The sequence below is a fragment of the Trematomus bernacchii genome, unplaced genomic scaffold (genome assembly GCF_902827165.1).
Source record: "Trematomus bernacchii unplaced genomic scaffold, fTreBer1.1, whole genome shotgun sequence".
NCBI classification, from domain to species: domain Eukaryota; kingdom Metazoa; phylum Chordata; class Actinopteri; order Perciformes; family Nototheniidae; genus Trematomus; species Trematomus bernacchii.
The window spans coordinates 19,044,204-19,173,744 of NW_022987564.1; the positions used below are offsets into that span (position 1 = coordinate 19,044,204).

The 129,541-nt window shown below is 39.7% G+C and overlaps 6 protein-coding genes across 12 annotated transcripts; 4 read left to right on the forward strand and 2 right to left on the reverse strand.

Moving 5' to 3' along the window:
- Window positions 1-37,911: 37,911 nt before the first annotated feature.
- tekt1 (tektin 1) lies at window positions 37,912-42,763 on the reverse strand. Its single transcript, XM_034124855.1, has 8 exons — window positions 42,685-42,763; window positions 41,369-41,554; window positions 41,092-41,257; window positions 40,277-40,405; window positions 39,989-40,135; window positions 39,601-39,826; window positions 38,694-38,890; window positions 37,912-38,110 (listed from the first exon to the last, which is right to left on the reverse strand). The coding sequence occupies exons 2-8, from the start codon at window positions 41,532-41,534 to the stop codon at window positions 37,951-37,953; spliced, it is 1,191 nt and encodes a 396-aa protein (XP_033980746.1). The 5' UTR covers window positions 41,535-41,554; window positions 42,685-42,763; the 3' UTR covers window positions 37,912-37,950.
- Window positions 42,764-49,020: 6,257 nt separating this feature from the next.
- Window positions 49,021-57,441, forward strand: LOC117478004 (nucleolar protein dao-5-like). Of its 2 annotated transcripts, none has more exons than XM_034124856.1 (18): window positions 49,021-49,375; window positions 50,234-50,356; window positions 50,452-50,577; window positions 50,663-50,785; window positions 52,077-52,226; window positions 52,723-52,776; window positions 52,871-52,996; window positions 53,079-53,201; window positions 53,293-53,454; window positions 53,545-53,748; window positions 53,842-53,958; window positions 54,274-54,393; window positions 54,510-54,629; window positions 54,780-54,905; window positions 55,056-55,175; window positions 55,316-55,411; window positions 56,458-56,601; window positions 56,687-57,441. In XM_034124856.1, exons 1-18 carry the CDS (start codon window positions 49,324-49,326, stop codon window positions 56,743-56,745), a joined length of 2,145 nt encoding a protein of 714 aa, XP_033980747.1. In that variant the 5' UTR covers window positions 49,021-49,323; the 3' UTR covers window positions 56,746-57,441. The 2 variants fall into 2 exon arrangements, with proteins under 2 accessions (XP_033980747.1, XP_033980748.1); XM_034124857.1 differs by having other exon boundaries at window positions 52,871-52,981.
- Window positions 57,442-58,030: 589 nt separating this feature from the next.
- On the forward strand, window positions 58,031-68,848 carry LOC117478178 (probable C-mannosyltransferase DPY19L4). Of its 2 annotated transcripts, XM_034125113.1 has the most exons (19): window positions 58,031-58,418; window positions 58,555-58,716; window positions 59,780-59,901; window positions 59,988-60,078; window positions 60,428-60,549; window positions 61,306-61,451; window positions 61,714-61,837; window positions 61,933-62,067; window positions 62,758-62,889; window positions 63,016-63,117; window positions 63,244-63,317; window positions 63,458-63,616; window positions 64,094-64,213; window positions 64,312-64,432; window positions 64,619-64,675; window positions 64,823-64,905; window positions 64,990-65,122; window positions 66,486-66,644; window positions 67,705-68,848. In XM_034125113.1, exons 1-19 carry the CDS (start codon window positions 58,328-58,330, stop codon window positions 67,867-67,869), a joined length of 2,298 nt encoding a protein of 765 aa, XP_033981004.1. In that variant the 5' UTR covers window positions 58,031-58,327; the 3' UTR covers window positions 67,870-68,848. The 2 variants fall into 2 exon arrangements, with proteins under 2 accessions (XP_033981004.1, XP_033981005.1); XM_034125114.1 differs by lacking the exon at window positions 58,031-58,418 and having other exon boundaries at window positions 58,600-58,718; window positions 59,781-59,901.
- Window positions 68,849-69,410: 562 nt separating this feature from the next.
- ints8 (integrator complex subunit 8) lies at window positions 69,411-84,736 on the forward strand. Of its 3 annotated transcripts, none has more exons than XM_034124987.1 (28): window positions 69,411-69,558; window positions 70,353-70,491; window positions 71,392-71,566; window positions 71,756-71,896; window positions 72,079-72,150; window positions 72,314-72,365; window positions 72,981-73,160; window positions 73,341-73,448; window positions 73,884-74,036; window positions 74,165-74,265; window positions 74,404-74,545; window positions 75,011-75,081; window positions 75,252-75,427; window positions 75,507-75,637; window positions 75,843-75,953; window positions 77,027-77,231; window positions 77,578-77,699; window positions 78,555-78,739; window positions 78,845-78,878; window positions 78,967-79,026; window positions 81,615-81,676; window positions 81,758-81,876; window positions 81,983-82,086; window positions 82,793-82,843; window positions 83,041-83,114; window positions 83,193-83,257; window positions 83,394-83,437; window positions 84,534-84,736. In XM_034124987.1, the coding sequence occupies exons 2-28, from the start codon at window positions 70,359-70,361 to the stop codon at window positions 84,648-84,650; spliced, it is 2,988 nt and encodes a 995-aa protein (XP_033980878.1). In that variant the 5' UTR covers window positions 69,411-69,558; window positions 70,353-70,358; the 3' UTR covers window positions 84,651-84,736. The 3 variants fall into 3 exon arrangements, with proteins under 3 accessions (XP_033980878.1, XP_033980877.1, XP_033980876.1); XM_034124986.1 differs by having other exon boundaries at window positions 69,437-69,668; XM_034124985.1 differs by having other exon boundaries at window positions 69,438-69,456.
- LOC117478094 (G1/S-specific cyclin-E2-like) lies at window positions 84,681-90,414 on the reverse strand. 2 transcript variants are annotated; one of them, XM_034124989.1, is made up of 12 exons: window positions 90,336-90,414; window positions 89,411-89,442; window positions 89,249-89,306; window positions 89,103-89,153; window positions 88,167-88,297; window positions 87,784-87,919; window positions 87,274-87,420; window positions 87,006-87,101; window positions 86,770-86,904; window positions 86,346-86,457; window positions 86,058-86,215; window positions 84,681-85,406 (listed from the first exon to the last, which is right to left on the reverse strand). In XM_034124989.1, exons 2-12 carry the CDS (start codon window positions 89,422-89,424, stop codon window positions 85,329-85,331), a joined length of 1,116 nt encoding a protein of 371 aa, XP_033980880.1. In that variant the 5' UTR covers window positions 89,425-89,442; window positions 90,336-90,414; the 3' UTR covers window positions 84,681-85,328. The 2 variants fall into 2 exon arrangements, with proteins under 2 accessions (XP_033980880.1, XP_033980879.1); XM_034124988.1 differs by having other exon boundaries at window positions 90,250-90,344.
- A 1,605-nt stretch (window positions 90,415-92,019) lies between these two features.
- Window positions 92,020-105,581, forward strand: LOC117478299 (T-cell differentiation antigen CD6-like). Of its 2 annotated transcripts, XM_034125292.1 has the most exons (13): window positions 92,020-92,147; window positions 93,486-93,554; window positions 94,772-95,053; window positions 95,653-95,967; window positions 98,721-99,032; window positions 99,422-99,487; window positions 99,644-99,781; window positions 100,451-100,567; window positions 100,763-100,885; window positions 101,313-101,384; window positions 102,199-102,357; window positions 104,656-104,705; window positions 104,787-105,581. In XM_034125292.1, the coding sequence occupies exons 1-13, from the start codon at window positions 92,096-92,098 to the stop codon at window positions 104,865-104,867; spliced, it is 1,836 nt and encodes a 611-aa protein (XP_033981183.1). In that variant the 5' UTR covers window positions 92,020-92,095; the 3' UTR covers window positions 104,868-105,581. The 2 variants fall into 2 exon arrangements, with proteins under 2 accessions (XP_033981183.1, XP_033981184.1); XM_034125293.1 differs by lacking the exon at window positions 100,763-100,885.
- The last annotated feature ends 23,960 nt before the right edge of the window (window positions 105,582-129,541 follow it).

The following is a 129,541-nucleotide window of genomic DNA, read 5'->3' on the forward strand; positions in this document are numbered from 1 at the left end:
AGGTAATATACATAAAAAAGCTTAAAATGTATTCAGTATTGTATGAACATGTTTTAATTGGGGTGTGGACGTCACATCCTCTAGGGGGGTCTTGGGGTATGGCCCCCGGGAAGAAAGGTTTGAAAATGTAAAGTAAAATGCTTCAATCTGGTGCACTTTAAGCACACAATTACTAGAGACTAGATCTAGGGGGTACAACTCTAAAACTCCCAGAGCTGCCAGCGCAGCGCCCCCCCAGATCTGGCGCCCTAGGCGACAAAAACCGGCCCTGTACACCATGCTAAATGTATGTCTGCATAAAGCTGAGTTAAGATCGGTCATAATAACACACAGAATTTGGTGATGATTAAATAGTTTACAGTGAGATTTACTCCCATACTTTTGGCCATACTCACGCAGCCCTACAAATGAATTGAGATTTCCTCACAAATGTTCTTTAGCAAGTGTGCAGAGCAGTGTTGATTTAAAAAAGCAATTTGAAGGTTGGATATTTGTAAACCTTTTTTTGTGTATATATATTAATAATTTAAGATGTAAATGAATTCCAGTTTATTTGTAGTACTTTCTATTTTTATTGTGACATTTGGTGGCATCAATGTGTGCATTTGATATATAATGGAGCAGTTGCTTTACGGCCACAGTGTATATCCCTTAAGGTCAAATAATGAGATCCTCGACCTCCGCCCCCCTCTCGCACCTCCACATATCAAATCTCGATTTAACCCCTGCCTGTACTACGAAGCCGGATTTTCGCTTAGCGAGGTAACTTCAGGGTTAACTCTGGGTTTCCGGTCCTACGACGCTGGTTCACTTCTTACCGGGGTAGATCTCCATGGTAACTTATGCTCAGTGAAAGCACCGCCTGCTGACCAATCAGAGCTCAGTGTGCAGAGTTTAAAGCTATCAAGTCATATTACAGGATAAAGGAAATACAGTTTAAACTGCCGTTGCAGGAAAGACTGCCGGCAAAAATCACCGACTGTGAACGTGAAAATTAATGGAATATCACCTCCCATCGTCAGAGCAATCTAGAAAGCTTACTTAAAGTGGACCTATCATGCTATATTTAAATGATATATTGTAGGGCCATACCTAAGGTATATTTATATGTTTCTGTTTTCAAAATACCAAACAGATCATGCATTTTAGCCATGCCTCATTTCGCTCTATTTGCTGTTCTCCAGCCCTGTTTTTGCAGGGGGCTGATTCTGTGAGCTGCAGCTGACCACGCCCCCCTGCAGGAGAGGGGAGCCGCTCTGATCAAGTCAGAAGAGGGGGAGAAAAATAGATCTCCGTCCTCCGTGTTTTATTATAGCCTATTATTATTATATAGAGTCGTTATTCATTTGTTTTAAAGCTCAATAAATAACAAAGAAGACCTTTGACCGGCACTTTTCTCATTTTGTCCGGAAGATTTAAACTTTAACGGACATCTTGACCGGCGAAAGAAAACCGAAACTCTGCCGCACGGTCCCCTCGTTCCTTGGAAGAGGCGGAGAGGTGGGTGTTTGTCATCTGCTGGTGGACTAACCGGAGAGAATTACAGTGCTTGCCTCGACGGGGAGGGATTGCATTGAATTAAAGCAGCAGGAGCAAACGCTTGCCTCGGGGAGGGAGAAAAAAAGCCACAGCGGAGAATAAACAGAAGGGTAACCATGCGCACGAAGTCTTCTTCGCTGCTTTTGTGGCAGACTACAGCGCCACTTACAGGCCTGGCATATGTACTACAGCGTCTCCAGCGCTTTCGAGCGGCAATGGCCGGCTGTGGCCCAACCCCATATTCCCCTGATAGGTGGAGAGTTGGCCCAATAGCCGTAGCGCCACCGTCCTGACGTCAGGACAGTGTTCAAATCTGGATCAGTTTTTATCAGATCCGTTGCAGCCCCTTTTTTTAGAGATTTGGGTATGGAGGAAAATAGAGAGGGTTGTGTTTTCTGACACTTGGTGAGTTCCCTGGAACACCGGGGACCAGGGTTCGAGTTATAAACTGAGCTCTATGGGGGTCTTTGAAACTAACGCGTGCGCACACGTTCACGCGCACACACACTCAAACTCAATCACACACACACACCAATAATAAACATATGGACAGGGGTTACTATTTAAAAAAAATTGCAAATGTATTTGGGAACCTATCCATGTGAACATATTTTGGGGGTGGACCTCAAATCCTCTAGGGGGGTCCGGGGGCATGCCCCCCCTGGTAAGATATTTTTTTAATTTTGGAGTTAAATGCATCAATCTGGTGCATTTTGAGGGGAAAATAAAGAGACCAAATCTATGGAAACACCCATATGAAACAGATGCCACATCATGTAGACAGACAGTCACCCTGTGTGAGGCAAACCCACATTTGCGCAGCGTTGCGTTCACAATAGCCTACATTAAAAAAAAAAAAAATCGCTAGGCCATCGGGAAACCTCCCGGCCCTCCCGATGGCCAGTCCGGGCCTGCCAGCAGCCCTCTACTTTCTACAAACTTAAATATGAAAACATAGCCGTGGGAACATGTTTCAAATGGGGGGTGCTGTGGGGATGACACCAGGGCCGGTTCTGACCAATTTGCTGCCCTAGGCAAGATTTTTGCTGGTTCATTTATATCTTATTTTATCAGTTAACATTTATTTATTCATCCATATTTTTTAATCTCTCCAGTTTCAAAGGATATTGTTGGTTTACTGTCCTATAGTATACATGTGCCAAGAGCAAGGACTGTCTTAGGTAAGACAGCTTTTATGTGCGCAGCTCCACTTGCTTGGAACAATCTTCAGCAAGAATTGAAACTGAGCAATCTCATTCCTCTGCATGTTTTTAAAGCTAGGCTAAATGAAATGCTCGTTGATACTATGGGTACTTGTAAATATCTATAACTATGTAAATGTATCCTGTAAATATAATGTATGATGTCCTTTATTGTTTTATGTTTCATGTGGAACCTATATGCTGCAGGTCTCCCTTGAAAAAGAGATCTATGATCTCAATGGGACCAATCTGGTTAAATAAAGGTTTGAAATGAAATGAAATGACATTGGAATGATTTCAAACCTGTTTTTATTTATCCTAATAATTACAATGGTGTGCCTTGGAAATATTTGTTTACATAAATTGTGATAAAACCGTTTGAGACACACTGAGATAACTTAGACTAAAGTGAACTATCTAAACACTCAGAGTCCTTTACCTCACTGAGCCTCTCAGGGCAAATGGAAAATGTAACCGGGGTGAAAAGGGTGTTACCTTTACTTAATTATGAATGTGAACAGTTGTATCAACAGCTTTTACAATGTGCTGCTGACTGCTGGAAAGTGGTTTTACTGTATTTGTTTAGTCCATTGTGCTAATGCAGGTGGGGCCGACCAGTTATACAAGAGGTAGATAATAGCTGTACTTTTTTTTATGAGCCACATGCCATGATGCACCAACATAATTGTATTATTTAGACTGACATTAAGAAGTTGAATCAACTCATTACAGAGTGAGAGAAAGAGGCAGACATCAGACATAGTGATATGAGTGATAGTGAAACGTTTTAACTTTCATTTAGCAAAAAATAGCATGAAACTTTACATGCAAGTTCCAAAGTAACTTCCTGAAATGTAATTGTCTGCGGTGATTCTACGGAGTCCCCAAAGGCCCAAAATTGTGCACACAAAACATATTTTCGGCTGCCCGGGCCTAAGGAAGTAGCTCTACTTATGAAATCTCTGTTAGTTTAAACTCCCACTTCACTACTTTACATTAAAAACAAATAGCTTATAAAATGTGGCACGGCATTATTGATAAAGCTACATATTAGTCTATAAAATAGTTACATCATACTTATCTTAACCAGCAACACCAATAAAATACTGCTTCACATAAATGCATCGCAAATAATCATCAGTTTTTATTCAATGCATATAGAGGCAACTGAACCACACATCAACATTTCATCCATGCATTTCTTCACTTGTCAGTTGTTGTTCAAGCTCTCAAACAAACAAGCGGGCAGTACATCACATTGGCTCTTTTTGCTGCTACTTTGACAACATGGTTGCAACCGGTTTTGTTTTCGTGCTGTTGATGCCAATTTTCATTTTTTTATATAGTGAGTTGATGATTTCATAAACTAAGAGTGAGGTACATTTTCGCCTCGCAAATTTTCCATCCAAATGAAGCAACATTTCTAAATCATTTTCAGACAAATTTGACTACACATGTTAGTGTTGTTAGATCTTATTGTCTTATATTTTTGTACAGCACTTTGAATTGCTTTGTGTTGAAAGGTGCTATATAAATAAACTTGCCTCGCCTTGCCTAGTGATGACTCAAAATCTACTAGGATTAATAAATGTCCAAAGTGTCTATTACGTTAGTAGGAAATCCAACCTAGAGCAATTGAGCATTGGAATAGAACATGTTTCATAAGGCCCAATGAGAACAAACACGAGGCAGAATCTAAACAGGAAAGTGTAAAAACATGTTGAATCATTAAACATCTGATAGAACAAGAACAAGACACACCTAGTTTTTGTTTTTCTAAAAACAAAACAATGAGGTAGATACTAGGGCCCGTTTTCATGTCTTCAAATGTCCCTCCTCGACTCCCCTCCTCGACTCCTATCCTCGAGACTTAGTCCCGCCCACAGGAGATGCGAGCGGAGGAGCCGAGGAGGGGAACCGAGGAGAGAGGAGGGGAAGCAGCAGGCGGTTAGAGAAATGAGAACTCCTCTCCTCTGAGCGGCCATTTTAAAGAGACGTCCATTAATGATGACAGGACGCACAGCAGCCCTCTGTCTGATGGACAGATGTGTTCATGACGACTTATATATTTACTTTTAATTCATTCACAGTGCGGTATAATGAGACAATAACAGGCTACAGATGCGGACATACACACAGACACACACACACACACACACACACACACACACACACACACACACATATATGTATATATTTATATAAATATATACAATTTCAGAATCAAACAGAGCACTCTCATAATAACGTAACACTATCAGAGACTGGATATATCCCCCCCCCCCTCTCTGGTCGCTACAATGAGGGAAATAAATGACGGGCCAAAAGTTTTATTTACAAGTATTACAAGTAAGCAGAGGACACCAAACCAACTGAGACCTGTCTGTCCGCTGCATCTACGCACACACTGTACCACACACACCTACACCACACACACGCACCTCCAGCTCCTAAAGCATATAATCAGGCTACAGCCGTTGTGTATTTTATTATGTGAAGCACTAAATGGTTTTATCGACTTTGTTTGTAGATATCTACTAAACTAAAGCAAATAAAGAGAGTAGGCCTGTTATACTGAGTGATATGATATATATTATACACACTGCTCTGCTTTCTGCACGGACCTCACAGCTGTTCTCACTGTAAACATCGCGTCGCGATGAAAGCAGTTAATAAAATAATATCCAGGGGATGCATGCAGAGCTGTCATTGGCTGAGATAAGTCCGGCCGTGCGTCTCGACTCTTTGAAACATCACTGTTGCCGGAAATGCATCCACGAAGGAGCCGTGGAGGACCGTGGAGGACCCATCAGTGTATCCTCGGTTATAGCTCCTCCAGAGAGCCTCCTCGACGCTCGATGCTCGGTCCTCGATGTGCATTTCGAGAAATGAGATGTCCTTCAACATGGCGCGCTAAAATTCATTTCCGGGTCACTACCGGAGGACCGAGGAGTCGAGGAGGGACATTTGATGACATGAGAAAGGGCCTAGCTGTCATTTTTTTTAAGGAGGGGCAGCTTGGGCGTATTGTTGTACATAGCCGTGGGAACATGTTTCAAATGGGGGGTGCTGTGGGGATGACACCAGGGCCGGTTCTGACCAATTTGCTGCCCTAGGCAAGATTTTTGCTGGTTCATTTATATCTTATTTTACCAGTTAACATTTATTTATTTATCCATATTTTTTAATCTCTCCAGTTTTAAAGGATATTGTTGGTTTACTGTCCTATAGTATACATTGGAATGATTTCAAACCTGTTTTTATTTATCCTAATAATTATAAAGGTGTGCCTTGGAAATATTTGTTTACATAAATTGTGATAAAACCGTTTGAGACACACTGAGATAACTTAGACTAAAGTGAACTATCTAAACACTCAGAGTCCTTTACCTCACTGAGCCTCTCAGGGCACATGGAAAATGTAACCGGGGTGAAAAGGGTGTTATCTTTACTTAATTATGAATGTGAACATCAAGGCCGAAAATTAGTTTTTTTTGTATTATATTTGTATTATATTTCCATTTAATCTTGTGGACATGCAGATTCCCTGTCCTCCATCAGGGGGTGCTGCAGCACCCTCAGCACCCCTACTTACCACGGCCCTGTATGAAAAGGTTCAACTCATAGGGTCCTTCTCAGGTCGACTATTTTCATTTCCTCGGTCCTCGGTATCACCGGAAGTTGATTTGTCTGCGCCATCTTGAGTAGCGTCCCATGGCTCTTATTTCTGCCGGAGGACCCAATATGGTCTAGCTGCGGCCGCGGCAAGTACACGACACTACACGACACGCCCCCTACACGACACGCCCACCTGACACGACACTACGGTGGCTGAGAGACATTAGTGATCTCCAGTGTGCTGGGCAGTGTGGCGGCGGAGGGAGCCGAGGGCACCACCGGAGGAGAGGCGAGCGATGACAGCAGCATCACCGTGGTGCAGCTCCCCGCACAGACTGAGGGGACTTGTTACACGGAGCCCATCACCGGGGAAGCCTGCGGCGGGAGAAGGCGGTCTGCTCGGCCTGCCCTTGGCTCTGGGGTCCCTCCTTAAAAAAAGTCTCATCATACTTAATCCTAGACAGTAGCACATGGGTTGCGTTCGAATACTCCAAAAAAACAGCTCCTAAGTTCTAACCCTATCGTCTATTCCTTGACCTCGGAGTGAAACGTCATGGGGTTAAGGGATAGTGGATAGGAGAATTCAAAAGGATTTAGGAGAAGAGACTGCGGCACTTTAGAGAATCCGACTGCACTTTCACTATCCGACGTGTTTATGATGCGCCAGCAGAGGTCATAAATGTGCGCCTGCTGCTGTGGGGAAACTATGGAAACTACAGTTTTCTATACAGCGGACTACAACATGGATGTTTAATAAGAACGAGGGACTACTGTAAACTCATCTAGAGACTCTGCACCGTGCTCTGATGCTGTTGTTTTATGCTTTATGAACGGGGACAACAGAGAAACATATTCTTCATGACCAAAGTTGAAATTGAAATAAAAAAGGAAAGTGAAACTTATGCTCGTCACCCTCTCCCTCCGGTCCACATTAATACAAATGATCCCAATACATATGATTGTATGAAAAGATCTTAAAATCAATACAAATGTATTTATTATAAACGTTAGTCCTTAACATCTATCACTGTGTATATCACCATTCAAACATCTTTTAAAAGTTGAACAAACCCCACACAGCTCAGTAAAGACTGTGAAATGTTGACTTTATTTGATCATTTCAGTAAAAACTAACGTTCATATTTCTCTTTTTGATTATAATACTGATGAACGTTCAAAACAAAGCACTTTGGCAACTTACCACATACGTTTTAAAATGCTTAATAAGCACCGTAACTTTCATGATATCATTTCTCGTTCATAATCGGTTGTTTCCGTGAACGGCCGACTGTTGTGTGACGGCAAATGCTGCGGCCGCAAGGCATTGTGGGGCAGCATTTTCTCCTCTCCTTTCGGTTAGGGAGGTCCAGTGGTTCCTAGGCTAAAGGAGGTTATAAAGGAAGTTTGAAACCTCCTTTCCTTTTAATTTAGAGAATTCGAACGGCACTTATCATGGCTGCCACTGAGGGACTTCCGGGTCATTTCACTCCGTTAGGAAGGTTCCTAAGCTAAATGGACTATTCGAATGCAACCAGAGTATATATTGTACGACTTTGTCATTTTTGTAATGTTGATATGTATTCGCTCATAGCCTACTGTGCCTTTCACGCAGACAATACAAGTGAATTTTGAAATGACAAATAGGTTTATGTTTCAAGTTTATTTGCATTAAAAACGTGTTTTTAAACCCTTCTGTTCAAATTTGATATTTTGTTTCTTAAAAGATTAAATCTTTAAAAACATGCTGTTTGCCATTTTTAAAGTTTGATGGAAGAAATTAAAATATAGGTCACTGACGTGGAGCTTTAGGCCTGCAATGCTTTAAAAAAAAATGTTGGTGTTGTTTCAGTTTTGAGTGAATATGGATGTTAAATTCACAAATGAGTATGAATAATCTTAAACAAGAACAGGATCTTGAGCCATGATGTTTTTAAAGTACAGAAACATTCAGAATGCATGACGATTCCTTCAAAGGTTTTGTAATAGACCCCTAGTACTTTTAATTTATAAAGTAATAATAACACATGTGAATGATTGAGCTCATTAGTGGCCTGACTGGCCCTCCTAATTTGGTCCTTAATGACCCCATGATGTGATTATGTATATCTTAAAACCTTTAACAACTATATTTAGATGTTCACAAATATCTACATTTATGTATAAATACATGTGTAGCAGTTAGACAAACATAATTAATAGATTATCTCATTAATACCTATTTTATATATTAAAAAAAGTTTACTAAACCACCGTTTGTTGACAAAATGATTTGGGTTGAAAGTTATACTGTTGTGTCTCAAACGGATAGACTAGGTTATTAATTGATTTGCCTAATAGTTGCTTAAAATGCTACAATAACATTTGCAATTCATTTTTAATCTGCCATGTACGGTAATGTCTCTCAGCCACCGTAGTGTCGTGTCAGGTGGGCGTGTCGTGTAGGGGGCGTGTCGTGTAGTGTCTTGTACTTGCCGCGGCCGCAGCTGGACCCTTCTCGGAGGACCGAGGAGCGAGGAGCTATAATGGAGGACCGATAACCGAGGAACCACCAGACCATCCTCCGGTGAAATCCTCAGATACTCTCCCCGCCCCCTTACTGTGTATCGCTCACTGATTGGACGATGCAGCGCATGCACTGATCTGATGCTTCTTGACATGAGAGCAGAGTTTCCCAGCGGAGTGAAGAAAACACATGAAACTCACGGGACTCACTCCTCAGTTTATACTGTGTTTTGTTTCAATGAATGCATCATTCAGTTACAAATATGTGATATATCTGAACAACAAAGTGGTCAAAAATGATTTTATTCATTTATTGGAAACATTTTCATGATCGCTTTTTCGTTTTACATTTTCATTTATTGTCATTTCCATTCAGTCAGTCATTAAGTGCTATTTAACATGTTAATTTGCTACATATCCACACAAACAAAGTGTGCAATCCAATGATTAATGAATGTTAATCTAACTGGGTTTTGATAGATAACATATCTCTTTTTCTTCTCTGAATTATTTTATTTCTATTGTGCACTCTAATCAATATTAATCCAACTATTGTTCGTTTATACATTTTAAGAATGGCGTTTATCTTTTTTGAGAATGAGTTCTTATTTTATTTAATGTATTTGGGTCTACAACAGATGATACAAATGTTTGTGTCAGTAAATGTGTACTAACAGAGGCGGGGGTGTTTGTGAAAATAACGGGGACAGAGCATGGATGTATAATAAGCAGGGGTGCACATAACTGGTACGCAGGTACGCATGCGCGGCAACAATCTGAAATGCGTACCGTCACTTGTGTCACAAAGCGCATTTGCGTACCGACGTAAATGTGAAGCTTTTCCAGAAGGCGGTTAGTTCACCGGACGACAGAGTCGGTCTCCGTGTGCACAGACAGGGCTGCTGTTAACGTCGGTCTGTACAGCAGCCCTGCGCTAAAACAGCTGATCACAACGTTCACACGCGCCGCGGTCACGAAGCTCTGTACTCTACTGACGCCACCCCCCCGTTGACAATCGCGAAGCGGTGTACTCCACTGACGCCCCCCCCCCCCCCGTTAACAATCGTGAAGCGCTGTACTCCACTGACGCCCCCCCCCGTTAACAATGGTCAGAAGTTGGAGTACCAAACACTGACTCCAGGTACTCATCTGAGGACCTCACTGAGAAAGTTGTGTGCACCCCTGATAATAAGAACTGGATACAGCGTGGGAGGCGGGGCCTCATTCATTCCTATGAGAGTTGCTCATTCGCGCATGATGATGAAATGGCCCAACTTTTGAGAGAGCGAAACGTCACAGATTACCCGGCATGCCTGAGAAGTACCCGTATGTGCGCTCATAGCGCATGCGCAACTTTAACCATGCCCCCCAAAATGCTCGTTCACATCAAGCACGTCAATTTGCGTACACGTAACAGCACCGCACGTTCATGACAGCATGGTAATGGTTTGTAATTATGATAGATTTGATATTAACGAGGCGGCAGTTAGCAGCTAGCGGTTAGCTAGTAATTATGCTAATTTACACATCAATCGTTATGTACTTTTATATTACGCTGTAACAGGATCTAGTGATATCCAAGCAACAGAGCTTCATTTAGCATGAAAGAATTATTGCACTGTATATATATATATATATGTATATATATACAGTGCAATAAGCTTCTTAGTGCAATAAGAAGCTACAGGGACGTTAATCTACGTCGGTAATATTAACTTTATTTAATACAACATTTACGGTACAAGATTTAATCATACAGCCCATGTAGTATAATATTTTACAAATGATGAATTACAGCAAACATGTGCAATATATCCATTATTACAGCTCCGTGGGCTGGCAGTAAGGCGATATGGGTCCGTTCTTATTGTACATCCATGGGTAAAGAAAAACGCATGTAGTGCTGAACACGTAACATGAACGTGCCGGGCGGCGCGGTCCCGTGGGTTAGATGCGCGTTCATAATGCAGAGGGAAATAACTCACAGAATAACATTATTAGCACATTTTTACAACTTGAGGAACGAATGTTTTTAATAAGGGCTATACAAGTGTTCATACTGGGTAGTTTATTTAGTTTAAAAAAAATTATCCAACGATTTACAGACCACTCTTTCCCCATGTAAGTCAATGGGAAAAAGTGTTTCCGGGCCTGGCAACCAAAAGGAAGTGTAGTACCGCCGTTTGGCCAGCACGAATATTTTCATCTGAGTCCGGCGCACTTCCTGGGGGCTTGGGACAGAGCTGCTGTCAGACGAACAGCTGTGCGGCGTCATCACAAACGGACGTCGCTTCACGTGGCGCTCCGGAGGAAAGGACGTCCCATTGCTCTTAAAACTCATTTCCCTGCTTCTCGTGGTTCCCTTCATGGATGTATAATAAGAACTGGATACAGCGTGGGAGGCGGGGCCTCATTAATTCCTATGAGAGTTGCTCATTCGCGCATGATGATAAAATGGCCCAACTTTTGAGAGAGCGAAACGTCACAGATTACCCAGCATGCCTGAGAAGTACCCGTATGTGCGCTCATAGCGCATGCGCAACTTTAACCGGGGTTGCGGTCGAATAGTCCATTTAGCTTAGGAACCTTCCTAACGGAGTGAAATGACCCGGAAGTCCCTCAGTGGCAGCCATGATAAGTGCCGTTCGAATTCTCTAAATTAAAAGGAAAGGAGGTTTCAAACTTCCTTTATAACCTCCTTTAGCTTAGGAACCACTGGACCTCCCTAACCGAAAGGAGAGGAGAAAATGCTGCCCCACAATGCCTTGCGGCCGCCGCATTTGCCGTCACACAACAGTCGGCCGTTCACGGAAACAACCGATTATGAACGAGAAATGATATCATGAAAGTTACGGTGCTTATTAAGCATTTTAAAACGTATGTGGTAAGTTGCCAAAGTGCTTTGTTTTGAACGTTCATCAGTATTATAATCAAAAAGAGAAATATGAACGTTAGTTTTTACTGAAATGATCAAATAAAGTCAACATTTCACAGTCTTTACTGAGCTGTGTGGGGTTTGTTCAACTTTTAAAAGATGTTTGAATGGTGATATACACAGTGATAGATGTTAAGGACTAACGTTTATAATAAATACATTTGTATTGATTTTAAGATCTTTTCATACAATCATACGTATTGGGATCATTTGTATTAATGTGGACCGGAGGGAGAGGGTGACGAGCATAAGTTTCACTTTCCTTTTTTATTTCAATTCCAACTTTGGTCATGAAGAATATGTTTCTCTGTTGTCCCCGTTCATAAAGCATAAAACAACAGCATCAGAGCACGGTGCAGAGTCTCTAGATGAGTTTACAGTAGTCCCTCTACTCGTTCTTATTAAACATCCATGTTGTAGTCCGCTGTATAGAAAACTGTAGTTTCCATAGTTTCCCCACAGCAGCAGGCGCACATTTATGACCTCCGCTGGCGCATCATAAACACGTCGGATAGTGAAAGTGCAGTCGGATTCTCTAAAGTACCGCAGTCTCTTCTCCTAAATCCTTTTGAATTCTCCTATCCACTATCCCTTAACCCCATGACGTTTCACTCCGAGGTCAAGGAATAGACGATAGGGTTAGAACTTAGGAGCTGTTTTTTTGGAGTATTCGACCGCAACCAGCACGAATATTTTCATCTGAGTCCGGCGCACTTCCTGGGGGCTTGGTTCCCTTGCGTCTCTCCATGCTTCCCTGGTGGGAGGGACTAAACGCAGGGAAACGACGCAAGTGAGGGACGCAAGGATTCCATTTAGGCCTAGGCTCCACGGGAACGAAAGCGGGTTGAATCCGCATATTTCTCATGCGTATAGCCCTTTAAGCTAGACGACGCCGTAACGGAAACGTAGAAACAGACCCTGCAAACGACAACGGGTCCAAAGGTGGATAGATCTGGGAACGGAGCGCTCTGTGGGGTCCAACGGGGCCGTGTGGTAGCCTATACGGTCATCCGTTTCTGATAATGACGACGCAATAGAGTGGCGAAGTCCCTCCCCTTCCGGTGGACCTCCATGGGACCTTATTTCGGAAAAATTATGTATTGAAGTCAATGGAGAGAGAAAGATTATCTTTCGATCCCGTTTGAATTGTGCCACGAATTACACATATGATGTTTGTCAATTTAAAAGATAATTTTGCAAGTAAAAAAAAAAAAAAAAGTGTTGTAAAACTGTGAAGTAACACATTTGTTTGTGTGAAACGCTCAATGAACTACATCTCTGGTCAACAACACACGTCACCAAGATGGCCGTCACTACTGTCTTGTCAACACAACGATTGACTACCCTCACTATCACCACAATGAAACACGTCCTGAAGAATGTCATGCAAAGCTGCCTGCCTGCCTTCCTTTGATTCTCTCTGAACTGCCTGGTCGTTTTAATGTTTAAAGGAGAGGTGTCATGGCCATTTCCACTGATCATAATTCCATTGTTGAGGTATACTAAAATAGATTTATACTGTGCATTTTTCCAAACTCACATTGGTTTCTCATACAGCATCTCTGTAAACTACTTGTATTCGAGTGATTCTATAATTTAGGGTGCATTTCACATCAACAAAACAGTACAAAGAAAGTGTTCTTTCTCAATAGAACAATCAGTGGTTCAAGTTAGTATATTCCTCAGTGTAACATATCCACTGGTTGCAAAGCTTAAACATTTTTTTATTTTATTTGATATAAATGTAATAACTGTTACTACAGTTATTACAGTACTGGGTAACTTAGTTGACAGGTAACCTAGTTGACAATTTCCCTATTTTGACCCATCATTTCAATGGTAGGCCTTGCTTGGATGACCACATGTCATTTTCTTGAACAGGTTAACATCACATTTGAACATATAATTGAATTAAAATCATTAAACAATTGTAAACCATAACAATGTACGTAACATTGTTGACGGTCAATGAATATACTCATTGACAATGTGCTATTATACATAAAATATTGTAAAAAATTAGAGGACAATCACCACAGTGTGTTCAAAATGCCTGCCAAAGAGGAACATGGCATCATGTGATGCTGGTGACATGGTATTGGGACAAACCATTTTTGAGTTAAATGGGGGAGTTCTGTTAGTAACATAGTTGACAGAACTTTTGCGGACATTCATATATTAAGATATTTAAATTATTTAAAGGAGGAAATCAATTAAAAAGATGTTATTATTCTTTAGTATTTAGACTTTTGAAATAAATGAATACTTTTTTTTATTTACTTTAATGGTTTTTATTCATTATTTTGAAACCAAGACACCCTCAACTGAAAAACGGACAGAGCAAAAACTGACAATTTAAGAACATCATGACACATTTCAAGGTAAATAAAGCATAGGATGCACATAATGTTTGTGTGATATTATAACATGCTTTCCAATAATAGGCAAAATATGATATTTTTGAAGAAAATAGTTGGAATAATTATAATTATCATCCAACCCTGTCTCCTAGAAATTACGTTCCCACAAAACTAAACTGCATTCTCAAATACGTTTCGCAAGAAACGTATTTCCTTCCACGTTACGTTTGTTATGAACATATCTTAAATACGTTTATTTTCTACATATCTTCTAGAAACTTATTTTCTCCCACATGACGTTTGTTATGAACGTATCTCAAATACGTTTGCTTTCTACCTATATTTGCCATTTCTTTTCTAGCTTATAATAATGATAATAGTAATTTATTAATATCATTTTAGAGCAAACTTATTTTCGCACTGGCTGGCGGCTGACTTTTCAGTTGACCAAATCCGTTATTATGCTGGTTAATGGTTAATAATCACAATATTGTTTGTAGTCGTTTCATACAGCATTCTCAATTACGTTTAACAAGAAACGTATTTTGTCCCACGTTACGTTTGTTCTGAACATATCTTAAATACGTTTGCTTTCTACCTATCTTTGACATTTCTTTTCTAGTTTATAATAATGATAATAGTAATTTATTAATATCATTTTAGAGCACACATTTGAAATCAACGATCGGGCTTGATATCCTATGGTTAAATTAAAATCAGTAGGCGAGGCTGTAATTTCGCCAGCTGCGAGGCAGAAAATAATAGTTTTAACATGCCAAAAAGCTGCTGTGTCGTTTATTGCACCTCAAACATTAAAACAAATCCAGAGTTACGTGTTTCTGTACTTCCTCTAAGAAGAAAGGACAGTATACAACAGAAGAGCTCTGTGGCTTCAGGCTTGATCGCCGTTCAAATGACAGCTGGTTTCCCCAAAAGTGAGCAGGGCTGTAAAGTGACGTAGGAAAGATCATCAGCTCGCTGATTGGATGTTTTAGCCGCAATGCACGTCGGGATATGGTGTTAATGCGATATGAAATCCGAAAAAAGAATCAGAGTTTAGGATGGCCGAAGACACTACACTACCCATAATCCCCAGCTATCGTTTGGGACTACAGTCCTGTTGACAAACCCCGTGATTAATCTTCAAGCTCTGGGATTGGATGTTGGAGTGGCAGTGCGCCAAGGTTACGCCGAGCGCCAAACAGCTCTTTGAAATGGAACGAAACCACGGCAGACTTTCCAAAACTGGACTCGAACGCCCCCCCAGAACTACAGATGCTGGCTATTGTGTTTCGCAACATGTTCTATAGCGTCTCTACTGGGAATTGTAGTTTTAAAAGACGTTTTCGTTTTTCCCAAAATTAGAAGTTGACAGTATTAAACTGTGTACAGCCCTGGAGGTTTAGGGGATAGGAAACAAATTGGTGTGTACAAATGTAAAACATGTAATTAATAAATGGGTGAAAATCGCTTGTGTCCATAATGGGAAGCATTAATATATACCCACATGCCAGCTCATTGTTACTTTGGAATTCTACTCCACTACAATTCAGAGGTTAACCTGGTATTTTTACTCCACTACATTTATTTTAGTTACTTTGCAGATTCTGATTAATGATGTGAAATATAAACAACCCTTAAAGCAGACTTTAGTTACACCTGAGTAAAATTCAGGGAAAGGTGATTGTCAAGTGCCAACAATCAGGAGAGATATTAGTTGGTGCTTGAGAAGACTAAACATTTATCTGCAGATCTCTATAAAGTATATTCATTACTCGTTATTCTCTACTAATAGTTAATTAAAAACTGTATATAATAGCTATTTTGCACATCCCTTTCAAGATTTTCTAAGGTTTATTGACATATCATATACACCACGATGTTGAAGTTATGCAATTAATGAAAAACTTGGGTCACAGGTTCCTCAACAGTGTATTACAAGACATCTATCAATATGTGTGTATTCCTCCACCATTAAACTCAAATTCTGCACATGTCTTATACTATCTACTTACATAAGAGTATAATTAATATATATATAATATCAGTTAAAATAAGTGCTTCAACACAGTTAACATTGCAGGAAAGCAATATATTAGACGCTAAGTACTTTGTCAGGCTTAATATTTATCTGTAGATAGATACCCCCAAAGCTTTTTTCTTATTTGAAAGAAAACCTAAAGTATTCTTTAATGTGTTAATAAAGGTTAATTAGTTTGTCTGTTTTGCACATCCTCATATTAATATCTTTGTACATCAGGCACTAAACTGTTTTATTGTAGAGATCACTTACAGTATCTTCTTGATTTTTTATATTCTATATTTCTATCATTGACCTTCTACTTTCCCCCTATGAAAGTATGTACTCTTAATATTTTATTCATCAAATAACATTATTCAACAAAAATAACATTATTCAACAAAAATGATTAAATAACGTGCTTTAACCACTAGGCGGTGCACACAAGGTACACACAGTATACTAATAATAACTTTGTATTATTAGTGTAGGACACTTATGTATGTATAACATCTGAAGATGTGTAGTTTTATTCATGTTTTTACATAATTGTACAGGATATTGCTATATTATTTCTCATGTTTACTTCTACACATTAATATCTGATTTGTAAAACATCACAGACAGAAAGGTATATCCGTCATTTAATGGTAAGCTATTGAAATTGTGATTCCATAGATGTGTCTCCCATCACCCAAATCCCCTGACTATTCTCTCAACTCAGTATTTACATTCTTATATTCAAAGAAAATCAGTAATATCTTTAAAAACTACAAGTCCTTTTCTATCAGCTGTGCACCGTTATGGTGTAAATATAACCTATCTACCAATTGGATCAAATATAAAAGTCAGCCGTATTAGTATTGATACTGCAAGGAGACGTATTTTGTGAAAAGAAATGTAAGATGTTGTTTAATTGTTGATATATTTATGATCCACGTCACGTATTCAGTTTCGGCGGCAGTTCTTCCAGAACTTCAGTCCAGAAGTCTTCTCATCAGGGCTCTATAAATAAAGAACTATGGCAGATGTGTAATATTTAATGTAGCCGAACCGTGTATTACAATGCCGTTATGTGATGACTTTCAAAGAGAAAAGCAAGAACACTCAGAATAAAGTATTATTTTTTTTTTTTTTAATGTTTTCGGATTTCACATCGCATAAACACCATATCCCAACGTGCATTGCGGCTAAAACATCCAATCAGCGAGCTGAGGATCTTTCCTATGTCTGTTTCCGGTATTGTTCCTGTAATGAGAGTTCACATTTATGCTACATTGAAGGGTGGAATTGACTACACATCTTCAGAAACATAATTTGCTTCAGATATATACTGTAACTCATAGCAATATTGTAACCATTAAGAAAAGCCAACTGCATTAAAAACCCAGTTAACAAACACAAGGTAAAGTATTTTTCCTTCAGTAATGAAGATGTAATTCCAATGTAGACACACCTGGGGTCGCTGTTCAGTCTGTTACGCTGAGCCATGCATTGTCTGGAACGTAAAAGGGACGAAGAAGACAAAGTGAAGTGACGTACTTCCGGTTCAATGTGAAAACATTCCCAGTTAAACCATAGATATATATAAAACATATGTTTATATATATCTATGAGTTAAACAACATAAACAAATCGCTTAATAAAAAGATAAAACACTGGCATGTAATTTACGTTTGGATTAAATAGAATGGTTTTGAATAATAGATGAGAGTAAAATCTACGTCACAGCCCCACCCACTTTTGGGGAAACCAACGCTGTCATTTGAACGGCGATCAAGCCTGAAGCCACAGAGCTCTTCTGCTGTCCTTAGAGGAAGTTTGAGGTGTTTGAGGTGCAATAAACGACACAGCAGCTTTTTGGCATGTTAAAACTCTGCCTCGCAGCTGGCGAAATTACAGCCTCGCCTACTGATTTTAATTTAACCATAGGATATCAAGCCCGATCGTCGATTTCAAATGTGTGCTCTAAAATGATATTAATAAATTACTATTATCATTATTATAAGCTAGAAAAGAAATGTCAAAGATAGGTAGAAAGCAAACGTATTTAAGATATGTTCAGAACAAACGTAACGTGGGACAAAAGACGTTTCTTGTTAAACGTAATTGAGAATGCTGTATGAAACGACAACAAACAATATTGTGATTATTAACCATTAACCAGCATAATAACGGATTTGGTCAACTGAAAAGTCAGCCGCCAGCCAGCGCGAAAATAAGTTTGCTCTAAAATGATATTAATAAATGACTATTATCATTATTATAAGCTAGAAAAGAAATGGCAAATATAGGTAGAAAGCAAACGTATTTAAGATACGTTCATAACAAACGTCATGTGAGAGAAAACAGGTTTCTAGAAGATATGTAGAAAATAAACGTATTTAAGATATGTTCAGAACAAACGTAACGTGGGACAAAATTAAACGTAATTGAGAATGCTGTATGAAACGACTACAAACAATATTGTGATTATTAACCATTAACCAGCATAATAACGGATTTGGTCAACTGAAAAGTCAGCCGCCAGCCCCCGCGAAAATAAGTTTGCTCTAAAATGATATTAATAAATGACTATTATCATTATTATAAGCTAGAAAAGAAATGGCAAATATAGGTAGAAAGCAAACGTATTTAAGATACGTTCATAACAAACGTCATGTGAGAGAAAATAGGTTTCTAGAAGATATGTAGAAAATAAACGTATTTAAGATATGTTCATAACAAACGTAACGTGGAAGGAAATACGTTTCTTGCAAAACGTATTTGAGAATGCAGTTTAGTTTTGTGGGAACGTAATTTCTAGGAGACAGGGTTGTATCATCAATGGACATCAATGGACATGGAATGTACCCTAAATTGTAGAATCACTCATTCACTGAATTTCACTATTTGCCTTTAACGGCTCGTTGTAGCTCCAAAAGCTCCAGCCCCCACCCTCCCTGTGAGCAGTGTGCTCTGATTGGTCGGGAGGTTGTGAATCGCGCTGAGCTCCGTGGAGGTGTTGCTTCCTTGTTTAGGATACATAGCGAAACACAGCCAAACTCATCCTGAGCACACACAAACTCACATCCGAAGTAAAAACAATAAGTGTGGCTTGATATTGAGTAAGAAAAAGGTTGATAAACGCTGTGAGAGTGGGTCTGCAGAGAGAATTTTGACGCGATCCCAACTGTCTGTTATCAGCCTGCAGCCAGGGAGGAGAAATCAGCTGAGCTGCCTGCTCCCTGCACACAGATGTGTGTGTGAGGAAGTCCGTGGATCGGTCAATTTGGACCAATCAGCGGGGGCTTAACGTAACGGCTCCGCGGACGTAACGTAACGGCTCTTCGGGATTGGTCCATTTCGTTCCGGGTACCGCTTGACATCATGCCGTACCCGGAACGAAATGGAAGACTCAAATGGCCAGTGACGTATCTCCAACGAGGCGTTTTGGGGAGGTATTTTCTGTGTTAGAGTTTTACTCGCTACAGGGTGTACTTTGAGGGTTTTGACTCTGCACACCGTTTACATGCATACAAACCTTCATAACACACAAGGGGACGGGTAATAACCGGAAAAGCATGACATGGGAGCTTTAATGTCAACCATTTGTGCAGATAGCATGAAGTAGAGAAGATCGCTAGCGTAAGCGTTAGCATTTCTCCCCCGGGCTTAAATGGTGTATTATAGAATGATCACACCGGTGACAGTACTCTTCAAAGGGTTCACGAAATATGACTACTACTCTTACTGTTTAACATTTTGGGTTACTTAATGTTACTTCATGTTAAGGCTAATACAAATGACAAGGCTGTAATGCTAACTAACGTGCTAGCTACTAGCTAGCTTGATCCACACACTCCTCTTTCATCAGACGGGAAGCGAAAGAACGAGCAAGACCCATTGCTGGTATAATAACAACCTGGTACTAAGCACACAGGCATCTTGTGAAAGTTATCTTATCTTAGCCAGCGCCATATAGATAGATTCTATCTATATGGCGCTGATCGTATATATACTGTATTATACGTATATCGTAGTGTCTCAATTGTGACATCACTTACGCGACTCTGGGATTTGTAGTCTTTCTAGTTGCGTATTTTTCATAGTCTTATATTTCAACAGTTTTACGACAAACTGTGACTTTTTTGACATGGAAATGATTTTTTAAGATTGACAAACATCATATGTGTAATTCATGGCACAATTCAAACGGGATCGAAAGATAAGTTTTCTCTCCCCATTGACTTCAATGCATAATTTTTCCGAAATAAGGTCCCATTACCCGGAAGTAAGTGGGCGTGACTTCGCCACTCTATAGCCCCGCCTCTCCCCACCTCTGCTGCTCAGCCCAGCAAAAGTACACTGCACACTGAATTCAGATTATTTATCTTTATCTCGATATGGACATAAACGCGAGTGAAGTCTAATCTGACAGGAGGGAGACACGCAGCGGGAGGAAAACACACACTTCAAGTCAGAAAATCACCCTTAGCTATTTTAATTACCTCTCAAACTACCTAAACTAGTTATAAATATGTTTATTTTTACTGTCGAGTCATCATTACTGGATCAGCTGCTGCATGAGACAGACACTGACGCTGTCAGAAGAGAGGAAAAAGAGACAGCCTCCGTGTATTTTATTATTATATATCATTATATCGTCGTTATTCATTTGTTTTAAAGCTCAATAAATAACAAAGAAGACCTTTGACCGGCACTTTTATAATTTTGTCCGGAAGATTTAAACTTTAACACACGTTGACCGGCGAAAAACTCTGCCCGGATCCCTCGGCCCCCACCGCGGAGAATAAACAGAAGTGCAGCCATGACAACCATTCTTCTTCGCTGCTTTTGTGGAGGAAGTTGCTGCTTTTGTGGAGGAAGTTACAGCTCCACATACAGGCTCGGCATATGTACTGCAGCTTTTCCAGCGGTTGGATGTAAACCAAGCGGCAAACTCTGGGGAAGAGCCGGGACGCCAATACGGAAGTGCCACAAACTGCAGTTCATATATTGGCCGATAGGCGATGACTGCAGAAAGGAGCAATTTCCATAGACCCCCATGTTAAAATGCCCAATTTCACAGCAGAAAAAAAACGTTTCTAGCCCTGGATGCAATAAATATTATTATGTATATAGTTAGATTCCACCTTCATGATTATGAATCTGTGAGTGAATTGTTTTCTAACATGACCCTTTTATTTATATTAGGTCTTAAAGTTTTTGCATAAATTAGGGCGTGGTCACATTGAGTGACAGCTCTGTCAAGTGACTGCTGCTGTTAGCTTCTTGTCTCTCTGCTAGCTGCTCCGTCTCTGTGAAGCTACAGGGACTCTCCATGCTCAGTTCATCCAGGGAACACAACTTGACCCCGGCCGTGTTTGTTTGTTCTTCATGCTTATAAATCGGACTATTGTGACTCGCTCTGCGGTTAAAACAGACGGTGCATGAATGCGGTTTTGCGGTAAGTGAAATTCGAGTACTTTATTTATGTGTTTATGATTTCAATCAGCTACGTAATGAATGTTAAGGCTTGGGTTAGCGTGTAAGCGAGTGGTAGCTACATCGGTGCTAACGATGCTAATCTTAGCCTCCAAGTTAACTTAAAACCATAGACTGTATATATAAAGGTTAAAACGAAATAGACAAGTGTTAAGCGTTAAGTGGGATAATACTGTAGAACAAACGGCTTCTGTTTGAGGTTGATAAAATAAGGTCATCCTTGTAACTTAGAGAGATATTTTATTATGTAGGTAGGAACTGTATGCATCGCTAAGGTTAATTTAAATTGGCTATGCTCAAGTATGTAGACAAGCTAACGTCGAAGTAGTGTATGTGAAATCAACCTCACAATAAGATGTGTGTATATTACAATTATTAATGTCATATTTCAAGATGATTACTTATGTAGGAGCCACATTTGAAGTAGTAGTTTCTGTGTTTATTACGGGACATGTTTTTGAGTCACTTTAGGTGGTGGGCGTGTCTAAGGATTTGTGTGGTGACGTTTGCGGTTATATCCGGTTGCTTTTACCTGCACATTTTGTGATAGATGGAGGGGGAGTGAACTGGAGAAGGACAATTTTTGTTGACCGCACCCACGCACGCACGCACGCACGCACGCACGCACGCACGCACGCACGGACGCATGCACACATGCACGCATAATATACATATGGATATGGACTATTGAACTTTTGCTAAGAAAATAAAAGGTCAAACGCATACTGTTTGGAAAGACTGAGTTTTTGCGCGTCCACAGTGTTTTTTCTCTTGTTTAGTCCCTCGCGGCACTTTGTTTGAAAGTTTACTGCCGCAATATTAAGTCAACAAAAAGACTTGTACCACAGCGTGGATCTACGGAAATCGAGGATATATACGGGGATTCCTAGGATCGAGCTGGAACGCTGTGGAATTAAAAGGAAACATTGAAACGCCGTTATCGCCGCTGTATTGGAGAGCGGCTTAAGGAAACTAACTTCAGCGTGCTGCCGCGGGAGGATAAAGACTGACGGACAATCCACACAGCAAGGAGCGAGCGGTATGTAACTTCTTCATTCATGCTGTGTAAATGTTTGTTTGAACACAGTGTGAATAAGTTACTGCTGCGTGTCCATTGACTTTTGCTTGCGTGTGGTGGTTTGTGCCGCTAGAGGTTGTCTATTGTCGGCAGCAGTGATTTACTGAGCGTTTGGCTGTGTGGATTGGAGCATTTGTTGTTCATTCATTAAAACATTAAAGGGATATGTCAAGAAGTGGATCAAATTCAGATGTCAATGTGGCAAAAATGGATGAACAGAAGAGAGAGTCGATACTCACTGCCAAGGCTTTGGCAAATAAAATGGAAAAGCTCCAAAAGGAACGTCAATCAAAGGTTCACAAAATGAAAAGTGTGATTAAAACAATGAAGGATCTCATGCAAAGGGATGACAACGCCTCACAAATACAAACTCAACTTGAGCATTTAATTCAACTGGTTAAAGAAACCACCCTGTTACACAAGTCTGTAATTCCTCTTCTTCCTGCAGACGAACAGGAAAAACAAAATGTATGGTTTGCCAAGACACTGAAATACAATAATGGATTTATCGACGATGTCAAGCAATGGCTTTCTGAAACTGGGAAACAACCGAGCAGCACCATTGCACATGTTCCCTCAATTGAGATATCTGATGAACACCAACAAAGTATGTCTCATGTTTCAAAACACTCTGGGAGAAATGTTGAAACTTCTGAAGCACAAGATGAAATAAAACCAAGCGACAGTGTTTCAAACATAGGAAGCATTGGGTCTCGCAAGCGGAGCTCTGCTGGAACCAGGTCCAGTGTTTCAACTACATCATCATGCACCAAAGCTGAGGCTCACATGGCCGCTCTCTTGGCACGACAAAGGTTATTAAAAGACAAACATGCATTGGATGAACAAGAGGAAGAGCTCAGGAAAAAGAGGGAGCAACTGGAAATGGAAGTGGAAATAGCTGCATCAAGGGCTAAAATGAATGTGCTAAGACGCTCTGGAAGGTCTCGTGCTGCAAGTAACACATCTGTGAGTCCCAATGGCATGCATTCTTATTTGGAAAGGGGACGAAAGGAAGCCATACTCAGTGCTGGAGCAAAAACATTTGTGCCTGACACAAACAGGCCTACAGGTGGTCAGTCTGACGTACAGTTTTTGCACAGAGAACATGAAGCAGAATATGGACATCTGCAACATCAAGCCACAAGAAGCTCAGAGGCCAATATACATCAAAGTTCATCACAATCACATCCACAGTTACAGCAACAAAGCAATCACCCAGCAGCACCGGCACCAAGCAGCAGTGCTCAGAATCCTTTAATTAATGTCTTGGAAAGACAAAATGAAATAACATCCATGTTGGTTCAGCAACAGTCTCTTTCTTTTCTGCCTAAAAGAGAAATTCAGATTTTTGATGGCTCTCCGTTTCAATATCAAGCATTCATAAGAGCTTTTGAGCACAGCATTGAGGAGAAGACTCACAACCCTAAAGACTGCCTGTATTTTCTCGAACAGTACACCAGGGGGCAGCCTTTGGAGCTTGTCAGAAGCTGTCAGCATATGGCCCATGACAGAGGATATGCCAAAGCAAAGGCTTTGCTACAGGAGCATTTTGGTAACGCACAGAAAATTGTTTCGGCCTACATGGAAAAGGCTCTTTCATGGCAGCCAATAAAAGTAGAAGATGTGCAAGCTCTGCAAGCTTACGGTCTCTTTCTGAGAGGATGCTGCAACGTCATGGAAGAGTTTGAATACATGTGTGAGTTGAACATGCCTAGCAATATGCTAGCCATCATAAAAAAGTTGCCCTACAAATATAGGGACAAATGGAGAACTCTGGCCTATGACTTACAGAAAAGGCAGGGCCGGAGAGCTACATTCATGGATATTGTTAATTTCATTGAAAGACAGGTGGATATTGTGAGCGATCCACTGTTTGGAGATATACAGGATACTCCACCAGCAGCCAACAAAGATGTGAGGAAAGCTAAGTTTGAACCTCGTTCAAGGATGAGGGGAAGCAGCTTTGCTACTACTATTACGACAGCGGAAAAGAAAGTGGAACCTGAAATAAGAATGAAGGAGAGAGGCTCACTAGGTACAAGTGTTTGCCTGTTTTGTGGAGGTAGACATATACTGGATCTGTGTTTTCAACTGGAAAGAAAGGCTCATAGTGAGAAAATCGCTTTCTTAAGGGAACACGGTGTGTGTTTTGGATGCTTGAGTATTGGGCACATGAGTAAAGACTGTAGGAAACGCCTCTCGTGCAAAGTATGCAGTCTGAAGCACCCAAGCATACTTCATATCTATCAGAAAGAGAAAGAAACTGACACAATGCAAGCTAAAGGAAAAGCTATAAGCAGTGCTCTTATCTCCGTTCAGTCCAGTGGTCTTACAGGGGCCGGTGAGCCAGATTGTACTCTCTCCATTGTGCCTATTCAAGTAAAGTCTAAGAAGGGACATGAAACATTCCTAACATATGCCTTCCTGGATCCTGGGAGCTCAGCATCATTCTGCACGGAGCGGCTGATGAACAAGCTGAATCTCAGGGGAAGAAGAACAGACATTCTCCTTCGGACAATGGGTCAGGAGAAAATAGTTGGAAGTCACATTGTTTCTGACCTGCATGTGGCTGGATTAGACAGCAGTCATTATTGTGAGCTGCCTGACACCTACACCCAGAAAACTATGCCAGTTCATCGAGGCAACATTCCTCAGCAGAAAGACCTTCAGAGATGGCCTCACCTGAAACATGTAATGATTACTGAGTTTGATTCAGATGTGGACCTGTTGATTGGGACTAATGTTCCTGAGGCACTGGAGCCATGAGAAGTTATTCGGAGTGTAGACGGGGGCCCATATGCAGTCAAAACTATGCTGGGTTGGACTGTCAATGGACCTCTCAGAGGAGACAGGAGTAGTGAAATTACTTGTGGACAGCCAGATGTCACTGTCAATAGGATATCTGTTGCAAACCTTGAAGATCTGTGGAAGCAGCAGCTAAAGGCTGATTTCCCTGAATGCAGTCAGGATGAGCAGATGGGACCGTCAAGAGAGGACTGTCACTTTATGGAGTACGTCACAAAGTCTGCTAAGTTGATGGATGGCCATTACTGTATTCGCTTACCTTTAAGGAAAAGGGATGTTAGTATGCCAAACAACAGGAGAGTAGCAGAACAACGTACACTGAGCCTCAAGAGAAGGTTTGATAAAGATGCTTCATTTCATGCTGATTACACCGCTTTCATGAATGACATCCTTTCAAAGGGCTATGCAGAGAAAGTGCAAGTTGTGGATCTGGAACGCAGTGACGGCAGGGTATGGTATATACCACACCATGGTGTATACCACCCAAAGAAGAAAAAGATCAGGGTCGTATTTGACTGTGCAGCTACATTCCAGGGAACATCGCTGAATGCGCAGCTCTTACAGGGACCAGATCTTACCAGCACACTGGTTGGAGTCATGACAAGATTCAGAAAGGAACCTGTTGTACTCATGGCAGACATTGAAGCCATGTTTCATCAGGTTCGAGTACCAGCTGAGGATTCAGATCTGTTGAGGATTCTCTGGTGGCCAAATGGAGATCATCATCAGAACTTAGAAGAGCACAGAATGGTTGCACATCTGTTTGGAGCTACATCGTCGCCAAGTTGTGCTAGTTTTGCCCTTAGAAAGTGTGCAGAGGACCATCGGGAGCAGTTCAGCCCCAAAGTAATCAACACTGTCCTGCACAATTTCTATGTTGATGATTGTCTAACATCTGTGGTCTCAGAGGAGGATGCAGTGGCACTCTATCATGACCTTTGTGCACTTTGTGCTCAAGGGGGTTTTCATCTCACAAAGTGGATTAGCAACAGACGTACCGTGCTTGCTGCTATACCTTCGATGGAGAGAGCGAAAGAAGTTAAGGATCTGGACTTGGATAATGACACACTCCCTGTGGAAAGAGCATTGGGCGTACAGTGGTGTGTTGAGTCAGATGTCTTGAAGTTCAAGATCATGATCAAGGACAAACCCATAACCAGAAGAGGGATCCTTTCCATGGTCAGCTCAATCTTTGACCCATTAGGAATATTGGCACCTGTGGTCCTATCAGCCAAGATGATTCTTCAAGACTTGTGCAGAAGGGAACTTGGTTGGGATGATATTATACCAGCCTCAGCTGCACAAGAGTGGAAAAGTTGGCTGAAGGAGCTCTGCAATCTTGAAGAGTTTAAAGTTGACAGATGCCTAAAACCGGTGGATTTTGGGGAAATGACCTCTGCTCAGCTACACCACTTTGCAGATGCAAGTGAAGACGGCTATGGAACAGTGACTTACCTGTTATTACATAACATCAAAGGACAAGGGCACTGTGTCTTCATTATGGGAAAAGCTAGAGTGGCCCCATTGAAACCAATAACCATCCCTCGAATGGAATTGACGGCTGCCGTGGTTGCAAGTCGTATGGACAAGATGTGTAGGAAGGAGCTGCAAATGCAACTTAAAGACTCCATCTTTTGGACTGATAGTACTTCCGTATTAAAGTACATCAGTAATGAGACCTTAAGGTTTCGAACCTTTGTCGCAAACAGGGTTTCAAAAATACGCAGCGTATCAAATCCATCTCAGTGGAGATATGTTCCCACCGCAAGCAATCCTGCCGACTGGGCTTCCAGGGGAGTCAAAGTGGAAACGCTCCTGAAAGATGACACATGGGTGTCTGGACCTCAGTTTCTCACTGGACCTGAAGAACAGTGGCCTGTGAACCCTGATGGCTCTGAAATGGCACCAGAAGACCCTGAGGTCAAGATAAGTCTGAATGTGAACGCTGTGCAGGTTGAAAAAGAAATGGATGCTGTAACCCGATTGATCAATTACTTCTCTTCTTGGATCCACCTGAAGAAGACGGTTGGTTGGATCCTTAGGTTGAAAAACCTGCTGCTGTGCTCATAGTCGATGACTCAGCACCTCGCAACTCATGGCTTACAGGAAGGATTGTACAAACCATTCCAGACAGAAGAGGACTTGTACGTCAGGTGCGAGTGAAGACAAAAACTAGCTATCTGGACAGGCCTATCACAAAGATCTGCCTTCTACAGGAAGCAGAAGAGCCGTGAGGAAATTAGTGGGTTATTGAACTTCATAGACCTTGACATTGACGTTTTTTCTGACTTTTTACCAAGTGATAGTAAAGATCACTCCTTCATAGGCTAACAAACTATATATTTTTTTTCTTTTTTGCCTAAAGAAGAAAAGGACACTTTAACAAAGGACGTTTTTATCCTTAAAAGTTTTTTCCTTGATTGTCTCCTACATCATTTTTCAGTTGTGTAATTATTGTGTTGATATAATTAGGGGCCGGAATGTAGGAGCCACATTTGAAGTAGTAGTTTCTGTGTTTATTACGGGACATGTTTTTGAGTCACTTTAGGTGGTGGTCTAAGGATTTGTGTGGTGACGTTTGCGGTTGCTTTTACCTGCACATTTTGTGATAGATGGAGGGGGAGTGAACTGGAGAAGGACAATTTTTGTTGACCGCACCCACGCACGCACGCACGCACGCACGGACGCATGCACACATGCACGCATAATATACATATGGATATGGACTATTGAACTTTTGCTAAGAAAATAAAAGGTCAAACGCATACTGTTTGGAAAGACTGAGTTTTTGCGCGTCCACAGTGTTTTTTCTCTTGTTTAGTCCCTCGCGGCACTTTGTTTGAAAGTTTACTGCCGCAATAACTTAGATATTACAATATGGTTGGTTGAGCTGGAGTTCATTATTGAGCTTACACGTTAACATCACAGTCATCTGAAGAACGAACCCAAACCTTGTTGTTTTTATTAATTGCATTACCAAATTGGTATCAAATAAATAGTAAGCATTGGTAACACAACTTCCAAAGTTACAGTAAAATAAAAAGGACCCTGACTCGGACAATACACAATCCAACATGTTCAACAGAATATAATAAGTTATATTGTTTGTACACATGGTTCTTTACATATATATCTGTTTGTTTAAAGTGCCCAGGTTATGCAGACAGGCTGGACCAGAGAGTGAGAGACAGAACTGGACTCCTCACAGCAGTGAACTTCAGCACAAATCAAATCAAATCAGGTTTTATTTATAAAGCACATTTAAAAGCGATTTTTGGTCGAGCCAAAGTGCTGTACATGTAATAAAAAACACATTACTACAAAACACAATAAACGACAATAAATTACAACAGATATAACTATAACAGATATAAAACACACGGAAAAGTCAGGAGTCATGCTCCGCTCTAATTAGAAGGCCAGAGAGAAGAAGTGTGTTTTTAATGTGGATTTAAAAACCCCTAGGGTCTGGGCCGACCTCACATGGAGGGGCAAAGTGTTCCAGAGCCTGGGGCCAGCTGCTGCGAAGGCTCGGTGCCCTCGGGTTTTTAGCCTGGTCTTGGGCACTACCAGCAGCAGCTGGTCAGCAGACCTTAAAGCTCTGGCTGGGGTGTAGCGCTGGAGCAGTTCAGTTATATAGGCCGGAGCCAGCCCATTTAGTGCTTTAAAAACAAATAAAAGGACTTTAAAATCAATTCTGAACCGAACTGGAAGCCAGTGTAATGAGGCCAGAATAGGGGTGATGTGGTCGCGCTTTTTGTGACCAGTCAGTAAACGTGCAGCCGCGTTTTGGACTAGCTGTAAGCGTTTGATTGAGGCCTGGTCCATACCCACATACAGAGCGTTACAATAGTCCAGTCTCGAGGTTACAAAGGCGTTGATAACCCTTTCCAAGTCTTTAAAAGATAAATACGACTTGGTTTTGGCCAATAGTCTTATTTTAAAAAAGCAGGATTTTACTACGGTGCTAACCTGCTTGTCAAATTTAAAAGTGCTGGTGAATGTCACTCCAAGGTTCATGACCGAGGGGAGGATGTTTTTTTTGAGAGAGCCCAGAATATCAACCGGAGAGGCTGGAGGTTGCGGTCCAAAAAAGATGACCTCAGTCTTGCTCTCGTTGAGGTTGAGGAAGTTTTTGCTCAGCCAGGATTTAATCTCTGCTAAGCAGTCCATCAGCTGCTGTAGTGAGTGTGTGACATTTGCTTTTAGAGGCAGATATATCTGTACATCGTCGGCGTAGCAGTGGAAGGGAATGTTATGTTTTGTGAGTATTGAACCTAGGGGCAGTATGTACAGTAGGAAAAGGATGGGGCCCAGAATCGAGCCTTGGGGAACCCCACAGGTAAGAGGGGCTTTGGCAGAGGAGAAGGCACCTAGCTGTACCGAGAAGCTACGGTCTGTCAGGTAGGACCTGAACCATGCAAGGGCAGAGCCTGTGATGCCAGCGGACTGTTCAAGCCGTGACAACAGGATGCTATGGTCCACAGTGTCAAAGGCAGCTGTCAGGTCTAACAGCACCAAGACAGCTGGGCTGCCTGAGTCGGCGGCTAGGAGCAGATCATTAAAAACTCTTAAAAGAGCTGTTTCAGTGCTGTGCATGGGTTTGAAGCCAGACTGAAACTTTTCATGGATTCCATGCGTGGTTAAAAAAGACTGCAGCTGGGCGTAGACTACTCGCTCCAGGGCTTTTGATAAAAAAGGCAGCTGGGAGATGGGCCTAAAATTTGCGAGAATGGAGGGGTCGAGATTTTTCTTTTTAAGGAGTGGCTTAACCACGGCATGTTTGAAGGCAGCTGGGACACATCCTGAGGTAAGAGAGGTGTTTAAAAGTAATAAAATACTTGCTCCAACTGATTCTAAAACATCTCTGAGAAGGCGAGAGGGAATGCTGTCTGAGGTGCAGTTTGTCGGCCGCAGGTGCTTGACTACATCCGAGAGAGAAGAGAGGGATACAGGGTCAAAGTGGTCGAGGACAGCAGGGCACAGAAAAGGAGCAGGATCTGGGGTAGCACTAGTGTGGGCTAGCCTAAGAGCAGATACCTTTTCAATAAAAAATTTAAGAAACTTATCACAGAGAGTAGTCGATGGGACAATAGAAGAAACATCACAGGGATTAATGATAGAGTTGAGGACATTAAAAAGAACCTGAGGTTTATGGCTGTTTTTGGAGATTAGCAGAGAAATGTGCTCTGTTTTGGCTGCTTTGACTGCCGTCTGGTAGTCGGAAAGGCAAGCACGAAGGATTTCTAGGGAGACATGGAGTTTATCCTTTTTCCATTTTCTCTCTGCACGCCTGCAAGCGCGAAGATCACGAGTACAGTCATTGAGCCACGGCTCTGATAGAACTTTGGTGCATCTAAGCGTAAAAGGAGCAACAGAATCCAGTATTAGTGTACATGTCGAGTCAAACATGGAGATAAGCTCATCAGCATTAAAAGCACAGTTCACATCTAATTTACAGATCGGAGAAGCATTAAAAGCATCAGAGAACTGTGAGGCAGTCAAGGGGTTAATCGAACGCAGACGACGCGCCGGGGCACGTGATTCGACTCCTGCGGAAGGGATGGTGGTTGTAAACAGAACCGGTAAATGGTCTGAGATACGCGTTGCTGCACATATTTCATCCACAGATACAGACAGTCCAAACGATAATACTAAGTCCAAAGTGTGTCCTTTTTCGTGTGTTGGGCCAGCCACGGACTGAACGAGACCAAAAGAATCAAGGAGATTTAAAAAGTCCCTAACCAGAGGTTTGGACTCGCAACACACATGGACATTGAAGTCTCCGGAAATCAAAACACGATCATATTTCACCATGATCCCGGACAGAAAGTCAGAAAAGTCATTTATGAAATCCTTATTACACTTTGGCGGACGATACACGACTGCGCAGAGTATAGGCGAGGCCGGGTTCAGTTCAAAGAGCTGCAACTCAAAGCTGGCATAGCTAGATACAGGGTGAAGCAATCGGCATTGGAGGTTAGCTCTAAACACTGATGCTATGCCCCCACCATGGCCAGTGGCACGGGGGGAGCTGAAGAATGTACAGTCAGGAGGAAGAAGTTCAGAGAACGGTGTATACTCGCCAGCGTGGACCCAGGTCTCCGTCAGGAACATAAAATCCAGTTTACGAGAGGTGAAGAAGTCGTTTAGCAGGAACGTTTTGTTTGCTATCGACCTATCATTTAGCAAAGCCATGCAAAGTTTTCGCTCCGGGCTAGCCGAAGGTGTAGTGCGTCTCAGCTGACGAAGATGTGCGTGTTGAACGCCGCGCGGGCCGGGAGCAGTCAGTCGGGCAGGAGGAGCTGCCAGCGGGCCCCTCAGAGTCCGGAGCTCCGGAAAAACGGGGCGAATCCACCGATCCCTCACTTGGCGTGCAGCAGGAGGGCCGTGACATCCGAGGCGTGGATAATTCACGGAAGAAGCCGTCAGGTATGCCTTCAGATGGACCAGTGCACCACCACGCTTTCCCCGTCGTCGAAAGCGCTTTCGGCGAGGCAGGATGCAGGGCAACCTGCGCAGGTAGGTGGGGATATCCGACAGTAGAGGGGGGGGGAGACGATTTATGGTTGCCAGATGTCGGTTTGGGCAGCAATATCAACTCCAGTGAGGGTCTGAGGTGGAGGAGAGCTTGGCGATCATAAACTAGCAGAGCAGAGACATTCTGACAAACATAAAACAAAAACAGGACAGCTAAAGTTAGAGAGCTTAGCGAGCGGCGAGCCGACACAGGCGCCATCTTGAATCACGTCACGTACGTCACGTACCGTACGTAATCGATATCTCACCAACTCCAATGCACAGGTGCAAATACTCTTTTTTCATACTGTACAAAGAATCAAGAAAGATATTGGTTTAAATAAATGAAGTATTGACTTTAATACACTGATATACATTCCATTAAACAATACTAAATACTAGATCACCTACACATCAGTGAAGTTGAGGGTTTTTTTCCATGCAAAGGGTTACATTTAGATGTTAACAAGCAATATGACTGTCAGCTTTCTAATTTAATGTATTGAAGGCAAAGATATTTAACGCATAGTGACAACTGCTATTTATCTCTCAATATTGTCTGTAAAAACGTGGTAAAAGTTATTCTTTCAGTGAGACAACAGAGCAAGCTTGTTTTAATAACAGTTAAATATTATTTTGATAATAAAATATATTTCAATGTTGATGAATTTCATACTGTTCATTCATAATCTGATTGTCTTTGTAGCTCACTGTTGAAATAAAAAAAAACATTACAATTACAAAATAATTATATCTACAGCCCCCTAAACACAAACACACCTCTTTCATAAATAACACACTTGTTCTGCAATAATATGTTTTATGTTTCCTGTAATTTTTGTTAGGAAAGGACATGCCTGAAAGACACGACTCAGCATCTCCTCTTTCTCTGAGGGTCAAGAAGAACATCCAAGAGGAAAATTAAAAGCTGATGTTATGAGATGTTAAGAGCAGTACAGGACATTCACTAAGAAACTATTTTTATTGTGAAAACACAGTCAGCTGATCGAATGCACCTATTTCCACATCTACACTCCATCAGCTGATTATTTCTATTTGCCTCACTTCATGAGCTTCACAACATGTACCTTGTACCGCAGAGTTTGCAACGCAAATAAATGGGGCCAATCTTCAGTCAGATGTGAATGTGTAATCTAACATTTTCAGTAAGAATAATGGACAAAAGGAGTGCAAATACAAATTCAATTTATTGAAATGTGAACCAAAAGTTAATCAAACATGTTTTAAATAAAAAGCACATATGGACAGAAGATGTAAACCTATTAAATGTATAAGTAAACACATTTAGTCAAATAAAGTGACAGACTAGGCCTGATCAGGTGGTATCAGCTATGCATGGGCTCCTCCATCAGGCCTGGTCCTCCTCACAGAGGAAAGACCCTCAGTCCTCTCCAAACCAACAGACAGGACGTCCATCACACGGAGGTTTCTCTCTGAAGTCTCTGCAGCTCTCTGGACACCACGCTGTCTCAATCCATCCACACTGAATATGAGAGGGGAAAAATGAAAATAATAAATGCTTTAGACTATAAGAAATATAAAGTTGACTGTTGAGTTGCTCAGTTTTTTTAGATTGTCAATACTATTACTGTATAACTAATATCTCAGGTTAAGAGGCACCTTCAAATAAAGATTGGTCTTTAAATACATTTTGTCTTTTGAATTGTTTGTCTAAAGTCAAGGACCTAGAACTGGTACTTGTAGTTTTAATGATACAGTCTGGTTATAATGCTGTTTGGAGGAGGCCTCACAGGTAAGAGCACTAACTAGCTATCATCACATGTACCTTAGCTTAACTTAAATGTATTAAACGTATAATTAAGTGATGGCAAAATATAAATAACTAATGTCATGCAAACATATTAATATTTGCTTGATTCCAGTGTTTAATTTAGCACAATTGCATACAAACGTTAAGGGATTTTAAGATTCTGAAGTATTATGCTAAAAACTAGTTTTGCTGAATAGTCTCATGTCCGCTTACCTTAGAAACGTAAAATGCGACGGCAGTGTGCAGATAGTGAGCATGTTAGCTTAGCTTGGTAGCTTGAGCTAGCTCTGGAACTTCCAGCCCGGAGGCAGCAGGTCCCGCCTCGGCTCCGCCTCTTTGCCCTTATTTGGAGCAGGCTGGAGCAGGCGGGAGTGGAACTCTGACGCCACTGTCGAGCCGTTAGTGGCCGACTCCGCCTACTAAGGGCTTCTCGGCAACTCTGCAGAATCCTATGGGTGACGTCACGGACCCTACGTCCATTTATATATACAGTCTATGATGTAAACGGAGCCGTCTCGTGGAGCTTGACACAATCCGGTGTATATTGCGTGTGGGCGGAAGCTTTTTTGCGTTTGCGTTTGCGTTACTCCGATGCGTTTTGCCGTATGCGTTCCCGTGGAGCCGGGGCCTAAATCGACCTGAGAAGGACCCCCTGGGTTGATTTACCGAGTTGATAATCAGCGTCGTTGGACCACTTAGCGAGATTGCGTTTGTTAGGGTTAGTTAAGCCAGATAATCAAAAAATATCCAGGATATGTTGAACTGGATTCGTAGGACAGGGCACTGATGAACATATTTGATATACTGTTTAGGTGATGTTATTATGTCTGTTTATTTAATCATGGACAGCCGTATAATTAACAAAGCTCACTTTTGAAGTTGAAAAGCTGGAATTAAACATTGCAACAAAACTAAATGGACATGGTAAGTGTTTTTGTTTAACAGGGAGGAAAACATTTGGTCCATGCTGATTCATGAGGCAGTAACATAAAACACTGGCAATGTAACGAACAGGTAGACCCACATTTTATTAGTATATCTTACAGTAAAATATCCTTCAAAAATATGTCATCTAATAACATCAACACCTAACTGAGTTAGTCAAAACAAACAGCAGCTTTTTTTTTTATTATATCTTATAATCTTTAACAAAAGATTGTCCAACTTTTATAAAATGAGATTTGACACTGATTGCCCTGTTGAACTGTATTTACTTTTAACAAATAATCATGTCCTGGCTAATTACTTTGATGTACAAATACAACCATCTATACAGTGGAGGAAATAAGTATTTGATCCCCTGCCGATTTTGTAAGTTTACCCACTTACAAAGAAATGTAGAGTCTGTAATTGTAATGGTGGTTTATATAAACAGTGAGAGTAAGAATATCAAAAAGAAAATCCAGAAATTGACATTATATAAAAGATAAAAATTGATTTGCATTTAACAGTGGGAAATAAGCAGAGGTGGGAGTAAGTCCTACATGTGCAAGTCATGAGCAAGTCTCAAGTCTTGACCTACAAGTATCAAGCAAGTCCCAAGTCACTGTGGTGAGAGTCAAGCAAGTCAAGTCAAGTCATTGCTCAGGTCAAGCAAGTCAAGTCAAGTCATACGAAATTCTGATGAATAAGCCCAGTTTCCGCATTTAAATCCGTTAAAAGACAGTGGTTATGAAAATGGATTCAACCCACACTATGATCTTCATTACATACACAGTTAATCATTTGAAATCTAATTTAGACCGATGACAATCATATTAGATTCATATTAACCCTAGAACTGCAGACAATATAGCTAGGACTCAATCAAAAAGTCTGTTCAAAAAGGCAGAATTCCAGGTAAGAAAGTCATATATGGCATTTGCCATTACACATATTTAATTTAAATGTCTGTTGACACTAGAACCGCCAACAGCGTCAGCACCTACATAGATATCACTTTCAAATAATTTAATTTGTTCCTCTTCATAATTTCCTTATAAACTAAGTAGGACGATTTAAAACTCAGTTAATTTTGAAATGGCTTCAGTTTATCATCATAACAGATCAAAAAGTTCAGATTCATTTTACAATAAATCAAGGAATGATGCACTTCTACAAACAAAAACAACATAATTAAAACATTTAAACAAACTACTAAAAGTAGATGAACTACATTATTCAACAGTTTACAGTAACTTCTGAGAATAACACAGGGGAAATAAACGAGGCATCTCTTTTCCTCTCTCTCTCTCTCCTGACAGCCCGTCAGTATCAGGGTTAGTACAAATGAATCCCTTGGCGGTTCTAGTGTTCATTTACCGTTTTGTCTTCTCTTTGCAATGCTTAATCGATTTGAAACCAAGTCTAACGTAGCTTAAACTTAACGTTAGCTTTCTAGCTAACACAACACATTCACGCACCTTTCTCTGTGGGTTTTTTGTAGTGACGAATGAAGTTGGATGTTGTGGTGGTCGTGTCACTGATCTTTATGCTGCAGACCCTGCATACCGCTGTTCTCTTCTTATTAGCGTCATCGACAACATAATCCTTGAATCCAAACTTCACTATTTTTGGAGTAACGCTAGCCGCTGCCATGTTAACTGACAGTCCTGCCGTCTAGTGGGTTGCCAGGTTTGCGCGCACGGCGCTATGATCACCCAATCACGTTTTTCGAAAAAACTAAACGTAATATCTCACTACAAAAACAAACGCAAATATTTAATTTTAAACAGTCAAGTCCTTTCAAGTCATCTGTCTCAAGCTTAAGTCAAGTCTCAAGTCATGAATACCAAGTCAAAGTCAAGTCAAGTCTTTTATCAATGTTAGTCAAGCAAGTCTCAAGTCAAAAAATATGCGACTCGAGTCTGACTCGAGTCAAGTCATGTGACTCGAGTCCCCACCTCTGGAAATAAGTATTTGATCCCCTTACAAAACATGTCTTAGAACTTGGTGTAGTCGATACCCTTGTTGGACACACAGAGGTCAGACGCTTCTTGTGGTTGGTCACCAGGTTTGTGCAGATCTCAGGAAGGATTGTGGTCCACTCCTCTGAAGATCCTCTCCAAATCCTGAAGGTTTTGAGGCTCATGCTTCGCATCTCGAAGCTTCAGCTCCCTCCACAGATGTTCTATGGGAATAAGGTCCAGAGACTGGCTAAACCACTCCATCACCCAAATGTGCTTATTCTATAGCCACTTCTGTGTTGCCTTGGCCTTATGTTTAGATGTATTGTTCTGCTGGAAGACCCATCCATGACCCATTTTCAGTGTCCTGGCTGAGGCAAGGAGGCTATCGGCCAAGATTTTACGGTACACGGCCCCGCACATCCTCTCCAGTCCTCGATGCAGTGAAGTCGTCCTGTCCCCTTAGCAGAGAAACACTTCCAAAGCATAATGTTTCAACCTCCATGCTTGACGGTGGGGATGGTGTTCTGTGGGTTATAGTCAGCATTTCTTAAATGTAATTTAAGAAATGATTGTTAAATGTAAACGTGAAGACAACATGTAAGGAACTTGTAACTTTACACACAGAATGCGCACTTATAGACCCTTTTTTCACACACATTTTCAGGGTTGCAGGAATGATTCCACATCACCATTTTGACTGCTCAAAAAGGCAACAAATTACAACGTTGGCATGTCAAGTTGCAACAAGTCAGATTATGTTTATGCCCCTGAAATTTGGTACAACATCAATCAATTGCTGTAATGCTATGGGGATGTATGAAAATGTCCATATGTGTAAACTTAGGAGGACTGCCTGTGGCCCCAAAAGCACCAATTATGCACTTTTTCTTATTTCAAGGGCCAGTAATACAAATATGACATCTGCATGTGCCTTTTTACCATTTTGTATTTTGTGGTTAAGATTTTATCTGTGTTTCTACCAAATGTCAAGGCTCTCTAGGAGTTGTATTTATTAAGATTCTGAACGCTGAAAAGGGCTTCTTGCCTGATACATTTTTAGTGGGTGGAAATGACAAAAAACCTTTAACAAATAATTAAGTCATGGTTAAGTTATCAAGTCATTGAAACAATGTATTCCACGCTGCATGTCTGCAAATAGACACATATTATTTGAAGTGACCTTTATTTCAATAATTTCCAGTGGTTCAGAAGTTATGTATGATGATGGGCTCCCTGTGTTGGGCGCAGACGACCTCGTCGATGTACAGCGAGCTGCCCTTCCTCTCGATGTTCTCCTGCAGCTCCAGCTGGCAGCGCACCAGAGCCCTCTGCTGCTCCTCAGAGCGGGACGCCGCCTCGTGCAGTCTGAGAGCGCAGAGAGAGAGACACACAATGACTCGCTGGAGACGACTGAAAACATCTCTGAACAATAGCCTACATCAGCCAATACTGGAAGAAGTTACCATATTTATTTTTTGGAATCAGAAATGGCATGGATCTATACGTAATCCATCTAAATCAGACATTGACAACATGGTAGGCTAGGTAAAAAATATAAGAAAAAAAAATACATGTTTTCTTTCACTTCCATTTGCATCATCATAATGTTTGATTATTTCCACTTTGTTTTATTTATTTTAAGATTTGTTTTTGTTAAAGCCTGGCAAAAAAAACCTGTCCAAAACTTGAACAATAGCGGAGAATAGACATCCACAAATGCCATTTGATTCACAATAAAAAGATAACAGTTCACAGATAAGTTTTCCTTTTGTGTAATTCGTTTTTATATTTGCATATTGGTTTTATATTTATTAGTTTGGCGAGTTTATACATTTTTTTTATATTTGTGGAAAATGTTTTATGTTTACAGATTACACATTTACACACACTGTTGATGTGCTCACTCAAATACAATTTAGCCAAATCTATTCTGCAGCCCTGCCCTCACCTGTTGATGTGAGCATTGAGCTGCTGCACCTCGGCCAGCAGCTGGGTCTGGGCCGGGTCGTGGCACTGCTCTTTGCCCGGCCTCTGGCGGCGCAATACCAGCCGGGCCTGAGCCAAACTCAGGACGTGCTCGCTGTCTGAGACGGCCACCTGCAGGTCCTCTCTGGTCCTCTGCTCGCTGGCAAACTCAGACAGAATCTAGAGAGGAGAGAGGAGAGACACCCGGTTAACCTGTGTTTTCATTTAATGGTGAAATAAGAGGAAATCGCTAATCTGATATTAAGCTTCTTTCTTTTTGTTCTGTCTATTCTTAATGAAAGGATCATCTGGGCAAGTGATGATGGTGGCCATGTTTAATGGGCCGTCATCCTCAAAATAAAAAAGTTATATGTTTAATCTTACTTCAAGTGCTATTTATCAATCTACATTCTTTTGGTGTGAATTGCAAGCGTTGGAGATATGTGCTGTAGAGATGTCTGCCTTCTCTATAATGGCATATGGTGGTCAAAAGCTCCAAAAAAATACATTAAAAAAAAACTCAAAAGCAACTACTTTCTTTTGACCAAACCACACTTGGCCTCCATATCACTTCCCCCAAGGGAGCGTGCAACTCACAACAAAGTCAGTGGACTATTTGACTGGGTATTATTTTTTCTTGGTTATTTGTAAAGACATCACTATGGGCTTATCTCTACAATCGGCAACTCAACCCAAAACAATCTAGATTGATAAATAGCATTTCAGGTAAAAGAAAAAATATGCTTTTGATGGGACTGTCCCTTTAATAAAAATCAATACTGACATGATAAATCAAGCCAGTTCTTCTCTTTTACAACAGTTGCCTCCCACTTCCTTTCACCTCATTCCCTCTTTCTGCCGAATACACACCTCACATTCATCTGTATTACCTTAGCCAGCTGATCCTCCATCAGTCCCTTTGCAGACTTGATCTCCTGGACGTTGAGCTGAAATGTTTCTGTGGTGGCCTGGAACTGCTTCTGCATGTCGGCCAGCGTCTGCTCCAGGAGAGACTCCACCATGGCCCTCAGGGACAGAGAGTTGACCTGCTGCTGCTCTGCTTTGGCGATGTTGATGTCCGAGATGTTCTCCCACTGCTCTGGAGTCACTGTGAAGCTGAGAGAGGAGGGAGTTTAAAACAACTTATACAGACCTGGAGCTAACAAAATGTCTTTTTTTCTGTGCTGTAATGTAATTAATTGAAATCATGAATTTCAAAATAGCTTAGAAACTGCCTTTACACATATGTTATATTGTTTTCCTGGCTTTATGGTTTACCTCTGCAGAAGAGTTTGGGTGTTTTTGGGCCTCTGCTGGTTGTTGGTGGAGTGAGTGGTCATTAAGGCACACGAGTTGTCGATGCACTGAGCTGCAAACTTCTCCTTCAGATCCTGCTCCAGATGGTACTTAATGGATCGATTCAATCTGGAACACGAAGCAACATGTTCCGTGTTCATTTGCCGCGCCACGTATCTTGTGATTCGATTTTCTTATCAGTTTTATAGACAATTTACGTTAGAAAGGTAAGGTCCCCTGTATAGATCATACAAAGTTCTTCTTCCCTACCGTATCTGCTCAGTGATCTGCTCGGCTACACGGTGCAGAAGGGAAGCCACTCCCTCGATCACCCCCCTCTCCCTCAGCAGCTCTCTGTCCACCTCGTCATGGAGCCTCTCAGGAGGAACACGTTTCATTCTGAAAACCAGGGAACAACAAAAAACAATTATCACCTACTCATCCTTACTGATATTGGTTTTTTTAACATGTAAACTTCATAGTTAGAGAAAGTAGTGTAAAAGTTAGAACTTCATGATACCGAAAACTAGCAATAGCTCCCAATCCCAATACATATTGTGCATGTTTCTCCTGATGGTTCAAGCCTCACCTCCAGAGGTTAGAGAAGTATATTATACTTATGTAAAGAAGAAGTACCAGAGTGTAGGAATACTCTGTTACAAATAAAAGTCCTGAATTGTAAATGTTAATCAAGTAAAAGTGCAAAAGTATTTGCATCTAAATATAGTTAAAGTACCAAAAGTAAAAGTGCTCATTATGCAGATTGGTGCATTTCAGAATAATATATATGATATGAAGTATCAAAGCTGGTAAAGGTGCAGCTAGTTTGAATGACTTTGTATACTGCAGGGTAGCTTGTGAATTTACTCCAGGTGGAACTAAAGTCTGATTTAAGTGTTGAATATAATTCAAATCATGAATCAACATTTGAAAAGTAACTAAAGGTATTTAAAAAATGTAGTGGAGTAAAAGTAAACCATTAACCTCTGAATTGTAGTGGGGTAGAAGTACAAAGTAGCCAAAATGTAAATGTTACTTAAGTACAGTTCTTGAGTAGATGTACTTTACTTCACACCACCGCTCACCTCTCCTCCAGACAGACCACGGTGACCCTCAGAGGCTCTCTGCAGGCCCCCAGGGCTTTCCCCACTCTCCTCTGCAACTCTATGAGGACATCGATCTCCAGGATAATCTCCTCCAGCTTCAGCTCCAACTCCTTCTTCAGAAACTGGATGTCTCTGACCCGCTGATCTGAACAGCAGGGGGGGGGGGGGGGGGGGGGGGTAAGAAAAACAATTCAGCTCTGTGGTCTTTACAACATTATGTGTTAGAGCTACAGTGTTTATTTGTCTTCCTACTTACCTAGTTGCTTGTTGTCATCATTTTGCATGCGTTTGCACGCTTTGTCAGTATCCTGGATGAGCCTCTTGCATTCTGCTCTGAAGAGCACAGAGTGGTTCCGCATCACCTCGATATTCTCAAGATCAGGCCCAACACACTGCTGGATGCTACGGTCCGGGGTAGACATTATGCTCCTCTGGTAGGTCACTAAAAACATATATGAAAAAATTATTGGAAATGTGGCTGCCTTATGTTGAAAGATTAAGGAAAGCACTTCTAAAGTAAAGGGACATTAAGACATAATCACATCCAGTGCAAATGTATTGCATCCCACCTTAGTTAGTTGATATGAGATGGAACTAGAAACCAAAATCTCTTTATGTTCAGGGATCAAGTTTCAATTATTAGATAGATAGATACAAAATGATAACACATTTTTTAATTGATCATTTTTTTTTACAGCCACATATGAATTCTCTGGACAGATATTATGGCCATCTTTTGCCATAGAACATTTGACGTTTGCCTAAATACGACCTGCCACTGTAAGAGTATATTCTACATTGTATAACAACTCTTGTTTGAAAATGAATAGAAATATTTTAAAAGAAAAAAAAGACATCAAGTAAGCATTGTCGATCAACTTTGAGTATGTTTGAGCACCAAGCATCATTAATATAGACACAGAGTCCAGCTCCCCTCTCTGGTGTATACTTTGTAGCCTATTTAAGAACTTCGATATAGTTGTTATATGGGCCACTCTACCGAATTGGTTCAAAGTCAGGTTGGATATATTTTTGAAATAATAATAATAAAAAGGTTAAAAATAACCGTCATTGTATTTTCAGACTGTGTTGGAATGTTTTTCCTCTCCCACAATTGTCACTACAGAAACATAGAAATACAGTACAGTAAAAAAGTATTTTTACGAATATTTCTTGAAGGGTTTCACAATTAAATCAATCAAATAAAAAAAAAATGTTTAAACCAAGTTTTAAAGTTCAATTTATACAATTCATCAAAATCAAAATGCAATCTTTCTTTGTAAAAGGCATAATATGGATCATATTGATTCGAGAGTTGATGATTGATGAAATTGAACATACTGTACATTAAACCATGACAAACGTTATGTTGGCTAGTAAAGTAGCCCAGACAATTGTTTGTAGATAGCTAACATTTTAAACCGTTACATGTTTTGTTTACGTTAGCAAGCCCCAAATAACGTGGTTTATACTATTTTAGCTGTTATCTTGGTGTCAAACGAACATGAGAAATGTGTTTTTTTCTCACTAGCCTTATAAAAATACTTTAAAGAAAGTCATTTAATACCATACCTTGTTACTTGCAGTTGAAAAACACCCGGATAAAAGTGTCAGTGTGGATACCGTCTATGGTTTCGGCGGCCGAACTGCCTCTCAAATGTAATGTACAAAACAAATGGTTACTGTGGCAACGGAGAACACGTCATGGCGGAAACGGTCAATTTTCCAGAATAACTTTACATTAATAATAAGAAAATAAATATATTGACTGTTTTACACAATTCGTTGTGATTTTGAAAGTATTACAAAACATCTCTAAATTGTATTCTTTTTATTTTATCGAAACCCATCTAGAAATGGATTGAAAATAATCATGTTGAGAAACGTTAGAAAAAGCAATGGATTGTTACTGCCCTATGGAGAAATATAAAATAAAATGAAAGGCTATGTATTGGTGTTTCATGCAACAGAATAAAGGGCTGGATAGCTAAGATTTTGCAAATACAAATGTAGTAATACATTAATACAGAATAACCTTGTAGAGAATAAAATTCATTTTTTTGTATTGTCTTTTTCTTTATGGTGAGTTAGTTCAAAGTGCGGTCCTACAACAAGAGAAAAACGCTTTAACAAAACAATTAAGTATTCATGCATAGATAAATATCTATGTATGAATACTAAAATACTCTTAGTAAATACTAAGAGTATTTTATGCCTCACCCGGCCCGGACACGGAAAGGATTGACAGATTGATAGCTTTGAATACTAAGAGTATTTTATGGTCTATTTAAAAACACATTTAATTAGATAGTGATAAGCTAACTATATACAAAAGCAACATTTATAGGGTACTTTCTATTGGGAAGTAGCTGTCCCAAACCCTGACATCTACATTTCAATTTCTGTAAATACCACTTAAAACATTTTTTAGATGTTTTTAATTGATGTATTTCAAAGATCTTTATGATAAAGTTTAAACAGAAGTTGTAAGATTAACCCCTGCATTTTTGATCAGGCAGTGACACTTCTGTACCTCATGGTTGGATGGTAAGTAGCTAAATCCCATATACTTTTGAAATAAATCTGTTCCAAAATCTGAAAATCGGCGTGTAACCTTAAGAATTGACACTACCGCACAATTATGCTCTTCAAATAAGTAAACTTTTTGGGGTTTTATGCAAAGTATATGTTTTCATGTCTGTACACCTCTTCAAAGACGTGTATGCTAGCCATGTGCTTGCTAGCATTCTTTAGTTATGCTCAAAGTTATCTAGAATTGTAACTACCGAAACAGTAACTACCGAAACATATGGTAAAGTTTTGGTGGTGACATGATCATTTCATTAGTGACAAAATGGAATGGTAAGTAATTAACTCCCATCATTTTGAAATAAACGTGTTCTAAAGCCTGAACATCAGTGTGTAACTTTAAGAATGGAACACATCATCTCTTAAAGTGGACCTATCATGCTATATTTGAATAATATATTGTAGGGCCATACCTATATAAGGTATATTTATATGTTTTCTTTTTCAAAATACCAAACAGATCATGCATTTTAACCATGCCTCATTTCCACCCTGTCTTTGCATGCGCTGCAGCTGACCACGCCCCCCTGCAAAGGAGGGGGCCGAGTTACGAGCGTCGTTACCATGCTGTTACCATGCCACGGCAACCTCTCATTCCCCTGATAGGTCAGCTCCTCCGTCCTGACGTCAGAGAAATGTTCAAATCTGGATCAGTCTGTATCAGATCCGTTGCAGCCCCGTTTTTAGAGATTTGGGTATGGAGGAAAAGAGAGAGGGTTGTGTTTTCTGACACTTGGTGAGTTCCCTGGAACACCGGGGACACATATTCATGTATAAAAGACGTACAAAAGTGCATTTTGCATGATAGGTCCCCTTTAAATAAAGTACACTTTTTGGGGTTTTATGCAACATATTATGTTTGCAAAGCTATTCCTATAGCCATGTGTTTTGCTCACAGACTATATATATATTGCTAGAGGTTCCTGGAATCTGGTCACGGGAAAGGGCCTGCCGACAGCGTTGGAGCCATGAAGAGAACTGCTGATTCACAGGTAGCCATAGCAGTATGGCTCCTGTGTATATACATATATATATATTAGGGCTGTCAGTCGATTAAAATATTTAATCGCGATTAATCGCATGATTGTCCATAGTTAATCGCGATTAATCGCAAATTAATCGCAAATTTTTTATCTGTTCTAAATGTACCTTAGAGGGATATCTTTCAAGTTTGTAATACTCTTATCAACATATGAGTGGACAAATATGCTTTATATGTTTGTTTATTATCATTTGAACAATGACAAATATTCTCATGAATATTAAACACAACAACCTCTGAACATTACAAATATTCGCTTCAATTCAACCTGGAACCTCTCTCATACAATAATACTGTGTGTGTGTGTGTGTGTGTGTGTGTGTGTGTGTGTGTGTGTGTGTGTGTGTGTGTGTGTGTGTGGACACTGTGATGGATCGTTGAAGCTATGTGCAGCTCAAGGCATATATGCTCCAACGGGAGCTGCCTGGATGCTGCAATCATGTTGCGCGTACTATCCGTGCTGAGTGTGCTGCGTACAATGTCCCACTGTCTGGCTACCTGCATAAAGTCAAGTGCTCGGCGCAGTTGTCGGCGAAATGTCATTGAAACAGCTCCTTATATCCGTTAGCGCAGCTAGCTAGCACCAGATGCTAACAACAACAACACGTAAGGTGTGCCTCGCTCGCGCGAGTCGCGCCACACATACACACTCCCTCCCGGTCCTCCCGATGGCCAGTCCGGGCCTGCCAGTGAGCGTGGAAGTGTGGTCTGCCACAAGCGGGCGGTAGGAGCGGGGCTGTCAGCATCAGCTTGTCGATGGTATTTTAAACTCGATGCGCTCTGAAACTACGGCGGCCGAGGACAAAAAATACACATGCGTTAATTGCGTTAAAATAATTAGTGGCGTTAATTCTTTTTTGCGTTAACGCGTTATTAACGCGTTAACTTGACAGCCCTAATATATATATATATAATATATATTCATATAAATATATATATACAATTTCAGATACAAACAAGTGTGAGAGCACTCTCATAATAACGTAACACTATCAGAGACTGGATATATCCCCCCCCCCCCTCTCTCTGGTCGCTACAATGGGGAATTGAAATTACGGGCCAACATTTGTATTTACAATTATTAAAAGTAAGCAGAGGACACCAAACCAACTGAGACCCGTCTGTCTGCCGCATCTACGCATACACATGCAGCTACACACTGTACAACACACCCACACACTGTACCACACACACCTACAGCTCCTCAAGCATATAATATCAGGATACAGCCGTTGTGTATTTTATTATGTGAAGCACTAAATGGTTTTAGAAAAATATCGACTGTGTTTGTAGATATCTACTAAACTAAAGCATACAAATAAAGATTGTCATTTAGGCCTGTTATATATATTACTGAGTGATATATATTATACACACTGCTCTGCTTTCTGCCCGGCCCTCAGCAGCTGTTCTCACTGTTAACATCGAGTCGCGATTAAAGCAGTTAAAATAATATCCAGGGGATGCAGTTTGCAGAGCTGTCATTGGTTGAGATAAGTCAGTACATCAGTGTATCCTCGGTTATAGCTCCTCCAGAGAGCCTCCTCGATGCTCGATCCTCGATGTGCATTTAGAGAAATTAGATGTCCTTCAACATGGCGCGCTGAAATCTATTTCCGGGTCACTACCGGAGGACCGAGGAGTCGAGGAGTCGAGGAGGTGGAAATTAGATCAATGGGATCAATCCCTGGAGTTAATTCACAATCTTCTAAGCATTAAAAGGGGACCTATCATGCAAAATGCACTTTTTGATGTCTTTTTGTGTCCCCGGTGTGTCAGGGAACTCACAAAGTGTCAGAAAACAAAACCCTCTCTCTTTTCCTCCGCACCCAAATCTTTAAAAACGGGGAACAACGGAGCTGATCCAGATTTGCGTCCGATATGACGTAATATCTGAAATGTGGATCCACGGCCCTATCAGAAACGTTGCTATCAGGAACAATGCAGGACGTGTTTTGGACGTAATATGGTCTTTGTTTACATTAGCAAGCATCGTTAACACTCAGAGCTAACCTGTACTGGACAGAGTATTTGTAAAAAAGCAGGAAATAAGAAAAAGGAACTCACCTTGTGGTAAACCCGCAAGAATAGCAGCATTTGAGCTCCATACTGTTTCAGAAATAATGATGTTGATGTGGTTTGGAACATAATATGGCATTTAATCACGGCAGCATTAGCTGTATCTCATAGAATTCTGAGCAGGCATTAGCTCCCCCTCCTCTTTTTTTTTTTTCAAGCTAAGGACCCCGAACCTGCAGGCCTGAAATAGAGGGATATGAGGGATGTCTAAAATGCATGATCTGTTTGGTATTTTGAGCAAAACACATTATAGACATGTTTTTTTATTTATCTGATATATGCCTGATATGCCTAAAAATAGCATAATATGAGACCTTTAAATAAAGTAACTCAGTTTGCTAGTTTTGCTAGTGGAGCCTCGCAGATGGGGGTGCTGCAGCCCCCTCAGCATCCCCCCCTTCCCGCGTCCATTCGTGATGTCTCGCTGTCTCGCAGACCCCACGCAGCAAGCAGGAAATGAACCCAGCTCACACTGTCCGCTCCTCGCAGCAGCGAGCCGCGCAACGTCCCGCCAACACGGCACCCAGACCCCACGCAGCATTCTCATCTGTTTGTCCTTACTGGTGTCATTTTCTGGTTGCTAACGCCATTGTAACACATAATCACTGATGTTCCGCTGTAACGGTGGTAGACCATAGTGGTAGACTCATCAGAACAGAGTGGGCGAGCTGCAGGGGCGCCGGAAGCAGGGGGGCCAAGGGGCCCCCCCACTTTACAGCCTTGCCCCACATTTTTGCAGCGGCGGATGCCGCGGAACACTGTACGTCCCGTTTCAATAATTCCCCTCTACTCTAAAGTCGCATCTAAAAAGAACGCTATCTGATCTAGCTGTGTATATTTTGTTATTTTTGCAAATTGAGGAGATGATAAGACAATCTCATTAGCTACAGGCAGCAACAGAGGCTCATATATTGCATTAGGTCAAATAAAGCAGGCACACATAACAGGAAGAATATGTACATTTTAATCCAATCAAAGAGGACATTGTCACGACATTCAAGATATGTTTCTTTGCTACGTTGTTCTGTGTCAGCCTTGATATCGCAAACATGTCAGAAGAACCAGCGCATAATTAAATAAAATACAGTCAACAACTTCAATGTCACATCCCTGACATCCACAACTCCGGAGCCTGGCCCTTCAACCCTAGAACCATGCAGCGCAGCCAGATGAACCGCAAAGCAGCAACTCTGCGACCGCTGAGACTGTCAAAACCGCCGGCATCGTTGAACCGAAACAAGCTGGTTCCGACTGCGTGGAGGTTTGTTGTCGGGACACTGAGAAGGGTAAAGCTGCACAGCTAATTGTAGAAAAAAAGGAGACCGCTAGATCGTTTGGGCAAAGAGAAAGGTACTTCAATGCAGAATGGTACAAAAACAGAGAGTGCTAATTCTTTGCAAAACCACTAAACGAGCCTTCTGTGAAATATGCAGATTTGCTGCTGTCAAACGGCTTGTAACTTTCTCCAAATGTGGAGATGACAGCTTTGTAAATTCCGGAGTTAATAACTGGAAAAAGTGCCCAAGCCTCCTGGACAGCCACGAAAAGTCTCATTTTCACAGAGTGTGTTAAAAAAAAGTGCTAAATGCATAAATTAATGTCTTCTTCTTCTGTTTGCTTTAATACAGGCTACGTAGTTATGCAGCGCCCCCACTGCCAGTAAATGGAACTACTACAAGGAACCCTGTTAATTATGTGCAGTTATTTCACAACTTTTATTATATACACCTTGAAAAAATTACCGAGGTCCGGACCTCGGTGACCTCAATGGTGGATATGGCCATGCCTGTAGCCAGAGGCGGAGTGATTACCACTCCGCTAGTGCCTGTAGATTTAGCATTTCTTTGACCATCATTTGACAGTGTCAAAAAGTGTGTGTCAAATTGACACACACTTTTTGCCCCCACCCCCCCCACTTCTGAAATGAATCCGGCGCCGCTGGCGAGCTGACCAATCAGAGCACAGTGGGCTCACAGGGGGGGGGGGGGCAGGAGCTCCAACAACAAGCCGTTTAGGAAAGAGAGTGAATACACATACTATACAGAGATGCTGTATGGGAAACCAATGTGAGTTTGGAAAATTGTGCAATTTTCCAAACTCACATTGGTTTCCCAATCTGCCCCCCTGCCCGATCTGTACTGCGCATGTGCGAGATGGTCCGCCATTTTGGACAACTCCGTACGGCAACCCAACTAGGATACTCGCACATGCGCACTGCAGATAGGGCAGGGTAGTGACAAATACGACACGGTGGAAAACAAACCAAACCTGAAAATAAGACATTAATGATGACTGGAGAAACTGGATTTTAAAGCGTGTTTGATGACACTCTATGGCACAGGGACTGTCGTTTAAGTATCGCGGACCAGCTCACTTAACTGCTGGTGACAACAATCACAACAAACATTTAGCTAACTCAGAGGCTAACAGCTGCAGTGCAGTTCAAGCAGATTGGCGCGTTTCGGATGCAGAGCATTGATTAACTCGTACTGAGCAACACCATGGACTGCAACACGGCGGACGTTCCTAGTCAAGTGGCTGAAGACCCTCCAGGTTGTTAGCCTTACTATTTGTTTGTTTTGTTTATTTAACGCTAATTCATATCCAAACGATGTATTGGACTGCGTTGCAGCTAAAAGCTAAAATTAGCTTACAGTATTGAAGTAAAACACTACCACAACTGCTTTTACGTGTGTGTATTTGAACAGTTAAGATGGTAGAGTTTCAAACTGACTAATACAATGAAATTATTTACCAGGATAGTATTTAAGAGAGTTTGATAGGATTAACAGTGTTGAAAGTAGTTAAAACGGTCTACTGTAGATGGGTAAAATGTTATAGTAACGTTACTTTTATTTCTCAATTATTTTTAACTGTTGTATTGCTACTATTACTTGAAATAAACTCTGTAACTACAGGCGACAAACAATCATCCTTATGCTGTAACTTTAATATAGAAAAAAAAGGAAATGTGTGCAATGTGTTAGTAGATTAACTTGTATGCACTATAGTGGTCTATACTAGTGGTACTACTGGTAAAAAGCTGTGGCGGGGAGTTGTTTAAGCACTGTACCTCAGTAAAATGTTATGGTACTTTTGATTTCAGAACTTGTCCCCAAAGTATTTTTAACTGTTCTATTACAACTTTTACTTATATGTCGAATAAATCCACATTTGTATTGCTCAATTGTGGACATGCCTTATTTTTAGTCTCTAAGTATCTGTTAAAGAGTGTTAAACTTTAAATACATTTCTGAGTCAAATGTTTAGTCACTTCCAATATCTGGAAAATACTTTCTTAAATCAGATAATGCATTTGGTAGAAATGTTTTGTTAAACTTTTATGATCATTTTAATAGACCAAATTTGTAATGTTATTATTGTTATTCATCCCATTGTGTCTCTGATCAGGGAACACCTGCTCTGAAGACTACGTTCCTCTCTCAAAGCTCCAGGCCAAGCCAGACATTGAGGAGAAGCAGTCACATGAAAACACACACAGCTCGAGCATTAAGTCAAAACAGGACACACGTGGTGAGTTCAAAACAATAAAACAGACTGCCAACAATTTGTGATGGTTAAAAGCTAAGGTAATACACGTTGTATGTTAATGTCTTCCCCTGTTTTAGCTTCTGATGACCCCTCAGATGATGAGCCTTTGATAAAAAATAAAAAAGTCTCTGCTCCAGCTGAGGAAGTGGAGGAAAAAGACAACACGTCACTCAAATCAAATGGCACAAGTGACAAGAAAGCAGGTTGTTACATAATCATGTCACTTACAACATTTCAGCTGTCTATAAAGTATGACTTTAAATCTTTTGATATATTTATACGTTTCAGATATGAATACAGATGATGACTCGGACGATGAGCCTCTCATAAGAAAGTCCAAAATGCCCTCAAAAGCTGCAAAGAAGCATTCCTCGGTCTCTCCAAAAAAATCAGTTGATTTGAAGAAGAAAGGTAACATAATATTGTGTGTATACCAGCCACTTTATTAGGTACACCTTGCTAGTACCGGGTTGGACCCCCTTTTGCCTTCAGCTTCACCTTAATTCTTTGTGGCATAGACTCAACAAGGTGCTGGAAACATTCCTCAGAGATTTTGGTCCATATTGACATGATAGCAATCACGCAGTTGCTGCTGATTGGTCGGCTGCACATCCATGATGCAAATCTCTCGTTCCACCAAATCCCAAAAGTGCTCTATTGGATTGAGATCTGCTGACTGTGGAGGCCATTTGAGTGACAGTAAACTCATTGTCATGTTCAAGAAACCAGTTGGAGATGATTTGAGCTTTGTGACATGGCACGTTATCCTGCTGGAAGATGGTTACACTGGTCATAAAGGGATGGACATGGTCAGCAAAAATACTTAGGTAGGCTGTGGCGTTTTAACCATGCCCAAGGGGCCCAAAGTATGCCAAGAAGATATCACCCACACCATTACACCTCCACCACCAGCCTGAACCGTTGATAGAAGCCAGGATGGATCCATACTTTCATGTTGTTTCCACCAAACTCTGACCCTGTGGTCCTAATGTCGCAGTAGAAATCGAGACTCATCAGACCAGGCAACATTTTTCCAATCTTCTATTGTCCAATTTTGTTCAGCCTGTGCAAATTGTAGCCTCAGTTTCCTGTCCGTAGCTGACAGGAGTGGCAACCTGTGTGGTCTTCTGCTGCTGTAGCCCCTCTGCTTCAAGGTTCCACGTGTTGTGCGTTCAGAGATGGTCCTCTGCATACCTTGGTTGTAACGAGTGGTTATTTTAGTTACTGTTGCCTTTCTATCACCTTTAACCAGTCTGGCCATTCTCCTCTGACCTCTGGCATCAACAAGGCATTTTTGCCCAGAGAACTGCCGCTCACTGGATATTTTCCCTTTTCGGACCATTCTCTGTAAACCCTAGAGATGGTTGTGCGTGATAATCCCAGTAGATCAGCAGTTTCTGAAATACTCAGACCAGCCGTCTGGCACAACACCCATGCCATGTTCAAAGTCACTTAAATCACCTTTCTTCCCCTTTCTGATGCTCTGTTTGAACTTCACCAGGTCGTCTTGACCATGTCTATATGCTTAAATGCATTGAGTTGCTGCCATGTGATTGGCTGATTAGATATTTGTATTAACAAGCAGTTGAACAGATGAACCTAATAAAGTGGCCATTCAGTGTGTCCATCTACATTGACATGCAACAGAAAGGTGTTGTTCTCTGTAGCAGACACGTAATTGTAACTACCATTATTTACACAGAATCACTGGATAACGATGATGATGATTCGGATGATGAGCCTCTGAGTAAACCTGGCAAGAAACATTCCCAACTTGAGAAGAAGTCACCATCTAGGACTCCTAGAAAAGCGGCCTCAGTCAGATCACAAAGGAACGCAGCAAGGAAAAAGGGTAGGAGTTCAAACTTCTAGTATTTAGAAACTTTACTACTCTATATCTCAATACTTTTCCCCCCCTTTACAAACATATTTTTAAGTATAATACAAACAGGTTAAACTTGACTTGTGCATTGATCAATAGTCATCTATAAGCAACATATTTGCTTTGCTAACAAAACTCAAGTACTTTCACTACATATTTTTGATTGCAGGAGTGGTCACTAACTTATTTATAGGCTACTGTTTTATGACAATGTTTACTTAAGTTACCTAGTTAAGGAAATATTTTGTTATGACTGTTTTGGGGATATGCCTTGTTTTCAGTCTCGTTAACTATACACGCATTTCTGAGTTGGCTATAAGTAGTGGAAAATACGTACTTAAATCAGGATATGTATACTAGAAAAAAGGGAGTTTTGTTGGGTCCAAATATATTGTTGAACTTGTAAATCATTTTACCAGACCAAAATGTAAATGTTATTACTGTTTTCTTCATCATGTCTGATCAGAGAATAACAGCTCCTGCTCTGAAGACGACGTTAACTCAAAAAAGGACGAACAAGGTGAGTTAAAAAAATAAGACTGACTTTCAACAGTTTGTAACAGTTCAAAGCTAAGCTGATGCATTCTATAATTGTATTCCTTCCCCTGTTTTAGCTTCTGATGACCCTTCAGATGACGAGCCTTTGATAAAAAAGAAAAAAGTCTCTGCTCCAGCTGAGGAAGTGGAGGAAAAAGACAACAAGTCACTCAAATCAAATGGCAAAAGTAACAAGAAAGCAGGTTGTTACATAATCATGTCACTTACAACATTTCAGTCGGTAAAGTTTGGCTTTAAATCTTTTTATATATCTAAACGTTTTAGATAAGAATACAGATGATGACTCCGACGATGAGCCTCTCATAAGAAAGGCCAAAAAGCCCTCAAAAGCTGCAAAGAAGCCTTCCTCGGTCTCTCCAAAGAAATCTGTTGTTACTAAGAAGAAAGGTAACATATGTTCTCTACATTGACATGCAACAGATAAGGGCTTTTCTCTGTTGAAGAAACTTATTTGTACTTACTTGCTTTTCTCACCCAGAATCAATGGATGACGATGATGACTCTGATGATGACTCAGATGATGAGCCTCGGAGTAAATTTGGCAAGAAACATTACCCCCAACGTGAGAGAAAGTCACCTGGGACTCCTAGAAAAGCGGCCCCAGTCGTCAGATCAAAAAGGAACTCGGCAAGGAAAGAGGGTATGAGTGAAAATGTGCAAGTCAAAAGTAATCAAAAATGCTTTACTTGTAATACTTTCACCAAATATTTATATGTTTTGTTTGTTGTAGTTAAATACGCAGAGTCTTCCGGTGACAGCTCAGATGCTGAACCAACAATGAAGAGGAAGTTGAAGTTTAAGGCGCCTAAAGACAGCAGCTCCGGTGATGAGGATGTGCCCTTGGTGAATCTGGTTGCCAAAAAGAAGGAACCAGTGAAGAAAAACACAAAGAAGAAAACTGCAGCACCAGGCAGAGGGTCCACAAAGAGACGAGGTACTGTAGCAGGAATCATGACATGATCAAAACATGATACTGTTTTGTAGGTGACATTTTAATATCCTTACTTCTGTGGCTGTTGTTTGGCAGGATCCTCTGATGAAAGCTCAGAGGATGAACCCTTGAGTAATCTTTCGGAAAAGGACAAACAAACCAAAAAGGCTTCACCTCCGAAGAGTAACACAAGGTCAAAAAAGACAGTGTCAGGTAAAGAGCCCAGCCCAGCCAGTGTTAGCCAGTTGAAGTGACAGAAAAGAAAACACATTTTTTCTTGTCTTTTATTAATATTAAAATAATTACAACTTTTTGTATTTGATTTCTAATTGTGTTATCTCATTCAAAGGTAATACAAAGGGATATACAACAAATTGAAAAGACAGGAAAATAAATACAGGAATACAAATTCTTTAAGCATTGTGTATTCTGTAGTATTACAGTATTTTACATTATAGAAAGAATAGATTAAAACAATGGATTTCAATTTTCTGTCAATCATTTATGTTTGATTCATATTTTTTTTAGAGTCGACAAGCGATAGTCCGGACGATAAACCCCTGATTAATCTTGGGAAAAAGAAGAGCACAGACAGACAAACAAAAGTCGAACCGAAGGCTTCACCTGCGAAGAAGAAGAGGAACGCAGGTGACAGAAAATGAAAATGAACACAGTGGAGATAATGTGGTTCCTCAGCAAAAACTTGACTGGATAAACAAATATTTACGTCTGTGATTGATGTGTTTTTATTACTTCTTTTTCAGAGTCGATAAGTGACAGCTCAGATGATGAACCCTTGGTTTATTACCAGAAAAAGAAAACTGCACGCAAACAAACAAAAAAAAAGGCTTCACCTGCAAAGAAGAAGAAGAAGAAGAACACAGGTGACAGAATCTGCATATAACGACACCAACAGTGGAGACCATTTAGTTGCTCAGCAAGAGTCTTCACTGGATAGAAGAATATCTAAGAACATTTTTATAGTAGGACATTCCTATTATGCTTTCTATTTATTTTACTTTAATTATTTTCAGAGACGAAAAGCGACAGCTCAGATGATGAACCCTTGATTAATGTTGGGAAAAAGAAAACCTCAGACAGACAAACAAAAAACAAAACAAAGGCTTCACCTGCAAAGAAGAAGAAGAAGAAGAACACAGGTGACAGAATCTGCATATAACGACACCAACAGTGGAGACCATTTAGTTGCTCAGCAAGAGTCTTCACTGGATAGAAGAATATCTAAGAACATTTTTATAGTAGGACATTCCTATTATGCTTTCTATTTATTTTACTTTAATTATTTTCAGAGACGAAAAGCGACAGCTCAGATGATGAACCCTTGATTAATGTTGGGAAAAAGAAAACCCCAGACAGACAAACAAAAAACAAAACAAAGGCTTCACCTGCAAAGAAGAAAAAGAACGCAGGTGATTGTAAAATCATACACACAGTGAAAATAATGTGGTCCTAAAAGCAATAGTCCTCACTGGATAAAGAATATTCAAGAACATGTAGAATTGTAAAGCATCTAATATTGTGTGTCATGCATTTGTGTTTTATATTTCAGAGGGGACCAGCAGCAGCTCAGATCTCTCCGATGGAGGCTCGGACTATGAACCCTTATGGCGCATTTCCACCACACGGTCGGCCTCGGCCTCGCTCGGTATGGCTAGGCCGCGTTGGGCCTCGTTAGGGCCGGCTCACTTCATGCTGCGCTTCCATTACAGTTTAGGAACTGGGGTAGTATCTATAGTAACGCAGTGTAGGCGGAGCCGTGACGTCATCTTCAATGAGAACCCCAGAAAAACAACACAGCCGTTAGCTGTTAGCACTCAGAGCTCACAGCTCCTCATATCTGTACAGAAACTAGACAAAAGTTAAACAAGTACAAACCACAGACTGCCTGTGTCATGGTGAATACAGTCGCTGCTTTATTTATGTCTGTATAGGCCGTTGTTGTGAGTGTGGACGGTCGGAGCATATACTGCGTTAGCTTAGCCAATCTCCATCTAGAAAAACACGAATTTTAAAAGGTTTTTCGCCTGCCGTCTGTCTGCAGACTTGCCAAAGCATTAATTCATGGTTTTTACTAACCGGTATCAGTATGTTGTTACTTCGGCATCATTTTGAAACGTGTATTACAATTAAATCACGGTCAAATATGTCCATCTTGTTGTTGTTGTAGCCCCCTTGCCAGCGATTCTCTCTCTAGTTTAGCATACTCAGCCCGACTCAGCCCTGTTTGTTGGCCTCGATAGAACCACGATTTTGTCGGGCCAGAAAAGAGGTGAAAAAGTACCCCCGGGCCGGAACTAGGCCTAGTGGAAATGCAACCAAAAACGGGCCCGGCACGACACGGCACGCTTAAACCGCGCTCCAGTTAATCTTGTAAAAAGACAAAGTACAGGCAAACAAACGAAAGCTTCACCAGCAAAGAAAAAGAGGAACACAACTCCCAAAAAGCCAAAAAAGAAGAATGTTTCAGGTAAAAAGTCTTGGCTAGTAAAGATATATAAACAGAGTTAAAATACATAGCATAACAAAAAGAGTGTAGGACCATTTCTAGAGGCCAGACGATGTGTTCCTAAAAATAAAACACGAAAATAAATATGAAAGAAAATGTAGTATTGTGAAGATTTTATTTATTTAATTTATCAATCTGGGTTTTTTAGTTATTAGCCATATTTATGTATAATTCTTTTTCTTCAGCGTCTTCAAGCAACAGTTCCGACGATGAGCCTTTATTCGAAGCAGCTAAACACCCACAAGTGACCAAACTCATGAGAATAATCCTGGAGAGGTGTGATCTGGAAGAGGCCGGAGACATAGGAGGCCTGCACAAAACCAGTCCAGGTACTTATTACATAATCAAGTCATTGTATATGTTACTATAAAACCTGAAAAAAAAGACTAATGTTATTCCTACACTCCAAAACAGAAAAAAAGATTCCTGATGATGAAATGATCTCGAACATCGACTCACCAGAAGAAGAATAAACAGATGAAATTATGGTGTTTTTTTGATAGTTTTATTGTTGACATCTTCCAGAGAGATAGCTCCTTAAAGAATCCCACTGGTATTGTTAAGTTTAAATGTGTGTTTTGTAAACAGTACATACATTAGGTGTTGGTAAATTTACTCAAAATTTTTTTTGTAACTGGGACCAGGTTTAGCAGGTTCCTGACAAATATTTGATGTCGTCTTTTATGTTCTTTTACTATTTTTAATATTGTTATACTAACTGTGTTCTCTCTGGTTTTTAAAGAATATTTTAACACATTGATGTAAGTGATATTTGTGCTTTCATATGAACATTTTACTGTGATTGTCAAGTCAATCAATGATTTTTGCACACTGAAATCACGAATGTGTTTAAATTTGAGTGAATGAGTCACAAATTTAATTTTGACTCAATTCAACATTTTGACATTGGGCTGCAGTTGAACAATTTCTCAAAAGAGGATTTTACTGTTGGAAAATTATTTATATTGTTCATTCAATGTTTTAATATTCCACTCACGTTCGACCCATATGTTAACAGAGCCAATTGAAAGAAAGAAAATACTGTTCAAAAGCAATTTGTCTTGTTCAACAAACCAAAATTGAAACATAGTAGGACATTGTTTTTGTATTAGTTGGTGTGTTTAATCCAGTATCGTATAGAAGAAAAAATAAAGTTTTTTTTAAATTTCTACCAAAAGTAAAAGTACTTATTATGCAGATTGGCCAATTTCGGAATGATATATATATATATATATATATATATATGTTTTCATTATAAATATTGATGCATTAATAGGTTTATAATAGCTTGTAAGGTGGAACTATTTATTATTATTTTATTTACTGCTGGGTAGTTTGTGAATTTTAATCCAGGTGTAACAAAAGTCCTATTTAAGTGCTGAGTATGTTTTATATCATTAATCCATATCTACAAAATAACTTAAGGTATTAAATAAATGTGGTGGAGTAAAAGTACAATACTTAGCTGGAATTGTAGTAGGCTATAATAACAGTAGCAGAAACTAGAGATACTCATGTTTGTAAAGGACAAACTTCCTCATAATTGAACAGTACTTGAGTAACTGCACTTTTACACTACTGGCAATAGGAAACCATACAAGTACAAGTTACAACCATACAAGCTGTATTATCTATGGTTTAAATGGATATGTATGTCTATAGAATATATCAAAAGAGAGCTATGCAATAGTACACATAAGACCACAAGGGGCAAAGCACCGGTGGGAGGCAGCTAAATGCTACAGATGCACTTACTGCATCTGAGCCTACTCTGACGGAATGATGAAGAAGAAGCCATCTGCGACTTCCGCTGTAAGAGCCCACAGTCCAGTCCTCATAACAGTCCATATCACCAATACAAAAACTGCTGATTTACAACTTAATACAAGACAACTTGACCCAGAAAAGGGTAGTTTGTATTTCGGCTTGTCACCCGTGTAGTTTACCACAAAGCGAAGTACTGATTTGAGGGCTCTTGGGTTAGCTAACCTCTTGTTAGCTAGCATGCTGGTGTCTCAACACACCAGACAACTCTCGGATTAATTGTATCTCGTCATGACTGAGTTAAAATGTCGAAAAAAATACACTTTGGATGGAGATAAAGAAGAGGAAGAGAGCCAACATGAACCGGAGGTGCAGACGACAAGTAAGTTTGGCTAATTTAGCGCTTTGCTAGCTAAAACGGTTAGCTTCCTGTGCAAAATCCGGGTAACTTACATTTACATTTGTACACGGCTTGTCGTTAAAGTACCTAACTGTTGTAACCTGACCTTGTATTAAAGAGCCGGTGAAAACAGAGGAGGATGAGGTGTCCAATGGCAGAAATGGAGCCGGAAAGCAGCAGAAAGAGGAGGATGAGGTTAAAGAAGAGGACGCTCAACATAAAGAAGAAGAATCAAAAACACCAGAGTCACCTGTTAAAAGGTCCACGAGATCTTCTGCAGGTAAATTAATGCCCTGCAAACTGATTAATATTAGTGTCAGTCCACTGTTTTTTTTCCACTCTACCAATGCTTCTCTGATCATCTTTTTGTATGGCTGTGTCACTTCTATACAACGTTTTATTGTACTCAATAAGCCATATAATCAAAATGAGCATAAACCTCTTAATGTTTTGTGACATTTAGGAAGACCTGACTTTAATCATATATTCTTGTGTAAAAAAACATTTGTAGGCCTATACTTCCTCTAAAACCACATGTCTGTATCCTGAGTTGCACAGGAAATGCTGATGGACAACAGATAAAACAATCATACCAGCAATTCATACAATTTCACTCGCCTTCATTGGAACACACTAAAAACTTGAAGGGCAAAGTGAAAAATAATGCATTAATGCAACCCTTGATTCAGATATGCTTCAAAATGTAAAGTTTTCTTCATCGGCCCATGCTACTACCTTTCACCAACTTTCATGAACATAGGTCAACTAATGTTTCTGTTATCCTGCAGACAAACAAAAACTGAATTTAGCATAACTCTGTGTTGGAGGTTTTGATTAACTAAAACAATTACTTTTTTTGAATGTTAATCTAAACTAATTGATCTTTTTGTATTGCTCTCACTACCTTGGCAATCTGTTGGCAACAGGTTTATAGTACCTTTTCAAGTAAAGTGTGTGCCAATTAATTTTGTCTTATTGTTAATCACGATACAAACATTTTTGTATCTAATTTAAAGCTTAAGAAAAATACTGAACTAGAATTCAGCTAAAAAGAGTTGTAAAATAACTGGAAATAGTACAAAAAATAAAAAAAGTTGACTCGCTGTGCTGAGACAATTTGGGATGCACTTGGACCATATCAGGAGTTACAAGTTATTTTGTTAACATTGTAATCTTGTTTAAGACATAGCCTCAAGCACTTTATCAGCAGTTTAAAACAATTTATAGAGAATCCCGAACTCCTGAAAAAAATAGTTTCTGTGGAAATACAGGCAAAAACGTGTCATTATACTAATAAGTATGATGTGATATATGGTGTGTTCACTGGTATATGTGCTCTGCAGGTTTTTTGCAGCGCCTGGTGAGGGTGTTCTTCGGATGTCTGGCAGCAGTTGCCTGTGGCATGCTTTATGCAGCGTATCTATCTGCTTATCATGACAGGAAGTTCTGGTTTTCCACTAGACAGGTGGGTGACTTTGTTTTTCAGGAGTCTGCCTGCATTCATTTCAAGTTCACTGCATCAATTCTGAAATTCACTTACTTGTGTCTCAGGAGCTAGAGCGGGAAATCACCTTCCAGGGAGGCAGCGGGCTCTACTATTACTACTACAAGCAGATGCTGACTGCAACACCTTTCGATAGAGGTAAATGTATTCTTATTCTAGAGAGATATTAAATACGACAACAAAACGACTTACTTACTACCTATGAATGTCACTATGCCCTTGTCAATCAATGTGGTGTATACAGGAAGAAAGGATCGCTTGTGTATACTCACCAATATAGACTAAAAACCATCTTGTGCAATAACCCACGGCCTCAACAGTGCGATGAACACTTTTGCATTTTGCTCTTGTTATTACTAGCTGCTACTTCACGTTATAATGTTAGTTTTCTTATTCTATTTTGCCTTTTGTCTGCATTGTACCTGTGACGTAACAATGTACATTTCCCTGCTGTGACTAAAGCATGTGTAATGTTCTGATTTTGCAGGGTTTCATGAGCTGATGATGGATAACAGGACAGTTGCAGGGCAGACCATCAACGCAGTGGTGCGCTTTTCTCTGTACCCAGAGCTCATCACCAGCTTTATATACAGATTCACAGGCAGCGAGGTGAGGGGGGTTTTGTTGTTTCTGATATGCTATGGACTAGACATTGGTGTCATATTTGTTTATCAGAAGGAGAGAAGGAAGAAAGGTACTAAATACTGTATTTACTGGCAAACACATTGAAAACTATCATCATGCCTTGATTCTTTATGTAGCGATTGGTTAAGAGCAGTTTTATTTTAGCTGGTTTGCCTCAGTTTAACAAGTATTACTAGAGACAGTTAAATTAGTATTTTACCTGTGAGATTAATTGGTTTACCATTGGAAATGGCCCTGAGGTGCCATGCTGGGTTGTATTTGATCTTCTCAGTCTGGTCCATGTCAACACAAGTAGAGCTGCATGGCACAAGAAGAAACATTATTTTATTTAATTGAAAGTCACAATAAAAGCCCCAAACTATACCGACCAATGCCGAGTACAACAATGATTCTCCATGTAGTTTAAAAAGTCTCATCTGCTGCCATTGCAGCGGACTTTTCACATAATATTGCAACAAATTATTCAGTGCACTTAGTAAGGAAAAGTGGAGGGAAGTCAACTTTTGCTTTGCATTATATGGCAATGAATAACGATAGCACCGAACAGCAACATGGACTTATTTTGTCGTATGGTTAAACTTAATTAGGTCACATCAATAAGCACACCCTATCACCCCGACAGGGTGAGCAGGATCCCGACGCATAGCTGGAGGTTTTGAACCAGTGTCCAAATTGACCAGAATCCCGTATTCAATACAATGTTTCTGTTTCTGCCTTCAGGAGTTTGTGGAGCCAATTTACTTCTACATCGGAGCCGTGTTTGGGCTGCAGGCGATCCACGTGTCTGCCCTGTTTGTGTGTAGCTGGGTGATGAGCGGCACCTGGTCGGCCGGCATGTTGGCCGTGGCCTGGTATGTGATCAACAGGTAAGAGGAATCATGCGGCCTGCTTTCTCTGCATGCCTCATCTATATTCTGCTTCTGTCAATGTGGCACTTGTTGTTTGGTTAGGGAAGTTTAAGGTTCTATTTGTTTAGCTATCGTTTGTGTTTGTTGTTTTGGGCATTGCTAATTTTTCCTAAGTAATTTAACTGCTTTTCATGGTGTTGCTGACCCTTTATTGGGAGTGGGGAATCGCAGCGCATGTTGTGACATAACAACAGGACATAACAGGTTAATTCTTCCTCAGACATGACACAACCAAAGTGGACTATGCCATTCCTCTGCGGGACAACTGGGCTCTGCCTTACTTCTCTTGCCAGGTTGCAGCTTTGACTGGATTCCTGACTAATAACATCAGCTCTGCCACTGAGGTGAGCCTCTCGTGAACACAAAAACATACTGTACCATATCAAAGTAAGGTGTAATTCTGCATTCACACACAGTGATGCACTGTATTTCTCTGCAGCTGTTTTGCTATCTTACCATGAGTGCCACCACCTTCACTTTCCTGCTGGTGTGGGAACACAGCCACTACGTGCTATTCCTCCAAGGCCTCTGTCTTTTCTTCCTCGACGCTTTTGACCTTTTGCCATCACGTAAGGTAAGGGAAGTCAAGATCAAGAAATCAAGAAAAAGTCCAGCACCTAAAAAACACAATTTATCTTTTTTCAGAATGAACAAATACATTATTACATATCTATAATTGACCTGTATAGGTGCTAATATGCTGATTGTGTTACTTTCAATCACCCAGGAAATGTATCCTACTGTTGTCATGCTAAGCTAACCCCCTTTGCCTGAAATGCCTCCATTGGACTCCTTTGTTTACTTCTTGAACATAATGACATCATTATGGAACACTTGCGCTCCTATTGGCTTGCGCTCCAACACATTGTATGTAAGGGGCGGGACATCTCTTAAGAGGTTGACCAATCACAACAGAGCAGGCCAGCTAACCAATCTGGTCTCTGGTTTCAGACAGAGGGTGAAAAGAGGTGCTGCAGCACAGGCAGTATGAGACAAATAAAGAGCTTCTTGAACATTAAAGCCTGGAGACATGTCACAGTAGAGGCACTAAATACAAATCTGAACTTGAACACAAAAGTTCATATTTAAAAAAAATAAAAATATGAATGAGCATTATCTTTCCTCTTTAATATTTTACAAGAACAAGTGTATCTTCTCAAATATAACTTTGTTGTGGCCATAATTATCCTTATTGACACTTTGCCTTTTCCTTTGTTTCTCTTCTCATTGTCTCTCTCTTTTTCTCTCCATATGGGATGTATAGATGGCAGAGATCCACATGGTGTACGTCAGCGCTTTGCTCCTGGCCTTCTTTTCACAGTTTCAGAACGCATCCCTCCTCAGCTCACCGCTGGTCAGCCTCCTGATTGGCACATGGGTTGCCAGGAACTACCAGGTAGAGTTAGCTGCTCCTTCACATCAGAACAAAAGAAAACTGAGAAAGATTTTCTTTTTTATTCGCCAAGCTGCAGTTGAAGCAGGTGAGTAACACCATCTCAATGCTTTGTTCTGCTTTTTGCAGCAAAAGATGAAGACGGGCCCTTTTCTGTCCAGAGTGATGAAGCTCTTCGTATATTTCCACCTAGTCTTTACCACAGGGATCACCTTCAGTTATCTGGTCAAGGTAAAATCAACCACAATATCATGTAATTGATCCATTTCAACTCAAATAGCATTCTTTTTTATACATACTTGATTATCTGTGATTGTATAAAACTGTTGGTTTATCACCATTGTTTATCTTATACAGAAATTCGTTCAAGGAGATGAGAGTGACTTCTTCTTGAAATTCCTTGAAGTCAAATTTGGGCTCAACACAACAACGTGAGTCACAGCTCTTAAATGAAATGTTACAATATAGGCTTACACAAAGCTCTGTCTATCCATATTTAGGTTTGTTTTCTGTCAGTATAATCGTATCCAATGTAATCTAATTGCAATATTTTCTTTTCCTTCTTTGTCAGTGACTTCATCACCAATTTCCTCCTGTGCCAAGAGAGTTTCCAGGTCCCGGGTCAGGACTTATTTCTGCGCCTGACGCAGGCCTCAGTCCTTCCCTTCTACTTACTGGTGCTCACTGTGTGCCTGCTGTCCACCCTGCAGACCATTTACAGGAGACTCAGGTTAGAGATTTGTACAGAAACACAGTGCATGGGGCTCATCGTGGGTATATTTAAAAAAAAAAAAATTACATTTTACAGAGCTACTGATCAAAATGAATACCAGCTACACATTCCTGACCCGCCAGCTCATAGCGTATTCAGGATTATAAAAATGATTTCTACAATAATGTAGCTCGGGTTAGAACCTATCCGTAATCATGACACCCACTGCCCATTATTGCTTATTATTTGTGTACTTAAGACTATGCTATATATTTTTTTCTGTGTACTTTAGTTTGTTTCATTTGTTCGTTTCAATGTTTTTTGTGTTTTTTTTATTATTTAATTCACAGAATTTCAGAAATGTAAACTGCAACGTGTAATTTTAATGATCTATTAATGAGCTGTACACTAGCAGTAGGTGCATATTATCGGACACTAATTCTACAAATGTCAATGTTTCTGTATAACATTAAGAATAGTTTTTCTTTAATACAGTGGGCAGCCGATGAAAACCAACCTCAAACTTGAAGATGGGCGAATAGGAGAGCAGCCCGAGGTCATCTATCATGTTTTTCACACGTTGATTTTTGGAGGCCTGGCTCTGCTGTTTGATGGGTATGTTAATCATTTGGAATCCTAACATGTTTCTTAAAATATATCATTGTTAAATTGTAAGGACACAACAGCACATTGACTGTTTTTCTTTCACTCAGGATGAAATATTTATGGACCCCGTACGTCTGCATGTTCACAGCGTTCGGTGTGTGTTCTCCGGAACTCTGGATGACTGTGTTTAGGTGGCTCAAACTCAAGTCCATCCACCCTGTAGTTCTGGTGAGCGGCCTCTGATATTCACTTTTAACAGCAACCTTTCTTAGTAATAAAAAGTGCATTATTTTGGATTTTCTCCTGCTAAATTCCCTCAAAAGGGCGTTTTAAATTGGATCAATAACTTGCCACATTGTGTTGCTTCCTTTAAAGTATTATTACAAGTTGTTAATGGTTGCTTATGCCCTCCAGTCTCTCATCCTGAGCACAGCGGTTCCTGCCATCATTGGTTTCAGTTTGTGGAGAGAGGTGAGATTTTCAGCTTTTTTAAGCTCTTTATTAAGCGTCTTTGAGCATTAGGAAAAGCGCTATAAAAATTCCATGTATTATTATTATTTATGTCAAATATTTAAAGACGCATACATGGCCTTACACTGCTCTTTCTCCTGTCTGCAGTACTGCCCTCGTGTCTTAGCAGAGCTGTCAGAAGTGCAGGAGTTTTACGATCCAGATAAAGTGGAGCTGATCAGCTGGATCAAGTGAGTCCTCATATCTTTCTGTATTTTAAAAGATATCTCTAAAGTCTTTATTGTGGAGGTTAACTTCCTCTTGTTGTCCTGCAGGTCACAGGATCCAGCAGCGGCGGCCTTTGCCGGCAGCCCTCAGCTGTTGGGAACCGTGAAGTTGTGTTCAGGTGCAACCGTGACCAGTTTACCGCTTTATACAGACATCAAGCTGCTGAGGAGGACTGAAGACGTGAGTGAGATGAAATATTTATTCCGAGCGAAAATAAACGAAAAAAGAACATAGATTCAGATGCAGTGGCGTAACTATCGACGTTGCACCGGGGCCCAGAGCCGGCCAGGGGCCCATGCACAAAAAAAAAAAAAATATATATATATTTGCCCCAATGGCATTGACCGGTTCACGCAGTCTTCAAAGTAACCAAGCAACCTAAATTAATTTGTCTATCCAATGACCTTGCTCCCTCTGATGTCATGTGATACCTTGCGTGACGAGTGAACCGTTTAATCAACCTGAACTGTACTGTAGCTAGCAGCAGCAAGTTCGGCAGCATTATAAAAAATGTAATAGCTTGCATTTATAATGTACAGCAAACCAAAGCACAAGAGCAGCGAACAAGGAGATGTAACCGCTAAACTGACAAAATTAGACCGTTTTTTTGGTCATGCATCGTCCTTGAAATCGAGCGCTAACGTTAGCAATGTTGACGTGCAGCGGCAGCCGGAGCCGGAGGCTAACGATAGCTCACCTGTCTCACCACCATCATTGCCATCTAGCTCCACAAGTGAAGCTGTATCCGTGGCCGTGGCTGTGCAACCTTCTTCTCCAGCCAGCCAGGAGGAGAGGCTGGATTTGGCTGTGCCCGGCGGTGGTCCAACAGTTCCCCCAAGGGCCCCAACCGATAGGGGACTCCAGTGTTTCCCACAGAATTTGATTCTATTTGTGGGGGCACCGCACATCGCATTTAGCAGACGCCTTATTCCAAAGCGACTTACAATGGCCAATTACAGGGACATTCTCCCTGGAGTAACTGAGGGCTAAGTGCATTACTCAAGGGCACACGAGTAGTGGTGTTCCAGGCGGGATTTGTACTCGCAACCTTCCGATCATCAGCCCACCTCACTATCCATTAGACCACCAACATTTTTTTTTATGAGATCCATTTGTGGCGGACGATATTTAATTGTGGCGGCCCACCACAAATAAATCAATGTATGGGAAACACTGGGACTCTATGGCGCTATTGAGACCCCCGACGCCAAGATCAAAAGCTATATTATAGCGACTGGTCCATGTAGGCCTACCGGCCCATTCCCCAGAGACAAACATCAAGGAAACAGGTGTAATCCTCTTCTTAGTTCGTTGTGCCGTTGTCAGGCTGTGGTGGTCTGAGGCCAGGGCAGGCTGTTGTTGATAGCCTATACATGTGGCGCTTCTGAGTGGTTGTGTATGTCCGTGCGTGTGTGAGCGCATCAGCGTGCGCTTATGTTTGGGGGGGGGGGGGGCCCTAAACAATATTTGCACCGGGGCCAATCACAACCTTGTTACGCCACTGTTCAGATGAGTTAAGTAACAACCATTGTTTTTCTTGCAGACTTACCAGGTGTATGCAATGAGATCTGCAGAGGACATTTATAAGATTCTGACTTCTCAGAAGGCTAACTATGTGATCATCGAAGAATCCATTTGTAACGAGCTGAGTGTTAATAAAGGCTGTAGAATCAAAGATCTGCTTGATATTTCCAATGGACACGTGAGTTACAGTATGAACTTATTATTTTACCACCAGCTGCAGATTCCCCTCTGTTTATCTAGTAATGCTGTTGCCATGAGTTGAAAAGAGCAAAACACCAAAATCTGAATTGTGAGGTTTTCATTCACAGAAACAAAGTGCTATTTTGTTTTCTTTGTGTTGCTCTTGTCCATTACTAAGACACATTTAAATACTACAATGGTAAATTGCACTGTATATCTAGATATTGAATAGACAGACACCGTTTAAGGGAATAGCTTGGAAATTAGCTGGGAGTTAGATAATAGATTTATTTTAAGAGGGACATGAATCAACATTTCTGTAAATGTGCCATAGTTAGCCAAGAGGCTAATTTTCATCTGTAGTCCCTGGACAACGATGATAGAATTGATTCCACTCTCATGACCGATTGTTAAATATATATATAGCTACCAATGGTAGACAGTTAGCTTAGCATAACATTTGGAATCCGGGATGAACGACTAGCCTGACCCTGTCAAACAAGAACAAAATTAGCACATCTAAAGCTAACTAAAATATATATATTTTATGCACAAAAAAAACATATAAACGTAATATTGTGTAGTTGCTACGGGGTTTATAAACTGGAATTATTCTTGGCTGGAAGCAGTTATTTCTTCATTACAGCTAAGCAATTTTCTTTTCAAACGCTGAGTTAATTCAATTCAATTTCAATTGAAAGGTTTTATTGTCATATGCACAAAGCTACAGTGTAGAAATGGCAATGAAATTCTTCTGACCTGAGCTCCTCCAACAATGCAACATATATAATAAAATACAAAAAGCTAAGCTAAGCTAACTGAAGCTTCATATTTACATTTGAGGCATAGGAGTGTTATCAATCTTCTAACTCTTGGCTAGAAAGTAAATGGGTATGTCACCCGACATGTCAATCTCTTTAAATGCATGTTCAATATGGATACATATAGTTAATAACAATGCAGGAATTATTATAAATACTGCTTGTGTATTCTGAGAGTACTATATGTCATGTTTTTAAGGAAGTCATTAACATCCCATATTATCTTGTGTGATTCAGGTCGTTTATGACAAAGGAGAGGTTTACTCGTTCTCCAAGCACGGAAGATTCTGCCAAGAGATAAAGATGAACTACTCGCCTTACACCAACTACTTCACCCGGGTCTTCTGGAACCGCTCGTACCACGTGTACAAAGTGAACTCTGTCATCTCCTTTCAGTACTGACAGCAGCTCCACCTTCCTGCTGAGACTCCACTGAGCCTGACTCTGCCCTTCTCCAGTGTTCCTTGTCCAAAACACAAAGGACTCTGGGAAAATGTCTTATCACTGGTACTTTCCACATCCTGGCGATGGTGATGATGCAAATTCAGACATACATATTGTCCTGGTTTTGTCCTACGCATTGTTAAAATCAATATTAAATGTCCCATTTTAGGATAAAATATGCCATCAATCAAGCCATGTGTTACTGTTACTGCAATGTATTTAATGAAGGGAGAGTTTAATATGTGAGGAGTGTGCTCACGTTGTACAGAAGCTGAGAGCAGGTGTGGTTGATGAGATTTTGCAAAAGGGAAGTGATAAAGTAAAAGTGAGCAATGTTAAAGAACATTAGCCCGTGAATATATATTTGAAGCTCCTTAGCAAACCTTAGGAAGATGAAAAAGTTGTGATATCATATTTGAAGTGTAAAGCTGCTTCAAAGAAAAGAAAGATGAACAATTGTGGAGAGACAGTTTGTTTTTAATGTGTCTTATGTGCTCTGCTTCCCATTTTAAACAGGCTTTCTTTGAAATCCCCCTCGTTTTATGTGAAATCATATTTTGATTGATTGAACATGCATGGACAAAGGCACAACATGTGTGAACTTTCTTCTAGCCTTAAAGTGAAGTGGATGCTGGTTCTGAAAATACTCATTTCCAACGCTTTGTGTCATCATGCTCTTCATCTGGATGCCTTATTTTGAGATGTATGACCTGACTGACTGTTTACCCATCACACTTTAAGTTAAGCCTCAGCCTGACCATTTCACCTCCTCTGGTTCTTACCTAAAGTATTTGGTGGTCATTTCCTCTGGTGTAATAATGCAATTCTTACCAATGACTGTCCCTCTGCAAAAGGCCAAGCAGTAAATATTAGGTTTTTTTTGGATTATGGAAAATAAAGTGTGTATGAGTTGATAAATACAAAGCTGATCTCTACAGTCTGTTGCCCTTTGTTTGGATAGTTTCTATAATGATTTGTATAAGTTAATATGATGGTCCCTTTTTCATGCAAATTGGAAGGAATAGGGAATTAAAAAATTACTTTTTTTTTTATAGAATAAATGTTCACCTCTGTAATGTGTATTTATATGTATCACATTTGATTGTCCATGTAGTTTATTAATTTACTACTTAATTGTATATAACTAATGAATTCATATTATAGTATTATATCACTCAATTTTCTTTAAAAAAAAAACACATCTTAAATGAGTGTTCGATAGGGCCTCAGACAAAATATTATAATTCCCCAAAAGTGATTCAGTAATAGCTGTGGAAGGGATAATTAAATAATTAAATATAGTGAAGTAACGATAAAAGTATTATAAATGAAGAATACTAGACTAAACTACAAGTACATCTAAATTGTACTTATAAGTGCAATAAAGTGAGTAGCCTTTGACACGCACAGTTATAATAACACATTAAGTCCACGCCGGTCCACGCTCGCAGTATAAATATGCGCAAACACTGCGCACCTGTGTCTCCCTGGCGAAGAAGCGGAACCGGAAGAGGCGGCGAGATGTCGAAGCGCAGAAAACATTATGTGAGAATTAAACAGTCCATGTAGCTGTTCCAGCTTTTATTTTGGAGGTTATTCTGTATATTAGGCTCATTTTTTTCTATTTGTTCCATTTGACCTATAAAGGTAAGCTAACCCGTCCCAGTGTGTCCGGACCGGGCTGAAAAGTTTAGCTAGTTAGCTAGAATATTAGCCCAAAACAACGGCAGCTCCACACACAGCAGAGGATGGAAGAGGTGCGCTTGATTCATATACACTTGAAGCCAAAATCCACCGTAGTTCAGTCATGTTCGCTCTCTCGTTGTGGACATATTTAAACTCCGCCCACTCGGGACAACACGATGATCTAAATAAACCTACCTTGGTCACCGCAGAAAATAAACTGAATATTGAATATAACTTTGCTAATGTTACGATCTTTAAATAAATAGTTACATAGCTGGCTAACATAGCCTAAAATAAACGTGATTGGGTGTTGTTCGTGAATGTGTTTCTATTACTACTCTTAATAATGAAATGTGTGATACAGAAAATACACTAAATGTGTGGGATTATTAAATGTGACCAACAGAAATTATGTTGTCAAAAGAAGTAATAACAGCACTCCATCTTTGCTGTCCATCTCTATGATGAGGTAGCTGAAGTGAATTTGCCTTGGTATTTTGGGACATAACTATCACAATTAGAAATACACTATAAAATAGCAATTCACTTAGACTGTTTTCAGAGGCTCAGTAGTATTCCTCCTGATGACTATTTGGTAAACTGATCTTGTGTGGTAAATTGATATGCAATCATTTTGTTCCAGCACAATTTCACTTTGTTGACATAGAGCTCCAATATAGAGTACAAATAAAGCAAGCCTTTATTGGGGTGTGTTAATCAATGAAACTAAATCCAGAATGTGTCCTGTTCCCCAGGGGAGGATGAGTGTGGAGACGGTGGACCGGGTGGCTGCTGTGACCACCGGCCGGCCCAGCACCCCCCTCCAGACGTCCTGGTTTGAGTTCCTTCTGGACGGCAGCCTGCTGGAGAACCACCTGCAGAAGTCATACCCAGGTCAGATCAGTGTGATGAGGGACGAACAGTTTATGTACAATGCCTTTACCAGATTGGTATTGGTCTCTTCATCTAATAAACCAAATTATAAAACACAAACACTGGTTCTATCGTTAAATAATCTGCCCTGTATCAACTGCGACACAACTTCCCCTTATGACAAAGTAGTTTTGATTAAAAAAAATATATATAAATGAATGTTATGCCTTGGTTATGAAACAAAAATCTCTTCGTCATTACTCATTATTGAGTAAAGCACATTATTAGTTATAATATATAAATGTTTTCTCTCTATTTTTGTATCATGTTCAAAGTTGTTCAACTCAAGACATGCTTATTTTTGAATATTGTATAATAATCACCCATTTTAATATAATCCATCTTTTTTTTCTACATGTATAACACTTAAAGGTAGGGTAGGTAAGTTTGAGAAACCGGCTCGATATCGCTAGAATTTGAAAATACACAACCGGAGAAAATCTGCCACTTCCTTACAGAGCCCCTCCTCCAACACACACGAACGTGCACATGACCAATGAGGGCACGAGATAAGTTTGTGCACAGATGGAAGGCTGACAGGCAGGTAGGCCATCCAGTTATTTTAGCCAGGCCGGCTAAAATGATTGGTCGTGCTTTTTACAGCACGGCTTCCACAGATGAATTTCTTTTATGGATTTTTTGTCAAAGCACTTAAGATATTCATTGTTATCGGGATGTTAAGAGCATTCCATGGAATATAACAAAAAGTGTATCTCGAGCCGGTTTCTCAAACGTACCTACCCTACCTTTAATTGCAAAATAACTTAAAAGGATGTATAACTTACATTTTGAGTGGACACCTTAAATAAATGGACTGCATGCTTTTCAATGTCCATATATGTGTGTATGTGTTTTCCACAGACCCAACACCAGTGCAGCTGATCATCCAGTTCCTGGAGCAGGCGTCCAAACCCTCTGTGAACGAGCAGAACCAGGTGCAGCCTCCAGCAGACAACCGCCGGAACCGCACCCTGAAGCTGCTGGCCCTGAAGGTTGCTGCACACATGAAGTGGGATCTGGATGCTCTGGAGAAAGGGTAAGAGTGTGTGTAGGTGTGTGTGAAAGGCTCTTTCATATACTGTTTAAGCTGAGGAAGACAGTGTGATTTTTCATGCTTTTCTTTGCTCGTCCACATTGCTTTTAAGTCAATTTGGAATGTATGAAAGTCTATAAAATCATACAGATGTTTGGATCATATCCTTATTTATCCTTTCTTCCCCTCCAGTTTGACCATTCCAGTATTAAATATGTTACTCAACGAGCTCCTGTGTGTGAGCAAAGTGCCTCCAGGGGTGAAACATGTGGACCTGGACCTCTCCACTCTGCCTCCCACTACGGCCATGGCTGTCATCATATACAACCGCTGGTGAGTAAGATCCAAAGCTGATGTACGAAGAAACGTTTTGCACTTCAGATTGTTTATTCTCTGTTATTTTTCATCAATTGTATTCACATTTGTCACAAAGAAGAAAAACTGCATGAATACAAATAATAAAGAATATTCAGAGTGTTTTTAATCTTAAGTATTTCTCTTTGTTTCTTTCATAGGGCCATCAGAACCATTGTGCTGAGCAGCTTCCCTGAGAAACAGACCAAACCAGGACCTCACCAGATGAACATGTACATTCTAATCCTTCTCTTCTTGTTGTACCAAGCTAAAGTTGTTAACAGAGCAAATACATTTCCTCATGCTTATTGTATGCAGTTGCACATTTAGGAAATACAAATATAACTTTATAAAAGTGCTCTACATGATGATTTGTTGTGCTATGGTCTCTCGCAGGTTAAGTATAGTGCAGCAGGAGAAGGAGATGACTGAAAACATCCTCACTGTGGTGAGTTCATGTGTTTTTTATGAAATTCTCTAATTTCTCTCCGAACGACATTGATGATATCTATGAACATGTTATCATGGTATTTATCCACTATTAAACCCATTTCAAAATCATCTAAGAATGATCCAGGTATACCTCAAAATGACAGCATATTAAACCTTCTTATTATAATGTACTGTATAAATAATATCCTTGTGTTTTGAATGTGACATCGGATGAGGAGTAGAATGGATTTAGAAAACACCTAGCCTACATTGATCCTATTCATGTTAATTAAACTTTTTTTAGAACAAGAAAGTATAGTATATCAACTTTTTGCTAATTTCAAAGGACTTTTGAGAGAGGAATTAACTTGCTTTTAAACTTCCACACTGGTTTACAGTATGCTCTCTTTTTCTAAATAATGGGGTCTTGTGAAAGGCTGCTTGGGCTATGCATATTATTTATGCATAACATAATATTTATATAAGAAATGAATCATGTTATCCAATTTTTCTTTTGTCTCATAGTTTTGCCATGCATTTCATTATATCCCCTGTTAAAGGAATCCGGTTTTGTCCTTTTTCACTGGCTATGAAATAATGATTTTCCTCTCAAATACCTTGCTGCCCTCAGCTGAAAGAGCAGGCGACGGACTCCATCAGTGTCCTGGAAGGAGCTCTGCAGCTGAAGAAAGATTTCTATGTTCACACTCAGAGGACTCTGGACCTGCTGGCTGCTGACGCTGCTGCCAACGGGGAGACGGAGTCCTCCACCGCAGGGCTCAGGATCAGTGCTGACGAGCTGCACTGTCAGGTCAGCGGTCTGCATAACATCCAAAATACAATCAGATGAACCTTATCGAAGCAGGGAGAACTTGTAAAACATAATTTCCCAATCAATCTGAAACAAAGGTCCGAGAAAGGAAGTTTCAATCATTGCATTTCTAGTGTGTTGAATATGAAATGGATCTTAATTTGTACTTTGGTGTTTCAGGTGAATTATGATCTGGGAGGGATTTTCTTCCAGCAAGGCTGCACAGATCAAACAGCCTATGAGAAAGCCCGGGATCACTTCAGACAGACTAAGGAACTGTTTATAAAGGTAGATTCACTTGTGTATCACTTATGTATTTAGTCAAAGATCATGGTAGGCACATCGTTGTAGAAACACATTATTCTGCATTCACAAATACGAAAAGATGATATCATTTTATGGAGAACAATATGTAAACCAAAGCAATTATTCAAATGAATTCAAGGAAAGAAACATACATTTTGTTAAAAGATAAAACAAATATGTATATACTTAATGTATACATATACTGTACATTACACTTATATTTAGTTAATATACATATTGTATATTTGTATTGCACAATCTTATCATATTATTATATCATTATGTTTAAACAATTTATTTAATGTTATTCTAATTCTAGTCATAAAACCCAATTGAACTTAACCAGCACAGACTCTTTCAGTCCTTTTATTGTTACAGTTCAATACCAGTAGTAATTCATATACACTTTTCTTTCAGCTGGATTCCACCATCCACGTCCACCTGGATGAGAAGCGTCTGGCTGGCTACTGGAACGCCTGCAAAGCTCTGACTGAAGACTGCGACCCGTCAGACACACAGAACACACCCTACAACCAGATCAACAGCCTGATCAGAGCGCACAACCACCAGGTCAGAGCGCACGCTGCAGGCATCTGAACATCTGTTTGTAACACCTAAGATGTAGATCAAACTTGAATGAAAGATACCAGAATGGAGGTAGCAAAGTACTTTATATGATGTATTCCTCTCTCTGACAGGCTGTCATTGAAGCCTTCATCAAAGACAACATGTGCCGCAGTTTGCCAAACAACTTCAGACGCTCTGTTCTCAGAGAGTTCCTGTACAAGGTCCAACAAGGGTGAGAACATCATTTCATCCAACATCAACTGCTTGCTGGCATTGCATTTTATTTTATGTTTTTAATATATAGTGCAAAGAGTCCACTTGCATATTTATAAAGAATCTAACAAACATCTTATTTCTCGATGCTCTGCAGGGAGTCCAGTCTGGACGAGGTTAGCTACAAGCTGTGTGTTTGCAACGCTGTCCGAGATGCTTTGGAAGGAGAAGTGCTCAGTGTGCGCTTCCACCAGCTGCTCCTCAAGCCCAGCAAGAAGATGGTGGACTTCATTTTAGAGGTACGTACTCGCCTTCTTGTGTCTCAAATATGTGCGTCTAATGAGGGATTCTTACAGGAGTAATTTAAGCTTTAGAGCTTCAACTGATTGAAGAGTTCAAACCTGGAACATACAGAATATTTAAGTACGACTTATGCCTCTATATTTCCTTCACTCTGAAATCAACTATAAAATAAAGCTCAAATGACCTTTAAAGAATGCAAAGAAGTCTTATCCATTATCCCATTTGGTGTCAGTGAGTGAAGACCCTTCTGCTCATAGAAAAACATTTGTGGGAGTTTTATAAAAATTAGCATGAGGATTCATAATAATAAAAAAGAATTATGAAATCTAACTGATAGGATTTTTTGGAATTGAAGTAAAACTGTGCAGAGGTTTGAGGAGCATGTATCTCTTTTTTTCTCGTGATAGTTTCATAAAAAAAAGGCTTCTGTACATTTGAATGTAATATTCTCCGTCCTGCAGGTGTGCACACTTTCCCTGGGAAAAGACCGTCCATCTGAGTCATCCAGGAGGAACATGGCCACTTTCATGAAGTGAGTATGAGCAGAGTAGGGCCACCTAAAGTGACGATACGCTGATGTACGTAAAGTGATCCTAAAAGCCTTTATTTAGTCAGAACCTACAGCTGGCTAGAATGCAGATTGCTGTGCAGTGTTTAACATCTTTGAAGCCTCTTTTCAATGATGCTTTTGTCATTATGCAGGACTCTGTGTGAGACCCTGCAGGAGCTGCCTCTGCTGACGGGGGTCTCCTCTCATAAGCTCTTTGTGGAGCTGCTGAAGGAGGAGGACAGGAAGGTGCTGGTGGAGCAGCTGAGGAAGAGATCAGCCACCATCAACCTCAGCGCCAAGCCTCTGCCTTCCTTCTATGACATTCCAGGTACGGCATTCATCTAAGGTGTGTAATCTGCTGGTTGAACTGTAAATCTCCCAGTCTCACTTCCTGCATCGTGCTTCAGCTTCGTCGAGTGTGAGCATCGGGCAGCTGGAGCAGCAGCTCATCCTCTCACTGGAGCCCCGCAGGATCAGACAGATCCTCATCGAGCTGCACGGCATGGCTGAGAGACCCTTCTGGAGGGTCAACAGCAAGGTCAGAGCTCACATACTGACACAGGAGAGAAAACAGATATAAGAAGCATTAACATATTGGATATCTATATTTAAGGAGTAACAAACATGGTTGATTTGATCCATAGCCACCATTAAGGATATTTTCAACTTTTTGTGGAAAATGTCTTATTGATTTTCAGATATAATGATGTATTTAAAAGACCACTTCCTGTTTGTGTGTACAGTGGGAAGTTCCTAAGGACTACATCAACGTGATCCTGGGCATCAAAGACAACCTGACTAAGGACCTGGTTTACATCTTCATGGCCAAAGGACTGCACTGCATATCAATAAAGGTAGGGCTGCACTAGTGAGGAAAATATACAATAAGGTTATTGAATATCGAGAAACAAATATTAGATTGGGTCAATAAATGGGGTGTTTCTCAATCGCGAGTAAAGCTGCTGCAGAGCCACTATTTCAAGCATACTACGTCATCGAGTGCCGCCAAAGGCCTGTTCCAATGTCCAGCATACTTGGAAATCTACCGAGCCCGGCGTACTTCGTTAGGAGAAATTTCGAGGCTGCACATTTGTAGACTCCGCGGTCTTAAAATCCCCACAATGCTTTGCGCACGGACCAATTTCCCCAAATCTGTGGCGGAAGATGTAAGGCGGGGCCTCTCATATGACGCACACCTGCACACTTGCTAGCCTGTTCCACTCTTCGTTTTCCGAATGCCAGGAAGTATTCTTGCCTCGCTTCTGAAGCAAGATGCTCGGCAGACATGTGCTACCAAGCAAGCGTACTCGACATTGAGAAACACCCAGGGTTATGCAAGAGTACTTAGTTCTGCCATTTTGCTGCATTCAGCATACTGCTAAAATACAACATATTGCTTGTTGAATAAAAAACTCAATCAAAACATTATTTTATTTAACAAGTTTAACATTGAATTAAACATAAAAGACATCAATGAAAAAAAGAATTGAAGTTATATTCTAAGTATCTTTTTTTTTCAACTAAAACTGAAAACCTCTAACTGTCATTTCAAATCAAAATCAAAGTTTATTTATATAACCCAATAAGGAGGAAAATGAAAAGACAAGATACAAATATAATAAAATACAACAAAAGACAATAAAAATACAAAATAAATTGCAGGAACCAGGAGGACGAACACAGGGAATAATATGAAACCATGACATATGGTGCTGTGTCAAATAAAAGAATGCTTACATGATCAGTGCCCAGAAATGTTACTTACTTAGAGAAAAACTAACCTAGCTCATCAAAATAGTAAAAATAGGTGAGGAAATGTTTGAGGCACTGTGGACAAATGCAACAATTATTTAAACACTTACAAGAGGTATATAAGCTTTGGGATTCTAACAATGTTTAAAATGTAAATCCTTGTTTCCTGTCTCAGGACTTTCCCCACGCCCGACAGCTGTACTCCACCTGCCTGGAGCTGGTCACCGAGTTCTCCCCGAAGCTGAGGCAGGTGATGCTGAACGAGATGCTGCTGCTGGAGGTCCGCGCGCATGAGACCATGGCAGCCGAGGGCAGCAAGGAGAGACCCCCCTCAGACCTGGTCAGCAGGGTGAGGGGATACCTGGAGATGAGGATACATGGTGAGAGGATGGAAGCACTGGGAGCACCTGATTTTTACCTAACTATCATTTGTCTTATATTTTCTGGCATCATCAATAGTTTAGACACTTTTGGAGGCACTCTAACATTAAGGTTTGACTCTATCTATGTGGGTAGCATCATCATTCGCTCACTCCTGCAGTAAAAAGAAGGATCATTTATCAAGTTTGTACATTATAGAACAAAGAAAAACACACAACTGCTACTCTGTCCTGTGCTAAATACAAAAACAGTTGCTTTTTTTCATAACGCATACCAAACTATTCCAAACCACAGCAACATCAGCACACACCTTTCAGATGCACTGAACTCTGTGTTTGTCTCCAGATCTGCCTCTGCGTCAGGTGGTGGGGGAGGAGTGTGTGGCCTTCATGTTGAACTGGAGGGAGAATGACTACCTGACCCTGCAGGTGCCCCCCTCTCTGGTCATGAACAACCCGTACATCAAGGTAAAAAGTCAGATACTGCCTGACTAATGCACTCACACAGATGATATCTTTGTCTCTTACTTTGGTCCAAAAAGCCAATAACATTTCTTTGGGGAATGATCTAGTCTAGTTTGTATGATGACCTAAACTTCACTGGGAGACCATGAACACTTTGTTTGCTGAAGTGGTATGTTTAAATATGCAAATGAGGCAATCTTATGCTTACTTTTGGTGAATTGAGGAGAAATGTCAATAGACAAATAGACAGTAAATCAAATAAACATCCAAAAGTTTATTTGAAAGGCTTTCTTTCTTAAGAATACTTAAGAAACACACAAAATAGATCAGTGCATGATTAAACCATGTTGTCTAGTCTTAAGTAGTTTTATCTGCTTGTTGCTACTTTCTACATTAACAACACACATGAACACGTGCCAGTGTGACCTGTCAAGCACAACATAACAGATACATTTAGAGTCTAGCTGACCAACAAAGTGGAGCATTTAGCAGCTTAAAAGACTGATATTTGAAAGACGAGTGAATGTTGGACTAAAATGTATCAAATACAAAATAATAACAATGCTTTGTGTGTGCTCAATGCTTCACACCGACTCTAGAATGTGATAACAAGTAAATGTTGTGCACACAGCTTCTTGTACTGCCGCTGAATTGGCTAAATAAATCAATTGTTGTAGGTTTAAGCCATATGATTTGTTTACTAAAAGACAAAATTGCTCTACCAGCTGGGCTACACGACGGCCCTTAACAAAGTCTTTTTGATGATGGACCCTCATCTGGCTGTGGGATGGTTTAAACGCTCAGGACTCTTTTGGTTTTGATTTGATTCATTCCCTCCTCTCTGTTTCCTTCTGATAGATCGGTCAGCTGCTGGCTTCCACGTGCAAAGAGCTGCCGGGTCCTAAAGAGTGCCGGCGCACAGCCAAGGAGCTGTGGGACGTGGTGGTGCAGATCTGCAGCATGTCCGTCCAGCACAAGAGGAACAACGACGGCAGAGTGGGGCTCATCAAACAGAGGGAGTCCTCCATGGGCATCCTGCAGCGGTACACTGCCAACACTCAGATCTGAGAACAACGCAAAGCAATACAACACAATCATACACTGAGACTAACGCTCATTCTGGTGCTTTCATTCTCTCACCCATTTAGGAGCAAATTCATCACTTTCATCAAGAAACTTAGAGTAAGTATTCAACAAACTAAACACTCCAAACATTACATCCATATTGGATGAGGTGCTAATGGTGCAAATGTCTTCTTGTTTCTCACAGGAGCCGCTGGTGCTGACGACCCTCATCTCACTGTTTGTCAGGTTCCACAGCATAGTGCGGGTATGTCCATGATTTCAGCTGTTAGATTCGGAACTGTTCCACATTGATGGCACCCTGCGGAGTCTTACATAGGCTGTGTGGTGTAGGGTTCATTTTGTCCTAACCAATTTGATCATATACCTGTGAAGTTTAAACTGAACCTTTACCAATCACTGTAGGGAAATGTAGGTTCCAGAGCAGAAAAAGCAGTGAGAGGGAAACACAAGATAGGGCAGGTAAGAGTTCACAGGAGAATAAGAATACAAAATGTAAAAGGAACATTACATATTAGAATATCAACAATAGGATTAGGTCAAACAAGATGTTTCCACATTTTTTTAAATATTTTGGATAGAAGATTATCCTGTTCTTTTTGTTAAATGTACCTTTACAAATCACCCTAGGGATATTCAGGTTTCAGAACAGCAAGAGAAGTGAGAGGGAAACACATGGTGGGACAGGTAAGAGTTCACACAAGAACAAATAAATATATAAGGACAAGTATTTAACAAAATTCAGGTTTCAAAGCAGCGAGAGAAGTAAAAGGGAAAGACATCTTAGAGCAGGTAAGATTTCACACAAGGAGAGAAAATAAGTAAGGAACAGTATTTATTAAAAATAATATAATTAAATAAAACAAGTTGTGTCAAATGTCATTCATTTATTTAATGATTTTCATACAACATTATACTGGTATTTTTAGTAAAGTTTAAGATAAACGTTTATTAATCCCCGTCGGGAAATGTAGGTTTCAGAACAGCAAGACCAGTAAGAGGGAGAGACAGGGTGAGACAGGTAAGACTTCAAACAAGGGTTATAAGCCTACAAATGTAAGGGACAGTATATATTCAAATGACTTGTTCAGTCAATCTAGCCAGAATATCCTCTCTTCTTGGTCAACTTAAATAAGGGTGTTTTTTGTAAAGGGTTTTGCCTTTCCTGTAGTGTGTTACATAGGTTTTATAGGCTGAAACCCCTATGTTCCCTCCAGAAGGGGTCTCTCTCCCCATCCCCCCCCCCCTGCCTGAAACGCCTCAATTGGACTTCTTATTTACTTCCATAACATAGTGACATCACTAAGTAACACTTGCGCTTCTATTGGCTGGTGCTCGAACACATTGTACGTGATAGGTTAAGAGGAAGGACATCTCAAAGCGGTTGACCAATCACAACAGAGCCGGCCAGCTAACCAATCAGAGCAGACCAGGCTCTGGTTTCAGACAGAGGGTGAAAAGAGGTGCTACAGCACAGGCAGTATGAGAAAAATAAAGAGCTTTTTGAACATTAAAGCCTGGAGACATGTCCCAGTAGAGATACTACATACTGATATACACCTGAACATCAGCAGGAGAGGACTCTTTAAAGTAGAGACACTACATACTGATATACACCTGAACATCAGCAGGAGAGGACTCTTTAAAGTAGAGACACTACATACTGATATACACCTGAACATCAGCAGGAGAGGACTCTTTAAAGTAGAGACACTACATACTGATATACACCTGAACATCAGCAGGAGAGGACTCTTTAAAGTAGAGACACTACATACTGATATACACCTGAACATCAGCAGGAGAGGACTCTTTAAAGTAGAGACACTACATACTGATATACACCTGAACATCAGCAGGAGAGGACTCTTTAAAGTAGAGACACTACATACTGATATACACCTGAACATCAGCAGGAGAGGACTCTTTAAAGTAGAGAAACTACATACTGATATACACCTGAACATCAGCAGGAGAGGACTCTTTAAAGTAGAGACACTACATACTGATATACACCTGAACATCAGCAGGAGAGGACTCTTTAAAGTAGAGAAACTACATACTGATATACACCTGAACATCAGCAGGAGAGGACTCTTTAAAGTAGAGAAACTACATACTGATATACACCTGAACATCAGCAGGAGAGGACTCTTTAAAGTAGAGACACTACATACTGATATACACCTGAACATCAGCAGGAGAGGACTCTTTAAAGTAGAGACACTACATACTGATATACACCTGGACATCAGCAGGAGAGGACTCTTTAAAGTAGAGACACTACATACTGATATACACCTGAACATCAGCAGGAGAGGACTCTTTAAAGTAGAGACACTACATACTGATATACACCTGAACATCAGCAGGAGAGGACTCTTTAAAGTAGAGACACTACATACTGATATACACCTGAACATCAGCAGGAGAGGACTCTTTAAAGTAGAGACACTACATACTGATATGAACCTGAACATCAGCAGGAGAGGACTCTTTAAAGTAGAGACACTACATACTGATATGAACCTGAAGATGAGTGTAATATGTCCTCTTTAAACTAGATTTTAGTCTTGCCTTTTTAATGGAGAATATTGCAGGTTGATCATCAGCTGACGTTGTTGCCGTTTCATCTTTAAGACACAAAAAGAAAAAAAAAGGTTGTGGAGGAAGTAAACACTAGTAGCGACTAAAATGGCTTCAATGTTGCACCATGTGCACAAATACCATGTTATGATGGAAGTTTTTTCTGCAGGACACTGAGAGTTGTTCTCTAACCTGCTCACAGTATCACTGATTTTCTCCTGGGTAACGTACTGTTTCCTCCCTCTTTAGGATGATATTGTAAATGAAGTGACAGCCGAACACCTCACCATCTGGCCATCTACTCTGCTAAAGTAAGAACTATTTTTCTTCTTAATGAAATATTACAATTTCTCGAACAAAGCCTCTAAATGTACTTTGTGTGCGTGGACCAGCATCCAGGCAGTGGATGTGGAAGCTGTGGCGGTGACGGTCAAAGAGCTGGTGTCCTACGCCCTCACCCTGAACCCTAACAACCAGTCGTGGCTCATCACACAGGCAGACATCTACTTTGGTGAGAACAGACCAGCAGCCTTTGTTCCTGTAGTGACATCTGCAGTCAGAAGTGTGTCCTTACGTCTCAGTTTCCCTGAAGCCTGCTCTTGTCTCTCTGTTCCCAGTGACCAATCAGTACTCTGCTGCTCTGAACCTTTACCTCCAGGCCGGAGCCGTGTGCTCAGACTTCTTCACCAAAACTGTGGCCCCCGACGTCTACTCGGACCAGGTACACACAGAAAACATTATTCAGACTTTCACTATGAACAGCTAGATAACTTCGAACAAATCAACAGTGATTTTAAAATGAGTTTCTACAGTCCGATAATTACAATACTACAACATAATACATTATCTCTGATCAAATTACAATAATAAAAGAAAAAAAGAAGAGACTAAACATACTGTATTCACTGTTCTACTGTTAAATAACATGATCCCATATGTGCACAAACACCTAATCTAGTATGAGAAGAAAAATAGCCACACAAGTTTTGTGATGGATCTTGAAATCTAGCCAGGATCACACTTTTAGAAATAGTCAGGATTTTGGGAAAATGCTAATTTATTTATTCAATTATAAGTCTATAATGAACGTATTAGTCTTCCATATAGAATATTAAGTTAACACTGCATATATGTGTGTTATATTGAGCTTTATTAGGTCATGTGCTCTTTTGATACAGCCATTTCTTTATCATGCTATATTAAATATTTGGGCACATGGGACTACTATAATATAATCCAATACATAGGAAACAGTAGTCCCATGTGCCCAAATACTGAATATAGTTACTAAACACTTATCAGCCAACTGTTTCAAAATGGTCTTGTCTTCAGATTTGAGTTAAGGCAAACCCACAGAAAATAGAAATGTCAGTTGCAGGCACAAATATGTTGAAATGAATCCTGTATTAACTCTCTGTTGTCTGCAGGTCCTGAAGAGGATGATCAAGTGCTGTTCAATGATGAACTGCCACACACAGGTCAGAGGTCATCCAGTCTCCCTTTTCCTAAGATTAATTGCAGCTGCTAATTGCTTTAGAATCTTAACATCCTGATATCAAAATTGTTCGATCGTTTGTTTCAAAGTACAGTGCACACTTTTTTTTTGTCAATTTTTAATCTGCCTTTAAGCGCCTGATTTTCCATGTTTAACTCTGTTACCTCTTATCCTTTTCAGGTGGCTGTTCTCTGTCAGTTTCTGCGAGAGGTGGACTACATGACGGCATTTAAAGCTCTTCAAGAACAGAACAGGTACGACATTACACACCCAACCGTTTAGACCGAAAGCACTGTTCCTCTCACCTCTCACGTCCTCATTTGTCCCCACAGTCACGATGCCATGGACTCGTTCTATGACTACATCTGGGACGTCACCATCCTGGAGTACCTCACCCGTATCCTTTCTGTTAATGATTCTAACCTGCACTATATCATATGCACTTGATTTTACTTATAACTTTTATATTCTGTTTTTAAGAAACCTTCTGTTACGAGGTCCATTTTTTCCCTTTTCCTTGACAGTGTGTTGAGATATTCACCACAAGCGGGGCGAGACGGAGAAGAGACAAATAGCGGTAAGGAGTTCAAACCTCAGTGGATTACATCAGGTTGATTCTAACACCAGGCTGTATATATAAAAACTGCTGTTCGACTACAGAGTTAAATCTATCTTTTTAAATATGAATCAAGTTTGTTGCTGTCATTTTGATAGCCAACATCGAGGGAATAAAAAGTGTTCCCTCGATGCATTTCAGATATTATTATTTATATTTCAGATAGCGGGTGTCTTCCATGGTTAATGCATTATTTTAGCTCTCGTGAAACATGTTATCCTTCAGCTTCTCTGTAAATTACACCACATGTGGTTGTAGTCTTCACTACAGTTACATGATACAGCCCAGTTGGCATTTATTTATTGAGTTTAAAACTGCAAAAAAATTCCCAATGTGCGATAAATAAAGTAAATCTAACTTAAAGTGGACCTATCATGCTATATTTGAATAATATAGTGTAGGACCATACCTATATAAGGCATATTTATACTTTTTCTTTTTCAAAATACCAAACAGATCATGCATTTTAGCCATGCCTCATTTCGCTCAATTTGCACTTTTTTTTAGCTCTGTTTTTGCAAGGGCTGATTCTGTGAGAACAGCACCATCTACTGGCCTGGCATATGTACTACAACGTCTCCAGCGCTTTCGAACGGCAATGGCCGTGGCTGTCTCCTCCTGATTGGTGGAGTTGGCCCAATAGCCGTAGCACCACCGTCCTGACGTCAGGACAGTGTTCAAATCTGGATCAGTTTTTATCAGATCCGTTGCAGCCCCTTTTTTAGAGATTTGGGTATGGAGGAAAATAGAGAGGGTTGTGTTTTCTGACACTTGGTGAGTTCCCTGGAACACCGGGGACACATATTCATGTATAAAAGACGTACAAAAGTGCATTTTGCATGATAGGTCCCCTTTAAATGTTGTTAAAATGGGGTTTTGGAAGTCAGTTCTCTACCATGTCTATCAATAGAAACAGCTTTAACCAAGTGGTTTAAAATGCTGTTGAAAGAGGTGTAATATGCTATACAAAATCTTAAACTCCAACCAAATGTTGCAGATCACCTAGCCGTATGCTTTCAGAGGCTACAATAACATGTCCTGCCTCTGCCTCCCTCAGATCAAAGCGATCGGGCAGACGGAGCTGAACACCAGTAACCCCGAGGAGGTGCTGCTGCTGGCCGCTCAGAAGAGGAAGAAGAGGTTCCTGCAGGCCATGGCCAAACTCTACTTCTAGAAGAGTGTGAATCACTGTCAGACGGGGGGGTGGGGAATGTACATTTTTTATTTTGTGGTAGAAAATAAACTTCTAAAATAAATACAGTTGCTCATTTGTACACATGCAATCATTTAAAATGAGAATAAGAAAATAAATCACTGACTCTTCATGGCCCTGAGTCACACAAACAATGGCTGGTTCACAACAGCAACAATATGTCTTAATCAGCTGGAGCTTTCATTAAGGTTCATAAAAAGCTACAAAGTCATACTGAGAAATGAGCTGAAGGAGTGGCAGTGTCATCCATTTGAAAACAATGACACATTTCATCTGACCCTGAAGCAGGGTTTCAAAGATTTGATCTGCTGACTACCAACATATTTAATATGCTACAAAAGTAAACAATTGCACATCACTTTCATTTCCTAGAAATGACAATTCATTTCTGAATTTAAAGCACCCAGTTGCTCAAATCAAGCAAAAAAAAGCTTTGGCCAATAATTTAGAAAGATATGACCCTGGATAATGCATTCAGAGACATTTCACTTCAGCAGGCGTGGAGTAAACTCTTCAGTGTTCGGGTTCACAGTCCGCCTGCCTCTGGTTTGGAGCTGTTTCCAGTACTCTAGCTCTTCTGGTTGGGACCTGAACCCCGGCCCTCTTGGTTCACACTCTTCAGAGTCTTCCTCTTGAGCTTCAGTGTGAGACGCTCTTCTCTGTGCTGCTGGGAGGAGTGAGGAACTGGCCGCTCACTTCCTTTTGATTGACGCCCTCCTGAAATAACACGAGTAAAAAGTCAGAAACCAATAGAAATAGCTGCAGCAAAACAAATGTACTTATGTGTTATGGCAGTTTTCTTCGAGATTTGTTAAAGATACAGCAGCTCTATTAAAACAGTTCCTTGAGTTACATTTGTGTCAATTCCAAAGAATGCACACCATACATCAGTTCCCCTGATTTAGTTTATTTAATATCAAACTAATAATTAATTTAAGACGAATGATAGAGGCTTTCCTAAATCCTAATACTGATTATTTGTCATATATCACAATAAACAGAATATTTTTGAGTTTGAGTTTAAAAGATATAGCTGGAGGGATGTTTGAAGAAATTATTAAATTTTTTTTATTAACCAAAAGATTAGATAAACAAATATGACTATTTGTTGCAGCCCTAATGGGGACATCTAGTCTTAAAAGATTCACTCTTAACAAAAAAGATCCCTTTGCTGTTAAACAGTTTATTTAATTGTACTAAATGTTAACAATCATCCGTGTTAATGATTGTAGAAAATGCAATCCCACTCTTAGTTTGTCTGGAAAGAATGTAGCTCCTATTCTTAAGGAGGCTAAATGTACTTATTGTAAATCACCTGAAGAAGAAGCCAAACTAATGTAATGCAATATCTCAACAGAATATACGAACCAGCATGCTCATGTAGTCTAGGTGCGTCTGGATGTTGTGTCGGTCTTCTTTCTTTATACTGACAAAGTCTCTCAGTGCCGCTCTGCCAAAAAAGCTAACTGCCTCCACAGAGGGGGCCATCCAGCTCACACACTGCTGCAGGGAGTGTGTGAGCTGACCTGAGAACACACAGTACACATGGTTACACACTGTGGGTCAGAACATGAATCAGAAACAGTCGCGTCTTATGAATAATAACCACAATACACACAAGTGCCTCAGCTCTTTCTGACACAATGTGAATCTTACCTGAAACTTTCTCCACTGTTTCCTGATGAATGAAATGACTCAGCACCGAGGCAGCCAACACTCCATACTCAAAGTCCAGAGAGTTTATGTTGATGATACACAAATCTAAAAGCTGGGAAACATATAAGAGAAAACAACATTAGACATGAGCCACACTTAAACTGAAAAATAAATAGCATTTATATAAGGTTAAGTCTCTTTTGTGGTGTTATTACCATACATACTGACAGATTATTTACTCTGGTATAAGATATAGAAAGACAAGAGATATATCTGATTGAATTCCACTGAGGTAGTGCCGTTCATCAGAATGAATCTAATAAGCAACGCAGACATGCTCATTTTTTGTTTTTTAACTCAACTGTGAGACAGGGATTTTCGTCAGTAGGACGTGTGCTTAAATAACATGAATGTGAACACCTACCTGTGTCATTTGCACGTAAGCCTCCTGTGGAAACTGCGACTCCAGCAGGTCAGAGTTTGTGCTCATGGATGCCATCTGGAAGTAAAGCTTCAGCCAGGAGACGGCTGTTTCAGGACAAAGGCTCCACTTCAGTGCCTGAGGGAAATGGGTTGAGTTAGGCAAATATCACAGCTATTTTATTGATCAAATTAAGAATAATGAGTCAAAAACTGTGGATATACTTATTATAGTATTACCTTCAAAATGATGAGCTCCATCTGCAGGATCTCCTCTTCATAGTAAGTCCCTGCAGTCACATAGGCCATCTGTGAGAGCTTGGGAGGACAGGCTTCCTACAAAGACAGGAAAATGGCTTCATTATTTAAAGAACAAGCATGTTATACTGTATGTACAAATAAAATACAGTTGTGATGCCATCAAGTATATTGGGACGTGCTTTGGTTCTCACATTGCTGCAGTTTTTAGTTTGTTGCAATGCTTTGATGCCTGCCTGTTGTTCCTTACCTCCATCTTGGATGCTATAAAGAGACAGGTTATCCCGATGAGCTGCAGCATGTTCTTCTCAATGTTGTCCTGCGTCAACATGAAGCGGTCGAAGTAATCCTGAGCCAGGTAGAACGTCTGCCGGTGGAGAGTGTAGGCCTCACTCACCTGGGGAGACAACGACAAAAGGAAGAAGGTTAAAAAATGTTGTGATGATCGATCGAGAGTAAAGAAAATGACATGACTTTTTCAAGTTTATACTATTAGGGGAAAATATCATAATTGGACAAATAAATGTTTTAGTAGCCTGATTTTAAATTGCGTTGATCAAGATATTAAACAAGGCTTGAACACCTACTGTATGGAGATGTGAAAATGGACGGATGTCACACAGGCAATAACTAATTGGGTTAGAATTTTGTACATTTTTAATTATGCATTTACAACTAGTCTAGACATACATTTTTAACTGTGACAAATATTTCATGGAGCATGTTTGTGTGTTTTGTTAAGACTCCTTTGCCGACGTACCTCAATTAACCAGTCGAGCAGTATGGATCTCATTCTGGGCTGTATCGCGGGGTGTTTCTGCATGAAGCTCTTGCTGTGTGTGTAGTTCTGCTCCCTGCCCACCATCTTCACCCACACGTCTTCAGGAGATCCCCATCTGCACACGCAGACAGAAGGAGGAGCAACAATTGTCTTTAACCAATTCAATTAAATGGGCAACTTTTCGACAGCAAGTAAAAATGGCCAAAAAAGATATCCAGTCCATCAAATGTGAAAATTCGAAAATGTTCATGTTCTGACATTACAATAAATAAAATATTGTGGGGTTTTAAATGACTGTATTAAACTGTCTGGCAGAAGATAATTACGAGTCAAACCATGGCTGAATAGTAAATGAAACTCACCCAAGAGGAGGCAGAGGGGACGGCTGAACCAGTGTGTGTGTGGCAGTGAGAACGGCCTCACAGTCCACTCCCCTCACAGCAGCTTTGATGAGAACACAAGGCTCAGCCACGCACTCAAGTACTGTATAGTTCTGAAGTAGAAAACGAGAACATTGAATGCAACACAGAGATGGAAACAGCACAAGATATTTCTGCAATGCTGATATGATCTTGAAGAAAATGATATGCTTGGGGGAGGAAGAAGGATTTGGCTCTTTATAACTGTAGTCTATTCTCTTGAATCCCTGATGGCACTCTTTGCTCCTAATTTTACTCAAAGAAAACAGTGCATCACTTTGTTTAATTGTCCAAGAACAAGGTTTCAGCTTCTTAGATATGGAGATGTCCTGCCATTATACGATTCATATCTCATCAAATAGATAATCATTTGGTTTTTAATCTGACAAAACAAGATATTTGAAGACTTCCCTTTGTACTTCGGATTGACATTTTGCTTTATTTTCTGTCATTTTATAAACCAAACAATAAATCACTACTTAAATAAGCTCTCACATACCCATACATAACACTACTGTCCACTAGTGTGTTTATATCACTGTGTGTGTATAGCATAAACACTCATATCATACCTCAAGCTGTTTATCCAGTAAATAAGTGCACTGTTAGTATTACTATTTACACACTGCACTTCATATGTTTTACTAATGCCTGCATAGCTTGATATGTCCACATGGTATATATTAAACATATGCATACCCATTACAGTTTATTCCACATTCTGAATAGATATAATATGTGAACTACTCAACACTTAAAAACCATGTTGCACTCTGAGTTGGAAGCTAAACTGTATTTCATTGTCTTTGTACCTGTATTCTGTGCAATGACAATTAAGTAGAATCTATTCTATTGAATGAATAAAAGAAAGGGGCATACCTTCTCACACTGCAGCTTTGACAGGGGCTGGATCTTTTTTCTGTTGCTTTGCTGAAAATAAAAGAAATAAGTTGTATGTCAGACCTCTGTGTATATAGCAACTAATGAAAACTGTTCTGTAGTCTCATAAATGATTAGTTTATTACCTTAGTTACTTTGCTTTTCTGCCCTGGAGCATTTTCAGATCTTTTCTGCAGGCGACCACTGCAAAGAAAACACACTGAACTCAACATGGAGTTGTCGATTTTACAACAGAACAACTAATCATCATACATAATAATTCATATAGCAACACAATGGGTATTTACCTTAGTCTAGACATGGTTTTGGAGGTTGCTGTCTGTAAAAAATAATAATATTAGAAGCAACGTTAGTGTTTGTTAACCAGGAAGTTGGCCCTCAGATGAAAACAGTTTCAACCAGCTGCAGCAATCTTGCACAAACAGATTCATTCAAAACCAAGCCCGATGAAATCACATTTACATACTATCATAATTTAAATCTCATCCTACGCGCCAACATTATTAGTGAGCGCGTAAAATAAGCCCCTCTACAGCAAACACCAGCGAATCTGCTGCTAAAACCACACTTTAATACACTTTATATGACCTTTAGAGATATTTGAGCCCTGAAGATCCTGCAGTTTAATGCTACAAAAGGACCGTGAACACCACAAAGAAACATGTAGTGAAGCCCCCCCAAACAGCCACAACTCTAGCAGCAACACAAAGGCCTGGGGAGGACATTTTGAGTAGTACCAGTGATAATTCAGTACTAACAGAGAAGTACACAATCCACAACTATAAAACAACCGATACGTTACGGTTTGTTTTACTTTTACGTGATATGTATAGTTACATCATGATTTAGACGCATTAATATCCAACTTTACAAACCAGGAACAGACAGCAAAGGACTCTTTCAAACTGTGCTTCCTCTCCACACATTTCCCAAAAACAGTCACCACTGTTGACCGGACTACTTATATATAGCTAGTATTTGCTCACTTTGATGCTAGCTTGATAACAACCGCAACAACTCTACCTACAAGCTCGACAACAACCGAGTTTACAAAACTATCAATAAAATAACAAACAAACTACTGCTTTAATTGTAGCATACACGTACACACTTGCCCATAACTTACTTCGGAATGACCCAGAACTGTAAAGGTACAACTCTTGGCTAAAGAGGCTAGCTAACTCTTCAGGAGCAGTAATGTTTGCAGCTTACCGAGTCGGTTCCGAGCCCAAATTAAACTCGTTTCCAGTTGGCGCTGGCGCCAACAAATGAGCATCTGCGGCAGATTGCGCATGTGTGTACTCCCAACCCTAAAGCTGACAGCTCGTTACCTCGAACATTAACTATAAATTAAAATAGGCTCACGTATAACTTATAGACAAGTTACTGTGATTGTGTAGTCATTAACTTTATGCTGTTCTATTCGTTTTATTTCAACCTACTTAACGCGTCAAGAGGAGTTGGTTCACTAACTAACGTTAAACTAGCAACTTAATAGACACACCTTAGGGTAGTGTTTATTTTCTTAAATAAAATGTTTGGTTTGAGTATTATTAAGTCTTTATTGTAATAGTAAACTTGTAAAAAAGATATGAAACTTAAATTAACATTTATTCTTTTGTTTCTGTCAGTTGCTTCTTCCGGTCTCTCTGTGGTGGGCGGGGCTACAGAACAGCACAGCCAATAAGAGAGCAAGAAGAATTGAGCGCGTGCTCTTGGCGCCGGATGTAAACAAAGCAGGCAGCTGTCAGAGCTGTCAGCGTGAGGGATCCAACGGAGCTGCACAGGGTCATGGCAAAAGTCATAAAAACAGACCATATACAATCTTACATCTCCTCTGCATAAATAAAGGTAATAAATCCTTTTTATTTTTAGCTTTTTTCTGGAATGTCTGTTATCAGCCTTTAGAATACGAGCCGCATGTATATTTTAAACTGTAGTACGTATGTTGTACATATGTTGGCATATGTAGACTATGTGTAGACAGTGTAGTATATACATGTATATGTATGAAATTCATGAATACATCTAGATATTTCAACGTATTAATGTTTGTATATACGCAACAAATGTATTTCACTCGAAAATGTAATTTTGTTTTAATTTAATAAAAGTTGTTCTATTTTATTTCCTATTATTGTGGTGGTATTCAATTGTCTCTTAAAATATCGAAGTATTTGTTTAAACATTTAATGTTTGGAGGGGGGTTCAACGGAATTTCATCGTGCATTTGTATGAAATCTTGGCTGAAACAGGCACCACCACACACTTGATGTAAAGTCGCCCCCTTGTGGATAAATGTAGTTTTAAATCGTACAATTATATTTATCTCAAAGTGGAGAGGGCTTATATAAATTCTAACGTACACAAATAAGGTGAAAATAAGTTAAAAAAAGTATATACACAATGTCATAATTAATGTGAGACATTTTGTAGCTCAGGCAAAATGTTTCCCCCCTATATCTTATGAATTTAATAGCTCGACCATTAGTTGGTTATTGTATTATTCTGTTTTATTATCATTGTTCAATCTGGACTCAGTCGCGCAGTTCAGGCTAAATAGAATCCTACATACTACATATTAAATTATTTCTTACAAATACAATGTTAAATGCACCATAATCTCAACAGCATCAATTGAACAACAGTTAAATGAAATACATTACATAGAATTAGGAAATTACATTAACTCTTTCTATACGATAAAGTTCTCAAAGTGTCTAGTCTTAATGTAAAGAGAGCACTTATTATCAAAATACTCCTGATGTTATATGTCAGAATCATGTATGTGGGTTGAGTCCTGATATGAAGTGTGAGTGACAAAGCCACAGGCTTCACTTCCTATCATGATGCTCTGCGTTAAATGGGAAGTTCTGTCACTCAGATAGAGAGGGAACAAGAGCGGAAGCCTCACTCAGTGCCAACTGTTTGTCTGGAGACAATAGAGCTGTTTCCCCCTTTCTGACAACAACATGAAGCTGCTGAAATGCATTTTAATCATCCAACTGAGCTGTCTTTGTCTAGGTAATGTATACATTTTTATACAGTTATAGACTATTAGTGCAAAACATTATTCACAAACTGAGTTATGGAGTTTTCTTTTTAACCAAGGAGACAATAATAGATTTATATTTAGGCAATATAAAGTGATGTATTCAACAACATTTTTTTCGAATGTGCGAATACCAACAGCACATAAGGTATGTTATTACATTTAAATTAAATTACGAACAAATGACAGATGTTGAAAGCAAAATCATAGCAGCTGGCATTGTCTTCTTTCGTTTTTTCTGCTGCTCTATCCTAAAAGAAAGAAAACTAGTTGAAAACTAATGCCGTTATATTGTGAAGTTTGCTATTTATTTTTCAATGTATTTTAGAGGAAATACAGTAGCCTTTTCATGCATTTTTAGTCCAATCATATCTGCTCTTTTTTTAAGTTTACAAGTGAATATTTTTATTCGAAGATTCCCTTAAAGAAAATGCCCTTAAAAGTAATTGCACTATTTCTATTCTATTCTATTTTATCTGTATTTACTTGCACTATTTTATCTGTTTTATTGTGTTGCACTGTTGGAGGAGCCTGTGACCTAAGATTTTCATTGACATAACTACACTGTAGCTATTTACGAATGACAATAAAAGCCTTGAATCTTGAAAATCTTGAATCTTGATGGTGTAGCAGTTAAAAGTTATCAAAGAAATAATAAAAAAAAATCATAACAATCTAGAGTTTGGAAGGAAAGTGGGTAAAGCCCATGTTTCATATAAATGTATGATTTTTTCGAAATGATGTTTGTGTACAATTTTATTTGGCTAACCCTTATTTCCAACACCGATCTTTAAGCACAACCCAGGAGCATGCCTTTCCACTACACAAATTACCTATGTCTACGACGAAAACACTTTTGAATAATTGTACTCCTTAAGATGAATTTACAGCAAGTGGAAACATAAAATGTTGATGTAGGAGAAGATGATTGTGGTGTGAAAGTTAAAACATAAAAGATTACACATGGCAGATAATCGATCATATTTTTACATTTCATTTAGCTGACGCTTTTATCCAAAGCGACTTACAATTACCAATTACAGGGACATTCTCCCTGGAGTAACTAAGGGCTAAGTGCCTTACTCAAGGGCACATAGTGGTGGTGTTCCAGGCGGGACCACCACTACCCCTATTGAGAGAGTTTATCCATATTGCACTTTGTCTGAATGCTGAGATACAAAAGTAATTTGGTCAGGTTGTTAAAAAAGTGAGTTTGATGTGGTGTGTGGGTGAGAGGCCAATATGAACTAGCGCTGACATTTTTACAGACAATGAAAGTAATGCCTCTTTTTTTATTTCCCTTTCAACAGGCCCAACTGATTGTCAGGTGAGAGCAGAGGGAAACTATTCAGGAGCGGTAATACAAGAGGAATTCAACAGTAAGTTTAATATTTATCTGCACTGCAAATTTGTTATTAAGAAACATATTTGTTCTCTTCCTTTTCCCACACACACAAACACACATTTATACCACTGTTGTTTACAAAACCTTCGCTCGAAAATCAGGATTAACACTAAATGCAGAGCGTATGAATATTCTCGCTCTTAATGTCACAGGATGTGGGGTGACCTGCTTGTGAAACGCATCTATCTGTAGTTTGCAGGTGCAAATCAAACAGTGAGAAAGTGTGCATTCTCCCACACACTCTGCAAACCCCCTTTTATTTCTGTCCTAATCTGCACCCTCATCATGCAGTTCTGTCCCTAAAACGAAATGCCACATGCGCTGCATTTAGAAAAAATTCACCAAACATGCACAGGGTTTACTAAAAGCTCTGCATAAACGAAACGCTGCAAACACGTTGTAACCTGACATGGTATTGCATTTTAGTTAAGGAAAGTATATCAAATGATATATTTGAGCTTCTTTGGGTCAAAGATAAAGGGGGAAAGTCCTTATAGTGGCTCTTATTCATATCTTCTTTGATTTGAGGTTTACAAGTGCGTCATTTAAAAACCCCCAGATATGGTAGCGTAGGTTAAGAACATTTAAAAAGATAACACAGAATTATATGACAGTAGCTCAGGAAATGATCAAATTATGCTTTAAATAAATATTTAGCAGCAGGAGTTAGTGTGTTAGTTAGTTAGCTAGTTAGTTAATAAGTAAGAGTATATTTAAATGTATTCAAAAGCAAATTGTATATATCGGATAAAAGAGGGCTAGGTGGAAGATTACGCCTGGCAGATAACTTTTTAATGATGTGCTCACCTTTCATCCTTCACCCACAATGCTCTGATCCACTTGCAAAAATATAAACATTTGTTTCCTAGTTCTGTTTCTACTCACTAGAGACCCACTCAGATATTCTATTCAATCTATTAATCTGCTGTTAAAATACTCCCAAACAAAGCCCCGCTTCCTCCTGGTTTAGTAACATTTTCTAGAAGCTACAGTGCCCAGCTGTTTCTGGGAAATAACTAAGCTTTTTAGAAGAAGAAACTTTATATTTGTGACATCATTTTGAAGGATACTTCAGTAGAACACAGACAGGGAAGGAATGACTAAAGTATAAGAAACTGACCAGAGTAAGAGAACAAGAAATGGTTGCTCTCACTTTGACTAATTTGTGCTTCTGTGTCTGCGGCCCCTCAGGTGACCCTTACATTCACAGACTCTCTGGTAACTGCAGCTTCACACTGAGGATGGGTGGAAACAGGAGCAGTGATGTGGTGGCTTTACCAGCAGACTCTTTGGATGAGCTGGCTGAACAGATGTGTAAGGATCTGGACTGTGGCAGCATCTTTCAAGTGAATAAAACCAGCTCCCCTCCCAATGCCACCTGCTTCCACGACTGTTTGTACCAAGATGGTCTTTTGCAAAACTGTTCACAGAGTGAGGGAGGTAACTGCTCTGTGCTCGCTGAAGCTGTCTGTGGTGAGGTTTTTATTTTTCTTGCACTGATAATATAAAAAATATGTAAATACATTTCCTGCTTTTACTTTCATTTTCAAAAACACTATTGCTGCATTTGCTTTAGAATTCTGGGCCTACCTTATAAAAATCTTTAGTCCACTATGTTTCCACTTTCATTCTTTTTTTGAATTCTTTTGAATTTTTTTAAGAAAACAAAATAAATACTTATTATTATGCAATGTGCAATTCTTCCGAAATAACTTTGATTTTTGGTATACACTAACCCTATATTTTGACTACTGTTTGAGTTTTTGCGTAGTATTGTTTTACTAAAGTACAATAAGTAAATAACTACTTCCTTACATGATATGACATGATGTCCCTACACATAACACTTTCAATTCTTTAAATAATATATATACATTTATTTTTTTACCAGCAACTAGTCTAGAAACCAGATCGAGGCCAGCCCTTGGTTATCAATTCAGTCAGAAATGTTATTCTAATGCATGAGCGTCTCTTTTCTATTGTTTAATAAATCTAATTATTATCAAAAACTGCCATAAAAGTATTTCCCAGGCTGTCTCTGCTCTTCATCATAAAACATTCATGTCTTCCAGGCCGCCGGGCTGTGCGGCTGGCCGGGGGCTCAGGTCGCTGTGCAGGGCGGGTGGAGCTGTGGAGAAATGGAGAGTGGGGCACCGTGTGTGACGACCAGTGGGACCTGCGGGATGCCGACGTGGTGTGTGCTCAGCTCGGCTGCGGATACGCTCTCAGTGTGACGGGACAGGGCGGCTCCTTCCCCCCGGGCAGAGGACCCGTCCACCGGGACGAGCTGAACTGCACCGGCCGAGAGGAGAGCCTGTGGGACTGTCCGGCCTCACAGGAAGAGTCGGACTGCGGACACAAAGAGGACGCTGGGGTCGTATGCTCAGGTCCACTTCAATAATTGTTCAAACTTACACAAAACTGAAACGTATCTATAAGCGTTAAAACAATTTATCTCACAATTCGCTTACAGTACATCATGGAGGGGTTGAAAACTCCAGTTAGTGATAAGTTAAAAAGTGGTCAATGGTTGGATATGTATATATTTTGTAACTACCTTTCTATGGCATATTTGTTAGTTTTGTAAAAGTGAAAAAAGTACAACAAAGCCAATAGGCGCGTTCACACCGGAGTACTTTTCACCGTACTTTTCGCGTTTAGTTCTGTTAGTACACCTTATGTCGCGTTCACACCAAAAAGAGCACTTCATCTCGGGAACTTTTACCCCCATTTTTAGTGCCTGCTGAGAGATGGTACTTTCCTGGGGGAAAAAAGTGCCCCAGTTCTGATTGGCTGGGCGAATTGCAAACCACGCCCCGTAAAACTCTGAAATGTTTTGTAGAGCCGCCATTTTATTATCCTCGCATTAGCATTATTAGCATTATTAGCATTAGCATTCGCCCAGCGCACAAACGCAGAGAGACTAACTTATGGCAACACAAAATAAAACATGGGAGCGGTGGAGATGAGGAGGTGTCGGCGTTCTGGCGATTTACTCGGAAGGCTTCAGTAGAAGCTGCTGGGAGTCCCAGCAGCTTCTACTGAAGCCAGTCCCCAACTCCGGGGACTTCCGGCCGGGGACTTCGGGTGGCAGTATACGCCGTGAAGTTGTTTGCGTCCTGCCAGTAAACCCAAAGCAGAAGAAGACGAAGTGACGTCAGCGGCTCATTTGCGTAATCTTCCCTCAGGGAATTTATTCCGGTGTGAACGCGATCTGTACTAAGTGCCCTGGGGTAATAAGTGCCGGGGCACTGAGTGCCGGCACTGAGTACGGCAAAGTACTTGGTGTGAACGCGGCTAATAGAGTGGCGAAGTCCCTCCCCTTCCGGTGGACCTCCATGGGACCTTATTTCGGAAAAAATATGTGTTGAAGTCAATGGAGAGAGAAAGATTATCTTTCGATCCCGTTTGAATTGTGCCACGAATTACACATATGATGTTTGTCAATTTAAAAAATCATTTCCATGTCAAAAAAGTCACAGTTTGCCGTAAAACTGTTGAAATATAAGACTATGAAAAATACGCAACTAGAAAGACTACAAATCCCAGAGTCGCGTAAGTGATGTCATTAACGTTACACATTACACTCGTGTTACTCACCGAAACCTTGTAAAGCCGCTCCCGCATGCTGGCTCTTACGGAACCGACTAACTCCCCTTGTGTGTATGTACAGCTCTCAACATGCCCAGACTTGTTGTGATTTTCACCTCTTTTAATACTTTTTGCCTCATTCTGAAAGAAAGAGGTGAAATGTGCCAACGTGACGGCCATCTTGGTGTTGGTGACGTGTGCGAGACCAGAGATGTAGTTCATTGAGCGTTTCACACAAAAAAATGTGTTACTTCACAGTTTTACGACACAATTTAATTTTTTTGACTTGCAAAATGATCTTTTAAATTGACAAACATCATATGTGTAATTCGTGGCACAATTCAAACGAAATCGAAAGATAATATTTCTCTCTCCATTGACTTCAATACATCATTTTTCCGAAATAAGGTCCCATGGAGCTCCCCCGGAAAGGGAGGGACTTCGCCTCTCTATACATGAGAGTAACACATGCGTCACTTCCGGGCAAAAATGGCGGCTCCGCCCACTTTTTGGGGAAAACAAAGCTGTCATTTGAATAGGGAACCGCAGTGACGCGTCCTAAAACCCGGAAGTAAACTTCTTCCGGTTCCTTCGACAAAAATGCAATGCAATTTCTCCATAGGATTTTGGAAAATAGCTTGAAATAAGGTCTGTGGTTGACACACATTTAAGAGACAGATCACGTTTTGTTCAGCCGGGTAATCTCCACATGTCTACCCTACTTTTATAATTTTCTAATCATAAATCTAATCGATAGATTTATGATCGATAGATTTATGATTCGAAAATTATAAAAGATGGGTAGACATGTGGAGATTATCCAACTAACGCGGTTTAAGGGATTTTTGCAGGTATTTGGTCATAAACCCAACTATTTTATAAGATAGGAACTTTATTAATCCCATACACACGTGATAATGAAAATGAAACCAGATAAAAACAAAACATATAAAAACAACAGCTATTTACATATATATACACCTTTTTTTGCGTACACAGATATGACATACACTTTTCACTTAATATGATCCATGACGGATAGTTCCACCCAAATCTAAAATACACACATGATGTGCAGCCCTGCACTAAAACATGTAAATACACATGAAACATTTTTGTAATTTAATTGTTTATAATATGGTGTATACAAAAATAATGTATAATCTTGATATGTTGATGGTGTTAAATGAAAAGCTAGTGGTGACTACAAACCAAATAAAATGTATTCTGCTAAAGGTAAGAATAAGTGGTGCTAAAAGAAAAGTTGAAGGATCACCAACGTCAGGAGAATGCTTTTTTAAGGGAAGATCTACAAAGTTGAGGGGCAATGTTTGTAATTAAATATTTTTTAAATATAACAAATCCGGAAAATACAGTCATTTATTTTGGTTACACAAAACATATTAAATGTACTGTTGATCATAATTACAACAAATACATCATATCAAGGATATGATTTTAGGGTCCTCAATAGTGAATTGAGTACCGAAATGTCCACTGAGAAAAATTAAATCAACATGGATTCACATTTTGTATTTTCTGTGTGCAGAGATGAGAGCAGTCCGTCTGACTGGAGGTCAGGACCGCTGCTCTGGTAAAGTGGAGATCCACCGTAATGGCAGCTGGGGAACGCTGTGTGATAACTGCTGGAATAAAGACATGTCCTCCATGGTGTGCGCCATGCTTCAGTGTGGCACTGAGCCAGAGAAATTCACCCAGTTTGTTCCTCCTCTCGCCCACAACAACGGGACACTGTGGTTCTATTCATGCAAAAACGTGCAGAATATGTGGCAGTGCAGCGAGTACGTCAACAAAACACACCTGTGCATTTCCTCAAAAGCCTCTGGCGTCATCTGTAAGGGTGAGTGTTTGTTAATGTCCAACAACATCAGTATAAGATAGGTTTACATTGGTTTTGTAGAAAGAATCCAGACCTGAGTACATCATAATAACATCTTTATATAAAATGTACAAAACAGGACTCAAAAGCAGCTATAAACATTTATTTTATTCATTGACTAAAGATCATTTTACTTTGGATAATTATCAGAGAACTGTTTTCTAATCTTTACACAGCCTTAAAAATGTTTAAACATTTTGTTCCAATTCTGCGGTTCAATATTAACAGAATTAACCTCACGTAATTCTTGTAGAAATATACAAATAATTTAAAGCTCATTCTGCCTATGTAGATAAAACAGCTAAATGGTTGTTGTTGAAATAATAAAATTGGATCTTGTTGTCCTGCAGGTTCCCTGGGTTTTGCTGAAGCCACCACAGCAGCTGGGTCAACTGTAATGACCAATTGGACTACTGGTAAATATGGAGTTGTTTATCTCAGTTCAAAAACACATATATGTTTTAAAAGTCACAGGATGGTGCTCAAACAAACACTGAACATTATTTTTCTTCATTAAACAATCAGAATGTATGCTCATTTAAACTTTCTTTTCTTTCTGTACATCCCAAAAGGTGTGACCTCAGTCAGTCTTACAGAAGGCTTCTCCTTCCCGTCTCCAGAGCTGCTCAGCACCATGGCTCTGGCTCTCCTGCTCCTCGTGGTGCTCATTACCAACTCAGTGCTGTGCTGCCATTACAGGAGGAGACACGGTGGGTCCTCCTCACTCAGACACAGCCATCCAGATTCAATTTGTGATTGTAGTACCTTAAATCTAAAAAATAAGATGTTTCAGGAGTTTTTAACTAAATCACTAAATGTTTATTATTGTGGCTTTGGTTTCTGATATCTGGCGTTCTTTATAAGATTAAAATGAATGAAAAACAGGTTTGCAAACTTTTTGGAAAATTCTCCTGATATTATGTTTTTGTGACAAACGTTTTTGCCTTCATTGCCTTCTTTAGGACGGAAGTGGAGAATATATATTTTTTAATTCAATTAGTAATTTCTTTAAATTGATAACAACATTATAATATAATACTATAATTAGTAAACAGTAAACAGTATAGTATGGTTTTATAGTTTTCAACCATATTTGCTCATGTTGTCAAATATGGGAGAGGAATATAATTCCTAATCATTTTTCTTTGGAAGAAATGCATCATTATTCCATATCCAGTATTATGTCTGAAAGGATCATTTATCTCAACAGACTACATATTAACACATTCTCCATTTTACATGTCATGAAAAGATCAAATATACTCCCATCTTTCCATTAAACTGATACCTCTAACTATTAGACAGTAGACTCTTCCGACAGTCATACACAAAGCACGAGTTAAATAATTCTCTTTATAATTTGGTAATTGTGTCCACAGCGTTCTTGCTCCAGCAGACACGCAGCAACCCCCGAATCCCCTCTGAACATCATAACAACAGCTACCAGGACTCCGTCGACCTCGTCAAGGTCACTCCCAACCCACTGCAGAACAAAGGTAAATAGATATACTGATAAATAGATTAAACCTAGATGTGTAAGCAGAATAGAATAACCTGCAATTTAATACAATTTTGTATTTTATTTCTTTATACCTGACTAATATATGTTTATATACATACACCGTGTTGAGATAGTCGCATAAAATCATCTCATTGTGTCTTTTTTCATTTGTTATGTTTGTCCCCAAAAGTCCCCTCCAATCCCAGGTATCTGTGGACCCAGCATAGTAGTGTTGACAGCTCGTCAGTAGATACAGACTATGAGCAGTATGAGCAAAGCAATGACCCGTCTGTCCCTTTATCCACCTTTCGGAGTGAGCTGCGTTCTTTTATTAACATTTACATTTGTAATTATTCCTCTCTGTTTCTCAGGCTTTGCCTCCTAGGATGGTTTCTTGCTGTGTTGCTGCATTTTGCGGTTGAAGCTGCTTTGCCCTGTCTGTCTGTCTGTCTGTCTGTCTGTCTGTCTGTCTGTCTGTCTGTCTGTCTGCTTGCAGGAGTGTCAGGGTGAATGGCAGTGGTGTCAGTGCAGTGCAATGTGCCGATGGATGACACATTAGCCCGTGTTTATTCACGTCAGAGCTCTTTCTGTTAAGCAGTCCCTCCTGTAGTCTACAGCCAAAAGCAAGAGTCTATAAATAAAAAAAAGAACAGGATGTGTGGTCTTTGCAGACCAATGCTGTTTGCAGCGAATGTTTGCAGCGATGGTTTTCAATTAACGCACTCTCATTTTGTTTGCAGATTCTCAGAGGTTCAGAACAGAAGTGAACCCTTTCATGAGGCCTGCAGGTCTCCACAGCCTCTCTGAGGAAGGTGAGTCACTGTCACGTTTGCAAAGATGACACAGAAACAAAGAAGTTTCACTTTGCAGATCTCAAATATACGAAAATATTTCCACTGTATACTTTTGGTATCATCAGAGGATGGCTCAAGCATGAAAACATAAAATCAAGGAAATATTTTAAGTTATAAAGGCTTATTTTGGTTTTCATAATAAAATAAATAAAGAACATACACAAAACAAAAACAAAAAAGGTCATAGAAAATACAGTCGTACTCATCATACAATATGTGCAGTTGGATTAAAACAAGTATATTATTTTTTTCAAATAAAAAGTAGCTGTTTCCAAAACACATACTGAAAGGATTCAGCTCCAAAAGCCACATTATGTTTCACAGAATTTTCCGATATGTTCATCATTATATCGTTTTTTGTACTTTTCCGGTTTATAGTATGCTAAAAGTCAATATTTCTGTGCTGAGGAAGTTAACCATTTATTCAAATGACTGCTGCTACATACTGAAACCTTTTAGCAATGTTCAACAAAATAATACAATAAAATACTTCAAATAATAATTACTTATTTTGTACACACTCTCAATGAGCCTGAAGCATCATGGTAATGAATGTACAATAGCATAGCGACACACTAAACCTTCTTGGTCCAAACATTACAACAAATTATTAACATTATTTAATTATTATTATATTATTTAAAAATATATATAAAAAGCATATTTATAGCTGTTAATTATTCTCTCGGTTATTCTATAATAAGTTATCCTTATTATTCCTTGTCTTCAATGTTATTGTCCTGATTTAATTCCCCGGCCCCTGAACCCTCAGAAGAAGTGATGGGAACGTTTTCCGGCTGTATCGGCGACGCAGACGCTCCGTACGCCAGAGTGTCGAAGATGATCTCAGTGGACTCGTTTGATACGTCCAGCACCTCCTCAGGGGAGTGCTACGAGAACACCAGCAACAACTACGTCACCTTGCCCCCCGGTCAGTCCTATTCATTCACCTGCTTCCTTTCAAATAGTCCCTTTTTTTCTTAAGCTTCCTCTAAAGAAAAATGTTAATCATGAGAGGGAATTAACTATAGTATTCCTTTAAGATTTAAATGATTATCCCCCCTCTTTTAGTCAGGTTTAGTAATTATTGGTGAAATGAGCACTGTCATTATAGAGGTGGTCAACAGGGATTTTGTCTAAATTCCAATGGTTAAAGGCAGTAAGATGAATTCAGTGATTTATTTTGAATAGTCGAAATTGAATTAGCACAGGTAGGTAAGCAAGCTTTGCAACTATGAGGAAAATTGTGGCAATAGAAACCAGGTGGGTGATTGGTTGACGGGGACGGAGACCACTTACTCATTAAGTGCGCAAAATAAGATAGACATTTCATATTTTCAAACAGATTTAACAACTTAAGGTTACACTATATTCTTATGTTTTTACTAGGGCTGTCAGTCGATTAAAATATTTAATCGCGATTAATCGCATGATTGTCCATAGTTAATCGCGATTAATCGCACATTTTTTATCTGTTCTAAATGTACCTTAGACCAGAGGGATATTTTTCAAGTTTTTAATACTCTTATCAACATATGAGTGGACAACTATGCTTTATATGTTTGTTTAATATCATTTGAACAATGACAAATATTCTCATGAATATTAAACACAACAACCTCTGAACATTACAAATATTCGCCTCATTTCAACCTAGAACCTCTCTCATACAATAATACAATACTGTGTGTGTGTGTGTGTGTGTGTGTGTGTGTGTGTGTGTGTGTGTGTGTGTGTTGGAGCTATGTGCAGCTCAAGGCATATATGCCTGTGTGTATGAGCTGTGTTGCGCGCACTATCCGTGCTGAGTGTGCTGTCTGGCTACCTGCATAAAGTCAAGTGCTCGGCGCAGTTGTCGGCGAAATGTCGCTCCTCTGTTTTCATTGAAACAGCTCCTTATATCCGTTAGCTCAGCTAGCTAGCACCAGATGCTAACAACAACACGTAAGGTGTGCTTCGCTCGCGCCACACATACACACACCCTCCCGGTCCTCCCGATGGCCAGTCCGGGCCTGCCGGTGAGCGTGGAAGTGTGGTCTGCCACAAGCGGGCAGCAGGAGCGGGGCTGTCAGCATCAGCTTGTAGATGGTATTTTACACTCGATGCGCTCTGAAACTACGGCGGCCGAGGACAAAAAATACACATGCGTTAATCGCGTTAAAATAATTAGTGGCGTTAATTTTTTTTTGCGTTAACGCGTTATTAACGCGTTAACTTGACAGCCCTAGTTTTTACTTATGATCATATATAACCCTGTCTAGTCTAGAAACGGTATACATGTGCCTTTTATTGTCACGTTTGGTCTATTTACAGGGACTGTTGCAAAAACCAACCAGCTCATAAACATCAGATTAAAAAACGTACATTTTAATATGTTTTAATATTTTGTACTAAACCATGGTTTCAACAAGTTACAACAGTTCCTTTTTTTGCTGGAGTTTGTCCCAAAACTTGCTGCTGTATTTACACCGACACCTTAAAGGAGCCGCTTTCATCTGAGAGTGAGACCACAGACATGTAGGGGTCAGTTTGGAACTGGGCCAGGGAGAGAAAGGATCTCATCAGGGGTGGAGGAGGAAGGAACAGGTGAGTGGCTGAGGACATCTGGTGGACAAATGGAAAAGCGCTACAGAGGGGTCTTGTTATTGGTCACTGAAGATGGGATATACTACTGGAAATAAATGTGACCTTCATATCATTTTGAAATATTGGGAAAGGATATTGCAGCTCTTTTTTATTCAAGACAAATAATACTATCGCTGGAGAGGGTTTAGCTTTTTTCTACTACAAGATTCATTTACACTTTTTGTACTGTAACTTAACTAAATCTGGGGGTGTTTTTTTTATCATAGAGGCAATAAAAACAAAGTCATTAAAGTCATCTAATCGGAGATACAGGGTCCCGCGATTCAATAAAGTCAGACTGAAGCACTCCTTTGTGCTCCAGTCAATCCTCTCAGTAAACACAGAGCTGATCCCAGATCAAATGCACGCTAAAGGCTCTGAGCATGTTTTCTCTCAGTGATTGTGATGTTATGTTAAATGTATTTTTTTGTCATGTATTCTGTCTTGATATTTGTCCATGTTGATGTTGCAAATGGAGCTGCTGTGATGCAAATCAAATTTCAGACTTGATCTGACCATTAAAGTATTATCGTCTCGTATAAAGTCTAAAGCCAAGCTGAAACTGCCTCACATGTTGTATCACCTGTGCTGTTACACATTGCAGAACCAGAGCCGGGTCAGTCGTCTGGTGTCAGCGAAACCTGCAGAGATCAGGTGAATGTTACCGGATGTTACACATGTGGAGAAACTAAGATCTACAACATGTGCTGATCTTTTTTATTGTCTGATCATTAGATGATGAAGGAGACAGCCCCATCTACTCTACAAAACCTCTCATCTGATGATGACTACGATGACATCGACACCTTGGAGTAACCGGAGGAGGTTACATCTACTGAAACCGAGTGGGACTGAAGCTGCACACTGCACTGAAAATAACATGTACTTTAAGACCAAACACCTGTTTAAACTGAGAAATGCCAAGGAGATGTATAGTTATAAAGAAGTCTATACATTGAGGTTAAAACCTGGATATACTTGATTAAAACAGGGGAATCTAGGGTACATATTTTAGCAGCATTTAAATGTCTCTGTTATGTGCAGTAGTTAACATTGAAAAGCCTTTGATTAAAGAGGAAAATGTGGCGTCAGCATATAAAAATGTTCTTTTCTACCACATTCTGACCCAGATTTCATGACCAATTGTTGACCTGTTGTGAACCACTATAATAAGTTCAATGTACTTACCGTGATTAACTCCCTGTAAGTAATCCATCATTATGAACATGGTGTTGCCTTTTTAGCCTGTTGTCAGAACAAACTGTTTGAAAAGACTTTAATTGTTCTTTTCATGATGCTCAGACGTCCATTGAGATTTGGCTCTGAAAGCATCACCCTCATGCATTCCTGATCAAAAAGAAAACCAGGGGACAAATGAGAGGAATGTGGATGTTTTGAAAAGGCCACCGGAAATTAAAAACATTGTTCATAGACCGAGAGGGTGGGTATCATTTGAGAGGAAATCTACATTTTAAACAACTCAAGGTCAGAACAACTCTGAGAAGTATGAGTATAACAATCTGTGGGGTGATTTTATGGAATGGTTTGGAGCAGGAGTTAAAACAAAGCACAAGCATAATTCAGTTTAAAAGGATGTACAGAAACACTTTTTTGGAAAACTATGAGAATGAAGAGAGGTGATTGAAGATGAGAAATTATTGTATATGTATGTATAAATATAAATGTAAGTAGGAATAACTTGCACAATGACTTAAAGGACAATCATTGATCAAGTAAGGGGTGGGAATTAATAAGCATTTGCTTCCTCCTACTCCCTTTCGGACACATATGATTTTTCTTTTTTTTTTTATTATTATTATTAATATGAAGATTTTTTTTGTTGAATATATAAATATTATCGTGAATGTGGATAAATACTGTATTTTAACAATACGGTATTCTGTTTTTTCACATTTGTTATTTTTTATTTGTTATTTTTTAATCTGTTCGAAATAAAGATTGAAATGAAATATAACTTTACAAAGAAAGAGCCAGTTCGCGGCAACTATCATTTTGAAATGCAATGAGTCTGAATGAAAACCAAAGACTGCCTGGAAGGTGGAAATCAAACTGAGAATAGCATCTGTAACATATGTATGTTTTGTGTTTTTCATATACAGTATATTTAATTGATGTTAGCAAAACAGTTTTCTTTAATAACTATTACATTAATGTGTTGCCAAGTGGATTTACAGTAAGTACAAGAAAACTACTGAGTTTGGTGCACTGCATGGCCAAAAGTATTTGTACACAAACATTACATCCAAATGTGATTGTTGAATGTGTGATTAAAAAATAATGGATATTAATCTGCGGCTCTAACAGCCTCCAAACTTCTGGAACAGTTTTCTAAACGATGTTAGATTGTAATATTTTACAATAAATTACTGTTTTACCACTTTACAGTCTTTACCTGTAATGTTCACAATATAATACTGTAATTTTGAATTTCACAGTGAAATCAATGCAGGCACAGTTAATTACTGTGAATGTACAGGATACATGATTACCAGGATTTCACAACATGTTACTGTATTATTTCATAGTAAATACTGTATTCAGACCATCCTCTGTGATAACACAACAAATTAAGATTGCTTTTATCGCTCTTGCTTGGCTTCAAATACTAATTTCTTTCTTTGGTGCAGGTTTTACTTAAATTGAAAGGGGCACTGCTGCATGTGCCTTAAAATAAACGATGCAACATATAAATCTATGTGAAATTGTTGTCTTGGCTTATTGTTTTCAGGTGCTTCCTGGGCATTAATCCTGACACATTAATGTCTCGCCTATCCTAACGCCGGGAGACACTCTCCTTAGAATACCTCTTTGCCATTTTGAGCTGTAGGCCATATTTTTGCAGATGTTTTATGTTTAGCCTGGAGGACCTGGTAGTCCAGTTTTCGCGGCTTTATTTTGTTTCCCATAGGGTTTATAATTGATTTCTGGTTAGGGGGGGGAGCTCTGTGGCTGGCTCGGGTTCCCTCCTTCTGTTTGTTCCTTTTGGCCAGTCCTCCAGACCTCTTTTTGTTTCCCGTTTCGCTTGTGTGAGCAAACGGCTGATTATCAATAAATGCTCGTTACCAAGTACCGGTTATTGCGTGTATTCTTTCATGTTGCGGGTCTCAGCACGAGCCACTACCGCGGAGTAGAGGTTGGGGCCGTAACAACATTTGCAAGACACTGTGAAATGTACTTTGCACTTCAAAGGAGTAATACAAAGTTAAAATGGGCATTTTCTTTGTTTTTCTTTGTTGATTGAGCTGATTGAATTGTGTAGTTATGGTAAAATCCCAGTTAACTAGTCAAATTTACAATATATTATCGTATTATTTACATTTTTATATTTACAGTAAATTACTGGCTAATGTGTTGCATTACTTCTACAGTAAAAGTGTGAAAATACAGGTAATTACTGTAATTGATGTACTGCAAGGTACCATAATACCACAGCTCTGTACTGCTACATCACAGTAATTCCATGGGCATGGCAACTGTAAAGTCACAGTATTTAGTTGTACTTTTATTCTAATTTACTGTAAAATATCTACAGTAAATTACTGTGAAATATTTACAGTCAATTACTGTGAGATATTTACAGTCAATTACTGTGAAATCCATGCAACTAGTAGCCAGTAATTTACTGTAATTTTACAGCCAAACATTTTACAGTGCACCTTTTTTAACATTTCATTTCAGTTGAAGAGGCCCTGTTTGGTTTCCCTTGTCCTGTAGTGCTTTGTGCATGTGGTCTGCAAAGGCTACAATCCCTGTGTTCCCTCCAGAGGGAAATGTTTCTCCTACCAGGAAACTCCAAAGGTTTCACATACTTTTCTTGCCACTGTATTCCAGTTCAATGATCATTCTAGTTAAATGACATTTTACACATGTTGCCAATATAAATCCCAATCTATAAATTCATGTATAAGGATAATTTATTTTGATCTTATTACATATATACAAATAAATCAAATTAAAATCATTTTTTAGTTTAGTAACAACATGTACATCAACAATTTCTCTGGATCCCTAATGTGACCAAGACCGCATGTACTTTACAGATCCTATTATAAAGATTAGATTATCTCGTAGAGAATGGAAAGCTGACACTCAGCCCACTTGTATTTATGTAATGTCCGTTTTTAAATAAGGTCACAAACTAATGGTCCCTGTTTAGAGAAGCCCTCCATCAGTGTGTGGTGGCACTCATCCACCACCTGAGGGTGCAGCAGAACCAAATATATCAGACAGAGAGTTTCATTTGAGTTGATGAAGAAAATAACATTTTAACCTGGAGATGATATTTGAGCTCCATGAGAGCAGAATAATTCAATTGTTTAAGTTGAAGGTTTGGCAAAGCTTGGGGGACGCTTTTCAAAATAAAACAGGAAACACTGACAGATCGTTACAAAATATCATTCATGGATTTATACTTTTAAGTTTTATTTATTTATTTCAATCACAACAAAAAGATCCCTTCCTCCCCCGAATGGAGCAGGCTGGCTATGCAAGAAAGATCCATGTCCATGTTTATGGTTTCAGCTTCAGAAGATAATATTTGGTCTTTTTACATGTGGATGACCTATTGTGCTTTTGCATACAGCATAGCCCGAAACATTCTCATTAAAAACAATTGCGAAAAAATAAACCATAAATGTATATGTATATATACCATATACATATAGCCTAATGTATATGATACGCTCTGCAGCATACTGTGTGTAACTAGAGGTATTTTCTGGTACACTTTTCTTAAATAATAAGTTAGTAAGGTATCGTTGTCTGGTAGATGATTGTCTTCCCAAACTGTTATTCAAATAATGTGCAATTGTTTATAACACATCACTCTCTAGGTGTTTGAAAGGTGTAATAAAACGTTGGAGTTCTACCACAAGGTGGCACTGTAGGCTTGTAAGTTACTAAAGGTGCAGTGATGGCCTTACACATAAACTACGGGAAAACAAACATTTAATGCCATCAAATATTTGCCAAATAAATGTTTTTGCAGCTGTAATAAAATGTGACACATACCCTTTCTTGCTGAGCGAGGATCAGTCAAAACAATGCACAGCGAAGAGAGGGGGACTCTGGATCCTGATCAGGGGCCAAAATAAACTGAGTGCAGTCTGAAACCAGACCTGGCACGGCCCTTCTTCTCGGTCCATTAAATGTGCAGCAGCTGCAGAGCATCAACACTTCCTCCTGATGCTCTGAATCAAAGTAATGTCTTGTTTAGCAGAAGTAAATATGACAAACTGTTTCAAAAGCAACTGTAACACTTTTAACAGCGTGTGCAGATAAACATGGATTAGCTGCAGCTCTGCTAACGTGAGAAAACGGGAGTGATGATGCATTAGACTGATAACCAGCAGAATTGGGTGTTTTTTGACTGGAAAGTATTTGGCATGAGGATGAGGGTTGGGGTGAAGATGGGGGGGGGGGGGGGGGGGGGGAAGGAGGCTGTGGAAGGAGATAAAAATGTGTCTTATAGAATCATATATTACCCCTCAAATTAAGTCCAGAGCTCTGCATCGAGATAAACAGGCGAATTAACGATCAGATCTCCTTATGAAACTCAATCTCTTTCACATGCCGGAGAATCCAGCACACACACACACTCAAACCCACACACCACTTAACAGATTCCATCTAAAAGTATGCTCTTTGATATACTGTAGATCCTCCTCCCGATGTTTGCTTTTGTTTCATTCCGTCGCTCGGAAAGATGGATAAATCAGAATCTTAAAATCTGTGGATTTACAGTCCTGATTAACATCAAGGGAGAGAAATGCTGTCCACTAGTATTTCAAGTAGCTTGTAGTATTTGAGGGATTAGAAGATCAACCCTCTGTTTTTACTTTGTTCATTAAATCAGTTACACACAAAGGATTACGGCTCCATAAATCCGTAAATTGCTTAAAGTGTCCCGACAACAGATCCTGCCTGAGTTTAAACTTTTGAACTCTGTTTGGTGCAGGAGGCCTGGAGAGAACAGTACCTGCCTGCAAACAATGTGTAGCACGTACTGGAACATTACAGCCGCTGCAGGCTGTGTTCAGGGCCTTTAGGATTTTCATCCTGTAATAAAAAAAGAATAAAAAGAGTATAAAGAAACCAGTTTTTTGGGGGAATTTTAGCAAGAGAAATATGTGCTGTTAAAGATCTATGTTTGTATCAGTAACATGTTCTAAAGTCTACTAGGGTTTCACCGTTTTGACCCATATCCCGTTTCTGTTAGTGTTTCTTCTTCAGATGATGACCTCATTACACACCTCTGGTCATGTGATAACAGGTGTGTATGGGAGATGCCAAATGTGGTTGAAAGCTCCAGAAAAACTCAAATAAAACCTTGAATTACAAAATGTATTTACAATATGCATTCCCAGGTTCAACAATGACATACAGATTGATATATTAATCGATTACAAGGTAAAATGGGTTTCACATTTTCATCCACCTGTTTTAAAGCTTTTCTTATGCATTCTACCTCTAAAATCCACCTGTATGCTATCTGCACAACACCAAACAGCAGATAGACACCGTTAAAGTAGCTTCTGAACTCAGTGGAGCATGCAGCTAAAGAAACATACATTTACCTCAGGAGTTCTTAGATACAACAACAAAGGGGGGACAATTGCACCATAGCAAAGATAACGTATCTGCTGGTTGTGTGAGTAAGCAACTGTTTTCTAACAAGATTACCAAATAAAGTTAGAGGCAATAATCTGTCAAAATGACTTTCTTCAATGTAACGAGTCGCCCTTTTTGGCTAAATCGTTATTTGGATCAAAGCTCACACACATGTCTTTATCTTTTTATTAATTATTTTTATTTTGAGAGTTATAATGCATTTTCACCTTTATAAAGCAACCACGATTCAGTTCTAAAAAGTAAGTTGTTTCAGCCTCACAGCCTTTTAACATGTAACATGTCTGAGCAGTTTCTTGCCTCACAGTGATCTTCAGCTTCAGCTCTGTGTCCTGGCTCTTCTCATTGAGGGCCATGTTGCAGATGGATGGCAGCCAGTGAAGGCAGTGAGGTCATTGGTTTAGGTAGAGCCCCAGATGGTTACAGAACCAGAAGCCCTCTTTAGCTCTTTAATCAAACCTTTTTTCTCCCTATACTAAAGCCATTAAATCCACTAATATTCCTCTCTCCTGATTAGTCCCTCTCCCAGTGGATCCTGTAGGACGTTCGTCCTGCTGCGCTGAGGCTCGCTGCGCTGCGAGGCCCGGTAATAGTGTTGATTACTCCTCACTCATTAGGTTGCTTTCACTGCTAAGCCCTCATCAGGAGGTTTTGGGCTGAGCGGCCGGGCAGGGGCCCTGATCCAATTCACCTTTAAAGTTCAGTGGACCTGTCTGGGTTGCCACGGGTCAGTGACTGGCTCTCCATGCTGTGCACTCCCAGAGAGGCCCTCATTACCTAATTTCCTGTTACTACTACTGTACCCTGTGTTGAGTCTCATGGTTTGGTTGTGTACAGTTTGAAATGTTTGTCACAGATGGTGTTCTAAAACTCTGGAATAAAATCTTTATGTCTTTCATAATGAACAATTAACCCGGGTAATGACTCAATTAGGTGTGAAACATTACATGGAACATAGATTGAAAGATACTGTAGGTAACACAACAAAAACATCATTTCTTGGAACACGTCATTTTAGAAAACACATTGCAGCCACTGAAAATGTAACACAACAACAACAACAACAAAGAAACATACTTTTTGATAATGATGGACAGAACCAAAGCCAGAGGCAAGGCCGTTTTCTTTATATAGCACATTTCAACACAAGGCAATTCAAAGTGCTTTACAAAAAAAACATTAAAAGAGTTAAGATATATTGCAATAGAAAACAAATTACAAAAAGACATTTAAAATAAGTTAATACAATTATAATAAAACAAGCTTAAGTAGACAGGTATAAAATATAAGAATGAAAGTTACAGCGCACTGTAAGATATTATTTGTTTTGTGATTTAATAGAAGTCAGTAGCACATCAGAATTATTCTATATAGTCTTTCTGACAAAACCTTGATTTTCTATTGACTAAAATCACTTTCAACCCAATAGAAGAGTACATTTACCCAGTTACTATAAATATATATATATTTTTAATTAATTTAGAGTTATTTACCCAGTTGAAGGTATGGTTATTTTGACCCAAGTTTTACCTTAAAAGGTGCTGGTTGTACAATGTGTTTAAAACATTCAAAACAAAAAGGAATATTTGATTAACTATCAAAAACAAATAGTGACATGTAAGTAAAAAAAGAAAACACTATGGTGGATAAAACAGTTTGCCAAAATAAAATATGTTGTATGTGGATTTGTAATCCAAAAGTGATAAAAAAAAAACCCTGACAAATGGTCAAAGCAATACTAAGTGTTAAGTGTTTTTTAATTATAGGTACAATAAAATGGCCTTATTGTTGTGATGGTTCCCTAATGACCCTTGTTAATTAGGGTCTAAGATAAGTTCAGAAAATGTGTTTTTTTAAAGATGATCCAATGTTGCTCAGTTTTGCACCTCAGGGCTACCGTACCTCTCCCATTAGACACATTTATGAGTCTGTATAACAAAAACGCATCCTGACTTGAAAGCTGGCCTGGCAGTGCAGCGTTTAGCTCATTAACCCTTTTTTTCTTCTTCTTAGCACCTCGCTGCAGTTAACAGTCTGCGGCCTCTTCCCCACCAAGACACATTCATGTAGCTGCCAATCAGGTCAGCGCGGCAATTAAGCTGCTTTAAACTTGTTCAGTGGTGCCTGGAGGCCGTAAAAATACTTCCGTTTGAGTGTCAATGGGAGCCTGCGGTGGTTAACGCTGCATTCATGGGAGAATACATTGTGTCTAGTTAATGTAAGTAGTCTGGTCAGCGGGTCAAAAGGGCAGCAGCACTGAATGAGGATGTGCAGTTTCAGAAGATTCACGGCGCTAAGTTATTTCTTCTTCACCTCCATCATTGACATTTTCTCAAGCAAGTTTGGAATTTATGGACAGGTTTCCGTGTTTGTCTCCGAGCAGATGGACTGGGGTTTATGAGTGTGCGGTGCATGTCGGACTGTGAGTACCAGTCACTCAGGACAGGCGTCATCAATCTTAGTCTCCAGTGAATGGCAGATTGGCTGCCATAAACCGGGCCTGATTGCTGTGTGCTGTTCCATGCGGAAGAGTTTTCAGGCCAAGGGAGGCATGGAAACAAAACCCTGCAGATACACACAGTGTGTGTGGCACTCTGAGAACTGTGCCACAGTGAAGGATGGTAAACTGTACGTATGTTTGCACCAGTATTGGACGAGAGAGAATGCATTTGGTCAATATTTTTGGCAATCGAATGTCACCCTGTAAACATTTCTAAATGATTATACAACAACAGGTTTCAAATGGCTGAAGATAACAAGAGAAAACAGAAATTGAAGTACTTTCTTAACCAGGGCTGTAGCTAACCTGTTCCAGGGCCCAGGGTAAAGTTTTACTGTGGGCCCCCCCCCATGCCCAGGTGGTAATCCATCCTTGGTTTAGGGACACTCAGGATGATTATTCATGAATATTAAAAACATGTACATGCTACAATTAGAACTAAACCTTGCTGAAGGTTGATTCCATTACTTTTTAGAGTATGTATATTTAAATTTGAATATATTCAGTCCAACAAAAACCTAATTACAATACTGTTTGTCGTCGTATGGCGGGGTTGAGCACTTCTTTCAAGTGTTGTATTGACTCAAAAGCAGAATATGGTCAGATAAAATCAAGATGTACGTGGTCGGTGTTAACTAAGAAGGTTTGGAACAGTCTGCCAGAACTAAATGGAAGTTGGAACGCTGTGCAGAAGTGATCAGGAGAGGAGTGTTAGCAGGCAGGTGTTTACACAGAGGCTGATTGAGGTGAATGAGGAGCATGTGTGCTGGCAGGTGATGATAAGGTGACTAGGGAATGACTGGATCTGGCACTCAGGAACTTATTTTCTTTAATGTAGAACAAAACATTCGTTTTTACAAGTAGTAATTTGTTTAACCTGTTTCACACCTTCCCCCCGGTACCGGGCGGATAAACGCGTCATTTGCAGGAAACAACGTCTAAGGAATCTTAATATTGAATAAAACTATGAATGTGTTATATCCATGTAACGGGAAGAAACTCAGCTAACTGATCTTTTTAATTTTTTTTTTCAAAAAAACCCCACAATGCTAGCACTCAGCCTCTGAATTAGCCTCGATCGAAAAAACGGAACCTACTAAGGCACTTAAACTCACTCATAACTCCCTTATTACTTATCCTAGATGCACAGCCAACCACTCGTTTTTGGTGTCCTGGAGACACTGAATCTGTGTAAAAAACCTCAACACTCAGTGATAAACATTCGCGACGCTATAAACGAAAGCGTACATCATCACATGTGGAGCTAAGAAGCTAAACACGTAAATATGGCTTACCTTGGTCAAAAGTGGTCTTCAATGGCATTAAAACGATAAAAAAACGATGCTGCAGTTAATCCATAGGTTCATCCTATGTGTCTGTGCCTTCTTTGAAATTATTTCTGATAATCCATAAGCAATACAACTGCGTTTAGTTTCCAAACTCCAGAAGGAGACATTCCTCCACTTTGGTTTCGTTTTCCACACGCGAAGCGCCCACATTTTTTCTTTACAACGTGTGTGGGTGTTGTCCTCCCCCTTCGATTCTATTGGCTCTAACGGTCACAAGGGTATGTCAACCAACCAAATCGAGCAAGGGGGGCCAGAGATAGGTCAAATCCACCCAAATGACCCCAGATGGCCCAGTTTTTGGCTAAATCTCTCTAAAAAGGTCAAATTTCACTTGTTTTGCATCAATCTTGATACAGGGTACTTATTATATGTTGTACTTTGGATTCCTAAAGCTTTTAGTCTACTAACCCATCATCCAAGGGTAGTTTTCACTATCTGTAAAAAATAATTTTTGGACGGACACTATAATTTACAGTTTTTTACTATGTAAAATCTGAATTTTCTTTAAAATAAAAAACATTTATATTGATTCTGACACTTCTACATCCAACTCACAGGTTTATCATTACTTTGAGAAAAAAGATTATTAATTTAACCCTTTTAGAAGGGAAGATATGGTCATTTGTTCTGGGAATGTCATTTTCGAGCCTGAGACCTGAAAAACAGGCTCAGAGTGGAACAGGTTAAGGTTTTATTGGTTGCTTTTTGGTCATACTAGCAGCAATGACCTCCGACCAAACAGATATTTATTTAACAGATATTAGATGGATTGGCATCCAATCCCTTTGTGTTATTATTTTTGATCTAGTACACTCTTATTTTTGTTCTTACGCTGTTGTTTCTAACTTATTAACCTTTTTTAATGAACTTTTCTTTCTTTTATTGCTTTTATATTTGTTATATTTTGCAATGGTTTTAGTAATGCTTCAAATACTTTATTACTCTTGTGTAGTTATTCTTATGTAGAAGAATTCCTTCAGGATTAATAAGGGTCAAAATGGTCTTATTTATATTATAGGAAGTGATGATAAGTATTGAAAGATGCAAAGGGTGACTCATTCAATTACTATATTCTTATTGATATATGTAACTCATTTACCGTTTATTGTCAATCACTGGGCACCGTCTCCTGTGATTAAAATAATAATGTATTTACACTTTTGAATGTCAGTTTCCTTAAACTATATAATACCAAACCCAAACTGTATGAACACATCACTGTGAGTTACTGGCACTGTAACAATAACACACACACTGAAAAAACTTCATTTGGCACTGAGAGCACGTCAGGCCAGGTGAGAGCTGTGGGCATGAGTCATCCATGTTGTCATGGTTACACAGCATCGTCATTTGTTTGTGCGCCCCAGGTGAGGTCATTAATTACAGTCAGAATCTGGGACAGCCCCAAGAAATCCTGGAGTGTAAATGTGAACGGCAGACCTTTGTGCCAACTGTTCGCTGGCAAGACTTGAGGCTCTCTTCACACTTTTTAAACTGTAAAACATGACTTTTGGAAGATTTAAAGTTGGTCTTCAAAGTCAAATATTTGAGGTATACATATTAAGTGACAATTTGTTCCAGTGCAAAGTGTTCTGCTATAGCTGCATGTACCAACTAGGTATTCAATTGCAGACATTACTTTTATCATCATTACATTTATTTTTCAATATTATTATTGGCAGGGGGAGGGAGAACCTTTTTTTTAAATGTCCAGAAACTCACAATTCTGTTTAGCAGATGTTCGATTAAGATAATACAGTAATAAAAATATATTTAATAGGGCTGCAACTAATAGTTGTTTCGATCATTAGTTATTGTGCCGACTATTTTCTTAAAGAATATTTAATTTATGACAAAAAAGCAGAAGATTGCAGCTTGAATTGATTATAAAAGTTATTTTATTTTGATTGGCAAACCAATGAATGGCTATAAGTGCTTTTACTGTTTATATCATGGCCTTTCTTTGCTTCCTTAGACATGATCCGTTTGTTCTTGATCACATGATCTCCAGGTATAGGACGCGTCTTGTTTTCAGATTGAATGAGGTCACTGCAAGATTGATAGTGTGGCATGGTAGGTGATGGTGAGTGAGCTTGGCCAGCTTAGAGTCCAGGAACTCTCTGTGTGTGTGTGTGTGTGTGTGTGTGTGTGTGTGTGTGTGTGTGTGTGTGTGTGTGTGTGTGTATGTGTGTGTGTGTGTGTGTGTGTGTGTGTGTGTGTGTGTGTGTGTGTGTCCGGTCAGCCGCTCCATGCCACCAGCTTAACCCCTGGATTCTCCACATTCCAGGCCAAAGTCAGGCACAAGTCTCGCCGATGGTCCGTTTAAGGTGATTGACGTTATTTGCTACCATTAGGCACTACTATGTAATTGACCTTTGACCCCTCACAAGCGACCTGTTGAAACAGCTTTAAACCAGATCGTCTAATCTCCATGGGAAAAGCCCTCAATCTAGATTTAGGGTTCTAAAAGCAATCAACACCTAAAGGTGAAAGAGGGGAGCCGGGGTCACTGCCACCAGATCGCTCTGATCCAGTCGCGGGGGGGGGGGGAAACACACTCTTTATCAGGAAACACACTCTCCATACTGCATGTCCTTTTCTGGACCAACATATTGCAGTTACTACCTTTTGTTGTCATTGAAACATAGTGTAGAAACGTGAGCCAGGTTAAAGTAGCAAAATACAATCATTTACAATGTTGTTATTAAATGTGTATTAAAAAATGTGTTTTCAAATGTTTGGTGTCAAAAAACAGTCCCTCTATCATCCCCTAATTCGTTAACAGGTGTTTTGATATGCAGACTTACACCATACAATGACTAAATCCAATGTTTTGTCGTGGGATCAGGGTTTTCAAAAGATACAGCATCAGACAATAAATATCTGAAAAATACACTCTTTTTTTTTATTATGATTTAAATGATTTTTAATCATAATTTCGATTTTTCTTCTTTTAGATTTTTTTATTTGATCTTCATTGAGTGAATGGGGGTTAGAATACTTTACATTAAGCACTTCGACATGTTACAAAGTTTCAATAAATAAATGAAAAAAAAAGAAAGTGTAAAGAAGACTTAATTAAATGAATAAAAAAAACTGAAAGAAATAGTAGAACTACATTTTTTGTTAAAATATATTTCCTACCAAGGTGCTAACTTAATTTCAGATTGCACTATGTAAAAACAATTCCTTTATCTATATGTTTGGTAGTTGTGAAACCCTGTAAATCATAAAGGGAGTCATTTGAGGAATATACCTCAACATCTCACATCATATGGTAAAAACTAAATCTGTAATCCACCACAAAAGATCATCAGCTCTAACTAGTAAATGGAAGCCTTGTAAATCTTTATGGTGGCACAGTAACAGGAATATTCCGAACACCTCGACACGTTGCATTTTTGGCTGCAGATCCTCAGCGTGTGACTGCGGGTCGCTCCCAAAATCCACTCTGGTCAAGTTTTTCCTCGGCGGACATGATACAGTCTGACAGTTCGGAGGGATTACCGGAGGTTTGACAACAAGACATTGTTTCGATTGATATTGATCAAAGTTCACTTTAATCCTGTTAATTAAAGCAAAGAATAACACTGAACAAATCCACAACTTAAAAGAGAGGCTGGATGAAAGACTTAATGAAAGATGTTGATCTTGTAATTCTCTGGTAATGCTTTTTTGTTTCTGATTTGGGCTCAGAAATGCTGCAGCTGCTGCTTCCAGGCTCTGGGTGATTGACAACCTTATCAAGGCCTGAAGAGTGAAGGACCTTGGGTAAACCTGCCTGGTTAGATGAATGCGTGCGTGGTGGGAGGTCTGTCTGACTTGTTGTTAATGCCCATAAACGGTGACCTCTCCCATGCCATGTGCCTCCCGAATCCAGATATGAAAAGTGGCTTACGGATCAAAACATGCTTTCCTCGCCCGCTCACACTGATAAAGCCTGAGAGGGAGAGAGGGTGGAAAATATCCTCGTCTATCGCTAAAACAACTTAGAATTATGTTGACTACAGTAGCAGATTGTTATTCATCACATTTGGAGGAAGAAATTGGCCAAGTTGTCAATGAAAACAGATACAAATCCATAAAAAAACTAAGTCAAAAACACAAATCAGATTAGCGCTTGGCTTTCTGCACGCTGCGAGACATCCTGATTTTCTCTTTGATTTAGAACAGTATGTTATTTAGATTTTGAAGGCTATGCAAAGATATGTTCTGATTGTCCTGAAAATGTTAACAGAGCAACACTTCATAGTTATTTTTACACGCATACTAAGGAGATTGGCTGATAGCATATGAGTTATTTTTAACAGTATCATTAATAGGCTGATATTCATACCAAAATAGCATATGTATATCATCATTTATTTCATGAAACCAAGCAGTTCTATAACTAATCAGTCCTCATCGCCACTGCAAGATTTGTCAGGATCATCCACAATGTGTTCTGTGAAGCAATTGAAATATTCTACGTTTAGAGTAGTCTTTGAACTTGTCATGATCTTTTTCTAGTTTGGATATTGGTGATCCAGGTGCCAATCTTCTAAATTAGCCAATTGGTCAAATGAGTACGGTAACCTACCTTGATTAATCATTTGATGCAGCCCATTTGTGACGTCATTTCCGACTTCAAACAGAAGCTGTATTCCCTCATAACTTTTTTACTGACCAAAGATACTCATAGCTAATACAGAATAGATAGTCCCAACAATATTTTGTTTGATTTTCTTATTCTGTTGACATTAGAAAAGTTGGATTTTCAGCAATTTTTGCCTGATTTTTCCTTTGTATGTGAGCTATGTTTTGACTGGTGTATCATTTACTATCTACCTGGACAAAGATAGAGATTTTTTTAAATGATCAAACAATTAAATAAATCAATATATTTCCTTAGCATACAGGAGTTTTGTATATTTATTTGCAATATTTATTTATAGTTTGGTGATTATTACTGGTGCAGCTTGTCTTTGTCACTTGCGCACATTTTTGTTAAATGCAGGAAAGTTTGAAAGTGAACATCCTCATTTAAACATATCTGTGCTTCTGTTCAGTTCTGCTTGTTTTCCACACTCCCTCCACATGAACTCATTCTTTGTTTTCACTGCTGCATTTTCTCTGTGTGCAGATAAAACCCAGATCCAGCAGTTTATACAAAGTACAATGCTCCTCTATTACATCCATGACATGTAAAATATTTCCTCTTGAAGTAACCACACGTTTCCTCAAACTGCTTAAAGCCATAATTGGAAACAGACAGCTTGTGTACCTTTGGGTCACAGTAGCCTGAAATATGTTTAAATCTTTATTATTTTCTTTCAATCAAAGCGACTCATGGTCATTTTTAGTCTCAAATCAAAGTGCTCTGGGAAACTCTGCCGGGGCCGTTTGCTTAATGTTGGATTGCTCTTTCACCTCTCAATCAGACTTCAAGCTTCAGTTTAAAGCAAATGTTTGTGTATGTTTTGCTTAAAGTATGCATGGGAAAGTGCCCCCGCTGCCTCCCAGTGAATGTTCCCTGTGAATAAATGCATGAGTTTATGACTCTGTGTGTGTGTGTGTGTGTGGCATAGCAGCGGGGCTTTTCCGTCTTGTCAATGGAAAACATTAATGTCATGCCCCCACAAACCCACCTACCACCCCCTCAGCCCCCTTTCCACCCCCTCCCTGTTTAATTCAGTCCATCAACACTTCCTCCTTCAGCCTGTTAGTGTCACACTGCATTTCCTCTCCGGCCTCAACCAGAGCGGCTCGCCACAATCGGCCCGGTTCAGGTTTCCCTCAAACGGCAGAGGGCTTCAAAGTCAATAACTGCTTTTTTGATTTTTATTGACCCAAAGACTCAGCTCCCCCCCCCTCTCTGTCTACCCAAACGCCGCTCGCCCCCACATGTCTTTAAGGGGAATAAATTACAGTAAGGAGGGCGATTGTGCTGAGGTTTGAAAGTGGTGTTGTCTCGCTGATTTCACCTGCAACTGATTTACAGAGGTGTCCAAAAATGTCCTGCATTCAGCAAATCAGAGCATCCCTGAAGTCTGTAGAAGAGATAGACTAAGGGGAAATCTGCATGTAAAACATACTGGTTTTCAAGATTTATTGAAAAGGTCAAATTGATTAAAAAAGGCTTAAATGGTTTAGTATTAATTTTCATAAATGCACCTAAGGGGCTTGTAACAAAGGACCTCTACTGACATTACTAGAGGTAGGGGGAAATGGTGTAATGTAACCATTAAATTACTTATATTAATAGATTCACAGATTTAAAATAAAAAGAAATCTACAGATGGACTGTTCCTACATACCAAGTCAAAGCTGTGTCAAGAATTGCTGATTTGTTGAAAAATCTGATAAAATACCAGTTTTAAATGTATTTTTTGAATTTGGAAAGTTTATGATATAAAGAAAGGCAGCGAGCCTACACTTATAGTTGTATTACAATACAATAGTATTGTAAGTAATTGTAATAGTATGAGGACGTTTATCTTGGTTTTATCCTCCTAATAATTGTACAGATTGAAGATTATTATAAAGGAATTCGATATATAAATTGTTTTTTGCAAGTCCGACTTGTCAGGGTGATAGACATGCAGGTTTATTTGTATTATTATAGGTGCTTTTTCTTACAAATTGTTCTTTTTGAACTATCTATGCAGCTGACATATAATCCCTCGTAAAACAAAGAAGATAGCTGGTTCACTTGTGTTACCTATCTGTTCCCCTCAGTTTCCAGTGTTTATGATAAGCTAAACTAACCAGCTGCTGGTTGCAGCTTGATATTTACTGCAAATTCATGAGATGGATTCAATGTTGTTATCCAACTCGAAAGGAAGAACCCTGCTTTCCCACATTTTCATACTGATGGCTCTGTACTGGGGCTCAGTCCCTGCTGTGGCGGACGCAGGTCGTATCTGGCCTGCGACAGCTTACATGTCATCACCTCTATCCCCCACTCTGCAATCTATTTTTCTAAAATAAAGGATAAACTGCCCCAAAAAATTATCTGTCTCTCTGGAAAGTAAGTTTATTCATTGTTCCATTATCTTTTAATACCACTTGTGGCCACAGAGGCCGCTGTTATGAAGACTAGCTCAAATTGACTCAGAGAAATATCAAATGGTGAGATTTGGTGATGGATCAAATCAAATCATTGTGGAATTCAAAAGTTCACATCTATGGCGTTTAACAACAGAAGGAAGATTTTAAAAGTACGTTTCAATGTCTCCCTGCGGGGCAAAGGTGGAGAAAGAACAGACAATCTGTAGGTAATCAACCGGCCCATGACTGCCTGTGATCTTTTGGGGGAAATCGACTCACTAATGGTCCGCCTTGTGTCCTGTGTCATTTCCTTTTGATGTGATTGGCCAGTGATGATCAGTGATCTGGCTGCGTGTAGTAAAGAGCTCTCAGCAGGCACTTTTAATTACCAGGGGGACTGATTTTGGCTGCAGAGCCCACCTCGTCTGGTTTTTATTTCCAACTGCAGACTGACTGTAAAACAACACTACCAGCGCTGTCACCCAAAACCAAAGCTGCCTATGTACAAAAGCAGCCGGGGCCCTGATTATCATTCTGTGTCGGGCATGTGAGCGACAGTTGCTCTGTTTTTACTTACACCCCCCCTCCTCCTTCACCTCCTCCATTTCTCTCTTTCCTTTAAGAATCTTTCTGCACACATAAAAAACTGATGTCAAGTGCACACGCTACATGCATACTATCTCAGACAAATGAGAGCCAGGTGCGTCCATATGAGAGAGTTCATATATGAGAGATATTGCAAACATCTGCATGTTCTGCGTGTCCTCATCATTTTGATCCCTGTGTGACAGTAAAAGGCTGCGGAGAGCAGAAAGAGGGGAACACCCGCGAAAAGAGTAACCCTGCCCGGTTTGTTCTGCTGCCAAAAGGCACACACACACACACACACACACACACACACACACACACACACACACACACACACACACACACACACACACACACACACACACACACACACACACACACACACACACACACACACACACACACACACACACACACACACACACACACACACACACACACACACACACACACACACACACACACACACACACACACACACACACACACACACACACACACACACACACACACACACACACACACACACACTTATTTCCCTGCCACTGTGCTTTAAGTTTTTCTTCTGTCTTCAGACTGAGGTGTTGTCCAGTACTGTTTGCTAATGGTTATATTGTGGGAAATGTAGGACCCACTGTTGTTAGAGGTTATTTAATACATGGGACTTAGAATCAGGATATATTAGAGCATTTTTACTTTTAACTTGTAGCTCTATGCATGGCAATGCCGTGCTGCTTGTTCATTCACCAATTTGTTCCAAACTAAAGTATCTCAACATCTTTACGATGGGTGGACATAACATCTTGTACACATGTTCACGATCCTCAGTGGATGAATCAACATAACTTTGGTGATCCTCTGATTTCCCCCCCAGCGCCACAGTGTCGGCGACATGTTAGACTTTTAAGTGTCAGAACTGCTTTTCAATTAGTTTTCATCAAATTTAGTACAAAGGTTCATGCTCCCTTTAGGATACATTTCACTCAACCTTTCATGAAGCGCTTTCATCAGGTCGAATTGATATTGTCCTAAGCTTTATTTATCGCTTTATACCTGCATAAATAATGACATTCCAATCAGCCTCTCTGTTTTGTGCATTACAGCAAATGTTAGCATGCTAACAAGCTAATCAAAGCTGGTGCTCAGGATTAACATTATCCTGCTTAAGGGAGTGTGTTAGCATTTTCATTGTGAGCATGTTAGCATGTTGATGTGAGGATGAAGTTCAAAGCACTGCTGTGCCAGCTAGCAATTATATTGTTTCTAAGTCTAGCTTTCTCCTGCTCTCTGTCATAAAATCTCATTCACTCTGTTTCTTTTGGTAAACAACGCTGTCTCTTTCTTTACCCTCCAACACTCACGTTTGGTCAGTAGGCTGTTATTCACTTACTTGTCAGAGGATCCTGTTCAAGGTGAGGAAACATCAAATGTGTATCCGGAGTGCAGGGCATGTGTTCAGATAGAAAAAGAGAGAAAAGAGACAGAAAAGGATAGGGTTCAATTGAAGAAGACAGAAATTATTGATGATTTTGAAGTGTTTCACTTAAAGAGTGGAAATGTGCAGGTGTATCTGACCAAACACGCTAGCACTAAAGAAGCTGTCCTGAAACACAAAGACATTTTCTACACTTTTATAGCTGCTCAAAATGCTCCAGCAACAAAAGGAACAAGAATATTGCAGTTTGTAGTGTTATAGGACATGTTCATCAGACACTTATGGTGAATCTCTAAAGGAAAAATGGATCGGATCTATAGCGAAGCGTGGATTTGCAATCCGCCATTTTCGATTTGCATAGTGCAGATAAGTGAACTAGAAAATATTCTACTAACACACATAAAACATGGCTTAACAGCATCAACATTTAACAAAAGTGCAAAATCCAGCTCCATTATAACTGACAAGGTTCCCAGTCAGAACATTTGTCGTTTGCTTGTCAAGTTTTCACCCCATGCACAACATGCTAACGTTATTAGCATTAGCCTACAGATGCAGGCTAGCAGACTTATTTTTAATCATGTGTAGATTTTTCCCTCACTGCCGGGTAGTTTTTTGTTTAGGAATTTCTCTACAGAATAGTCGGGTTAACTTTCAGCCTGCATGCACATTTTAACAGCCTGAACATTTTTGTGAAACAGCAGTTTAAAATGCGAGCAACAAAACAGTAATATTAACTGGCTACATGTCAATGTCCCTAGACCACTGGTTATCTGGTACGTTGTGAGGATCAATGTTACTACAACTGCGTTTATTAAAAAAAAGATAATAATTGATTTTACTCACGTTTTGCAGTGCTCCCGTGATTAAATGACATCATAGGTAAGAAGCAGCACAGGTGTCCGTGAGCCATTCTGCTGATGGAGGTGGGGGGTGGTAGCTTCTACTGATTGAAATATAAGTCAGAGGTTAAGTCTTAAACTAACTGTGTTTTCAGCTGCTAGTGACTTGATTATATAAACTTACACATGCCTATGCAGTATCATGATGGCTTTTTTTTAAGCTGGTGTTGATTAGTCCCAAAAATGCTGCAATGCAGACATGGGCAAAGACCCCACAGCTGATACACATTACAGTTAATGAGCTGCCGTGCAATCAGCAATCACAGTTACAATTTTCAAGTTAAATACAATGAAATGACAGGGTGAATAGTCTAAACATTTGAACTAATATACACTATATCACCATGAAACTAACCCCAGTTGAATATTTACATTAAGTCAATTTATTGTATTTTGTATTTATTTGTATTAAATGTTCTGGTCTGTTATGTTCCAATATGCAAATAAAGTTGTCATATTAAATATGTTCTTATTTGTATACATTTCTGTTATTTGTATCTCTCCGTTATTTAACAAACACTGTAAACAAGCTTTAAAATAATCTATTTTGCCATGTTATTAGGAAAAAAGGAATAACATATGAACTTGCCCCTGTATAAAAACCATATATACAAGCACCAAACTATGAAGTGGGTGCATAGTTTATTGTGCACTTTTTTTTATTTTTTTTTATTTAACCTTTATTTAACCAGATAAAAAACATTGAGATAAAATCTCATTTTCAATGCTGACCTGGCCAAGAAGGCAGCAACGTTACACATAACACATAACACAAACATATAAAATACAGAGAACATAAAGAAAACAAAAGACGAAAAAGCAGTCACTACATTGTGCACATTTGGACAATAAAAAAAGTACACTACTTGTTACTGCAAGAGCAGCTGGTGGTGAGGACTTCAGACAACTTCAATTTAAAACATGAAATAGAGACAAGTGCCCTCAGTTTAAGGCGTGATTGAAGGTCATTCCAAGACCAAGGACCATAATAAGAAAGACTCCTTTTTCCAGCCTCAGTCCGTACAGTAGGAACCTGGAACCGTATCCAGGCACTGGATCTGAGTTTGTAAGAGTCACAAACTGGAGCAAATATGACACATATGTAGAGTGGAAGCTTACCTAAAATGGCTTTATACATTAATAAAAACCAGTGCTGCATCCTACGCATAGTAAGTGAGGACCATCCAGTTAGGCTATACAGTGTGCAATGATGAGTCCTATAGGGTGCATTTGATATATAACGCAGTGCAGCATGGTAAAGTGGGTCAAGTTTGGCCAAAACAGTGGGACAGGCAAATCTATAAATGGTATCACCGTAGTCCAGCTGGGACAGGAATAAGCCAGAGACCAACCTTTTACGGGATGAAATTGAAAAACAACATTTAAATCTGAAAAGGAAGCCAAGAGTGAATTTCAATTTCTTTGTTAAAACTTCAATATGGTGTTTAAAGTTCAGATTACTGTCCAACCAAAAGCCCAGATATTTGTAGGTATCAACAAATTCAACAGAAACGCCATCAAGGGTGTCAATGGAGAGGCAAGAGGAGGACGCTGACTTGGGAGCAAAAAGCATTGCTTTGGTTTTCTTACTGTTCAATAGCAGTTTAGAATCAAGAAGCGCATGCTGCAGCGTGATAAAATCTGATTTTAAATTGGAAACGGCCATATCCAGAGAAGGAGCACACGAGTATACAATAGTGTCATCAGCATACATATGATAGGTAGAAAATTGCATCTGATTACAAATAGTGTTTACATATAATGAAAAGAGCAAGGGCCCCAAGATAGAGCCCTGTGGAACTCCCTTCTCCAAGGTGACAGGGTCAGAGACAGTACTACCCAACCTGACGCATTGAGTGCGGTCGGTTAGATAACTCTGAAACCAGCAAATGGCATTGTGACCGAAACGAGACACCAACATAACATTAGACATAATGTGGCACTACTTGCAAACTTGCACTACATAGTATTTTATTTTCTGACACATTCATTTTGAATATTTATATATTTGTTCTCATAGTGTGTATTGTATAAGAAGTAGGCTATAGCACATATAGCTTGAGGGACACAGTGACATAATAGCAGGTTGTGTATGTATGTCACTGTCATGTGCTGATATGATATCACCACAACAAAGACAGAAATATAAACCCTAAGAGGGCGTCTGTTGTTCCAAATGACATACAAGAAGACAGTTAGTCAGCAGCAGTGACCCACAGAGGACTCACCTGTCTCACCTGTCTCACCTGTCTCACCTCCTCCTCCCACACTTTGCTTTCTCACTCAGCTGTGTAATCCCTCTTCTGATTCTGAGTCAGTCAGCACACAGGTCTCTTCAACATCAATCATGAGTGAAATGTCCAGAAAAACAAAGTACTTGAGTAAAGCATAGCTAAAGTGTCAAAAGTCCCATTACATTTTTTAAAAGCTAACAACAAGTCTTTATTGTGTATTTTTCAATTGATCATTTCTACAATCTGGTAGATTTCACTAGAAATGTAAAACTAAGTATGATTAAATCTAAACCCCAGGTTATTTTCACATTTATACTGATGTTTCTTTTGTTTTGTCCACTTTTTGCTCGAAATAACACCTGTGTCATCAGTATCATCACAAACTACAACCTCTATACAATTCAATATTGTATTGCAGTACTGGTGTATAAGTATTCATAATGTTTAGCCAGCTTTAACACATAAAGGTAATGCTTGATATCTCTCTTTATCAATCAATACATCAGAAAATACTATCAAAAGCCATTTAAACAAAAAAATGTTCAATATGTTTTTAGGAATAAATGTGTTATAAATCAGGCTATTAATGTAGTTTGTGTATGCATTTGCTACTGAACTCATTTGCTTTGAATATGCAAATAAGGTATTATCTTGTGATCACTTTTGGCAGATTTAGGAGACATTTTGTTAAGATTTAATAATATATTTGCCAAGACAGACATAACACGAAACACAGCAATACAGTACGGAGAGTGCTCACAAGGCTAAACAAAATAGAAGTAGGGTGGGGATTACAGTGTAAAGGTATTTTATGCATGTGTTATTAAACACAGAGTGTAACCATAGGAACACCTGCAGGCACACATCTTGCATCAGTACAGAGTTCACTCTTAAACATAAATATACTTGTATTGTTTTATTTATTTTATTTTTTCCTCACTCTTCTTTGATTTCTCTACAGCAGAGTATGCCTGTTCAAGCTGGAGCCGATCACGTCACACCAAACTGGTCGACACAGCCTTGAATGACACCTGCCGCATCATCACGGGATGCGTTAAGACAACACCTGTCCCGTGCCTCTATGCGCTAGCCGGCATCTCTCCCCCACACATCAGACGACTGGGTATCGCTCAAGATGAACGGAGAACACAGGAGACAGACATCAGACACCCCTTGCATGGCCATGTAGCACCCCCACGCAGGCTCCGATCCAGAGCCAGTTTTGTGCAGACAGTCCTGCCCCTCCAGACAACCAAACAAGCAGCAAGGACCAACATCTGGGAAGATGAATGGCAAAGACATGACACACGAGCTCTTGAATGGCTGGACAGAGGAATCACACCAACGGAAAGCCTTGCTAGTGGCCACGACCTTGGCTGGACAACCTGGAAGTCACTCAATAGACTGCGTGTGGAACAGGGGAGGTGTAAAGCACTGATGAAAGTGTGGAACTACACCACAGAAGACATGTGCAGCTGTGGATCAGTGCAGACAATGTCCCACTTACTGGAATGTGCCGATGCCCCCCGGTGCAGTCCAGAAGACCTGGCAGAACCTACCCCATCAGCTGTGGCCTGTGCCCGATACTGGCAGAACGACATTTGAGCAGTGGCGAGCCGTGAGCTTTATACCTAGGCCCTCTGACCCCCACCCCTTCCCTAAAAAATAGTTATTACGTCACAGCGTATACTTCAGCGGAATATCAAAACAACGGCCCAGGGTGCAAAACGCATCAATGACAGCGACCCTCTACCACACAAAACAACACCTGTGAACCCAATTTGTGTTCTTTGACATTGAAAATGATATTGCATTGTGTTTGTTACTTTCGTTGCAGTTGTATGTTTTAAGTGTAATTTGGCATGCTTTTATTTTGAAGGCGAGTTCACGCTGTTGACAGGAAGTTGTTGTTGCTATGGAAACAAGAAAAGTTTCACAGCGGGCGGAACTTGTCATCTAGTCCGCGATAATAAAACCCACCCATTTAGAGGGAAGATATGATTGGTCAATTGTACTGTCATTTGACATTACTCTCTCGTTCAGTTACTATAGCGGGCCCTCTGTGAATCGCAGAGAGGGCCAGATGAGCTTCTTTCATGTAACCCACATTCAAACAGAGACTGAACAGGCAGATTCGAAGGATTTATTTATTTGGAAATGTTATTTTATTAAATCAAGTTTTTTTTCGGTAAAACTAATGAAAAATATAACAAAAATAATATTAAAAAAAAATATATTTTTTTAATGTTTTTAAATATTTTTTTTTGGAATATCTTAGGCCCTCACAGAGGGCCTAGAGGGCCCTGACGGCTCGCCACTGCATTTGAGATTGCTACGGACTCGAAGAAGAAGTCTACGCTGAGGCCCAGAGTGAACGTGGGGTCCATGCCTTGATGATTTGAGTCCTGGAATGACCTTATTCTATCCCATGAAACGTTATCCCAGCTATCCTGACATGACAGGAGGAGGCAGTTTCTTCACTGATTATATGCTCAGAAAGTCCTCCAGATTTACAAGATGAAACAGCCTTCTAATTTTCGCTTTCATGAGAATAATGTGTTTTGTTGAAAGGCATGCTAAAGCGATATGTTTTTGAAGCTATGTCCATGTTGAGAAAGTGTTTCTCCAACTACATCCCAGAGCGCCTCAACATAACTGACAGAGCCACAGAGTGCTGTATCCACCTCCCCTCAACCATGCCAGCATAGACCTAAAGGTTTGATCAGTCTATTTGATTCTAGAGGGCTGATGTGCTCTGTGCAGTATTTTCAGTTGTATCACCCCACATTTGGACAGTGATCCTCC

What these genes read in the sequence shown, in the direction of transcription:
- tekt1 (XM_034124855.1), bottom strand. Translation starts at nt 41,534, where the DNA reads ATGTCTACCCCGGACCGTAGCATCCAGCAGTGTGTTGGGCCTGATCTT. An exon ending in TGATGACAACAAGCAACTAG is followed by an intron (nt 41,258 to 41,368) that starts GTAAGTAGGAAG and finishes CCTGCTGTTCAG; the next exon opens with ATCAGCGGGTCAGAGACATC. An exon ending in TGGAGGATCAGCTGGCTAAG is followed by an intron (nt 38,891 to 39,600) that starts GTAATACAGATG and finishes TCTCCTCTCTAG; the next exon opens with ATTCTGTCTGAGTTTGCCAG.
- LOC117478004 (XM_034124856.1), top strand. Translation starts at nt 49,324, where the DNA reads ATGGACTGCAACACGGCGGACGTTCCTAGTCAAGTGGCTGAAGACCCT. An exon ending in AGTTGATTTGAAGAAGAAAG is followed by an intron (nt 50,786 to 52,076) that starts GTAACATAATAT and finishes TTATTTACACAG; the next exon opens with AATCACTGGATAACGATGAT. An exon ending in GAAGAAGAAGAGGAACGCAG is followed by an intron (nt 54,394 to 54,509) that starts GTGACAGAAAAT and finishes CTTCTTTTTCAG; the next exon opens with AGTCGATAAGTGACAGCTCA.
- LOC117478178 (XM_034125113.1), top strand. Translation starts at nt 58,328, where the DNA reads ATGACTGAGTTAAAATGTCGAAAAAAATACACTTTGGATGGAGATAAA. An exon ending in ACCTTTTGCCATCACGTAAG is followed by an intron (nt 62,068 to 62,757) that starts GTAAGGGAAGTC and finishes TGGGATGTATAG; the next exon opens with ATGGCAGAGATCCACATGGT. An exon ending in TTGATATTTCCAATGGACAC is followed by an intron (nt 66,645 to 67,704) that starts GTGAGTTACAGT and finishes TGTGTGATTCAG; the next exon opens with GTCGTTTATGACAAAGGAGA.
- ints8 (XM_034124986.1), top strand. An exon ending in TGGCCATCTACTCTGCTAAA is followed by an intron (nt 81,677 to 81,757) that starts GTAAGAACTATT and finishes TGCGTGGACCAG; the next exon opens with CATCCAGGCAGTGGATGTGG. An exon ending in TGATGAACTGCCACACACAG is followed by an intron (nt 82,844 to 83,040) that starts GTCAGAGGTCAT and finishes TATCCTTTTCAG; the next exon opens with GTGGCTGTTCTCTGTCAGTT.
- LOC117478094 (XM_034124989.1), bottom strand. An exon ending in TTATAGCATCCAAGATGGAG is followed by an intron (nt 87,102 to 87,273) that starts GTAAGGAACAAC and finishes CTGTCTTTGTAG; the next exon opens with GAAGCCTGTCCTCCCAAGCT. An exon ending in CTTACGTGCAAATGACACAG is followed by an intron (nt 86,458 to 86,769) that starts GTAGGTGTTCAC and finishes TATGTTTCCCAG; the next exon opens with CTTTTAGATTTGTGTATCAT.
- LOC117478299 (XM_034125292.1), top strand. Translation starts at nt 92,096, where the DNA reads ATGAAGCTGCTGAAATGCATTTTAATCATCCAACTGAGCTGTCTTTGT. An exon ending in CCACAGCCTCTCTGAGGAAG is followed by an intron (nt 101,385 to 102,198) that starts GTGAGTCACTGT and finishes CTGAACCCTCAG; the next exon opens with AAGAAGTGATGGGAACGTTT. An exon ending in GCGAAACCTGCAGAGATCAG is followed by an intron (nt 104,706 to 104,786) that starts GTGAATGTTACC and finishes TCTGATCATTAG; the next exon opens with ATGATGAAGGAGACAGCCCC.